The sequence below is a fragment of the Haliotis rufescens genome, unplaced genomic scaffold (genome assembly GCF_023055435.1).
Source record: "Haliotis rufescens isolate VD_foot unplaced genomic scaffold, xgHalRufe1.0.p SCAF_1, whole genome shotgun sequence".
In the NCBI taxonomy this organism is placed as follows: domain Eukaryota; kingdom Metazoa; phylum Mollusca; class Gastropoda; order Lepetellida; family Haliotidae; genus Haliotis; species Haliotis rufescens.
This window is the reverse complement of record NW_025963779.1, coordinates 72,280,301-72,424,479: the sequence shown is the minus strand read 5'-3', so window position 1 is coordinate 72,424,479 and position 144,179 is coordinate 72,280,301. Positions and strand designations below refer to the sequence as shown.

Sequence of the window (144,179 nt, the reverse complement as noted above, 5' to 3'; positions counted from 1 at the left end):
AAGCATAAAGCCCGTTCCTCCTGTTATTCGTATTCAGGGGAGTACGCTTCCCTGTCGAGTGAAATGTCAGGTCATGTGGCCAGTGTAAATCTCACGACACGCACACCGTCAACAACTGTCGGCTACTTGTCACTTGTCAGGGGTCTAAACAACAACCCGAGCTTTGATGAGTGTTGTTCTGAATCGTGTTGGACAGTCTTGGCTCCAGTCGACGGGTATGTTGACATCCAGGTCAACGTATACTTTGGAAATGATATAATTGTGAGACCCCCATAATTGTCATAATCAATAACATTTGTCTAGGTAAAGCAAACTTTACATATCTATGTCTACACAAGGCGCATCATACAAGTCAATCTTCACACAAAGCACATCACACATTCATTGTCCACACAAGGCAAATGACACATTCATTGTCCACACAAGGCACATCACACAAATCATTGTCAACACAAGGCACATCACACAAATCATTGTCAACACAAGGCACATCACACAAATCATTGTCCACACAAGGCACATCACACATATCATTGTCCACACAAGGCACATCACACATATCATTGTCAGCACAAGGCACATCACACACATAAATGTTCACACAAAGCACATCACACATATCATTGTCTTCACAAAGCACATCACACATATCATTGTCTACACAAAGCACATCACACATATCAATGTCCACACAAGGCACATCACACATATCATTGTCTTCACAAAGCACATCACACATATCATTGTCTACACAAAGCACATCACACATATCAATGTCCACACAAGGCACATCACACACACAACTTACGGCACATGATACAATGTGACGTGTAACTCACGGCACATCATACATAGTGACGTGTAGCTCAGAGCACATCATACGTAGTGACGTGTAGCTCACGGCACATCATACATAGATATGATACAATGTGACGTGTAGCTCACGGCACATCATACATAGTGACGTGTAACTCACGGCACATCATACATAGTGACGTGTAGCTCACGGCACATCGTACATAGTGACGTGTAGCTCACGGCACATGATACAATGTGACGTGTAGCTCACGGCGCATCATACATAGTGACGTGTAGCTCAGAGCACATCATACGTAGCAACGTGTAACGACAAGTGAGCATGTTAATGGCCGCTTTGAACATTATCGAACAGTTATATCGTGTGACACATTATACATACAGTGTAGCATATGAAACATCGTCCATATAATACTAAACGAGCTCCCATGTGATATAAAATTTTATGAAATGAGTAAATAGTTCTGGTATCTGACGAGCGAAGTGAAACTGGTATTACACGGGAGGGTCGAGTTTAGTATTTTATTTATTACTTGCCGTTGATAATTTGTTTAGAATGTCACTGTCGTGTGTGAATAGGCCGACATCTACGCGATCCACAGCAAAATCCAATTGAGTTTAACTTTAGATGATCTGTGGGTAATTAACAAGAACAAGACTCGAACATAAAAATAAAGATTTGGGAAGCTGGAAAAAAGACATCTCACATTAATAGGTAAATTCACAGAATCTCGCTCTATCAATATTAGGTCATACATTGTCAGCACTTCTAAATCCACACGATGATTTTATTGGAAAATTGAATAAACTATTTTATACATTCATTTGGAATAACAAGCCAAACAAAATATAATGATTTCCTTTCATAAGGAAATAAGAAGAAGGTGGTCTGAGAATGACTGATACCCGCAAATTTATCGATTCACTGAAATTATATTTTTTAAGGCGAAGTTTACAAAACCGACTTTGTCAACATTAAAGAACTTTCATTTTAAAACACTGGTTTTATAAGGGTATTCATAGTTTAAAAGATTTATGTAGCAACAACAGATTTTAACATTTGAAGAATTGCAAGACGAATTTCAAATTAAAGGTACTTTACTTGATTACAAACAGAGTTATGCTAAATATCCCTAAATCATTGAAAAAAGTAATAAATGGCAGATTTTGTATCACAGATAATTTATACTTATATTACATTTTGAGAGACTTGTTGATAATATTTTATGATAAATTCATAGCTTCAACTGACTTTCCTCTGATGTGTGAGAAACGGGAAAATTAACTATATCAAAGCATATTATGGAATAATGTTTTTCTAACTGCAAAACGTGTACCAACGATGTTAAACTACTAGATTCCCAGTACAGATCCAATAGATCTGAGCTGAATAGAGCTCTATATACCAAAAAGGAATTATTGGAAATGAAGTTAATTGATGATGATATATGCTCTTTTTGTATCACTGAATCTGAAAATGTATACCATGTATATGTAGAATGTGTTTTTGTAAAGGAACTTTTGTTAGAAGTTGAAATGTACCTTAACTCGAAACTTGCATATGTTATTCATATTACCAGATACATCACTAGATAAATTATTTTGCTGGAAATAAAATACTTTTACGAGTGAAGCATTAAGAAAACTCCATTATACTTGCCTTTTTTAATAAATATATCGAAAGATGTACATGTAAGTAAAATAGACAAAAAAATATTGAAATGAAAAATAGTAGTCGTAATAAATATGACAGAAAATGGAAAGAATTATCAACCCACTTACATGTTATGAATTGCACTTATATACCTCATGTACCTATGTTACAGATATATATCTACTGAAATGAAATATCAATATTTACGGAAAACTCTGCTCAGCAAATTGCGCCGCCTCAGACGACTGGGCCCCCTTGCCACAATAATGCCTACAAACGTGCAGCACATGCTATATTATACAAAAACACGTGATGTGTTATAGTCTTCGTTATTATTTTTCTTCCCATGCGTTTTCCTTTCATATCTCAACTATACCTGTATTTTACAGCTTGTGTTAAAGTTTCATTCAATGTATTGATCCAGCGTGACACAAATTGCGCAGCAGGCTAGTGCAGTGCCCTCAACAAAGCGTCTATCAAACAAATTAGATGTGTTTTCCTGGGTAAGTTCACAGCTAGCGCCCGTGTGGCGTTCACGATTGCATCGGTCCGTCCTTGAGCCTGCCAAACACACAATAACCCGCGTCTCCTCAGCGAATCTACTTCTACAAGTGTGTTGATGACGACAGTTGACGTGCGTCATAAACACTATTCAAAGACAGATGTCAATCTATCACGCAAACTATAAGTAACTTCTGTCAGGCATATATATATCTGGTTGTTTTCGTTTCAACCCTATGCAGACGAAGCTTTCAATGAGGTTACCAGCTCTCGGGGCTGTTTGATCAGGTAAGGGTAAGTTTCGTATATTGTATTTCAGGAGAATATAAGTCCCTGTCTATATTTGCATAGCCTGTCTATGTCATGGTACAAATTGATGTATACAGTCTGGCCTACATCGTTGCTATATCAGTAACAAAGCGAATCTATAATATACTGAACCGCAAATGAATCGTCACCCCAAGTAACATTGCATGAAAAGTTGTCATTTAAACTTCTGGGTAATTTTTGTCAAAGTTTCTAAAATTTAACATTATCTTGTCCAGAAAAATGAAATTTGATGACAAAAAACAAAGCAGATGACAATAAAACCGATCGCCCAAACGCATCACAGCAACGGCCATGGTAATCCGATGCACGTGAGTTCCGTGCAAATTGAAATGCACATGCGTTCCACCATTTCTTGCCCTACAAAAATCCCCCCAGATCGGATAACATTCATTTGTTATTGAATTGCTACCATATGCCAAGATTAACAAGAAATCAGCCACACCAAACCCTTGGACGATTGCAAGCTGGACAAACCGCCCGGCAAGTAGCCAATACACGTAAGGACCATATACAGGCTCCAGCAACGATACCAGACCACCAACACTACAGATGACCGACCACGTAGTGGAAGACCAAGGGTCACCACCCGACGTCAGGATCGTCAGATTGTGTGACAGCATCTTCAAGATCGCTTTGTTACTGCTGCGGAAAGTGCTCGCCAGACCATGGGGACACACCAGCGACACACTAGTGCCGACACCGTGCGTCGACGATTGACGAGCAGACACCTCCACTGTCACAGGCCACCCCGAGGACCCATTCTGACACAACGTCATCGCCGGGAACGTCTTCAGTGGGCAACACAGCACCAGCATTAGAGAGAGAGAGAGAGAGAGAGAGAGAGAGAGAGAAGAGAGAGTCTGGCGACGCCGTGGGGAGCGTTATTCGGATGTGTTGTGTTGTTGAGAGAGACTCGTGGGGTGGTCCGAGCATCATGGTGTGGGGTGGAATTGGTCTTGCACAGAAGGTCGGCCCTGTGGTCTTCCAGAACATCGGTCCAGGGAGAGGTTATGGTGTCACAGCAGCTCGGTACATTGATGAGGTCTTGAGACAACACGCCATACCTCATTTGGCACGTCGCCGTAATCACGAGTTTCAGCATGATAACGCCCATGCCCACACTGCGAGAGCAACAAGAGACTTCCTCCAGCAGAATGGCATTAGAACCATGCAGTGGCCTGCCCTCAGTCCCGATTTAAATGAGTTACCTGTGGGACGAGATTCAAGACGGCTGAATGACGTCCGACCGAGGCCGACAACTGCAGCTGAGCTGCGTCAGGCGTTCTTCAGAGTGTGGGCTCAAGTGCCTATGGCCTTCATCAACCACCTCATCCATTCCATGCATCGACGTTGCACAGCAGTCATCAATGCACATGGCGGACACACGAGATACTGACTTGTGGTGCCACTTTCTCAGAGACTAGTGTTGTGTTTCACTTTAAGAACATTTGACACTTTAATTTCAACCGTGGTGATCAGTTTTGCCAAGTTTCATCTTTTTAATATGTCTCAAAGTATGTTTACAGTGTTTGGACAAATAAGGTGTCTCATATATCTATCAATGGTGACGTTTCTTTTGCGGTTCAGTATAATTAAATGAAGTGACAAACATTTATCAGAAATGAAGCACACTTATAATGTTCATACATCTATCAGCATATGCCTTCATCAGCATAAAGTGCTGGGGTACACACAGTCACGTGAGGCATACTTTTAGGCAACACATAAAATTGAAAGTATTTGCAAATTTCATACTGACTATTTACTGTCACTTCATTCAATCAAACTGTGTTTATATATTTTTGTATTCGTTCGTAAAGTTGTCTTTTATTGCAAACTAACAACGAATCGTCCCCATAAAACTACGAGCAAAGGAAACAATACCTAAGAGTTGATTTTGTGATATATACAGCGATATTATATCCAAAAGAATACTATACTGTCGCTTAGTGTAGAACTCAAAGAATACTTATACATGGTTTGGTTTTGTTAATTAATTTTTATTCAAAACTTTTAAAAATTAAAAAACAATCTGATAATACACAACTTCTTATGGTTATCTTTAACATCTCATCTTTGAAAGTAAGTATATTTGGGGGTTTCTTTCGGCACAAATTTACAACATTTCGAACACGGTAGAGGTCATGAAATTGCAAATTCATTTCTTACCCCTGGCTTCATTGAACCAATACATTGTTCTACAACATTAACCAGCCACAGATTACTTTGTCACGTATTACTTCCTGTTGCGGGAATGAATTATGGTTAAATAGTCATAATCCAATTTAACCACAGTTCTTTCAATGTTCAATTACATAAACAAAGTCGGTATACTCTCTTTTGTCCCTAAGTTTAGGTCCTTTCCGTCATTGGTACGTGCTTTCGGCAGACATTTCTTATGAATATAGACACGGTTTTATCGCTTTTATTTGTCAAGTGCTTTGTATGTGAAAATACTCACTGACAACTCGATGTCAATATTGACCTAATGCGTCTGAAATGTCTGGCTGTAGCTTATGAGGTATCAGATTACTGGTGTTTAGAGCTTTTGCTCGTTCCACATTCGTTAGAGAAAAAAGGTAATATCCCCTCACAATAAAGTACGACGTCCATAACACCCGCCACTTTCATCTTCCAGAAGACGACGACGGTACATGCGACAAAACCATGTCGGCGAAGACGTCCATGTATGGTGCCAAACCAGCTGATGACAAAGACGTATTCGAGTCACATTGTGGAGTCGGATCATGTCGTCCTCAAGCTATGCAATGTTTTAAAAATGTGTTATCATTTTCCATGTTCTACGGCTTGGCATCCATGATAACACAGTCGTTGAGTGTTTACATTGTCTCTCAAGTAACAGCTTTGGAAAAGCAGTTCAATCTGAACAGTACGACAACTGGCATTATCCTTGGCTGCAATGACATTGGTTTTCTCTGCACCGTTCTTTTCGTTAGTCATTTTGGGAGCTACCGTCATATTCCCCGAATCCTCTCTCTCTCCTGCCTGCTGTTTGGCGTATCTGGTATTTTCGCAAGTATGTGTCACTTCTTTAATCCCTACCAGTTACCCAAGCTTTCAACGGAGAATGTTCTGAATTCATCGGTGGAACAGAGGCTCGTGACCCCTCTGTGTGACCCAGCCAACGTGACGTCGGGTGGGTGTGGCGAGGAGGGTGTGGCCAGTGGGTCTGGCGGGCCACAATGGATAGTGTGGTTGTTAGGGGGCAGTATGGTTCTTCAAGGAATTGCAAAATCGCCCCGAAGTTCTCTGTCAACCACTTACATCGATGACAACAATCTCATAAAGACCAAATCCGGAATTTATATTGGTAAGTACATTACTAATCCTAATAAAAACCACAAAGAAACCTTGTCATTCACATAAAACAATATCTGCTAAAAGCAGAGCCCATTGTACGATTCCGAGTGTATCATGAGCATATGTTATTGAATCACTATCAAATAGTGATGATACCGGGTGTTCGCGAAAAGATGCGGGTATCTTAGCTCCACCGATGGCACCCGTCACAAACACATGCAAAGGCAGGTCAACTGTTCACCTGAAAAAACGCAAGAACGTATCACGGTACAAATGGCATCATTTGTCACTGATGAGTCAAATTTGGAAATATCCCTCCTACGTCTACCATAAAACCTTTTGATTTTTTTTTCTCTTTTTCTCTGATACCTTGAATATTGCATTACATTGATGTTTGTGCGGTCCTTACATTGATGCTGGTGTTATCCTCACACTGGTGCTGGTGTTGTGCAGGTATTAGCATGACGATGCAGTTTCTAGGTCCTGCAATGGCGGTGGCACTAGGAGGAGTTTTCAGGACCATCCCTGTTGATCTGCAAGGTACGTTTGCGACTGCAGCATCTATTTTTCATACCAGTGCACATGACAGAAATAAATATACTTACAGTTAATAACTGCAGTAAAATTAACCCTTCATGGGAATAAATTATTTAAATTAGAAAGTATGTCTCAGTTATGCGAAATATAACCAGTAGTGTTTAACAAGGAACTGTTATTTTTATTGTTACAAACTATCTCGGAAACCAAAGACTCATGCCTTGCCCGGGGGCCTCAGTCCTGCAGCTTGCCACACCAGGATCCACTGAATGTGATTCTTTACTTAAGACTGAACTGTTGCTTAAACTCAGCCAAGCACAACTCACCACTATTCTAAAATCAAACGTCATCATTTCTATGCAAGTAAAAAGAAAGCTAGTTATCAACTAGAATTGGATCATATCGACGTTATTCAACAACATACTACCAGAAGTTTTGCATCATGACGTTTCACGCAATTCGTTTATGGTAAATATTTGCATTTTGACTAAGACATGATTTTTAAAGTTCTCAAAATCCTATGGAGTCCTTCATAAGCCAAATAAAAACATTGACATTATTTTATCTTCAAAGACAAAGAGTAGGCACTTGTTTCTATTCAGTATATGGAGAACGAAAGGTCCGGGGTTCGATCCCCGGCCGCGTTATACCAAAAGACGTTAAAGGCGCTCGGTATTAAGGTGATAAAACAAGGACTGGTCGGCTGGGAGTCAGCATACTGTGTCTGAGTGGGATATTCATGTTAAACTGCGGCAGGTTTCTCAGTGAGCTGGCACTAAATCGGCATCAGTCCGGACTAGTACAAGCACACACACACACACACACACACACACACACACACACACACACACACACACACACACACACGTGCATGCAAGTCACTATATAAGTGCAATAATCTTGGCATTAAACCCAATTTCATCCCCTCACCTATTTATTAATGATGAAGACGACACGTGACCAGATTTACCTTTTTCTGTGAGGTTTTTGTTTGAATTTAATAGCACCTTTCATTCTGTCACTCTAGACACAGAGTTGACACCAAGACACCCCAAATGGATTGGAGCATGGTGGCTTGGCTTTCTCTTGTTCGGCTGCTTGGGTGTCGTCATTGCAATACCTTTACTGTTCTTCCCGAAGCACATTGTTCCTCCCAAAGAAAAGCAATCGCCAAAAGAGGACGTTCCCATGAAAGAGAAAATAAAAGGTGCCAGATCGTTATAAAATTTAAATAGATTTTAGATAATATTCTGAAACATACGAATTAGTTCAGTGGCACTTTCACAGAAAAGAAAAATATACAATGTACTGAATCAATTATTTACAGCCACGTTCTACTTACACGCTTTTAGAAGGCATGGGTGGCCCAGTCGTCTAAGGCGCCGCGATTCGCTGTGCAGAGTTGCGTCCCTTGGGAACGCCAGAAACCTATGATTGTGGGTTCGAATTCCGGTTCGCCCAAATTATGTTTCTAGGTTTGTCAGCACCATACCCGTGCTCGTGGGTTTCACCGAAGTGGTAAACGTCTGAGATTTGCATCACTTCGGGCTTTCCTCCCACATTAAGCTGACACGCCATGATATAACTGGAATACTGTTAAAAGCGGCGTTAAATCCAACTCACTCACTCACTACACACTTTAATATTCTAATCACTTATATGATCATAAGACCACCGATGCGGGTTATTTCATAATTAATCCTTTTCTGTTTCAAAGAGCCCCGTGGGGATTCTAGGTTTGAATAGGTCCCCAGGCAGCAACGTATGCAAGCAAAAGGATCGGTTGACAGCGTGTCACTGTAATCAGATTGATCGTTGCTCAGACTATCGATCACTGCATTATGTGGTCGAGACTCGATGATGTGCAGGCCGCCCTCATATAGCTCGAATATTGCTTAGTGCGGCATTAGACTGCAAACAAGCATGGCAATGAAGCAGCGTGCTAATATAATACATATCTAGAACTGTCCAGCTGATCTATCCCATGAGTTATGAAGTTATCAGCTAGGATGCGTCATCAGCTTATTGTAAGTTCTCTTTGACATAATGTTGGCTTCAGAACTACCCCGGTCTATGTCCCGTGTGTTGAGGAGTCCTGTCTACAGCCTCACGCTGGTTGGCGTGCTCTTCCTGCTGTTTCTCGTGGGCGGAGGCCAGTCCTTCTCATCCAAGTATGTGGAGAAGCAATTCATGGTGCCCGCGTCCAAAACAAACATCATCCTAGGTAGATAACATCATCAGTTCACATAATCCTATATGTATTTGAGAATCCTTTTCTAATCTGTAGTTTGTTTTCTGACAGTTGTTCATGAAACTGATACGGCAGTACACATTTTGCTGCAGGTATTGTTAATGATCCAGCCATGCAATTATAAAACGTCAACGACAGAGAACAATGAATTATCCCCGAAACAGATTCCATTGGGCGTAAAAGGCAAACTAGCGGTGAAAACTATTACGAATAGATCACTGAAAATCAGTAATGACACCAGGTGTTGCTCTGTTTGCATACCAGGTTCTGCTGTGCAAAGTGCGTAGCTTTGTGGTATCAATACCCGATGCCCGTGAGCTGGATAGCTGGATTCGCCCTAATTCTGATACTTGATGCTCCAAGGAGGTTCGAGGACCTGCATCACTGTAGGCGTTCATCACTCTGTGATATAATTGTAATTTTGGAAAAAGCGGCTACAAACCTAGCTGACTCTCTCACTAAAAAGTTAAACGTACAAGTTATGTATATTATTATTCCTAAAGAAATGAACATGTTACTAAGCATCTCCTCTCAAGAGTGTAAGCTGTCGTATTAATGTCCAAGGACGCTGCTAATGTGTACGACTGTGTTGCAGGGGTACAGACTCTCATCAGCGCCACAGTCGGGACCTTCATTGGGGGACTTCTGACGAGTCGTCTGAAACTGACGCGAGCTGGTTGCCTCAAGTTTACCCTCTTCACGCTGCTTGTGGCGATATGTTGCAGTGTTGTTATGTGTTTCCTCGGCTGTGATACGCCAAAAATTCACGGTTTCCATGACAGCAAGGGGTAAGTATGTGAAAGTGTTTTAAGACTTTTAACAATACAATCAATATTCCACCCATAGTTAATACTGTAAATAGAGGTATACCTAATCAGAGTGAAGATCCCTCAGGCGTGCCAGAAGTCCACGGTCTTAGGTTCGTATTCCAGATTCGCGTGTTTCTTACTTATACGGCAACATACCCGTTGTAAACGTCTCAGACCCGAATCACTTCTTTCCTCCCACATCAAGCCAGCACGCCGTGATATAACTGGAATACTGTTCAAAGACTTCGGGATATCCTCCCAAACCATGCTGTGAAAAAAATAAAGTACTGTTCAAATCCAGCTTTAGCCAAACTCATGCTTTGTTATGTGGTATTGTTTCAGTATCATCACTTTCGACGACGGCATCAGCGTGTGTTCGTGCGACAGCACCAATTACTTTCCAGTCTGCGGGGACGACGGGATGACATACTTCTCCCCTTGTTTCGCCGGCTGCACAAACCAAACTCTGTCGGTACGGGATCCCCAATTGTGCTAAGTATTGAAGTCGCTTAATAAATTGCTTATTACTAACGCGAAGTTAGGTAAAAAGTGTTTAACGTTGCTTTCGCGATTATTTCACTTGTGTAGCGATGTGCAAGCACGTGTGTCACTGCTAGTCCGGATTTTTGCCGGGTTTATAGTGCTAGCCCACTGATATATCATGTCGTTGTGGGAACCATAATCAGAACCAATTTATACTGACTCCTTTCCGACCAGTACTAATGTTTATCCCATTAATGTCGAGCGCCAGGCAGGTTACCAACAAGTCCCATAATTTAAGGTCTTCTCGTATCTGTTCCCAAATATGCTGGAAGGGTTCTGAAATATCATGTGCTGTGTGTCCAAAACTGTTTGGCTAATCCTTTCAGAGAATAATATGTATGTCTTGAAGCGTTGTCTCATGCAAAAAACAATGCAATAGGTGGGCGATGAGAGGTATTTTATAGAGAATAGTATACGGGGTATGTGTGCCATACTTGTTTTACGAAACGAGTGTCAGAATTCTTACATTTTCGGAACGAGAGCGAGGGTAATACATGAACTCTTACACGATTTTCATAAAATCAGTACGAAACACGTGTAAGTGTAATAATATCTTTATTAGCCAATAATTAAATTTTCGTTGTGTTCATTGAAATTCCTGTATTCTGATTAGCTGAATTGGTCACGTGTTATTGCATTCATTTCCCAATGAATGTAAAAAATTAAGCCACGCCCACCGAGGCGCACTACTTTTTATGTCGGGGAATCCCAATATTACAGCCGAGGGAATTCCCTTTCTGCTCACGTGTATCGTCATGCACAGGACATTTAGCGACTTTCATGCATATTCATTGTCCAAACAAACCTTTGAAACCGAAGGCCGAGAATGAATGAAACAGCAAACGTGCAGGCTCGCTCACCTGTTTTTTTCCCGCTCGCCTCGGTTCCACAACTTTCATGTCTTCGGGTTTCCTTTCTAACTAACATTTTTCCAACTGTGTTTTACCGTAATCTGGGAAGTAATGTTTGAATCTGGCGGTAACTGACCATGTAATTTGAAACAGCCGCCTTCTCCCGGACATATTTCTTCCAGTTCGTTACAGTCTGACTGTTGCAGTTCTTTTCGCCTCTTGTCTTAACTGACAGGTCCAATGAACATTGTTTTGATCTGCTCTCCGTTGATTGGCTACTCACAGTGAAGGCGTGTCAATTTATGTGCATGAATTAAACAATCACCTGATTCATGTCACGCCACAGTATGTGTTCCTACACCTGGAATGTTTATCAACGTCGTAATTTGTGTCTGTTTTTATATATACAACTGTTTTTGGTTAAACTATTGTAGATAAAACATGTTTTATGATGTCGAATTTAATTATAAGCATTGACTGTGTATTTTTTTCGGTTCATTGAGGTATGAATCGAAAAACCAATGTGCAAACTTTTGTAAGAATCCGCTACGCGGATTCATACAGTTTGCACATTGGTTTTTCGATTCATACCTCAATGAACCGAAAAAAATACACAGTCAATCCTTAATTATTTCTTAATCCTTTTCAACTCCCCACCGCCATCTCAGAAAACCACAATTTGTCGAATGACGTCAACAATGTTCAGCTATAACGTCGTTTCTAGCATGAAGTCATATCGTCTCTACGTCACAATGAGATTTGAATGACGTCAACAATGCCGTCCGGATGACGGACACAAATACACTGATGCACGAGAAGTGATATTTGCACGTGTGCACAAACGATTTTCATAAACTCGATTATATAACCCTGTGAATAATAAAGTTATATTCCCCCAAAAGTCACACGGCCACCTCAATGCATATTTGAAGGTTTACAGCATCTAGAGCATCATAAAATGGGATGTAGCTGTTACGGAAGGTTACTTATTGAAGCTAGCCTAGCTGGTATTTAATATCCGCAGGATAGAATGTCAACTCAACCTAAGTTCATCAATTCCACTGTTTTGTTTACATGTATCTGGTTCCCAGAAATATGGAGGCTGTAGCAAGGTGGAGAGCGGTCAGACAACGGCAGGAATGTGTGTCAGCGACTGCCCCTACCTCTACTACTACATAGCCGTCGACATGGTCCAGAAGCTGATAGGGACCATGGCCGTCATGCCGATGTACATGACCCTCATCAGGTACGTCATACATACATATCATGTCATGGCCCTCATCAGGTACGTCATACATACAAAACATGTCATGGCCCTCATCAGGTACGTCATACATAGAAAACATGACATGGCCCTCATCAGGTACGTCATACATACAAAACATGACATGGCCCTCATCAGGTACGTCATACATACAAAACATGACGTGGCTCTCATCAAAGTACGTCATTCATACAAAACTTGACATGGCCCTCATCAGGTACGTCATACATACAAAACACGTCATGACCCTCATCAGGTACGTCATACATACAAAACATGTCATGGCCCTCATCAGGTACGTTATACATATAAAACATGGCATGACTCATCAGGTACGTCATACAAATAAAACATGACATGGCTCTCATCAAAGTACGTCATTCATACAAAACATGACATGGCCCTCATCAGGTACGTTATACATATAAAACATGGCATGACTCATCAGGTACGTCATACAAATAAAACATGTCATGACCCTCATCAGGTACGTCATACATATAAAACATGACATGGCCCTCATCAGGTACGTCATACATACAAAACATGTCATGACCCTCATCAGGTACGTCATACACGTAAAACATGTCATGACCCTTATCAGGTACGTCATACATTTAAAACATGTCTTACATACAAAGCATGACATGACTCGCATCAGGTAAATACGAATTTATAATAATCGACAATGTACATACATCATGGCGCTCATAATGTTAATATTTCATCCAAATACTCCATGACGAACATATTGTTAATGTTACATCTACATACACCATGGCGTTAATCTGCTTCATGTTACCTGTACAAACACCATGACGGTCATATTGTTAATATTACATCTACGTACACCATGACGCTTATATTATTAATATTCACTATCTGCATACATCATGGCGCTCATATTGTTGATATTAACTATCTATATACACCATGGAGCTCGTATTGTTGATATTAACTATCTACATACACCATGGCGCCCATAGTTGATATTCACAATCTATATACACCATGGCGCTCATATTGTTGATATTAACTATCTACAGTGTATATACACCATGGCGCCTATATTGTTGATATGCACAATCTATATACACCATGGCGCCCATATTGTTGATATTAACTATCTATATACACCATGGCGCTCGTATTGTTGATATTCACAATCTATATACACCATGGCGCTCGTATTGTTGATGTTAACTATCTATATACACCATGGCGCCCATATTGTTGATATTAACTATCTATATACACCACGGCGCTCATATTGTTGATATTCACTATCTATATACACCACGGCGCTCGTATTGTTCATATTCACTATCTATATACACCACGGCGCTCGTATTGTTGATATTCACTATGTACATACACCATGGCGCTCATATTGTTGATATTCACTATCTACATACACCATGGCGCTCATATAGTTGATATTAACTATCTATATACACCACAGCGCTCATATTGTTGATATTCACTATCTACATACACCACGGCGCACATATTGTTGATATTCACTATCTACATACACCATGACGCTTGTATTGTTGATATTAGCTATTTACAAACACCATGGCGCTCATATTGTTGATATTAACTATCTACATACACCATGACGCTCATATTGTTGATATTCACTATCTACATACACCACGGCGCTCATATTGTTGATATTCACAATCTACATACACCACGGCGCACATATTGTTGATATTCACTATCTACATACACCACGGCGCTCATATTGTTGATATTCACTATCTACATACACCACGGCGCTCATATTGTTGATATTCACAATCTACATACACCATGGCGCTCATATTGTTGATATTAACTATCTACATACACCACGGCGCTCATGTTATTGATATTCACTATCTACATACACCACAGCGCACATATTGTTGATATTCACTATCTACATACACCATGACGCTTGTATTGTTGATATTAGCTATTTACAAACACCATGGCGCTCATATTGTTGATATTAACTATCTACATACACCACGGCGCTCATGTTATTGATATTCACTATCTACATACACCACAGCGCACATATTGTTGATATTCACTATCTACATACACCATGACGCTTGTATTGTTGATATTAGCTATTTACAAACACCATGGCGCTTGTATTGTTGATGTTAACTATCTATATACACCATGGCGCTCGTATTGTTGATATTAACTATCTATATACACCATGGCGCTCGTATTGTTGATGTTAACTATCTACATACACCATGACGCTTGTATTGTTGATATTAGCTATTTACAAACACCATGGCGCCCATATTGTTGATATTAACTATCTATATACACCATGGCGCTCGTATTGTTGATATTCACAATCTATATACACCATGGCGCTCGTATTGTTGATGTTAACTATCTATATACACCATGGCGCCCATATTGTTGATATTAACTATCTATATACACCACGGCGCTCATATTGTTGATATTCACTATCTATATACACCACGGCGCTCGTATTGTTGATATTCACTATCTATATACACCACGGCGCTCGTATTGTTGATATTCACTATGTACATACACCATGGCGCTCATATTGTTGATATTCACTATCTACATACACCATGGCGCTCATATTGTTGATATTAACTATCTATATACACCACAGCGCTCATATTGTTGATATTCACTATCTACATACACCACAGCGCACATATTGTTGATATTCACTATCTACATACACCATGACGCTTGTATTGTTGATATTAGCTATTTACAAACACCATGGCGCTCATATTGTTGATATTAACTATCTACATACACCATGACGCTCATATTGTTGATATTCACTATCTACATACACCACGGCGCTCATATTGTTGATATTCACAATCTACATACACCACGGCGCACATATTGTTGATATTCACTATCTACATACACCACGGCGCTCATATTGTTGATATTCACTATCTACATACACCACGGCGCTCATATTGTTGATATTCACAATCTACATACACCATGGCGCTCATATTGTTGATATTCACTATCTACATACACCACGGCGCTCATGTTATTGATATTCACTATCTACATACACCACAGCGCACATATTGTTGATATTCACAATCTACATACACCATGACGCTTGTATTGTTGATATTAGCTATTTACAAACACCATGGCGCTCATATTGTTGATATTAACTATCTACATACACCACGGCGCTCATGTTATTGATATTCACTATCTACATACACCACAGCGCACATATTGTTGATATTCACTATCTACATACACCATGACGCTTGTATTGTTGATATTAGCTATTTACAAACACCATGGCGCTTGTATTGTTGATGTTCACTATCTATATACACCATGGCGCTCGTATTGTTGATATTAACTATCTATATACACCATGGCGCTCGTATTGTTGATGTTAACTATCTACATACACCATGACGCTTGTATTGTTGATATTAGCTATTTACAAACACCATGGCGCCCATATTGTTGATATTAACTATCTATATACACCATGGCGCTCGTATTGTTGATATTCACAATCTATATACACCATGGCGCTCGTATTGTTGATGTTAACTATCTATATACACCATGGCGCCCATATTGTTGATATTAACTATCTATATACACCACGGCGCTCATATTGTTGATATTCACTATCTATATACACCACGGCGCTCGTATTGTTGATATTCACTATCTATATACACCACGGCGCTCGTATTGTTGATATTCACTATGTACATACACCATGGCGCTCATATTGTTGATATTCACTATCTACATACACCATGGCGCTCATATTGTTGATATTAACTATCTATATACACCACAGCGCTCATATTGTTGATATTCACTATCTACATACACCACAGCGCACATATTGTTGATATTCACTATCTACATACACCATGACGCTTGTATTGTTGATATTAGCTATTTACAAACACCATGGCGCTCATATTGTTGATATTAACTATCTACATACACCATGACGCTCATATTGTTGATATTCACTATCTACATACACCACGGCGCTCATATTGTTGATATTCACAATCTACATACACCACGGCGCACATATTGTTGATATTCACTATCTACATACACCACGGCGCTCATATTGTTGATATTCACTATCTACATACACCACGGCGCTCATATTGTTGATATTCACAATCTACATACACCATGGCGCTCATATTGTTGATATTCACTATCTACATACACCATGGCGCTCATGTTATTGATATTCACTATCTACATACACCACAGCGCACATATTGTTGATATTCACAATCTACATACACCATGACGCTTGTATTGTTGATATTAGCTATTTACAAACACCATGGCGCTCATATTGTTGATATTAACTATCTACATACACCACGGCGCTCATGTTATTGATATTCACTATCTACATACACCACAGCGCACATATTGTTGATATTCACTATCTACATACACCATGACGCTTGTATTGTTGATATTAGCTATTTACAAACACCATGGCGCTCATATTGTTGATATTAACTATCTATATACACCATGGCGCTCGTATTGTTGATATTCACAATCTATATACACCATGGCGCTCGTATTGTTGATGTTAACTATCTACATACACCATGACGCTTGTATTGTTGATATTAGCTATTTACAAACACCATGGCGCCCATATTGTTGATATTAACTATCTATATACACCATGGCGCTCGTATTGTTGATATTCACAATCTATATACACCATGGCGCTCGTATTGTTGATGTTAACTATCTATATACACCATGGCGCCCATATTGTTGATATTAACTATCTATATACACCACGGCGCTCATATTGTTGATATTCACTATCTATATACACCACGGCGCTCGTATTGTTGATATTCACTATCTATATACACCACGGCGCTCGTATTGTTGATATTCACTATGTACATACACCATGGCGCTCATATTGTTGATATTCACTATCTACATACACCACGGCGCTCATATTGTTGATATTCACTATCTACATACACCACGGCGCTCATATTGTTGATATTCACTATGTACATACACCACGGCGCTCATATTGTTGATATTCACTATCTATATACACCACGGCGCTCGTATTGTTGATATTCACTATGTACATACACCATGGCGCTCATATTGTTGATATTCACTATGTACATACACCACGGCGCTCACATTGTTGATATTCACTATCTACATACACCACGGCGCTCATATTGTTGATATTCACAATCTACATACACCATGGCGCTCATATTGTTGATATTCACTATCTACATACACCATGGCGCTCATATTGTTGATATTAACTATCTATATACACCACAGCACTCATATTGTTGATATTCACTATCTACATACACCACAGCGCACATATTGTTGATATTAACTATCTACATACACCATGACGCTTGTATTGTTGATATTAGCTATTTACAAACACCATGGCGCTCATATTGTTGATATTAACTATCTACATACACCATGACGCTCATATTGTTGATATTCACTATCTACATACACCACGGCGCTCATATTGTTGATATTCACAATCTACATACACCACGGCGCACATATTGTTGATATTCACTATCTACATACACCACGGCGCTCATATTGTTGATATTCACTATCTACATACACCACGGCGCTCATATTGTTGATATTCACAATCTACATACACCATGGCGCTCATATTGTTGATATTCACTATCTACATACACCACGGCGCTCATGTTATTGATATTCACTATCTACATACACCACAGCGCACATATTGTTGATATTCACTATCTACATACACCATGACGCTTGTATTGTTGATATTAGCTATTTACAAACACCATGGCGCTCATATTGTTGATATTAACTATCTACATACACCACGGCGCTCATGTTATTGATATTCACTATCTACATACACCACAGCGCACATATTGTTGATATTCACTATCTACATACACCATGACGCTTGTATTGTTGATATTAGCTATTTACAAACACCATGGCGCTCATATTGTTGATATTAACTATCTATATACACCATGGTGCTCATATTGTTGATATTAACTATGTACATACACCATGACGCTTGTATTGTTGATATTAGATATTTACAAACACCATGGCGCTCATATTGTTGATATTCACTATCTACATACACCATGACGCTCATATTGTTGATATTCACTATCTACATACACCACGGCGCTCACATTGTTGATATTCACTATCTACATACACCACGGCGCTCATATTGTTGATATTCACAATCTACATACACCATGGCGCTCATATTGTTGATATTAACTATCTACATACACCACAGCGCACATATTGTTGATATTCACTATCTACATACACCATGACGCTTGTATTGTTGGTGTTAGCTATTTACAAACACCATGGCGCTCATATTGTTGATATTAACCATCTACATACACCATGACGCTTGTATTGTTGATATTAACTATCTACAAACACCATGACGCTTGTATTGTTGATATTAACTATCTACATACACCGTGGCGCTCATATTGTTGATATTAACTATCTACAAACACCATGACGCTTATATTGTTGATATTAACTATCTATATACACCAAGGTGCTCATATTGTTAATATTCTCTATGTACATACACTAAAACCTTCTCGTCGCATATATCGTGGCTCATGTCTAGAACTTATGCAAAGGGGTAATTTCGAATCGATGTTGTAATCATCAGTGGTGTACAGTGCAAGGATATACAACTCAGAAGTGGTTCTGTTGCGGTTACACCATTCAAGGCCTCAGTAAGGCTTTGAAAATGTGTTATGGCAGACATGTGGAGGACATTTCCAAATTTGACGCATCAGTCACAAAAACTATGTCTGCAATTTCCTGTTTTTGCTTGTACCATATGTTCCTGTGTCTTTGTTAAACTGCGGCATGGTATCTCAGTGAGGTATCACTATTAATCGGCATAAGTCCAAACTAGTACAAGCGGCAACACACACACACACACACACACACACACACACACACACACACACACACACACACACACACACACACACACACACACACACACACACACACACACACACACACACACACATAAACACACACACGTGCAATAATCTTGGACGGGACATTAAACTTCATTTCACCTCACCTCACCTCACCTACACACTCAGACCTTCATGGAAGAATGTTGGCATAGTCTTAGAAGAAACAACATCATCTCAGGTAGTCAATGCCAGGACATACTAGTCTACAGGCTTACATTCCTTCAAATGGTCAGCATTCACGCTACACTATCTTAAATGGGGGGATTTTGTGGGGCGGATTTTCGGACCCCTTCATGGATAGCGTTTGTTCATGATGTATTGAAAGGTAGCTGCAAAGGAAGCTGTATCTAGGTTCACTCAGTATTTGTACAGTGAACCTATTTGACTATTTGGAAACTCACATTTCAGTGAGTTGTGCCATATGAAAGTTACACCTTTCGTCGCAATGTAAGTTCTCAACAGCTTGATGATTCGTGAGAGCTATTATTTACAACGAGGAACATATTTGGCCTGCTGATGAATAGCTTTCAACATCGATCTTTTCAACGCAACTCATTACACCCAGGTTTATTTACGAATACTGCTTTTGTCACAAATAATAACACCAACGTTAATGCTACTTGCGACACAACTAATAATACAACTTTGCTTTTTATGTTTTACAGGAGCGTTGAGGGCAAGGACAAGGCGACGGCGTTTGGACTGTTTTCGTTTCTGGCATCCCTGCTTGGTAGGTGGACGTATGACTGCCACATATATCCACGTATTGTACTTGTTGTCAACACAAAATGTAAAGAAATCGGGTCACGTGAAATATCGACGATAGCACATTCCAATTCCGAAACTGACGTAACACTATCTATATACTATGCGAAAAAAGTAGGGGATAGTGGGAATCATCAAGACCTATCCTCTGACGAATATGGTATTGGCAATTGGGAATGGTATGATCATATCTGCTTGGGAGTCGATGAGATCAAATAGGTTCTAATGGTTTGTGTGATGAGATGGTGGCGCACTAGTCTTTAAAGGTGTCGGGGTTAAAAAAAATGCATTTTGAAGCCAACGCCACTAACAACGGGTAAAAACCACAACTGTTGACCAGACATGCACGAGTTGTTCGAGGCATGCTTCTGATGAGTCGACCAATGTCAACTTGACTCATGTCGTTCCACTCATCAGTGAGTGCATCACCGAGTTCATTGAGAGTGGTGGATGGACTTTGACGTTGACGTACACGTCTGCCAATGACGTCCTATACTTGTTCAATAGGGGAAAGGTCAGGAATAAGTGCTGGCAAAAGCATGTCATGGATATTTTGCTGTTGGAGGAAATGGGTCACAAGCCTGGCACAATGAGCACGTCCATTTTCATCTTGAAAGATGAAGCGTTGCCAAACACGTTGTGCAAATGGCAGCACGAGTGGTGCAATGATGTCGTCCCGATCGTATTGACCTGTGACTCCCCACTGGACAATATGGAAAGCAGTTCAGACAGCTGCAGTCATTGTGATATCACCCCATACCATTCTGAACCTACCCCCAAAATGATTATTCTGTACGACGTTAACGTCCAAAAAACGTTCATTAGGATGTCTCCAAACTCGATAACTTTGGTCATGGAAGTCGAGAGTGAACCTCGATTCGTCAGAAAACATGTCATTAACCAAAGTCGTTTGTCCCAGTGCTGACGTTCCCTGCTCCACTGACGCCTCTGATTCAAATGACGTGCAGTACGTTGTGGACGTCGTGCACGCAAATGTCATCTGTGCAGACGATTTGGCACCGTCTGGGCATGTACTCTTACACCAGTTGCAACCGGTCCCTTAACTGAGTGAAAGTTTGCAACCGATGATTTTTAATGCCATCGTTCTGACTAATCTGCCCTGGGTTTGAGTTGTTGGCCTTGGGCGTCCAAAGCGGCGCCGATCATCGACGATATGTGTTTGTGGGTATCGGGCCCACAATCTGCTGATGACAGATTGAGAAACATGCAGCATTCGGGCGTGTGTGACGTGTGTCCACCTGCAGGTTACCTGTTGCACGTAACCGTTCAGCACGTTGCAAACGTCGAATGATGAATGCTTTTGCTTACTCAATGATAAAATGTGTTAAAAAAGTGTCTTTGAGCGTTCGGTATTATCCTGTAGTTTTACCTCAAAATATAATATACCCAACATATTTTGCATAGTTTATAATTGATTTCGTATGTAACGAACATAATTTTGTATGTCGGAGTAAATTGCAACTGACTGTATTGTCATTTATTTTCAATGTTTAAGACACAGTGAAGTATCCCCTCACAAATATATATAATTTATGTCTAGCCTTGACAAGATTCAAGATTCTTTATTCAGTATTTTGGGCCATGTGGCCTAGAGTACAATTACAATTACAATAATTGCTGCGTCACGTGATGTCAGGAAAATAAATACAAGTAGTCTTATTTCACATTAAATACATGATTTAAGTATAAGGCCAAAGCCTTTACAATGTTGATATTTTTGGAGTTGAGTAGATTACATAAAATGTGATTATCATGATGGACATTGGATAACCAAAGCAAATAGTGCTTTCTGACAGAAGAATATTTTGAACATATAAACAAAACATGAAATTCATCCTCTAATTGCCTCCCTGTACAGTGGGTACAAAGATATAAACTCAAGTCTTCATTTGTATGTTTTGACTTTCGTAGCATGTTAATCTTAAAACCGTGTAGCGATATTCTGTATTTACAATATGCTCTCCTGAGTGATTTATTCGTGAGATTACTGATGTAAAATTCTGGCTGTAAAAGTGATTTCAAATTTGCATAATGTGACAGATATTTTGATGAAGAAATAGAGTCATGCCACTCTTGAGAATACATATCACTCAGCCTTTGTTTTATTTTTAACAAAAAGAGATTTTCATCGCCAATATGTTGAGAGATCCATACAAATGAAAAGCCTGAAGAAAACAAAATATATCTTACATCAGACACCCAGGTGTGTTTATCATTATCATCTAACTGTTTAAGTAGATTGTAACATTGTTTTGAATATCGACATTGATTCATACGTAGCAATCTCAACCAGTATTTAAGTACCCTTATTTTGCTAAACACGAACATATTTAATCGTCCAGTTTCACCAAGAATAGCTTTATTAGAGGCATATTTTCTGATACAAAGATAATTTTTAAAATAGGACGTATGTACTTTTCTATACATTCATAATATTTTGCCCCCCAGATTTCAGCCCCATAAAGTAATATAGGAGCAATCTTACAATCAAACATTGTACAAACTGTTTCGAATGTTATATAGCTATTTCTTTTGAAAACATGATAAATGGCTCTAGTGGCTTTAGAAGCCTGTGATGCTAGGCTTTTACAGTCCATTGACCAGATTAGCCTTGAGGAGAAAAATACTCCAAGATACTTGTAGTAAGTGACAAGTTTTACATTTATAGAACCATAGAACCATTTTTCATTTTTTCGTATAATGCCACCGTTTCGGAAAACAATTGTTTTTGTTTTATCAAGATTCACACTTAGGCCCCAGGTAATGCAAAATTTTCTTAAGATATCTAATTGTCTTTGTAGACCAATAACTGTATATGAGAACATAGTCACATCGTCGGCAAAAAGTAGTAGCATAATATCTTCAATACTTTCTGAAACAAACACACCATGACAGCACGTTTTATAAATGTCAGTTACAAGCTCATTAATAAAGAAGATAAACAGAAGCGGGCTTAAGATACAGCCTTGTCTTACACCGGAGCTAGTTGTAAACAAATCTGTTCTGCCTTTGTCTGTTTTTACACAAGCCTTAACAGCAGAATACATACTAGCTAAGACATTATACAACTTGCCATGGCAACCTTTTTGTAAGAGCATATATAATATTTATTTCCTTTCCACAAAGTCAAAGGCTTTCTTGAAATCAATGAAATCACGAAAGCACACTAAAATCGCCCCCCTCGCTTTGATTAATATTTAGTACAAAGAGCCTGGAGTGTGAAAATGTTGTCTGTTACTGAATAGTTGGATCTGAATCCAGCTTGTGCTTCATGTATTAAATCGTTTATATCCATCCATGATGGTAGTCTTTTTTCAAGTATTGACGTGAATAATTTCCCAGTTGCATTTAGCAGGGATATTCCTCTATAATTGCTGGGGGTCAGAGGTAACACCAGATTTATGTATAGGTATTATAAGTCCAATGTTCCATGCTTCAGGGAATATACCGGTATCTTATATTTTATTAAATAAAGGTCTCAAGTATTTAATAAGAATTGTTTCTGAAAGTTTAAAAAATTCTGGAGAGATTCCATCTTCACCAGGAGATTTCCCGAGTTTTAATCTTTTTAACGCTTCAGCTACTTCTTCATCAGTAATAATATCTGATAACAACTCATCTGTAATGGGTAAGCTATCACAATTATCACAAGAGTGACTGTCAATGAATTCATTTACAAGTACATTAAAATCTTCATTCACTTCTGTTTTGTTAGAGTTTAACAAATCTTTAAAATATAACTGAAGAGCATCAGGAGATATTGCACATTTAGAGTGTTTGCTACATAAAACCCGTTTAAGGGTGTTCCAAAATGTTTTACAATTACCATGTTTTGCAGCATCTTTCAAATCTTCAACTATTTTACCATCAAATTGTTTCTTTTTCTGACCACAGCATATTTTGAATTTTCTAGCCTTGACACCAGCTAGCATTCAGACGTTGGGTCAGCGTTGGCTGTCAACGTCTGTTTTATATTCCTCAATATCTCCCACCCACGCACCATTTAGCAACCAATACCTGTTACAGGCTGAATAAACTCCTTAAAAAAGCAGCTTCATCAAATGCTTCCTTCCTTGGAACGATACTTCTGGATAATTTGATGTAGGATCAAGAAAAAAATAAAAATATTTTTAATCACAATTAGGATTAATATTATTCATTTTTCAAAACAATTTCAAGAAAAATTGTTCACAAATGTTTAAATTAAATTTAAAAAAATCCCAGAAAATTGCACATTTAAAATTGTCAGACAATAGGCCCTGCACAAAGTCCTACATTGTGATATGCTCTCCTCTCCAGTGTACGAAAGGCAGGGATTGGCTATCTGTTTGGTATCGACCTTCCTGTGTCACCGTTCCTTGTAGGTATAGTATGTCCAAACGTACCGCTGGGATTCCGATGATGACATGGTGTTTTGGGGACAGAATATGTCACCCCCCACCCCATGCTTGTCGTGAGAGCAATTTGGATCATGGGTGTTACATTCGTACATTGTGTAGCCAGACCGCGTCATACGTTAAAAGGTGCACGGTACCTGTTGTTACCCTGTCTTGCACTCGGTATTAAGGGACTAAAGCAAGGACTGGTCGGCTCGGAGCCAGTATACTGTGTCTAAGTGGGGTATTCATGTTAAACTGCGGCATGGTATCTCAGTGGGATAACACTATAAAAATCGGCATTTAGTTCTTGCCGGTAAATGTAATAGTCTTGGACGTAACATTAAACGCCATTTCACCTCACCTCAACAGACTTGATTAGGTACAGGCCGCCATGATGAAGTTGTAATATTATTACCTAAAAGATATAACATGCATTCTCATAGTCCGTCTCTGTACAAGTGCACGTATGTGTTATATTACGATAAAGGCCGCTTTAATCATGTATTGATTTCTTTGATATTTCGAAATTGAGTTTAAAACATAATAAACGGGTGATTTTGGAACAAACCCACTAGGAAGTCTTGCTGACTTGTTAAGAACTATCTCTTTAACTACAATGTTTTACATTCTGTTGCAGGATTCCTTCCGGCTCCCATCGTGTTCGGCTACGTCATTGACGGTACATGCCTTATTTGGGAGAGGTCATGTGGCATCAGAGGTGCGTGCTCACAGTACGACCTGGAATCTCTGCGACTCCGACTGAAGACAACGGAAAGTGCTGGGAGAGCTGTCAGCATGCTGTTCTTCGGTATCGCCTTCGCTGTGCTTAAGTTTCAAGGTGGCGACAAACCCACTGACGAAACCCGCGAACTGCCGGACAAAATGGCCACGAAAACAGAGTCGTCGGCCCTGTGAATATACATGTCTACACGTTAGTGTTGTGGCAGTTTACTCAGAAAAACTGTGAATCTGTCAATCTTGATTCAAGCATTTATTTAAATTAAGGCCATTCGATTCATGACTATACCCTGTTACAGTTTCCAGTGGGCATTCAAGGCCCTCAGCTTTACATGCACATCTACTTCAGGTTAAGGTTATTTTGAAGTATAGACAATCATCCGTTTAACCGAGGTGGAGTTGTGGATGATTAAAAGGATTAAAATAGTGTAGTTGTTTATGCTTTAAAGTATTAAATACACAATTATCGACTATTATGCGAAGTAAAAAACTACATCGTATCCCTTTAGCGAATTCGATGAAAACAGATTATAACAAACTTAGTCAATAAAAAAAATGAAGTTTGAGATCACTAGGCATCATGATTCGGTTTATTCTCAGGAACGCGGCGCCTCCAAGGGTGTACAAACAAAACGCTAAAACGGTTCACCTCTTGGCCAGGTAACCAATTAACTTGAGCAATGGCCATGATGTGTTTATTTAAGGATTAGGGAGAGTTGAAAAATAGGAATGAGGAAAGAACGAACTATACACCAGTTACAGTTATTTGATTTTAATTTAAGAATACCCTGAAATACATCAATTTTAAGACCGCCACCGTGTTCTTGTGGTAGAGCGTCCGCCCGATCCCCGACCGCGTCATGCCAAAAGACGATGAAATATGATATTTGTTGTTACCCTGTCTGGCACTCGGCATTAGGGGCTAAAACAAGGACTTGTCGGCTCGGAGTCAGTATACTGTGTCTGAGTGGGGTATTCATGTTAAACTGCGGCATGGTATCTCGGTGAATTAGCACTATAAATCGGCATCAGTCCGGACTAGTACAAGCAGTCACACACACACACACACACAAACACACACACACACACACACACACACACACACAAACACACACACACACACACACACACACACACACACACACACACACACACACACACACACACACACACACACACACAAACACACACACACACACACACGTGCCTACATGTCGCTATATAAGTGCAATATTCTTGGACGCGACGTTAAACCTAATTTCACCTCACCTCGCCTCAATTTAATAATTGAAGTGCACATTTAAACACAGTTTATACATCGTCCATACACAGTTACAATAACTTAAGTACAAATGTTGCATTGTCTGCGTAGTCGATGGGAGTGATGTCATCTCGTGACAGCCTGTCTTTCAGTGCAGTCAGGCGCCGGTTGATGTCTTGATACTTTTTTTAATTTTGCTGGTTGTCCGGCAGTGTACTGGAACCGCTGTCCGGCAGTGTGCTAGACCCGCTGTCCGGCAGTATACTGGACCCGTTGTCCGGAAGTGTGACAAAATATGACATTCTTGGTACATGTATCCATCCTTCTGAAAATTGAGGTTCGTTTCAAAGCGCCAATCTGATCATGGTTGCTGTAAATAACAGTGAGTCGGTGCACGATTTCCCCGAAGTTAAAGTAAACAATAGTGAATGAAATTTTGAATAAAATTAATAAAATATCTAACAGCCATAACTCCAGATATACCTTATAACCAAATAGTGAAATGATAGGATTAAATTGCGTAATTCAGTTAAGAATTTGTGACTTCCGGTGTTACGTTCTCACGATAATCTGCTGGTATAGTCTTTCTTTGGGGAAAAAACATCGTGTCAGTGTAAAACTTGAGTTTGTTAAAAACGTACGTAAATGTACGTCATGTAATTGCTTAGGTTGAAACATTTATGTGATATATTTTGTTAAGCAAACAAGCAATACATCGCGACAATGCCGCTTATAGCCTACGGTTTTGCTTGACAGTACCATGAGAGGCCTTGGCAAACTGACACAAGTTAAGCTGCTGCCTGGTTTGTATATATTCCATTTTGCATATCTCGCTTTGATACGTAACAGACGATTTCAAGTTAAAACACTCTTTTAAAAAGCAATCATAAATATTCGATTCTGGTGAACACGAATAACGAATTCAATTCATGAAGGGATACGGTTCGATTCACTGAATATACGAGTGATGAATCTTAAGGCAACCAGCCCCCTTGCATTTCCTGTGTTTTACCCAAATTTAAAAAAATCAAAAAAGGCTCTCCCTATTTAGTTTTTTAATTGTAATTCTGTAAATATATGGTCAGAATACCGTACATATGCTACAACTTTCGGAATGAAATAATATTGAAATTCGAAGTTGATCAAGAGTCATTTTCAAAATGGGATTTTGCTGTTCTGTTTCTCACACAACTTTTTTGTAAATAAAACCTTTTAACCATTCTATTGTTTGTGATTACCTACACCCCATTCCTCATCACATCCTCTACCTCCAGAAGCCTAGACTCCAGCGCTGAGCTAAATCACACTGACACATGTTGATACCGCAGCCACAAGCCTTCGTCACAATCCCCAATCCAACGTTAACCAAATCATCATTAAAATATGAATTAGTTATGCAGTGATGACCCCTTTATCTGGATGGTCCCGTCGTAAGGTCCAAGTAAAGGTATTTCGGATTTATTTCGGAAGTTATGTTCTGTGTATATGTGGGCCATGTTTCCAGTGTCCAGACTAACGAGGTGTCAATATATTCACAAATTTGACACAACCAGCGAGTGGAACAATAACAACGGCCATAACACAGAGGCCGAGAAAGGCCACCACCAACCGGTGGAACAATGACAATGGCCTTAATACAGAGGCCGAGAAAGGCCACCACCAACCGGTGGAACAATGACAATGGCCTTAATACAGAGGCCGAGAAAGGCCACCACCAACCGGTGGAACAATGACAATGGCCTTAATACAGAGGCCGAGAAAGGCCACCACCAACCGGTGGAACAATGACAATGGCCTTAATACAGAGGCCGAGAAAGGCCACCACCAACCGGTGGAACAATGACAATGGCCTTAATACAGAGGCCGAGGAAGGCCACCACCAACCGGTGGAACAATGACAATGGCCTTAATACAGAGGCCGAGGAAGGCCACCACCAACCAGTAGAACCATGACAATGGCCTTAACACAGAGGTCGAGGAAGGCCACCACCAACCAGTGGAACAATGGCAATGGCCGTATTAAAGAGGTCGGTGAAGGCCACCACCAAACAGTGGAACAATGGCAAAGGCCGTAATACAGAGGTCGAGGAAGGCCACCACCAAACAGTGGAACAATGGCAATGGCCGTATTACAGAGGTCGGTGAAGACCACCACCAAACAGTGGAACAATGGCAATGGCCGTAATACAGAGGTCGAGGAAGGCCACCACCAACCAGTGGAACAATGGCAATGGCCGTATTACAGAGGTCGGTGAAGACCACCACCAAACAGTGGAACAATGGCAAAGGCCGTAATACTCGGGTCGAGGAAGGCCACCACCAACCAGTGGAACAATGGCAATGGCCGTATTACAGAGGTCGGTGAAGGCCACCACCAAACAGTGGAACAATGGCAAAGGCCGTAATACAGAGGTCGAGGAAGGCCACCACCAAACAGTGGAACAATGGCAATGGCCGTATTACAGAGGTCGGTGAAGACCACCACCAAACAGTGGAACAATGGCAAAGGCCGTAATACTCGGGTCGAGGAAGGCCACCACCAACCAGTGGAACAATGGCAATGGCCGTATTACAGAGGTCGGTGAAGACCACCACCAAACAGTGGAACAATGGCAAAGGCCGTAATACTCGGGTCGAGGAAGGCCACCACCAACCAGTGGAACAATGGCAATGGCCGTATTACAGAGGTCGGTGAAGGCCACCACCAAACAGTGGAACAATGGCAAAGGCCGTAATACAGAGGTCGAGGAAGGCCACCACCAAACAGTGGAACAATGGCAAAGGCCGTAATACAGAGGTCGAGGAAGGCCACCACCAACCAGTGCAACAATGGCAACGGCCTTGATACAGAGGTCGAGGAAGGCCACCACCCACCAGTGGAACAATGGCAACGGCCTTGATACAGAGGTCGAGGAAGGCCACCACCCACCAGTGCAACAATGACAACGGCCTTGATACAGAGGTCGAGGAAGGCCACCACCCACCAGTGGAACAATGGCAAAGGCCGTAATACAGGGGTCGAGGAAGGCCACCGCCAACCAGTGGAACAATGGCAATGGCCTAAATACAGAGGTCGAGGAAGGCCACCACCAACCAGTGCAACAATGACAACGGCCGTATTACAGAGGTCAAGGAAGGCCACCACCAACCAGTGGAACAATGGCAATGGCCGTATTACAGAGGTCGAGGAAGGCCACCGCCAACCAGTGGAACAATGACAACGGCCTTGATACAGAGGTCGAGGAAGGCCACCACCCACCAGTGGAACAATGGCAAAGGCCGTAATACAGGGGTCGAGGAAGGCCACCGCCAACCAGTGGAACAATGGCAATGGCCGTAATACAGAGGTCGAGGAAGGGCGCCAAAGAGCCACTCTTTCAAGAAAACCAGTGTCATCGCGGCGCTCAAGAGATACAACTTTACTGTCTCACAAAAAACTAAGGTCATCGCTGCGATCAAAGGTAACACCCATCGCTGTTCTCAAGTAAACATGGCCCAGTCGTCTAAGGCACCGCGATTCTCTGTGCAGAGTTGCGTCCCTTGGGCACGCTAGAAACCTATGATTGTGGGTTCGAATCCCGGTTCGCCCCAATTATGTTTCTAGGTTTGTCAGCACCATACCCGTGCTCGTGGGTTTCACCCAAGTGTTAAACGTCTGAGACCTGCATCACTTCGGGCTTTCCTCGCTAATTAAGCTGACACGCCGCGATATAACTGTAAAACTGTTAAAAGCGGCGTTAAACCCCAACTCACTCACTCACTCACTCACTCACTCCCTTAAGTAAACCAAGGTCATCGTTGCTCTCAAGAGAAAGAACACCACTTGTTTCAAGAAAACTCAGGTCATCGCTGCGCTCAAGCAAAACAACACCACTTTGCTAAAGCAAACCAAGAGAAACAACACCACTTTTCTCAAATAAACCAAGGTCATCGCTGTGTTCAATATCGCTGAGCTCAAGGAAAACAACGGCATCACTGAGGTCAAGAAAGATAATAGCATCAGTCAGTTCAATAGCTACAATGGCATCACTCTGCTCAAGAACAGTGCCATGGCTATTCTCAAATTACAAGGTCATTACAAGTGTTGAGAAACAAGGACATAACTGGGGTTTTTTTAAATTTGAAAAAATAGTACACTGACATCCCTGCACTGAGGAGATACAAGGTCACGTGCCACTCAGCTACCAAACAAATACCCAACAGTATGATTATATGTGTCGTGTCATGTGTAACTAATAGGCACAATCAATATAGCTGGCCAAGGTTAACGAACTTCCTATTTAATTCGTATCAGATATGTTTGATGTTTGTCACAGCGAACTAATGCAACTGTGCTACCCTTTACCAGTTCAGAAAAAACGATGTAAGCACGCAATAACTTTGTCATTTATAGAATCAATCTTGTATACAGTTCAATCAGTTATCATCATTGTTGAGCCATTACTTGCAAATCAATTAGCAAAAAAACATTATACATTAAATATTAGCAATTATTTCAAAACTGTTATTGATTTCTTGGTGCTCATAAAATTGTTTATGTCTCTGTCACTATGGTACCCAGCAAGCCCCTTGTCTGAACAACAATCCACATCACGCTTCAGATACTTTGATGACCATTTCATTTAAGAATTGAATTTCACTTTGTGTAAGTTCGTTGGAGTATGAACCTTTATAGGGTAAGGTCCAAACTGTATGAACGTCGGAGCTTGCGAAGTGAAAATTTTGTATCACTATTTTCTACCTCAAAGGATCTAGATCTATACGCAATATTTAGTACGTGTGACTTCATGTTAACACTGACAGCCATACAACAACCAGCTGTATCGCGGAATGAAATTGGTCCTCAAAACGATAGGTGACATGAACGTATGTATGTTCAACATGCTCTAATTTTTGTAGTTTCTTTACAACAAATGTATACCAAATAATATCCTCATAAAGAGGAGAACTGATAAGAATAAGACTAAGAACTGATAAGAACTACCTCAGTAAGTCAGTCACAATGACAACGCGTCGTAATACATTTACATCAAGTACAAGACGTCAAAATGGCCGACATGATAAACGTGTCTGGAGAGATTTCTGAAGTTGTTAATGAACCTGTGGCGGTTACATGTTTTAGTCATCATTGATCAAGTGGTCGATCATTGAAAAGTTAAATTCATAGATTGCTGTAGACTGTCACTGTCGGCCCGGACACGGATAGAGTCGATACTTCGATAGTGTAGATGTGCATTCTTCGTTTTGTTTCACTAAGGTTCGGTCGTAGCGAGGATATTCGTAAACGATCATGCAGTCAAACTCTCTGACGTTGCTCAATGTATACTGAAACGCTGAGTCAGAGATTCAAGGGTGTAAATGATCAGACGCTTCTGTACGTCTTGTTGCAAGGGAATTCCCAGGGTGTTTCCCCGGGAATGTGGAAGTAGTCCGTTAGTGTTTACGTCATTTCAAGAACATGGTCTCGTGATATTCGTGACCAACTCGTGTTATTCTGGGACAAACAGGTGACGAATGGGTCTCGAGATAAACGTATGAACGTCAAATTGTGTCGTTCATACACTTATGAACGTGAATTTAGCGGTCATGTGACCGATCTCTTATTATTTAAAATTGCCAAGACAAATGAGTATATTCACATCATCTACCCAAAAGAGAAACCTAATTCGGTGTAGTACACAGAAAGTCTAAATGAGGACAGTCTCTGTAGCTACCTGTGTGACAAGAGGGATGATTTCGATAATCCTATCGAGACTCTCCCATTCATGTCGAACCATATACCCTATACTAACTGAACTTTTCAGTCGAAGTCTGATTTAGTCATTGCATATTTATTATTGTCGACAGTCAGAGGAATTTACTAAATGTGACAACATGTTTATCAGCATGATGCGCGATGCTATCCCATACTATGACCTTTCGATGGGGTGTTCACACCTGCTTTCTCACTGGCACTTACTTTTGTACTGAAAATTTAGGAGTGGCAAGTGATCCCAATAGAGCTGTATATGCTTCCCCTATTCGCAACCACCTGGTGTCATCAATAATTTTCACTGTTTCATTCATTTTATTTTTTCAACACGAATTTACCTTCACGCGTTATAGGATATGTTTCGGCAGATGTTCGAGACTTCTTATTCTCTGACATGAACGTTTTGATTGATTTCACTGATCAACCCACAATGAAATAACTATATCCAAACTCACTGGGCATGGCGAAGGATTGCGTTGGGTATTGACTGTGCCATTTAATTATTCAAACACAATTGTGTACATAATGATATTAATGGTGCGTTTCTCGTTTGACGTATATGTATATACACGCCTTAGCATCTCTCCCGTAGTTTAAACGGTTGACACTCTTCATTCAAAACACACACAAATACAAGTGACCACGTCATCATGTCCGTCGCAGCAGTTCTCGCCATCTTCCTATACATTTGGGCAGGGGTTCGAGGCCTGTGTCAAGAGGGATCATTGGCAGCCTCAGCCGTGCACAGGGGCAAGGAATTGGTTGCTGACCCCTTTCGAATTTTTGCGCATATCTAGTGTGAACACTTTGATCAACTGTGCTCGGCTGTGCTTGGCGCGATCGGAGTGCAGGTCGTTCACTTACAATGACGGTGACAGGACATGTAAAGCGTTCACGATCACATCAGATGACTCGTACCCCCTGCAGACATCCAGGAACGCTTCTGTGACCTATGTTGAGGCAGACCAGCTCCCGAAGGTCAGTCCGACGTTTAGTTGTTGTTTTTTTCTGGAATTAATGTTGCGTCGTTTCCATCCCCGAGTGTCCACTCAGTGTGGACAGTTAGTATATCTGTAACATCCTGATGGGTTTCAGAGTTGATTTAGTTGAGACGAGATATCAGTTACCTGATAAAGAAGGTTGTGAATTCCAATGCTACATAGCCAAATATTCTATGGCCAGATGATCCGTGTGGATAGTTAGTATATCTGTAATTATAACATCCAGGGCCCACTTGCACAAAGCGATCTTAGCGCTAAGATGATCGTAACTCCAATACTTTAACATAGGCTTACAATAGTTGTAGCGCTAAGATCGCTTTGTGCAAGTGGGCCCTGGTGGGTTTCAGAGTTGATTTAGTGGAGACGAGATAACGAAGTTATCTGATAGAGGGTTGTGAATTCCAATGCTACATAGCCAAATATTCTGTGGCCACATGATGCATGTGTTCGTTCGTCCAATTAACGTAAATAATAATAGTGAGATCGTCCATATTGTCAGGAGCTGTTGCCTGCCCTCATCGAACTGTTAATTCTGATTCTTACGTAAAGGGATGGGGTTTCAGGATCGGGTACTGTGTAGCAGTGTGAAGGTTTCAGGGTTGGGTACTATGTAGCAGTGTGAGGGTTTCAGGGTCGGGTACTGTGTAGCAGTGTGAGGGTTTCAGGATCGGGTACTGTGTAGCAGTGTGAAGGTTTCAGGATCGGGTACTGTGTAGCAGTGTGAGGGTTTCAGGGTCGGGTACTGTGTAGCAGTGTGAGGGTTTCAGGATCGGGTACTGTGTAGCAGTGTGAGGGTTTCAGGATCGGGTACTGTGTAGCAGTGTGAGGGTTTCAGGGTCGGGTACTGTGTAGCAGTGTGAGGGTTTCAGGATCGGGTACTGTGTAGCAGTGTGAGGGTTTCAGGATCGGGTACTGTGTAGCAGTGTGAGGGTTTCAGGGTCGGGTACTGTGTAGCAGTGTGAGTGTTTCAGGATCGGGCACTGTGTAGCAGTGTGAGGGTTTCAGGATCGGGTACTGTGTAGCAGTGTGAGGGTTTCAGGATCGGGTACTATGTAGCAGTGTGAGGGTTTCAGAATCGGGTACTATGTAGCAGTGTGAGGGTTTCAGAATCGGGTACTATGTATCAGTGTAAGGGTTTCAGAGTTGGGTACTGTGTAGCAGTGTGAGGGTTTCAGGATCGGGTACAATGAATCAGTGTGAGGGTTTCAGGGATGGGTACTAAGTAGCAGTGTGAGGGTTTCAGAATCGGGTACTGTGTAGCAGTGTGAGGGTTTCAGGGATGGATACTGTGTATCAGTGTAAGGGTTTTAGGGTTGGGAACTATGTAGCAGTGTGAGGGTTTCAGGGTTGGGTACTATGTAGCAGTGTGAGGGTTTCAGGGATGGATACTGTGTGTCAGTGTAAGGGTTTCAGGGTTGGGTACTATGTAGCAGTGTAAGGGTTTCAGGGTTGGGTACTATGTAGCAGTGTGAGGGGTTAAGGGTTGGGTACTATGTAGCAGTGTGAGGTGTTAAGTGTTGTGTACTATGTAGCAGTGTGAGGGTTTCAGGGTTGGGTACTATGTAGCAGTGTGAGGGGTTAAGGGTTGTGTACTATGTAGCAGTGTGAGGGGTTAAGTGTTGGGTACTATGTATCAGTGTGAATGTTTAAGGGTTGGGTACTATGTATCAGTGTGAGGTTTTTAGGGTTGGGTACTTTGTAGCAGTGTGAGGGTTTCAGGGTTGGGTATAATGTAGCAGTGTGAGGGATTAAGGGTTGGGTACTATGTAGCAGTGTGAGGGGTTAAGGGTTGGTTACTATGTAGCAGTGTGAGGGGTTAAGGGTTGGGTACTTTGTAGCAGTGTGAGGGTTTCAGGGTTGGGTACTATGTAGCAGTGTGAGGGATTAAGGGTTGGGTACTATGTAGCAGTGGTAGGGGTTAAGGGTTGGGTACTATGTATCCGTGTGAGGGGTTAAGGGTTGGGTACTATGTATCCGTGTGAGGGGTTAAGGGTTGGGTACTATGTAGCAGTGTGAGGGGTTAAGGGTTGGGTACTATGTATCAGTTTGAGGGGTTAAGGGTTGGGTACTATGTATCTGTGTGAGGGGTTAAGGGTTGGGTACTATATTGCAGTGTGAGGGGTTAAGGGTTGGGTACTATGTAGCAGTGTGAGGTGTTAAGGGTTGGGTACTATGTATTATGTATCAGTGTGGGGGTTTCAGGGTTGGATACTATGTATCAGTGTGAGGTGTTAAGGGTTGGTTACTATGTAGCAGTGTGAGGGGTTAAGGGTTGGGTACTTTGTAGCAGTGTGAGGGTTTCAGGGTTGGGTACTATGTAGCAGTGTGAGGGGTTAAGGGTTGGGTACTATGTATCAGTTTGAGGGGTTAAGGGTTGGGTACTATGTATCCGTGTGAGGGGTTAAGGGTTGGGTACTATGTAGCAGTGTGAGGGGTTAAGGGTTGTGTACTATGTAGCAGTGTGAGGGGTTAAGTGTTGTGTACTATGTATCAGTGTGAGGGTTTTAGGGTTGGTTACTATGTAGCAGTGTGAGGGTTTTAGGGTTGGGTACTTTCTAGAAGTGTGAGGATTTCAGGGTTGGTTTCAATGTAGCAGTGTGAGGGGTTAAGGGTTGGGTACTATGTAGCAGTGTGAGGTGTTAAGGGTTGGGTAGTATGTATTATGTATCAGTGTGAGGGTTTCAGGGTTGGGTACTATGTAGCAGTGTGAGGTGTTAAGGGTTGGTTACTATGTAGCAGTGTGAGGGGTTAAGGGTTGGGTACTATGTAGCAGTGTGAGGGTTTCAGGGTTGGGTACTATGTAGCAGTGTGAGGGGTTAAGTGTTGGGTACTATGTATCAGTGTGAGGGTTTTAGGGTTGGGCACTATGTATCAGTGTGAGGGTTTTAGGGTTGGGTACTTTCTAGAAGTGTGAGGATTTCAGGGTTGGTTACAATGTAGCAGTGTGAGGGGTTAAGGGTTGGGTACTATGTAGCAGTGTGAGGTGTTAAGTGTTGTGTACTATGTAGCAGTGTGAGGGGTTAAGTGTTGGGTACTATGTATCAGTGTGAGGGTTTTAGGGTTGGGCACTATGTATCAGTGTGAGGGTTTTAGGGTTGGGTACTTTCTAGAAGTGTGAGGATTTCAGGGTTGGTTACAAAGTAGCAGTGTGAGGGGTTAAGGGGTGGGTACTATCTAGCAGTGTGAGGGGTTAAGGGTTGGGTAATACGTATCAGTGTGATGGTTTCAGGGTTGGGTTCAATGTAGAAGTGGAAAGGTTTCAGGGCACGGGATAGGGTAATGTTTCTTTTGTGAGAGATGATAATAGCTGCTGTGTTTAAACCTGTTTGGTGGATAGTGATGCGGGAAAGAAGTCTCGAATGGCTGTGCTGCCTTTGGTAGGTGCCACTCGCATCCAGTAGTCTGATAGCCTATCGCTGGGCTGCCTTTGGTAGGTGCCACTCGCATCCAGTAGTCTGATAGCCTATCGCTGCGCTGCCGTTGGTAGGTGCCACTCGCATCCAGTTGTCTGAAAGCCTATCGCTGCGCTGCCGTTGGTAGGTGCCACTCGCATCCAGTACTCTGATAACAAATCGCTGCGCTGCCGTTGGTAGGTGCCACGCGCATCCAGTAGTCTTACAATCTATCGCTGTGCTGCCGTCTACCTATACGCTAATTGAGTGGATATAAGATGCTATGCTCAATACGATAGATGTATTCCTGTGACCTAATTACACCGCTGCATCTACAAGAATGTTCTCTTTTCTGTCTCAGATTCTTGGTGGACCGTGTGGAAACAGACCCTGTCAGCCATTCGAGGCCTGCGTTGAGGAAAGCCTTACAACCTATCGCTGCGCTGCTATTGGTAGGTGCCCCTCGCATCCAGTAGTCCGATAACATATCCCTGCGCTGCTGTTGGTAGGTGTCACTCGCATCAAGTAGTCTTACAATATATCGCTGTGCTACTGTTGGTAGGTGCCAATCGCATCAAGCAGTCTTACAATCTATCGCAGCGCTACTGTTGGTGGGGCCAATCGCATCCAGTACTCTGATAACCTATTGCTGCGCTGCTGTTGGTAGGTGCCACTCGCATCAAGTTGTCTTACAATCTATCGCAGCGCTACTGTTGGTAGGTGCCACCCGCATCCAGTACTCTGATAACCTATCGCTGCGCTGCCGTTGGTTGGTGCCACTCGTATCAAGTAGTCTTACAATCTATCGCTGCGCTGCCGTTGGTAAGGTGCCCCTTACGTCCATTACCCTGATAACCTATCGCTGCGCTGCCGTTGGTAAGGTGCCCCTAACGTCCATTACTCTGATAACATATCGCCACGCTGCTGTTGGTAGGTGCCACTCGCATCAAGTAGTCTTACAATCTATCGCTGCGCTGCCGTTGGTAGGTGCCACTCACATCCTGTACTCTGATAACATATCGCTGCGCTGCCGTTGGTAGGTGCCACTCGCATTCAGTAGTCTGATAACCTATCGCTGCGCTGCTGTTGGTACGTGCCACTCGCATCAAGTAGTTTTACAATCTATCGATGCGCTGCTATTGGTAGGTGCCACTCACATCCAGTAATCTGATAACATATCCCTGCGCTGCTATTGGTAGGTGCCACTCGCATCACGTAGTCTTACAATCTATCGCTGCGCTACTGTTGGTAGTTGCCACCCGCATCCAGTAGTCTGATAGCCTTTCGCTGGGCTGCCGTTGGTAGGTGCCACTCGCATCCAGTAGTCTGATAACCTATCGCTGGGCTGCCGTTGGTTGGTGCCACTCGCATCCAGTAGTCTGATAACCTATCGCTGGGCTGCTGTTGGTAGGTGCCACTCGCATCCACTAGTCTGATAACCTTTCGCTGCGTTGCTGTTGGTAGGTGCCACTCGCATCTAGTCTTACAACGTATCGCTGCGCTGCTGTTGGTAGGTGCCAGTCGCATCCAGTAGTCTGATAACCTATCGCAGGGCTGCTGTTGGTAGGTGTCAGTCGTATTAAGCAGTCTGACAACAGTTGGGTTTTCATGCCTCTTTAACTGCATTATATTTGCTTGGAAAAAGATTGAATAGTTAACAGCAGTGAAACGGGTTGAGTATTAGAAGGTTGGGGTTTTGGAATCAAGAAGTATTCATTGTTCTACAGATTGTTTCTTGAGATCACATTTATCTCCGCTGATGACGTATATGAATCTGTACTTTTGAATGTTGTGTTATGTCTTGTCACGAAACCTTTACACTTAACAAAGACAGGCACAACAGGGTTGAGCTCACAATGTCTGACTGGTGTATGTTGGACAACGTGACCATGTTGTGCCGCCAGCTCATATGTCTTGTACTTCACTGGTTTCTTATTCCGTCGAATTTTCTCAATGACTTTTTGTTTCAGATGGTCTGAAGCCGACAATGTCATATATTCCTGTATGGTCGCCTTCAGGTTATTCATGGTTGGGGCGACATTATCTGATTCCCGAGCGTTATATTAACTTGCGTTATCCATGGCAATGACACTGACGTTGTTTAAAATGGGCAATAGCTGATGTTCCAACAGTCTTTGACCACATCACCTCCTATATTTTCCTTATGAAAATCCCCAGTTTTCTTTTTCGCCTCGAAAACTAGCACACATCAATCAATACGCCCAATATGATCGGTTGGGGCGTGCACAACAATAACATAAATATAGAATACTAAACGAGCTCCCGTGTAATACCAATTTTATGAAACGAGTGAATAGTTCTGGTATCTGACGAGCGAAAGCTCGTCAGATACCACAACTATTCACGAGTTTCATAAAATTGGTTTTACACGAGAGCGAGTTTAGTATTTTATTTATTACTTGTCATTTATAATGTTTTTAGAATTATACTGTTGAGTGTAAATAGGCTGACACCTACACGATCCATGGCATAATCCAATTGAGTTTAACAGAATAATACTTCAAACAATCAAAAGTTGAAACGTATGAATTTAATATCATACAATGGTCCACCTTTAGAATTCAGGCGTTCGTCCCACAAAATGATCGTAGTGCTAAGGCTATCACAACTCACGTAATTTAACTTAGACTAACGACTGTCGTTGCGCTACAGTACGATCGCCTTGTGGATGGGGCCTTGCACCTCAAAGTTTACAATCACGTCACAATACCCGATGACGTAATTTGTGGAATTTTGTTGCAAGATCCATCGGCGAAACAATGCCATGTGACGTCAGCCTAGCAACAAGGTTGCTGGGGTCATCGAGTGTGCATAAGCTCCTCTCAGTGATCTATCATCTCCACACACAATGTCGTTGAATACGCCAAGGGATGTTGAGAGCTTTCAATATTTGTTCGTGAAACGTGTTCCGAGAGTACATAAGCACGCGTTTTGGTATTACACAATGTGTAATAAAGCTGTATGTTTATTAAACGGGTGATCTCTTCACGGGCAAGTAATAAGTACCTTTACCTGGTGGTATCATTGGTGCTTTTTGTCTATCTGCCGATAGCCACACGTGATCAGAGGAATGACTCATCAAAGTAAATTATCTGGACAGCCTGACTGTGATAGTTATGAATCGTCCGGAGATCATGTGACCTCAGAGAAAGGATGAAATATTTTCCCCTGAAAAGTGCTTCGTCATCGCCACGCGCAGTGTATCGAAATCCAATCTCGTGGAGAGCAATAGTGCAGTCCGGGAACCATTAATTGTATCTTTAATTTCCTCCCAAATTCTACGACAAGACAGCGTTACCTTCTGCTCATAAAGCTTGTACACTATGCGCCTAATCGCCCTGTATCAAAGTTGTCTAATATCCTTTTACGTCCCGGTGTTGTTTTTGAGACCACCCCTATTCCTGTTTTGTTTTACTTAGCATACCGAAGACTTGTTGGTATGAAATGAAAACCCTGTATCTTGGACAGTTCGGTAATTCAGCCCACCTAAATTAATAAATGGTTTCCTTCTATAACTCTTAAGTGTAAAGTATTTCCTAGTACAGACTCCATGTCGTGTGCTATGGCTGTGGATATGCAAGTGTTAAGTAACATGCATCGTGGGAGCGGTGTTGACAAAACAAACGCAGTGATTTCGTCATTTTAGAAGATGCACATCAAAATATTTGGGGGGGGGGGGGGGGGGGGGGGCAGATGTTTTTTGTAGACTACATTATTATCATTATAACGAAGTCACGTGCGCATATTTCTATTGTCCGTTTTAGACTCATCATTGCACAGAATAAATGTGAACTTCCTGTTTTCATTCGAATTTTTCTCCTGTAAACTTGTCAATAGAACTCGTTGTGACTGAAATACTTCAAACCAAAGGTAGGTCGATCGGTAGTTGTTCGATATATAACAGTCTGTGAAAAATTATATCTTTTATTATATTTTTAACAGGCAAAAAAACATTTTTCTAGCATTTCCGACAGTACTTTAATTCTCGCCATACAGGTCGCTGTACCTCTGCCCCTCAATTCCCAAACACCGACGTTACAGACCTCTCAGACATCAGTGCTGAGTACGTGTGTAACGGTGACTACGTCAACACCAACAAAATCAACGCCTCAGTAGGTGTCGGCTCCAACTTCCCCAGCTGGTGTATCGGAAACAACATCTGGACTGCCCCCAACATCAGCTGTACTCTCAGTACGTAGCGATGCACCGTGAAGTTCTCTGACGGCAGTAGGTGTCGTTGTCGAGTTTATAGAAGTAGTTATCGTAGTCTAGTTCATAGCAGTAGGTGTCGTTGTCAAGTTCACAGCAGTAGGTGTCGTAGTCTAGTTCATAGCAGTAGGTGTCGTAGTCCAGTTCATAGAAGAAGTCGTCGTTGTCAAGTTCACAGAAGTAGTTGTCGTAGTCTAGTTCATAGCAGTAGGTGTCGTAGTCCAGTTCATACAAGTAGTTGTTGTAGTCAAGTTCATAGGTAGTAGGTGTCGTAGGTGTCGTAGGTGTCAGTAGATGTCGTTGTCTAGTTCATAGAAGGTGTCGTAGTCGAGTTAACATCAGTAGGTGTCGTTGTCAAGTTCACAGAAGCAGTTGTCGTAGTCGAGTTCACATCAGTAGGTGTCGTTGTCGAGTTCACAGAAGTAGTTGTCGTAGTCTAGTTCACCACAGCAGGTGTCGTAGTCTATTTCACAGCAGTAGGTGTTGTAGTCTATTTCACAGCAGTGGGTATCGTAGTCTAGTTCATAGCATTAAGTGTTGTAGTCTAGTTCATAGCAGTAGGTGTTGTAGTCTAGTTCATAGCAGTAGGTGTTGTAGTCTAGTTCACAGCAGTAGGTGTCGTAGTCTTGTTCATAGCAGTAGGTGTCGTAGTCTATTTCATAGCAGTAGGTGTCGTAGTCTAGTTCACAGCAGTAGGTATCGTAGTCTAGTTCACAGCAGTAGGTGTTGTAGTCTAGTTCACAGCAGTAGGTGTTGTAGTCTAGTTCACAGCAGTAGGTGTCGTAGCCTAGTTCATAGCAGTAAGTGTTGTAGTCTAGTTCACAGCAGTAGGTGTTGTAGTCTAGTTCACAGCAGTAAATGTCGTAGCCTAGTTCACAGCAGTAAGTGTTGTAGTCTAGTTCACAGCAGTAGGTGTTGTAGTCTAGTTCACAGCACTAGGTGTCGTAGCCTAGTTCATAGCAGTAAGTGTTGTAGTCTAGTTCACAGCAGTAGGTGTTGTAGTCTAGTTCATAGCAGTAGGTGTCGTAGTCTAGTTCATAGCAGTAGGTGTCGTAGTCTAGTTCATAGCAGTAGGTGTCGTAGTCTAGTTCACAGCAGTAGGTGTTGTAGTCTAGTTCACAGCAGTAGGTGTCGTAGTCTTGTTCATATCAGCAGGTGTCGTAGTCTAGTTCATAGCAGTAGGTGTCGTAGTCTAGTTCATAGCAGTAGGTATCGTAGTCTAGTTCATAGCAGTAGGTGTCGTAGTCTAGTTCATAGCAGAAGGTTTTGTAGTCTAGTTCATAGCAGCAGGCGTTGTAGTCTAGTTCATAGCAGTAGGCGTTGTAGTCTATTTCATATCAGCAGATGTCGTAGTCTAGTTCACAGCAGTAGGTGTCGTAGCCTAGTTCATAGCAGTAAGTGTTGTAGTCTAGTTCACAGCAGTAGGTGTCGTAGTCTATTTCATAGCAGTAGGTGTCTTAGTCTATTTCATATCAGCAGATGTCGTAGTCTAGTTCACAGCAGTAGGTGTCGTAGCCTAGTTCATAGCAGTAAGTGTTGTAGTCTTGTTCATAGCAGTAGGTATCGTAGTCTAGTTCATAGCAGTAGGTGTCGTAGTCTATTTCATAGCAGTAGGTGTCGTAGTCTATTTCATAGCAGTATGTGTCGTAGTCTATTTCATAGCAGTAGGTCTCGTAGCCTAGTTCGTAGCAGTACGTGTCGTAGTCTCGTTCATATCAGCAGGTGTCGTAGTCTAGGTCACAGTAGTGGGTGTCGTAGTCTAGTTCACAGCAGTAGGTGTCGTTGTCGAGTTCACAGCAGTAGGTGTCGTTGTCGAGTTCACAGCAGTAGGTGTCGTAGTCTAGTTCACAGCAGTAGGTGTCGTTGTCGAGTTCACAAGAGTAGTCGTCAAAGTCGAGTTCACAGCATTGGGTGTCGTAGTCTAGTTCACAGGAGTAGTTGTCGTTGTCCAACTCACAGATTCCGTTTTAACTCATGGAAACGTATAGTTTTGTGTGAATAATAATGTGTCATTAATCGTTTTTTGACAGATCCCTGCTTGACACCTCCAACACTTATCAACGCTGACCTCGTCAGCTTTGTGCCTGGTACAGCTACATACATTTGCTCCAGTGGCTATATCAATGTACAGGCGGAAACCAACACCATCTTCAGCAGTTCATGCACAAGCGACTACACTTGGACCACCCCCGACTACAAGTGTAGTGACAGTAGGTTACATTTCCCAGCGCATTACATCGAGAATTATTGTAACAGTTTTGTTCAGAGTTAGCAAATTACAGTTTTGTTCGGAGTTAGCAAATTACAGTTTTGTTCGGAGTTAGCAAATTACAGTTTTGTTCGGAGTTAGCAAATTACAGTTTTGTTCGGAGTTAGCAAATTACAGTTTTGTTCGGAGTTAGCAAATTACAGTTTTGTTCGGAGTTAGCAAATTACAGTTTTGTTCAGAGTTAGCAAATTACAGTTTTGTTCGGAGTTAGCAAATTACAGTTTTGTTCGGAGTTAGCAAATTACAGTTTTGTTCAGAGTTAGCAAATTACAGTTTTGTTCAGAGTTAGCAAATTACAGTTTTGTTCGGAGTTAGCAAATTACAGTTTTGTTCGGAGTTAGCAAATTACAGTTTTGTTCAGAGTTAGCAAATTACAGTTTTGTTCAGAGTTATAAAGTTATCAGATGTGTTCACATGAATACGCAAAAAGTGAAAAGTAAGTCATAAACTTGTAACACCAACACCAATTGTACTAGGAGAAGCTATTGGGGGTTACACAAATGAGAGGTTGGAGGAAGTATTTTCCTCAAATGTGAATATGATGAGCAGTGTCCTTGACCCAAGCTAATTTTCCCATGATATGGAGGTTACTGTGACTGTACACTATAATGTGAAACGTTCATCGTTATGGTCTCAATCGACCTTTTCCACTCACCCAAGCCATGCTTATGTTCTTGACCAAAGTACAAAATACGCAGGTCATCAAAGAAATCAAAGGCTAGTTAGGACCAGCGTGAACGTATAACCCTATAACAATTTGCAAAGCCCTTGGAACCGGTGGTGTACCGGTTACCCCCCAAAACCCCTACATCCCATTTCCCCTACAACCCAATTCCCCTACAGTTAGATAAAACAACACACGGCATTTACCTGTCTGGCATTATAAACTCACCTAAAGTAGAGATTAAGGTCTGTAGGGGATTAGAGGACTTAAAGGAAAGTTTTTAAAAAAAAGAATTTATGTATGTGTAATGTAAGATGCCTGTATGATGAGAAGATTTTGAAAAATGAACATTTTGTTATAATGTATTATGAATTTTGAAAAATGAATATTTTATAATAATGTAGTATGAATTTTGAATAATATAGTAATCGTGATTAAATATTTATCTCAATCTAGACTCTATTCGTGTTTCTTGGGTTGTTCCATTGTATGAAATAGGTAACAGACTAGGGATTAGCAGTGCCATGGACCGTGAACTTTGTTATCTTAAGCTGTAGGGGAAATGGGATTGGTTAAAGTGTTCGTCACGCCGAAGATCCGGGTTCGATTCCCCACATGTATACAATATGTCAAGCCAATTTCTTGCCCCCCACCCCGACACCCACACCCACACCCCACCCCACCTCTTGATATCTGGAACCTTTGAATATGGGCATTTCCAGTGGTCAAGAGGTCATCCTTATCATACCTAATCAACAAATTGAAGGACTTTGTTCACGTTGCATTTTCTAACAAAAAAAAGAGTGAGTGAGTGAGTATGATTTTACCCAGGGTCTTCGGTGTGACGAGTGACGCTTCAGCCGCGAGGCTATCCCACCACCCTGTATGTGATATGGATTACACTTGTGGAACTTGCCCTTGCCTCTCACGTCTCTTTCTGTTCTTCTTCAGCCACAGATTGCTACTACTACAATAGTACCAAGGGCAGAGCCATCTACAGCGGCGCCTTGGCAACCGCTTCAACTGGAGAGGTGTGTCGCGCTTGGTCAACCACAATCAAAAGTACCGATGCCACATTGGCCAGTGTTAATTCCGAGACTGTCGATGAAATATTCAACTACTGCCGTGATGCCGACGTTGGCTTCTGGGGTAGCCCTTGGTGTTACAATAACGATGGGTCACCAATGCGCTGTGACATACCACGGTGCTAATTTGAAACCATGCTGAAACTATGTATGTCTGTATCCAAATGTACGGTCAGACAATCCGATGCTTGTAGTAGCTTAAGCAGGTATTACATGTATACGTTCTGATGCTGGTAGTAGCTTAAACATATAATAACATGTAGACAATTCTATGCTAGTATAGTAGCTTACGCAGGTATAACATGTAGATACTAGTAATTCTATACTAGTGGTAGCTTAAGCAGGTATAACATGTAGACAATCCGATGCTGGTAGTAGCTTAAGCAGGTATAACATGTAGACAATCCGATGCTGGTAGTAGCTTAAGCAGGTATAACATGTAGACAATCCGATGCTGGTAGTAGCTTAAGCAGGTATAACATGTAGACAATTCTATGTAAGTAGTAGCTTAAGCAGGTATAACATGTAGACAATCCGATGCTGGTAGTAGCTTAAGCAGGTATAACATGTAGACAATTCTATGTAAGTAGTAGCTTAAGCAGGTATAACATGTAGACAATCCGATGCTGGTAGTAGCTTAAGCAGGTATAACATGTAGACAATTCTATGTAAGTAGTAGCTTAAGCAGGTATAACATGTAGACAATCCGATGCTGGTACTAGCATAAGCAGGTATAAAATGTAGACAATCCGATGCTGGTTGTAGCTTAAGCAGGTATAACATGTAGACAATCCGATGCTGGTTGTAGCTTAAGCAGGTATCACATGTAGACAATCCGATGCTGGTTGTAGCTTAAGCAGGTATAACATGTAGACAATCCGATGCTGGTACTAGCATAAGCAGGTATAACATGTGGACAATTCTATGTTAGTAGTAGCTTAAGCAGGTATAACATGTGGACAATTCTATGTTAGTAGTAGCTTAAGCAGGTATAACATGTAGACAATCCGATGCTGGTAGTAGCTTAAGCAGGTATAACATGTGGACAATTCTATGTAAGTAGTAGCTTAAGCAGGTATAACATGTAGACAATCCGATGCTGGTAGTAGCTTAAGCAGGTATAACATGTGGACAATTCTATGTTAGTAGTAGCTTAAGCAAGTATAACATGTGGACAATCCGATGCTGGTACTAGCATAAGCAGGTATAACATGTGGACAATCCGATGCTGGTAGTAGCTTAAGCAGGTATAACATGTGGACAATCCGATGCTGGTACTAGCATAAGCAGGTATAACATGTGGACAATCCGACGCTGGTAGTAGCTTAAGCAGGTATAACATGTGGACAATTCTATGTAAGTAGTAGCTTAAGCAGGTATAACATGTAGACAATCCGATGCTGGTAGTAGCTTAAGCAGGTATAACATGTAGACAATTCTATGTAAGTAGTAGCTTAAGCAGGTATAACATGTAGACAATCCGATGCTGGTACTAGCATAAGCAGGTATAAAATGTAGACAATCCGATGCTGGTTGTAGCTTAAGCAGGTATAACATGTAGACAATCCGATGCTGGTTGTAGCTTAAGCAGGTATCACATGTAGACAATCCGATGCTGGTTGTAGTTTAAGCAGGTATAACATGTAGACAATCCGATGCTGGTACTAGCATAAGCAGGTATAACATGTGGACAATTCTATGTTAGTAGTAGCTTAAGCAGGTATAACATGTGGACAATTCTATGTTAGTAGTAGCTTAAGCAGGTATAACATGTAGACAATCCGATGCTGGTAGTAGCTTAAGCAGGTATAACATGTGGACAATTCTATGTTAGTAGTAGCTTAAGCAAGTATAACATGTGGACAATCCGATGCTGGTACTAGCATAAGCAGGTATAACATGTGGACAATCCGATGCTGGTAGTAGCTTAAGCAGGTATAACATGTGGACAATCCGATGCTGGTACTAGCATAAGCAGGTATAACATGTGGACAATCCGACGCTGGTAGTAGCTTAAGCAGGTATAACATGTGGACAATTCTATGTTAGTAGTAGCTTAAGCAAGTATAACATGTGGACAATCCGATGCTGGTTGTAGCTTAAGCAGGTATAACATGTACATAATCCGATGCTGGTAGTAGCTTAAGCAGGTATAACATGTGGACAATTCTATGTTAGTAGTAGCTTAAGCAAGTATAACATGTAGACAATCCGATGCTGGTAGTAGCTTAAGCAGGTATAACATGTGGACAATTCTATGTTAGTAGTAGCTAAAGCAGGTATACAGTGGACTGCAAGCTGTTCTATGACAGAATCAATATGGGGTGGAAAGCAAAATGAACAGGGAAATAGGGACTGTTCGTAATGTACTGCTATTATTAGGTTGGTAGTACATGTTCCACGTAGGGTAGATAGAGACAATCCACAAGTGTCTATTAGGTGGCAGTACATGTTGCACGTAGGGTAAATATAGACTATCCACAAGTGTATATTAGGTGGCAGTACATGTTGTACGCATGGTAAATATAGGCTATCCATAAGTGTGTAGTAGGTGCGTTTCATGTTGCACGTAGGGTAGATATAGACTATCCACAAGTGTATATTAGGTGGCAGTACATGTTGTACGCATGGTAAATATAGGCTATCCATAAGTGTGTAGTAGGTGCGTTTCATGTTGCACGTAGGGTAGATATAGACTATCCACAAGTGTATATTAGGTGGCAGTACATGTTGTACGCATGGTAAATATAGGCTATCCATAAGTGTGTAGTAGGTGCGTTTCATGTTGCACGTAGGGTAGATATAGACTATCCACAAGTGTATATTAGGTGGCAGTACATGTTGTACGCATGGTAAATATAGGCTATCCATAAGTGTGTAGTAGGTGCGTTTCATGTTGCACGTAGGGTAGATATAGGCTATCCACAAGTGTATATTAGGTGGCAGTACATGTTGTACGCATGGTAAATATAGGCTATCCATAAGTGTGTAGTAGGTGCGTTTCGTGTTGCACGTAGGGTAGATATAGGCTATCCACAAGTAGGTAGTAGGTGACAGTTCATGTTGCACGTAGGGTAAATACAGACAATCCACAAGTGTCTATTAAGTGGCAGCTTATGTTGCACGCATGGTAAATATAGACAATCCACAAGTGTTTATTAGGTGAATATCATGTTGTGTGCATGGTAAATACAGACAATCCACACGTGTCTATTAAGTGGCAGGTCATGCTGCACGCATGGTAAAAATAGACAATACACAATTGTATATTAGGTGGCAGTTCATGTTGCACGTAGGGTAAATGTAGACATTCCACAAGTGTTTATTAGGTGGCAGTTCATGCTGCACGGAGGATAAATATAGACAATCCACAAGTGTATATTAGGTGGCAGTTCATGCTGCACGCATGGTAAAGATAGACAATACACAATTGTATATGAGGTGGCAGTTCATGTTGCACGTAGGGTAAATATAGACATTCCACAAATGTGTGGCAGTATTGTTCATATGTGTATTTTCTGTATTTATTTACATGTTTTGTAATGAAATGATTTTTTTATCTTTTACTGTGTTGCATTAAATTACATAAACATGTATAGCTGCTGTATTCTACAGCGCTGCTTTCAGCAGAATAATGACAGAATCTCTGGTCCCTTGACCATGTTGACAACCACAGTCATTGGCTTTGTGTCCTATTTCATCTCTTTAGATCGTCTTAACAGGTTAGTAATGTTTATACGTATTGTTATAATGTACTTGTATTCATTTGTGTAAACAGTTGTAGTGTTGCAAAGTCTTAATACTTATTTCGATAAGTCATTGCATACAGTCATATAATTGCAGCCATTTAAATGAGAGAAATCCAGCACTGTATATCTTCACCTTTGCACAATGTTTCATCTGGGAATGAGTGAGCGAATGCGTATGTATTTATTATGTATGTGTTTGTTTATAACTATGTTATTTATAGATCATTTACAGCGCGTAAAGGTATGTTATGTGTAACACATAGTTCATGTTTGCTAAGATTACCAGTTTTTACTAAATGAGTATATTTTTCTGTATATACTGAACAACAAAAGTTCCTGTGACATTGAAAAAGATTTAATGCAAAGTTATATTTTTTACTAAATCTGAAACAATTTCGGTTTGTAACAGATAAAAGACTCCTGTAAGTGTTCAAATGGTGTAAAAAAAACATGAACATGCCAAAATGTCAATTTACAAATCAATAGCGTGTGTGTCCACCTGTGGTTGCGATGCAAGCAACACATCTTCGTCTCGTGCAACGGACCAGGCGTCGCACAAAGTCCTGTGGGATATCTGTCCATATCTGCTGGAGCATGTTTCGAAGTTCCTGGAGTGTCTGTGGAACACGTGGTTGACGTCGAAGGCGCCGATCCATCTCATCCCTAATGTGCTCGATTGGTGAGAGATCAGGGGAGCGAACCGGCCAGGGGATAACATTCACGTTGTTTTGTTGAAGGGATACCTGAACAAGTCGAGCAATATGAGGCCGGGCGTTGTCATGTTAATGGTAATGCCTGGGCCATGACGACGCAAAAATGGTAGAACAACAGGGCCGATGATCTCGTCGCGGTTGCCCTGTCCATTGAGATTTCCCTCTACCGCTATCAAACGGGTCCTCTGGCTTGCTGTAATCCCACCCCATACCATAACGCTGTCACCCTCGAACCGTTCTTCTTCCATGACACAATGATTGACGTAACGTTCACCTCTACGTCGGTACACTCGAATCCGTCCATCGCTGTGGCTGAGGTGAAAACGAGACTAGTCAGTGAATAGAACTTGTCTCCACTGCATGGCCGTCCAGCGTAGACGCTGTCTGCACCATTGTAGACGTGCTTGACGGTGGTTTCCTGTCAAAATAGGACGTCTGGCGGGTCTTCTTTCAACAATCCCTGCACATCTGAGGCGGCGACGTACGGTTTTTGAAGATATTCTTCGACGGCCAGGGGTGCTTTTTACAGTCACTGTTGCTGGCTGGAATCGATTTCGTAGGTGTGTTGTTCGAATCCAGTTGTCTTGTCAATTATTGGTTACGCGTGGCCTGCCACTCCGAGGATGGCCTCTGACTGCATTCGTATGTTGCCAACGTTGCCATAAACACCAAATGGTGTTTCTGTGGACCTTAAATTGTCTTGCAACATCACGTTGACTCGCTCCTGCTTCAAGCATAGGAATGGCTCACAGACGCTCATTTTCGGACAGGCGTGGCGTTTCGTAATGTTGAATAATTGCGTAATTTTGTTGTTTTTTCTGAGTGGTTGTTGTCAGCACGATGCTAAACAATGCATATCGAATCCAGTTAACGCACGTTTTTATACCCATTCTTGGGTAGTGAAATGCATGGGGCTTGCATAAAAGTTAACTTTTGCATGGAATGGATGCTTTTCTGTAGCAGTTGCGTTTTTGTGCCTTGATTCCATACATGTACTACAATATTAAAAAAAACAACTTTACTTGTATGAAAAATACACTAAAATATTGGTGTCACAGGAACTTTTGTTGTTGAGTATATTTGTATTTAGATGCAGGTATTTTAATCTGGTCAGTTCATATTTCCTGACCTCAGTTCGCGCCCCAGTTTCACCTACAGGGTTTGCGTGTATTTTCTTGGACATTAATGTTATCAATAATATTATTTACCATCATACATGTATGGGGATACAAATATATACATAGTTACTGTATCTTACACACATCATTCAATGCATTGGTAAAAAACAATAGTCCAGTCTATTTCTATGATGTCGTCCGTGTGACGATGTGAATGAATATAACTATATCTGAATGTGAATGTGGCGTACCCTTACATATACACTCTTCTAAAAAAGAAAGGCACAGGTAGATTTTTAGTAAATTTATTGCACCAAATAAAGTCGATATATTTAATTAAATATCATAGATACAAATATGAAATTTTGGAGCTCGATAGTCACATGATGTCGTTGTACAAAGGCATTGAAATATGTTGTCATGTCATATAAGGCCACAAGGTTGCGCTCGTCACGATATGACTGAAATATTGCCGATGTGACGTAAAGCATTAACTCACTCACTCACTCACTCACTCACAAGGTTGCGCTGAACTCAGTATCTCGTGTGACCGCCCCGGGCAGCAATCACGGCTCTGCCTCTACTCGGCACTGACTGGATAAGTGTACGAATTCTTTTCTGCGGAATACTGCGCCATTCTGCTTGTAATGCGTTGGCCAGTTGTGGGATTGTCTGCGGCGTGTTCTGATGTTGACGTACACGTCTCGACGGCCAGGGCAATACGTTGATGTTGGTGTTATGAAGGTAGTCTACCGTGACACGAGCTGTGTGCGATGGAGCGTTGTCCTGTTGAAACAGCTCCCGCTGGTCAATAATTGGAAGAAGGTGAGCTCGAACAATTTGATTCATGTAGCGATTTGCTGTCGAATTCACGTACACAATGTGGGGCATAACGCACATTTCGACGACGATAAACATGTTGTCTTCCATCTCGCGGACTCGTCTCCAGTTTCTCAAATTTCAAGGCTGAAAGGTATGGCACAAACGCAAGCGTCGCTGTCGATCGATCAGTTGCAAAACAGGGACGATAAATGGTCTTCTGGGTCGGATTCCAGCCTCGCGAAGATGGTTCCTGAGAGTCTGGTCCGATATCCTCCTCAAACCAGGGATAACTCTCGGTCGGCCGCTTCTCGAACGGTCTGCAGTGGAATTGAACTGTGTGTCGGTGCTGAGGTGGACGTTGAAGTTGCTTGCAACAGAAGACTCATCTCGTTGGAGACGTCCTATGGCGATGTTCCGATCGGCAGCGCTGAGTCTCGGCATTTTCGAACTTGATAAATGTTGACAAAAGAATGACAAATTATTGGCTTAGCTTGCCTTTTTATAGTCACTACCACGAATTACGAATGCTATAACTTACACGTGCTTTTTTTTTCCTTTACTGTTTTCCTCCATGACATTTTTGAGCAAGTGTGAAAACAATGCCGTTTAAGACATTGCAAATCGACAATGGCTGCGTTTTGACGCACCGTTTGTCGAATATCAGACAACCAACATTTTCCAATAACATATATCCAATATATATACGGGATTTTTTGTTGTGGTCAGGTTCGATGAACTGCATACCTGTGCGTTTCTTTTTTTTAAGAGTGTATATGTCTATGTGTGTGTGTGTGTTTGTGTGTGTGTTTATGTATTTATATATGTATTATTTATATTTATTAACATATATATATAAACGTGTGTATTTACGTAAGTATAATTATGTTTCAAGGCGTTTGTTCTGACCGTCGTCATTAAATCCTCCTTACATAGAACGACCAGTGTTATTTTTTAACATCCCCGGTTATAGTGAATGAGTGAGTGAGTGAGTCTGGTTTTACGCCGCTTTTAGCAATATTCCAGCAATATCACGGCAGGGGACACCAGAAATGGACTTCACACATTGTACCCATGTCGGAATCCCTATACTATAAACGTTGTTATAAAAGTACATTAATTGAAGAAGATGTTATCCATAAATCCTCTACTGTGTCCCCCGTCAACTTCCAAGAAATGCTAACAAAACAGTTAAAAAATGGTTATTTGTTGGTGCGGTACAGGTATTGGGTTTGCAGTGTTTCGGCGACTGTTTTCAGTCTTGTAACGTTTTGGTAACATTTGTAATGTTTTGGTCAAATCCAATTTCATGTGTAAACTTTCCCACCAATTCAGCGAGCCTGACCACCCGATCCCGTCAGTCGTCTCTTATGACATTCATAGTCGCCTTTTAAAGAATGGGTAGCTGAAGATGACAGATAAACAACATACATTTTGTGAAATTCAAACTGGAGATAAAGGTAGGAAATCAGAGTACATTATAAGAAGCGGCGGTCTTTAACCAGCAGTAAAGCTCTTTTAAAACAGAACCTTGCTTATCGACATGAAAAATCAATTTAAGAGAACCAACAACATGCGCGAGTTCGAATAGAATACGTTCCTTTTTTATAATCAACACACAGCTAGCGTTGTTTTGCATCCTAACCAAGGCTGTCAGGAGTTTCCGAGGAACCAATCAAATAACAGTATTGCCTGTCTACTCGCACCTGCGATCGACGGAAACTGAACGTAAAGATGTCGGTACAGTCTTTAGTAAGCAAGAAGAAACGAAGTTTCATCGGGTTGCCGGCTCCACTTGGCTACGTGCCAGGTCTTGGAAGAGGGTAATGAACTGTTGTACCTCTGGTTTTAATTCTGTGGTTATGTCAAGTGTATAAAACATTCATTCTTTGTGAGAATAGTTATTGTCCGATAATCGATCACATTATTAAATGAAAGCTGAGTAAGTAAGTTGCACAGCATTAGGGGAACATCAATGTAAACGTGCTGTTTTGTTAATGAACCCAGACATTTACTCGTTTAAAGGTCATTTCGTCGAATTCGATCACATGTGTGAGTCAGAAGACGGTAATAGCAGTAGTGGTATTTGGGTATTTGACACATGTATCATTGTATGGGCTTTGTATGAACTTTCACTTATTTTCTTCTTACAACTAAAACTGAAGTTAAGATTATGTTTATTTCCTTTAAAAACCTTGGAAACCATTGTGAAAATATAGATTCATCATTGTTGTTGTTTTATTAAAGAATCTTTAATATTTGAAACTGTTATAACTTTAAAAAATGCCTCATTGTCATTCAAATATCTTCATCTTCCAGAGCAACAGGATTCACAACTCGATCTGATATTGGTCCAGCCAGAGATGCCGATGATATTCCGTATGTATTATATCAGAACTTGTACACATGGTATATCAATGCAGGGGTAGATTTAACTGGCCAGTTCAAATTACAAAGGGATTGCTGAAACGTAAAGTAGAAGGCCCTTCTTGCTGGTCAACATTTCTCCCCTTTTCCATGGACACTACTCATGAATCATGTAATTTTGATAAGAAAATATTTAGGGGGAATGAGGTCTTGTGAATGGTTAACCGACAGAAAGATATATGTCATTCATCTCAGTAGAATGACAACCAGTTGTCATTTTGTTATGTTGTGTGCAACGACATCTTTATTTGCTCATAAATCAACATGAAATGAGCCAAGGTATAATCTTATGACGGCAGGAAAAGGCATTTCAGGGGTGAGGCATTCTAAAATTTTCAGAGCCCCTCTAGCATGTCTAGGTGGCGATGTGACCATAGGTTCGGCCACTTCGTGACCCCCACCATTTAGTCGTAGGCCAGTTTGGAGTAGGGCCAGTAACTTTCAAAAGGAGCAAGCCCTGCTGGCTACATACATATTTGTAGTATAATCTACCTTTGCAATGACGACTGTAAGAGGTTTGTGGAAGTTGAATGCCAATCCATTCCACTCCCGATCCTTCGTATATCATTTCTACCGTGTCATTTTTGGAATTCTGCCTTCTGATGGGTCTGCCAGAGGTATTGAGTCTGCGTTAGCATGGTCAGAACATGATTGCTGATGACCGCATTACCACGAAAACAAATATTTATTCAGAAGCACAGGTTTTGCAAACCTGCATTTTGACAATTTCAAATACTGATCTTACTTCTATGATATTGTTAAATAACATGTTGCCTACATTATTTACCACATGTGTTGCAATATATTTCACAGCTTCACTTTTGCCTCTTCTCTTATCACCTGCTGTGACATCATTTCTTCCGTGTCACATTGCTCAGACTTCACATCTGTAGAACTTTATGATAACTTCTTTTTTTCTAGGGATGCCAATTTGAATAATCATTATTGCAAACAGGATATCTACCTAATGAGTTTATTGTGTCTCACTGAAGAGATTTACGTATTATGGTGATATTATTATTGTGGTACATATACAGTCAAGTCTCGTTAATCCGACACTCGGCTTTATCCGACACAAATGATGGGAACCGATTGATTCAGCGCTATTTAGTCCCGTTAATCCGACATTCTCGCACTCCGACTCCGACACACCTAATTTGCAACGAATTACCAAAATCACTCATTAATCAGTCTCGTTAATCCGACACAGTGGTCAGCGTACTCCGTGGTCATCTGCCCGCGAGTACACAACCCCGTGTTTTGACACGCACTGGCTGCAGAGATTAACTTTAACAATTAACACTAGATGCCGGGATCATAAAGAATTTCAAGCTTTATTATAAGAAACAAATGAAATTACACCTCGACAATGTTGATGCTAAAGAGCCACCAGCCCTAGACGTCAAGCGAACAGGGGACTTTGAGAAATGTGCCTTCAAAATGTGAGAAACAGAAAACACTGACAGACTATTTTAAGTAGATGAAGCAAGTTGTTAAGACAGTAGCACTTGCATTTACACGAGGAAACACACGGTTATTATCTATCGTGAAGATGTCCGATTTTCGATCACAAATCACTTAATTTCGTTCATCCGACATACTCGTTAATCCGACACAATCATGTGCAACCAACGATGTCGGATTAACGAGACTTGACTGTATGTAAATTAAAACCGACCTTCTCTGATCACCGAATTTGCCCTTTCAACCTACTGAAAATATTCTGCTCAATCAAAGAAACATCACTAATTCATTTCTTCTATAACCAAAGAGTTGTGTCATGGTAGAATGGATATAAGCCTGGTGTGTTTTCAATGTAGAAGTTTCAAAATTTGATTTGATTCCTGTAAATTTTTCAGCTTCAAAACTTCAATAATCAAATCTACGTTCGAAATTGGAAACACTCTTGGTTTATCTCCTTACTGACTATTTGTTATGACATTGTCCACAAGTCATACTACAGGGTTTGATAAACTGGACAAATGCCAGTAAATATAAAACAGAATCTGTAATTGTTGATCATGTTGATGAGAGTGGTCAAACTGGCTCGTAGAACATATGACATGCCGCAGTCCCCTTATTTTATTTCAAAAAATTTAGGTTTAACATGTTCAGCAGAATGAATTATCAGAATTGTATTTGTGGTATGAAAATGGGAAAACATATTTTAATTTTGCTAATTTTCATGCAAGTTTCCTAAAGAGCGGTGATATTTCTCTTGCAATGGGCCTTTTGGGCTACCTGAAAAAGTTTGTCAAACAGTTTACACACACTGTACAATTTCATTCTCTGATGATCCTTTCTAAAGGCCTCTTCATGTATTATCCTGTTTCTAGTGAGGACCGTCATGCTCCTCCAATAAAGAAGTCTAAGAAAGATCAGGAAGAAGATGAGGAGGAAGACTTGAATGACGCCAACTATGATGAGGTCAGTTACAGTCACAAACATTACCATGATCATGAGGATTAAGAAAGTATTCTTTGAAGAATATAATGGGCTTGATCAGTGTTTGTGATTGATGTTTTATCTGCCTGGGACAGGGTTTTTTGTATCTGTCAGTCATAGGACATGTATTGATAGCAAGACAAATGCCAGACATCACTATTTTTTACGGTCAGTTTCATTTTCATAAAGTTAAGAATAAGATACAAATATGTATACCAGATAGATTCAAATTCACTCTAGTAATACTGTGACTCAAGTGGCAGTAATACTGTTAGCTTGACTGTGACTCTAGTGACAGTAATACTGTTAGCTTCACTATGACTCTAGTGACAGTAATACTGTTAACTTCACCATGACTCTAGTGTCAGTAATACTGTTAGCTTCACTTTGACTCTAGTGGCAGTAATACTGTTAACTTCACCATGACTCTAGTGTCAGTAATACTGTTAACTTCACCATGACTCTAGTGTCAGTAATACTGTTAGCTTCACTATGACTCTAGTGTCAGTAATACTGTTAGCTTCACTATGACTCTAGTGTCAGTAATACTGTAAGCTTCACTATGACTCTAGTGTCAGTAATACTGTTAACTTCACCATGACTCTAGTGACAGTAATACTGTTAGCTTCACCATGACTCTAGTGACAGTAATACTGTTAGCTTCACTGTGACTCTAGTGTCAGTAATACTGTTAGCTTCACTGTGACTCTAGTGACAGTAATACTGTTAGCTTCACCATGACTCTAGTGTCAGTAATACTGTTCACTTCACCATGACTCTAGTGTCAGTAATACTGTTAGCTTCACTATGACTCTAGTGTCAGTAATACTGTAAGCTTCACTATAACTCTACTGGCAATAATACTGTTTGCTTCACTGTGACTCTAGTGGCAGTAATACTGTTTGCTTCACTATGACTCTAGTGGCAGTAATACTGTTAGCTTCACTATGACTCTAGTGTCAGTAATACTGTAAGCTTCACTATAACTCTACTGGCAATAATACTGTTAACTTCTGGTTGATGTAATCCTCCAAAAGCACAATTAACTACCAATTCACCTGATCAGAACAACAATTGCATTCCAGTTTGCTGGCTATGGGGGTAGTCTCTGCAGTAAGGACCCTTACGACAAGGATGACGAGGAGGCAGATGCCATATATGATGCTGTTGACAAACGGATGGATGAAAAGAGAAGGGAGAGGAGAGAGGAAAAGCTTAGGGAAGAGCTGGAGAAATTCCGTCAAGAAAGACCCAAAATTCAACAACAGTTCTCTGATCTAAAGGTGATAGAATTTTGTCTGTCATAGTTAGCATGTCATTGGGGTCATTGTTTTGTCGCTTGACGTCACTCAGTAACATTTGTTGTTTTGTTTTTCTGACTCACCAAGAATAGCTGAAATATTGCTGACACAGCATATAGCACTGAGAGAATAACCAACAAGCTACAAGGAATTACCGATTATCTGTCTGGTGTTAATTTACAACATTCATTCAAGTATTTTATATATTACCATTTTATGAGAGAAATAAAGAAAAATATGTGACATGTGAACCCTAAGGAGAAACTTCACTGAAAATAGCCTACCGTATTCGACGTAATAAGCGCCCTGCTCTAATACATGTAATAAGCGCCCACGGAGGTATTTGCTAATATATTGGCAAGTGAACAATCCCAAATAGCACCCCTTCCAATTGATCAATGTTCACAAGACTTATTTATTCGCGTACAATACGCACTCGTGCGTTAAATGCACCCTTAATTATGGGCAATTAAATTCTAGAAAAATATATCTGTCGTACATAAACATTTCAGGCTGTCAGCATAAACCACGAAATTTATCTTTCAACTCTGTTTTTTTTCACCAAAATAATATTCTAATAAGAGCCCCCTATTTCTAATTTTGAGAGCGCACTGAGCGCTTATTACGTCGAATACGGTATTGTACATATGATGTTATTTAATCAATTCTCTCTATCCAACGACTGCCTCTGTTTCACGAGCAGGAATCCAGGCCAAAGCTGGCCAAGTGACTACAATGGTAAATGTAGACATGGTAGAAGATGACAGTTTATGGCTGGTTGCTTTTTGTATTATTTGTATTTATTAAGTCGTGTTCTGAATTTGTGATAATTTTGGTTATGAAGCCAATATTATTGTTTAGAAAATCTATTGCAATCCTCTGTTAGGATGAGATTATTGTCAGGAATATGTGCAGCAATTCTGTGATTGTATCTTACAGAGAGATCTTGCTGATGTGACAGTCACTGACTGGAACAACCTGCCAGAAGTTGGGGATGCTCGGACCAAGAGGCAGAGGAACCCACGGACAGAGAAGTAAGCCCTTCACACAGTCTTACTGGTCAATACCAAACGGTGCATAGTGTCACTGTCAGTGAGTTTCACTGTCACCGAGCTGGGGATTACAGGAATGGACTACACACACTGTAACCTTGTACACAGGGTCACACTGAGTATGGTAATAATTTGACAGGGGGACATATATACACAACTGATATTCAGATGTTAGGAACACTGAACACCCTCCTTGATTATTATCCCCCGCCATCTAAGGGATACATGTCAAGACTGTTTCGAAAGTTGGGACTGCCTCCGTGGTAGAGTGGAAGGTCCAGGGTTCGATCCCCGGCCGCGTCATACCAAGACGTTAAAAGATGGTACTTGTTGTTACCCGGTCTGGCGCTCGGCATTAAGGGGCTAAAACAAGGACTGGTCGGCTCGGAGTCAGTATACTGTGTCTGAGTGGGGTATTCATGTTAAACTGCGGCATGGTATCTCAGTGAGCTAGCACTATAAATCGGCATCGGTCTGGACTAGTACAAGCAACCACACAAACACACACACACGTACATGCACATCGCTATATAAGTGCAATAATCTTGGACGCGACGTTAAACCCGATTTCACCTCACCTCACCTTTGAAAGTTGGTCCTGTAAATTAATTTTTTTCTGAGTTACTTCCCTTGCTTTTAGATTTTGAGCATACACAGTTTTGGCCCTTGATCCATGTTATTTTACAAAGTGCGTGGTGTTCAGCGTTTAACTTATCTAAGTGATACTAAGTGGTACTCATCAAGACTGAGTTCAAGAATTGCTGCCATAAATTATTATTTTCCATTTTGAAAGGATGTTATCATGGTTATAGCTCCCTGTTACAGTCCACTGTGTGGGCCATAGTCCGTTCTATAAAAACCTGATTTGAAGGATTACAGGTACTGATAACTGCCAAGAATAATTCCAAACATTGTATGCAGTGAGTGAAGCCAGTGATGCCTTCACAGTGTTATTGATGGAATGTTGTTAAAATGTAAGATGGCATGGCTGTAGTTAACTGATGACATGCCTCTGTTGCAGGTACACACCCGTCCCGGACAGCATCCTGGCTAGAGCAGCAGCATCTACAGGGATGAACAGTGCGCTGTCAGAGAAAGAACAGGTATCTTCTTATTATGAATGATAAGCATCCATGGAGCAAATGAATGCTTCAGTTGGAAGACAACTGTCTCAATTCAAATGAAGGATGCAGTCAATAATAAAGATTTACGTGGAGGTCTTTAGATTAAGATACTACAGCAGAAATCTAAACATGCTCAAGGACCCTCTTTCCAACACTGGCTTTATTTTATGAGATAGTTTCCTGAAAGTACACCTTGTCTAACTCAGCGACTGAACGAAAAACTTTTGTTTAATAATATTATGTTGTTGGTATGTGCATGACATTTGTGTATTGATGTCACAAACTAGAGGACGACTTAGAGAGCTCAGATGTTGAGTGTCAGGTTTTGAAGATCAGAGTGTATGTTCCAGCAATATGGAGGTCTGTCAACACCGGCCGGCTTCTCCACCCCCAGCGGGGACATCGACATGAAGAAGATTGGTCAGGCCAGGAACACACTGATGGGCATCAAACTGACACAGGTATGTAGTAGGGTGTCCTGTATGATAGGCATCAGGCTGACACAGGTATGTAGTAGGGTGTCCTGTATGATAGGCATCAGGCTGACACAGGTATGTAGTAGGGTGTCCTGTATGATAGGCATCAGGCTGACACAGGTATGTAGTAGGGTGTCCTGTATGATAGGCATCAGGCTGACACAGGTATGTAGTAGGGTGTCCTGTATGATGGGCATCAGGCTGACACAGGTATGTAGTAGGGTGTCCTGTATGATAGGCATCAAACTCACACAGGTATGTATTAGGGTGTCCTGTATGATAGGCATCAGGCTGACACAGGTATGTAGTAGGGTGTCCTGTATGATAGGCATCAAACTCACACAGGTATGTATTAGGGTGTCCTGTATGATAGGCATCAAACTCACACAGGTATGTAGTAGGGTGTCCTGTATGATAGGCATCAAGCTGACACAGGTTTGTATTAGGGTGTCCTGTATGATAGGCATTAAGCTGACACAGGTATGTAGTAGGGTGTCCTGTATGATAGGCATCAAGCTGACACAGGTATGTAGTAGGGTGTCCTGTATGATAGGCATCAAACTCACACAGGTATGTAGTAGGGTGTCCTGTATGATAGGCATCAAGCTGACACAGGTTTGTATTAGGGTGTCCTGTATGATAGGCATTAAGCTGACACAGGTATGTAGTAGGGTGTCCTGTATGATAGGCATCAAGCTGACACAGGTATGTAGTAGGGTGTTCTGTATGATGGGCATCAGGCTGACACAGGTATGTAGTAGGGTGTCCTGTATGATAGGCATCAGGCTGACACAGGTATGTAGTAGGGTGTCCTGTATGATAGGCATCAAACTCACACAGGTATGTAGTAGGGTGTCCTGTATGATAGGCATCAAGCTGACACAGGTTTGTATTAGGGTGTCCTGTATGATAGGCATCAAGCTGACACAGGTATGTAGTAGGGTGTCCTGTATGATAGGCATCAAACTCACACAGGTATGTAGTAGGGTGTCCTGTGTGATAGGCATCAGGCTGATGCAGGTATGTAGTAGGGTGTCCTGTATGATAGGCATCAGGCTGATGCAGGTATGTAGTAGGGTGTCCTGTATGATAGGCATCAAGCTGACACAGGTATGTAGTAGGGTGTCCTGTGTGATAGGCATCAAACTCACACAGGTATGTAGTAGGGTGTCCTGTGTGATAGGCATCAAACTCACACAGGTATGTAGTAGGGTGTCCTGTGTGATAGGCATCAAACTCACACAGGTATGTAGTAGGGTGTCCTGTGTGATAGGCATCAGGCTGACACAGGTATGTAGTAGGGTGTCCTGTGTGATAGGCATCAAACTCACACAGGTATGTAGTAGGGTGTCCTGTGTGATGGGCATCAGGCTGACACAGGTATGTAGTAGGGTGTCCTGTGTGATGGGCATCAGGCTGACACAGGTATGTAGTAGGGTGTCCTGTGTGATGGGCATCAGGCTGACACAGGTATGTAGTAGGGTGTCCTGTGTGATGGGCATCAGGCTGACACAGGTATGTAGTAGGGTGTCCTGTGTGATGGGCATCGGGCTGACACAGGTATGTAGTAGGGTGTTCTGTATGATGGACAACAAGCTGACACAGGTATGTAGTAGGGTGTTCTGTATGATGGACATCAAGCTGACACAGGTATGTAGTAGGGTGTCCTGTATGATAGGCATCAAGCTGACACAGGTATGTAGTAGGGTGTCCTGTATGATAGGCATCAAGCTGACACAGGTATGTAGTAGGGTGTCCTGTATGATAGGCATCAGGCTGACACAGGTATGTAGTAGGGTGTCCTGTAGGATAGGCATCAGGCTGACACAGGTGTGTAGTAGGGTGTCCTGTATGATAGGCATCAGGCTGACAGAGGTATGTAGTAGGGTGTCCTGTATGATAGGCATCAGGCTGACACAGGTATGTAGTAGGGTGTCCTGTATGATAGGCATCAGGCTGACACAGGTATGTAGTAGGGTGTCCTGTAGGATAGGCATCAGGCTGACACAGGTATGTAGTAGGGTGTCCTGTAGGATAGGCATCAAGCTGACACAGGTATGTAGTAGGGTGTCCTGTAGGATAGGCATCAGGCTGACACAGGTATGTAGTAGGGTGTCCTGTATGATAGGCAGGAAGCTGACACAGGTTTGTAGTAGGGTGTCCTGTAGGATAGGCATCAGGCTGACACAGGTATGTAGTAGGGTGTCCTGTATGATGGACAACAAGCTGACACAGGTTTGTAGTAGGGTGTCCTGTATGATAGGCATCAGGCTGACACAGGTATGTAGTAGGGTGTCCTGTAGGATAGGCATCAGGCTGACACAGGTATGTAGTAGGGTGTCCTGTAGGATAGGCATCAAGCTGACACAGGTATGTAGTAGGGTGTCCTGTAGGATAGGCATCAGGCTGACACAGGTATGTAGTAGGGTGTCCTGTATGATAGGCAGGAAGCTGACACAGGTTTGTAGTAGGGTGTCCTGTAGGATAGGCATCAGGCTGACACAGGTATGTAGTAGGGTGTCCTGTAGGATAGGCATCAGGTTGACACAGGTATGTAGTAGGGTGTCCTGTATGATAGGCATCAGGTTGACACAGGTATGTAGTAGGGTGTCCTGTATGATAGGCATCAAGCTGACACAGGTTTGTAGTAGGGTGTCCTGTAGGATAGGCATCAGGCTGACACAGGTATGTAGTAGGGTGTCCTGTATGATAGGCATCAGGTTGACACAGGTATGTAGTAGGGTGTCCTGTATGATAGGCATCAAGCTGACACAGGTTTGTAGTAGGGTGTCCTGTAGGATAGGCATCAGGCTGACACAGGTATGTAGTAGGGTGTTCTGTATGATAGGCATCAGGCTGACGCAGGTATGTAGTAGGGTGTCCTGTAGGATAGGCATCAGGCTGACGCAGGTATGTAGTAGGGTGTCCTGTATGATGGACATGAAGCTGACACAGGTATGTAGTAGGGTGTCCTGTATGATAGGCATGAAGCTGACACAGGTATGTAGTAGGGTGTCCTGTATGATAGGCAGGAAGCTGACACAGGTATGTAGTAGGGTGTCCTGTATGATAGGCAGGAAGCTGACACAGGTATGTAGTAGGGTGTCCTGTATGATAGGCAGGAAGCTGACACAGGTATGTAGTAGGGTGTCCTGTATGATAGACATCAAGCCCACACAGGTATGTAGTAGGGTGTCCTGTGTGATGGGCATCAAGCTGACACAGGTATGTAGTAGGGTGTCCTGTATGATAGGCATCAAGCTGACACAGGTATGTAGTAGGGTGTCCTGTATGATAGGCAGGAAGCTGACACAGGTATGTAGTAGGGTGTCCTGTATGATAGGCAGGAAGCTGACACAGGTATGTAGTAGGGTGTCCTGTATGATAGGCATCAAGCTGACACAGGTATGTAGTAGGGTGTCCTGTATGATAGGCATCAAGCTGACACAGGTATGTAGTAGGGTGTCCTGTATGATAGGCATCAAGCTGACACAGGTATGTAGTAGGGTGTCCTGTATGATAGGCAGGAAGCTGACACAGGTATGTAGTAGGGTGTCCTGTATGATAGGCAGGAAGCTGACACAGGTATGTAGTAGGGTGTCCTGTATGATAGGCATCAAGCTGACACAGGTATGTAGTAGGGTGTCCTGTATGATAGGCATCAAGCTGACACAGGTATGTAGTAGGGTGTCCTGTATGATAGGCATGAAGCTGACACAGGTATGTAGTAGGGTGTCCTGTATGATAGGCATCAAGCTGACACAGGTATGTAGTAGGGTGTCCTGTATGATGGACATCAGGCTGACACAGGTATGTAGTAGGGTGTCCTGTATGATAGGCATCAAGCTGACACAGGTATGTAGTAGGGTGTCCTGTATGATAGGCATCAGGCTGACACAGGTATGTAGTAGGGTGTTCTGTATGATAGGCATCAAGCTGACACAGGTATGTAGTAGGGTGTCCTGTATGATAGGCATCAGGCTGACACAGGTATGTAGTAGGGTGTCCTGTATGATAGGCATCAAGCTGACACAGGTATGTAGTAGGGTGTCCTGTATGATAGGCATCAAGCTGACACAGGTATGTAGTAGGGTGTCCTGTATGATAGGCATCAAGCTGACACAGGTATGTAGTAGGGTGTCCTGTATGATGGACATGAAGCTGACACAGGTATGTAGTAGGGTGTCCTGTATGATAGGCATCAAGCTGACACAGGTATGTAGTAGGGTGTCCTGTATGATAGGCAGGAAGCTGACACAGGTATGTAGTAGGGTGTCCTGTATGATAGGCATCAAGCTGACACAGGTATGTAGTAGGGTGTCCTGTATGATAGGCATCAAGCTGACACAGGTATGTAGTAGGGTGTCCTGTATGATAGGCAGGAAGCTGACACAGGTATGTAGTAGGGTGTCCTGTATGATAGGTACGTAGTAGGGTGTCCTGTGTGATGGGCATCAATCTGAGACAGGTATGTAGTAGGGTGTTCTGTAGGATTGGCGTCAAGGCCACACAGGTCCTTGTAGTGTTTCGCTACTGTCCAGTCATGCTAGTGGTGATACACTAATGTCCAGTATTGATGCATGTCTGTTTTTCCCGCCAGGTCTCGGACTCTGTAGCAGGCCAGACTGTTGTTGACCCAAAAGGCTACCTGACTGACCTTCAATCCATGTTGCCCTCTCATGGAGGAGACATCAAGTACGTCCCTTACGCTTGACCCATACACATTCTACCTGACATGCAACATTTAGTGAGTTGTTTCCCAGACTAGGGAAGTAAACTTGGATAAAACATTGACAAGCCACACCAGAATCTATCCATGTCAACATCATGTGTGAAACTAAGCCATGTTTTGTATGCTTCAGTGATGTGAAGAAAGCCAGACTGCTGCTGAAGTCAGTGAGAGAAACCAACCCCAAACACCCCCCAGGTGAGGAGGACTGTGCAACCAGCACACCTGGCCATGTGCTGCACCTTCTTTCAACACCTCATAATAATTCAACATTTTATATAAAATAAAACCTATATTCTAAATCGTGTGAGGGCGCCAGTGGAGACTAAGTCCCAAGAGCTGGCTGACATTGGGTTGGAGTGATTGCCCTGTGTCACCATCTTCCCAAGGCAAGCGTGTCCACTAGCCTATATCAAAGCCTAGTTTCTACGCTAGCCACATGAAGGCCACTTTTCTTGGCTCGACCATGTCAACACCTCGCGTAGATCACGGGTTGTGCCCCTTGTAATGAAAACGTGATATCCAATCCTATGGCTGTTCTGATCTTGTATAGCTTCACAAAGATGGCAACTACCATAGGTGACGACCTAGTCGCTCAGATAATGAAAACATTCATGATTTCATGCCTGACAAAAAATCATAGGCAGTCGTTGGGGGGTTTAAAAGATAAAAAAGACGCATTCATGTCAACAAAGACAGGCAGCAGTAAGTCTCTTTCATACGAAGATGTACCAGCCGTGGATGTTGATTTTGTGAAACATTCTCTGATTGGACTATTGATATGTGTGATAGTCGAATCATATTTAGCACAGGCAAGTGGGCTTGATGTGGCAAGGGTGGAAGGACTTCGATAAAAAGGTTTGTGGATGCTCTTGCCTCAGGAATATGGTGCCTGTCACCGTCCCAGGTTTGCCATGATCTCATCATGTGCATGTTGATCTGGAATAGCTGTGATGTTGCATCAAATAGCCTTCAAGTGAGTCGCTGTTTATGTTCTGAATCATGCACGTAGTTACACATGGTTGTCATGTACATGATGTAAAGCAGTGATTAGGTGGGGCACGGGTGGCCCAGTCGTCTAAGGCGTTGCGATTCGCTGTGAAGAATTGCGTCCCTCACAAACCTATGATTGTGGGTTCGAATTCTGGTTCACCCTGTTTACGTTTCTAGGTTTGTCAGCACCATACCCGTGCTCGTGGGTTTCATCGAAGTGGTAAACATCTGAGACCTGCATCACCTCAGGCTTTCCTCCCACATTAAGCTGAAACGCTGTGATATAACTGGCATACTGTTAAAAGCCGCGTTAAACCCAACTCACTCACTCATTGATTAGGATCAGCCCCATATATGTGCTTTTGGGTTTCACCACTGTGTTATAGTTGAAATCACGTCAAGTGAGTATTGGTGTGACTGTTTCAGCATGGATTGCGTCGGCTCGTCTGGAGGAGGTGACTGGCAAAGTGCAGGCAGCTAGGAACCTCATCATGAAGGGATGTGAGGAGTGTCCCAAGAGTGAAGACGCCTGGCTGGAGGCTGCCAGACTCATGGTGAGATTGCTTCCTGTGTCTTATAACAGTTGTAACTTTTATTCAAATGCTTTGTTTGACAGAATTATTTGCTTCTTGCATATTTGCATATTGATAAAGATCCGCGAAAGACTCGGCTATGTCCTGTTCTGCCTGTACTAACCTCTGTCTCTCCTTGTCAGCCCGGGGACCAGGCCAAGGCTGTGGTGGCACAGGCCGTCCGACATCTCCCCAGCTCAGTCAGGGTGTGGATCAAGGCTGCTGACTTGGAGCTAGAGCTGAAGGCAAGGAAGAGAGTGTTCAGAAAGGGTAAGAACAATATCCAGATCGTAGTCACAGATGAATAACAAGCATGCCAAGGAAATCATATCTATTCATATGAATATTCATATTGTTGTTTCCAATCACTTGAATCTGGTTACCTGTGTCATGTGTATGTATACCTGTGCATCTGTTTGTGGGGAAAAGCAGGATATTTCAGTTTTCAAAGCTGCAACACATCTTTAGCATGTGTCATGATTGGGGAAAATGTCTCATTGTGGTGGACCCAGTTATCTCAACACTCAACCACCCCCATCAGCAGAATAGGTCCTTGTTGCATCATATTCATAAGATCCTGGGATGCCTTATAGTGTATAGGGTTGAGTGTCTGCTTGGAGAGTGGAAGGTTGGTGGTTAGAAGATGGTACTTGTTGTTACCCTGTCTGGCGCTCGGCATTAAGGGGCTAAAATAAGGACTGGCCGGCTCGGAGTTAGTATACGGAGTCTGTGAATGGGGTTCCCATGTTAAACTGTGGCATGGTATCTCAGGGCTAGCTTTATAAAACTGACATGAGACCAGGCTAGTATAAGCAGCCATACACATACACATGCTTGCAGATCCCCAACTAAGTGCAATAATCTTGGACGCGACGTTAAACCCCAGTTTACCTCACTTCACCATTAGAGCCTGGTAAATACCCATGCCAAGTATTAAGAGGTTACAATGTGTGACCTGGCTGAGAGTGTTGATGTATCCTATTCATGTAGATAGTTGCTTATACCATCAAACATGTTTGCCTGGCTCTGACTACGTACCTGCAGCAGACCAGGCTTAGTGGAATCCATAGAAATTCTCAAAAATGGTCGGTTTTCATTTGCTCATAACTTTCTTATTTATGGATTTATAAAAAAAATATATATACTACAATAATGATTGTCCTTTTTCCTCTCCATGTGGTGTGTGTTATTTGTTCATTGAGAAAGAAATGTATATCTGATATTAATTGGCTTTGCACTTATTAAGCTCATTAATTAGTGCCATGGGACACTAGCCTCAAGACATTTACACCAATTCACTCTCGCGCAGTTTACACAGGCAACACAAAAATAAACTAAAAATAAACTAAAAATAGTAACGTAATGTAGAGTTTGTACTTTATTTTAGTACCAAATTCCTTTTGTAACAGTAAATTGTATTTAAAATAATTACTTGACTTTAAATCATAACAGCATAAAAAGTATTTAATAAAACATTGTAAGGTCTGATATCAATAAATTTTTCTTTTAATTACCTTTCCAACAAGTATACAAAACTAAAGCTAGCTTATCTGCCGATCAAAACAAACTAAGTAGACACGACCGTGTTTTGAAACGAAATCCACGACCCACCATTTCATGCACACCAACATGTCCAGCGAGAACCACTAACACACTTGCTTGAGTAGTATGACAGGCATGTAGGATCTAAGTATTCCCCATGAGGATTCTGTGTAAGAATTGGTCGCAGGAACATGAGGGGTAATTGGTTGGTCAGACTCAGTGATTTGGTTGTTTGCATGTCATAGTACCCCTGTCGATCGTTGCACATGATATCAATCACTGAATTGTCTGATGTAGACTTGATTATTTACAGGCTCATATAGTTGGAATATTTGCCTATTGTGGATTTAGACAACAAGCACACACACTCTATCACAATGTGTATTATTGGGTCGGTCGGGGAGCCTAGTGGTTAAAGTGTCCGCTCGTCACGCAGTAGAACCGGGTTCGATTCCCAACAAGGGTACAATGTGTGATGCCCATTTCTGGTGCCCCCTTCGTTATATTGCTGGAATATTGCTAAAAGCATCGTAAAACCAGACTCTCTCTCTCTCTCTCTCTCTCTCACTCACTCACTCACAATGTTACATGTGTTGCAGCGCTGGAGCACATCCCCAACTCGGTGCGTCTGTGGAAGCTGGCCGTGGAGCAGGAAGGGGAGGAGGATGCTAGGATCATGCTGAGTCGAGCTGTGGAGTGCTGCCCCACCAGTGTGGAGGTAAAGTACTCTCTGTTGGCTACATCAGGCTTTTATTTCTTGATTATTGCTTGACAAACTATGTCAGGATCTGAGAAGATTAAACAATGACAGTATGTCATTTCATTTCTAAAAGGGTAGCCTAGTTGTTAACCAATTCACTCGTCACGTCTATGGTCATGTTCAATAAGATACATTGTGTGAAGCCCATTTCTGGTGTCCTCCATGGTGATAAAAACTGATATTCCTGGAATACTCCAAACTGTATAGTCATACTCTTACACTGTAGTATACGATGGATGAAGACTGAAAAACAGCAATGTTAGTAATTGAGTGAAAATATATGAGAATGTCTTGCATGTTGTATATTTTGAACTGTGTTTTTAGATCAGTGTGTAGGAAAGTGGTATAAGATTCTTCCTGATTTTGACCCTTGGTCATATCTGTCAATATCAGGCTATGCCAATGGGATTTTCCAGTTTTGTTTTCCTTCATCGTGAATATAATCCACTTTTGTATAACCTTGCATAATTCACTGACATAAAACTTCCTGACATGACTCACGAGACCTTGACCTTGTCACAGCTATGGCTGGCGTTGGCGAGACTGGAGACGTATGAGAACGCCAGGAAGGTGTTGAACAAGGCTCGCGAGAACATCCCGACTGACCGTCAGATCTGGGTCACTGCTGCCAAGCTTGAGGAAGCCCATGGCAACAACCACATGGTGGAGAAGATTGTGGAGAGAGGTGAGTCAGCTGCAGTCTCAGCACCATCGTCCCGCGGCAAGAGAGTTAACTGACTTTAAAAGTCCAGTTTCCACCCTTGCCAAACTAGGCTGGAATTCCTGGGCTTGATCGTAGCACCACCAATGGCTGTTATGAGTTATGTCCCTTCTATGCCTCTCTTATGGACCAATCAGATTCCAACTCTCGTATCACTTGCATTTGTTTCAAACAGAATGGCGGCGCTCTTATCGACAATCAATATCTATATTGTGATAAAACGGGTCTTACATAGCAAGGTTCATCAAGTCATGAAAGCATCTTGATTGAAAACATGAAAAAATTTGGAAAATATCAGTTGACAAATAGTTAGCGGTACACATGCTTTGCAAATCCTGCAATCGACCAAACTCTGCATGACTATGCATAGACTCGTTAGTCCAGCCAAGATGTTACTCCATAATACCAACCTAGTTCGGCAAGGGTGAAAACTGGACTTTTATAGTCAGTTAACCCTCTTGCCTCGGGAAGATGTCTCATTACATTCACATGATGGAGAGAGTTGAGTCACTGTTGGTAATGAGTGTTTCATGTCCTAAATGGTTAATTAGAGTGACCAGTTTAGATTTAAGACTATATGACTATACATCCTATATACAGCAATAAATCAGTGTTTCTTAGACATTCATTACGCTGAGCATCCGTTCCTATTATCCCCTTAACTTGAGATGCACCTGACGCCCATTCTGAAATATGTCTGTCTCATCTGAACAAGCTGTTTGTTTCCTCGTCAGCTCTCAACTCCCTGCGCTCCAACATGGTGGAGATCAACCGAGAGCACTGGCTGAAGGATGCGGAGGACTGCGAGAAGAGCGGCAGCATCAACACCTGCCAGGCCATCGTGTGAGTCACCATCACTCAAGACAATCCTCGTCAATACTTCATGTGTTGTATCCTCATCACTACCTCCTATGTTGTATCCTCGTCAATACTTCATGTGTTGTATCCTCATCACTACCTCCTATGTTGTATCCTCGTCACTACTTCATGTGTTGTATCCTCATCACTACCTCCTATGTTGTATCCTCGTCAATACTTCATGTGTTGTATCCTCGTCAATACTTCATGTGTTGTATCCTCATCACTACCTCCTATGTTGTATCCTCGTCACTACTTCATGTGTTGTATCCTCGTCAATACTTCATGTGTTGTATCCTCGTCAATACTTCATGTGTTGTATCCTCGTCAATACTTCATGTGTTGTATCCTCGTCAATACTTCATGTGTTGTATCCTCGTCAATACTTCATGTGTTGTATCCTCGTCAATACTTCATGTGTTGTATCCTCGTCAATACTTCATGTGTTGTATCCTCGTCAATACTTCATGTGTTGTATCCTCTACAATACTTCATGTGTTGTATCCTCGTCAATACTTCATGTGTTGTATCCTCGTCAATACTTCATGTGTTGTATCCTCGTCAATACTTCATGTGTTGTATCCTCGTCAATACTTCATGTGTTGTATCCTCGTCAATACTTCATGTGTTGTATCCTCGTCACTACTTCATGTGTTGTATCCTCGTCAATACTTCATGTGATGTATCCTCGTCACTACTTCATGTGTTGTATCCTCGTCACTACTTCATGTGTTGTATCCTCATCAATACTTCATGTGTTGTATCCTCATCAATACTTCATGTGTTGTATCCTCGTCAATACTTCATGTGTTGTATCCTCGTCAATACTTCATGTGTTGTATCCTCGTCAATACTTCATGTGTTGTATCCTCGTCACTACTTCATGTGTTGTATCCTCGTCAATACTTCATGTGTTGTATCCTCGTCAATACTTCATGTGTTGTATCCTCATCAATACTTCATGTGTTCATCCTCGTCACTACTTCATGTGTTGTATCCTCGTCACTACTTCATGTGTTGTATCCTCGTCAATACTTCATGTGTTGTATCCTCGTCACTACTTCATGTGTTGTATCCTCGTCACTACTTCATGTGTTGTATCCTCGTCAATACTTCATGTGTTGTATCCTCGTCAATACTTCATGTGTTGTATCCTCGTCAATACTTCATGTGTTGTATCCTCGTCAATAATTCATGTGTTGTATCCTCGTCAATACTTTATGTGTTGTATCCTCGTCAATACTTCATGTGTTGTATCCTCGTCACTACTTCATGTGTTGTATCCTCGTCAATACTTCATGTGTTGTATCCTCGTCAATACTTCATGTGTTGTATCCTCGTCATTACTTCATGTGTTGTATCCTCGTCAATACTTCATGTGTTGTATCCTCGTCAATACTTCATGTGTTGTATCCTCGTCAATACTTCATGTGTTGTATCCTCGTCAATACTTTATGTGTTGTATCCTCGTCAATACTTCATGTGTTGTATCCTCGTCAATACTTCATGTGTTGTATCCTCGTCAATACTTCATGTGTTTTATCCTCGTCAATACTTCATGTGTTGTATCCTCGTCAATACTTCATGTGTTGTATCCTCGTCAATACTTTATGTGTTGTATCCTCGTCAATACTTCATGTGTTGTATCCTCGTCACTACTTCATGTGTTGTATCCTCGTCATTACTTCATGTGTTGTATCCTCGTCAATACTTCATGTGTTGTATCCTCGTCAATACTTCATGTGTTGTATCCTCGTCAATACTTCATGTGTTGTATCCTCGTCAATACTTTATGTGTTGTATCCTCGTCAATACTTCATGTGTTGTATCCTCGTCACTACTTCATGTGTTGTATCCTCGTCAATACTTCATGTGTTGTATCCTCGTCAATACTTCATGTGTTGTATCCTCGTCATTACTTCATGTTTTGTATCCTCGTCAATACTTCATGTGTTGTATCCTCGTCAATACTTCATGTGTTGTATCCTCGTCAATACTTCATGTGTTGTATCCTCGTCATTACTTCATGTGTTCTATCCTCGTCACTACTTCATGTGTTGTATCCTCGTCATTACTTCATGTGTTGTATCCTCGTCAATACTTCATGTGTTGTATCCTCGTCAATACTTCATGTGTTGTATCCTCATCAATACTTCATGTGTTGTATCCTCGTTAATACTTCATGTGTTGTATCCTCGTCAATACTTCATGTGTTATATAAACAACATTCCTCCTTCGACCATGAATACATATGGCAGAGAGGCAGTGTAATAGTGACATGTGCCTGTTTTAAGCCAAGCAATATCATGAGACATGTATAACACATGGAAGTCAAATAAGCCCTACTTGTTGCATGAGTTCAGTGCAAACCCAACTGTTACCTGATACTGAAGCAATGTAGAGAGTGGATGCAGGGTTAGAAACTAACAGTTTTTGTCCACTAGTCCTTATAATGATAACATAGAGCAAAACACCTAAAATGGGCCAATTTCTACTAGTCCTTAGGATACCTTTACTATTGGGCAGTTTGGTAAGGACTACAGGACTAGTGCCAATTTCTAACGCTGGTGGATGGCTGCAAGGCTATTGCACATGTTGCAAGAAATATTGCTGTTTGTGTAATATCATCTCAGAGCTCCTTGGTCGTGTACTTCCTGGTTTTCCGCTCACTGGAACCATGCCGTGGCATGACTTGTTATAACTACCGACTACACTGCAAAGTGGTCCTTTACACTCAGACGTGATGGAGGAATGTATATATTAACCCTTGAAGTATTGACAGGGCAGAAGAATCACCCCTTTGGTACCCTAGGCCAGAATAGGTCCCCAGTGCCCCATGTTTGTTGTAGGAGCTGACTCGAGTTTGCGTAACATGGCAGCAATGTTTAGCCTGGTCGATGCTGTTAGTGGTTCTATTAATTAATGTTTTTTAGGAGTTTAACCTACACTGTATCACTGTGGAGATTTTGAACCTAGCTCGTATACCTGTGAGTTCAATTGGAACTTAATGCATTAGCATGAGGTTTCAACTTGTAGTGTGTACCCCCATTTAGTTGTTATTTGTTGGGGTCATCTAAATGTATTGCCACACTTGCTCTGAATAATCTAGCATCAACCATGCAATATTTCACAGTGTTTTATTTTAGTACAGGCGGGGGTGGTGATGCAGCCATCAATAAAATTCTGTAGCTAAGATTCACTACTGCAGGCAGACCAGTGAGAATGTAGGATTCTAAACTACGTAAACTGTTATGGAGAATGTCAGTTCAATTGTAAACTTACTTGTCTTGGCTAAGCAACTTACCAGGATATTATTTGGTTGTGTATGTCTTTAAAATGTCCAGACTAACAATTCAAAACAATTTAAAGCTGATATTGCTATAATAGTCATGAAGGAAATTACTGTAGCTGATTTATTTATGAAAAAGCTTCATGACTTACCAATTCCCAATATTGTGTGTATGTTATCATATTGTCTGTGTAGTTATTGGTTACTATGGTAACTGTACATTGCAGGCGGTCTGTGATCAGTGTTGATGGTTATATTATCCTAATGTCTGCATAGTTTTTTATGTAACCATGGTAACTGTATTGCAGGCAGTCTGTGATCAGTGTTGGTAGTTATATTATCCTAATGTCCGCATAGTTTTTTATGTAACCATGGTAACTGTTTTGCAGGCGGTCTGTGATCAGTGTTGGGATTGAAGAGGAAGACCGGAAACACACGTGGATGGAGGATGCAGATGCTGTAAGTCCACTAAAGCAGCCCTGTATTGTTCTAGGAGACTTCTATCATAGATCTACAATAATTTTAGAGGTTAAGTTGTGGCAACTGAGTCCTGTCTGAATCATTGATGAAGATAGTAATGACGTTGTGCTGAGATGACCTTGGTGCATCTGTTGCAGTGTGCTGCTCATGCAGCCTATGAGTGTGCGCGGGCAATCTACGCCTACGCCCTGACCGTGTTCCCCAGCAAGAAGAGCATCTGGCTGCGTGCTGCCTACTTTGAGAAGAACCATGGAAGCAGGTAGGCTGTTGCTATATTAGCTCCCTGTTGGTACTAGTATACATGTTGTGACCTGTGTTTCCAGGAAGTTCCCAGAACTGTTGCTATATTAGCTCCCTGTTGGTACTGGTGCTGGTGTACATGTTGTTACCTGTGTTTCCAGGGAGTCGCTGGAGGCACTGCTGCAGAGAGCTGTGGCCCACTGTCCTAAAGCTGAGGTTCTGTGGCTCATGGGAGCCAAGTCCAAGTGGATGGCGGTATGTTTATATCACCCCTTGTTTATATCACCCCTTGTTTATATCTCCCCTTGTTTATATCACACCTTGTTTATATCACCCCTTGTTTATATATCCCCTTGTTTATATCACCCCTTGTTTATATCTCCCCTTGTTTATATCTCCCCTTGTTTATATCACCCCTTGTTTATATCTCCCCTTGTTTATATCACTCCTTGTTTATATCACCCCTTGTTTATATCTCCCCTTGTTTATCATGTTTATATCACCCCTTGTTTATATCACTCCTTGTTTATATCACTCCTTGTTTATATCACCCCTTGTTTATATCTCCCCTTGTTTATATCTCCCCTTGTTTATATATCTCCCCTTGTGCATGGAGGAGGGGCACAACAACCACCTACATATACTTACAACTACTTACAATCATCTACAACTACTTACAATCATATACAACCACTGACAACAACTATCAACCACCTAAAAACCACTGACAATCATCTGCAGCCACTCACAACCACTCAACCATCTACAACCACTGACAATGACCATCAAACACAACCATGTTGTCAAACATGGAAAACAAATGACTCAATATTTGAACGTCATAGAGAACATCTTTGTTCACAAGATAATAGACCCATAAAGGTCCGGGATAGAATAGGTCTTCAGCAACCCTTGCATGTCATAAAAGGCGACTATGCTTGTCGTAAGAGGTGACTAACGAGATTGGGTGGTCAGGCTGGCTAGGCTGGCTGACTTGGTTGATGCATGTCATCATATCCCAATTGCGTGGATCTATGCTCCTGATTTCAATCACTGGATTGTTTGGTCCAGACTCGATTATTTACAGACCGCCGTCATATAGCTGCAGTTTTGCTGAGTGTAGCGTTTAACAACAAACAAACAAACAAACAAGATAACAAATGTACTGTACAATGTGTGCAAGCTAACCTGACTATCTGTGTGGTAGCATGATGTCCCAGCAGCCCGGAGCATCCTGGCCCTGGCTTTCCAGGCCAACCCCAACAGCGAGGAGATCTGGCTCGCCGCCGTCAAGCTGGAGAGTGAGAACAACGAGTACGAGAGAGCCCGCCGACTGCTGCAGAAAGCCAGAGCCAGCGCCCCAACAGCCAGGGTATGTCTGTTGTAGGCCCACATTGATGTACAGGAAACTTAGAGACATTTATTTAGAGGACTTCATCCCCTACATATTGTCAGATGCATCTACAGTCCAAGAAACTGAAAATAGTTTATGTTGACTATTTGGAAACTTATTATTTTCTATTTTAAATTCTGAAAGGAAGACTTCTAGATTACTTTGTGAAAGATGCACTAATATATATGGGCATGGTCGGAAAAACAGATCTTAAATTCATACCTTTATTAGAGAACATGACATTTATGATACGGAAACACTCTTAGCTAATAGGTTTAATCTACAATGTAATTCTCCAACCTGCAGGTGTTCATGAAGTCAGTGAAGCTGGAGTGGTGTCTGGGGGAGATCGAGAACGCCAAACGCCTGCTTGACGATGCCGTGAAACACTACGCCGACTTTGCTAAGGTAAACTCATCCTTCAAATCTGCTAGCAATTTCCCTGCTTCATCATGTTTTTAAGCCAATCTTTGCAGAGTTGCATCCCTTGGGCATGCCAGAATTCTATGATCATGGATTCCAATCCCAGATTCATCCTGATTATGTTTCTAGGTTTGACAGCACCATGCCCTTTGTCATGGGTTTCACCAAAGTGGCAAACGTCTAAGACCTGCGTCAGTGGCTTTCATCCCACATAAAGCTGACACGTCATGACATAACTGAAATATTGTTCAAAATGGCATTAAAGCGAACTTAATCTGGTCACAAATTCCAACTCACTCAGTTTTCAACCAATCAGTTTGAGAACACTAACGTTGATTTTACAGTTTGGAATATTGTTGACATGTTGTTTTACCTGTTGTTTTACGTGTTGTTTTATCTGATGTTGTTTCTATTGTCAGTTGTGTATGATGAAGGGGCAGATTGAGGAGCACCGGGGAAACATGGAGAGTGCTCGGGACGCCTACAACCTCGGGGTGAGTAGCAGGAGTGTAGTGGCAGGCTGGTTGTAGACATGTTAACTCATTGCGCTTGTTTCAATGTGAGAAGAATTGATAAGAGTTAATGGAGTAAAAACTTATGAAGTATGATGTTATTCTGAATGGACAGGTGGCGGTGGGGTAGCCTTGTGTATAAAACGTTTACTTGTCACGCCGAAGGCCAGGGTTCAATTCCCCACAAGGGTACAATGTGTGAAGTCCATAATGCCTTTGAATACCTTACCTCTATTACATCATAGCTGTTTTCCTTTTTTTTTTTTGTCATCACACCATAAAATCTTTTAGATTTTTAACAGACTTCCTCTTCACTGCCAACTTATCTAATTACTTGTGAGGTAAACACTATCCTCAGGCTTAATGCAACTGTGCATGTATAAGACAGGAAAACGTTGCTTCTTACCTTTTTGGAAGCACCATACAAACTTTTGGCAGATGCTACTTTATTTGTAGCTTAAAAAGACAGCTTTCTCCTAACTGTGGCTACATGCTGTTGCTAGTTCCTCAATTATGCAAGACTGGAGGAACAACATCCTTCAGATCCCTACCTGAATGTACTGCCAAAGATCAGTCTCATGCATAGTCAATATACAATCCCAGCTTTGAGCAAAACTGGATTATCCAGAGAGGCTGCGACCCGTGAAGATTCCGGGGTAGAATAGGTCTTCAGCAACCCATGCTTGCCGTAAAAGGTGACTATGCTTGTCGTAAAAGGCGACTAACGGGATCGGGTGGTCAGACTCGCTGACTTGGTTCATGCATGTCATCGATCCCAATTGTGTGGATCGATGGTCATGATATTAATCACTGGATTGTCTGGTCCAGACTCGATTATTTACAGACCACCGTCATATAGCTGGAATATTGCTGAGTGCGGCGTTAAACAACAAACCCAACCAACCAACCAGAGAGGCTGCTGTGTCCCATCAGAGCTCTGGTGTATTACATGACAGCAACTAAAAACCACAGAAAGCACAGAAACAGCTCTTCTTCTCTTGTAAGCCATCATCAAAAAAGGACATAAATGTGGCTGCTGTCGCAGGATAGATCAAAACCTCTATGTCAGACATCTGTCCTCGAGCACAACTATCTTCACCAACATGAGGGAAGTTGCAAAGCACATAAAAATAGGGCCTTAGCAACAGGCTTGGAAAGCAGTATTCATGGTACAAGGGGGTTTTAGCTGTCAGTGGAAATCCAACAATACTTATGTTCAACCACGCAAGTGATAGGTAACTAGTGAACCGGCCATCCTTTTTCTGAAGTGAAATGGGGTTTGTGAATATTCCAGATCATACAGAAATTATAAGATAAGTTCACCTTTGGCACCTTGTTAACTAAGCTCGGCAGGTCTCAGCTTAACATCTGAAATCAGAGATCAAAAGGGGATATGGGCCTTAACATATTAAGCGTAATGTTGTTCAAGCTACCAAAAGCAACATCACAGGAGACCCCTATCCGGAAGTGACATCAGAAGATCTCAAATATCTCCAAAATGAAACTTGATGACATCAGGAGGAAGTGATGACATCACATCAGTAGGAAGTGACGACATCACTGGGGAGTGATGACATCAGTGGGAAGGGGATGACATCAGTGGGAAGTGATGACATCACATCAGTAGGAAGTGACGACATCAGTGGGAAGTGATGACATCACATCAGTAGGAAGTGACGACATCACTAGGAAGTGATGACATTAGTGGGAAGTGATGACATCAGTGGGAAGGTATGACATCAGTGGGAAGGGATGACATCACATCAGTAGGAAGTGACGACATCAGTGGGAAGGGGATGACATCAGTAGGAAGTGATGACATCACATCAGTAGGAAGTGACGACATCACATCAGTGGGAAGTGATGACATCAGTAGGAATTGATGACACCAGTGGGAAGTGATGACATCAGTGGGAAGTGATTACATCACATCAGTAGGAAGTGATGACATCAGTGGGAAGTGATGACATCAGTAGGAATTTATGACATCAGTGGGAAGTGATTACATCACATCAGTAGGAAGTGATGACATCAGTAGGAAGTGATGACATCAGTGGGAAGGGGATGACATCAGTGGGAAGTGATGACATCAGTGGGAATTGATGACATCAGTGGGAATTGATGACATCAGTAGGAATTGATGATATCAGTAGGATGTGATGACAGTAGGAAGTGATGACATCGGTGGGAAGTGATGACACCATTGGGAATTTGTGACATCAGTGGGAAGTGATTACATCACATCAGTAGGACGCAATGACATCAGTGGGAAGTGATGACATCAGTAGGAATTGATGACATCAGTGGGAAGTGATGACATCAGTGGGAAGTGATGACATCAGTGGGAATTGGTGACATCAGTGGGAAGTGATGACATCAGTGGGAAGTGATGACATCACATCCGTAGGAAGTGATGACATCAGTAGAAAGTGATGACATCAGTAGGAATTGATGACATCAGTGGGAAGTGATGACATCAGTAGGAATTGATGACATCGGTGGGAAGTGATGACATCAGTTTGAAGTGATGACATCAGTAGGAATTGATGACATCAGTGGGAAGTGATGACATCACATTAGTAGGAAGTGATGACAACAGTAGGAAGTGATGACATCAGTAGGAAGTGATGACATTGGCGGGAAGTGATGACATCAGTAGGAAGTGATGACATCAGTGGGAAGTGATGACATCAGTGGGAAGTGATGACATCAGTGGGAAGTGATGACAGGAATTGATGACATCAGTGGGAAGTGATGACATCAGTGGGAAGTGATGACATCAGTGGGAATTGATTACACCAGTGGGAAGTGATGACATCAGTGGGAAGTGATGACATCAGTAGGAATTGATGACATCAGTGGGAATTGATGACATCAGTAGGAAGTGATGACATCAGTAGGAAGTGATGACAGTAGGAGTTGATGACATCAGTGGGAAGGGATTACATCAGTAGGAATTGATGACATCAGTGGGAAGGGATGACATCCATAGGAAGTGACATCAGCTTTAAATGACCCAAAGTGATGTATGGTTCTATGCTGTTGGAAAGCAACATGTACAATTTACCGGAAGTTATGTTACAAATCACCTCAGAACCGGAAGCAATATGAAGGGTATGTTAAATATCCCACAAAAGGTAACACAATTGACATCACAGAACAGGATGTGACATTTAAAAATGCCCAAAATAGGTTTAGATATAGGAAATCTGAGAAATCAGGCGTCATACTTGTGTTTTTTCCAATATTCCTACTTCACTGCTGCCAACTATGTGTGATAACTAGATGCCGGGCCCAACCTGCCCGTCTGGTGAATACTGGCTATGATGTAATTTAGGTGAGGTATGCAAAGGAATTATCAATCAATTATTTATAGTTATCACTGTGTATAATTTGGGGAAGTGTGCATCTATTATGTTGGGTATTAGGCCCTCACACCTGTCCTATTTATCTTGCACTTACTGACTTAGCATGTTTTGTCAATGAAGGTTGTTGGAAAGAAGTGACGTTTTTCGACCTCGCGCTTGTGCAGTTATATTAAGACTGAGGACAGTTTCCCTCACAACTAATTAAATGATTTGGCATTGGAGAGGAATTCTAATGAAAATCTAAAAGACTTTAGAGTGTGATGATAGCCCCAAAAAGGAATTTATGGCTATGGTGTAATTGAAATATTCTCAGAACTATACACAATGGTAAGTTTGTTATAATTCTGATGTACCCCGCCATGATCTTGTAGGAATATTGCTAAAAGCAGTGTAAAACCATACTCACTCACTCGCTGAAAGGACGTGTAATTGGATAGAAAGAAAAGATTAGTCAAAGGTAAAAAGGTAGAAAAGGTAGTCAATGAAATATACTGTCGAGATATTTTAATTTCAAAAGCCCAGCTTTTGACATATACAGCTATGTGTTTCACATTGTCACAAACCCTGCTGGCCTTCGTCATGAAGCAATTATCAACATAAGACATGAGGATAATAGTTGTCTGACCTTGTGTTTCAGTTGAAGAAATGTCCACACTCCATCCCACTATGGCTGTTGCTGTCTCGGCTGGAGGAGAAGACGGGGCAGCTGACAAGAGCCCGGTCCATCCTGGAGAAAGCCCGCCTGAAGAACCCCAAGTGTCCGGACCTCTGGTACGTGGTGTAACACTGACTCATAGACATGCACAACAGTGGGACCAACACACTACTTTCAGATAGGTTTGATGTGGAGGGAGTGATGTATATATTCTCATATGAAAGGACTGGGAATGTTCCACAAAGTGGTGTGTAACTCGAATACTTTGGTATTGACTTATAACCGTCCTGACCCTGCTATCAAATTTCTTTGTCAATATTTACTGTATAGTCTTTACTCACAGTGTGTAATCTGGGAGATGATGTCTGTCACCTGGTGTATCACCTGGGAGATGGTGTGTGTCACCTGGGAGATGGTGTGTGTCACCTGGGAGATGGTGTGTGTCACCTGGTGTGTCACCTGGGAGATGGTGTGTATCACCTGGGAGATGGTGTGTATCACCTGGGAGATGGTGTGTGTCACCTGGTGTGTCACCTGGGAGATGGTGTGTGTCACCTGGGAGATGGTGTGTATCACCTTGGAGATGGTGTGTATCACCTGGGAGATGGTGTGTGTCACCTGGGAGATGATGTGTGTCACCTGGGAGATGATGTATGTCACCTGGTGTGTCACCTGGGAGATGGTTTCACCTGGGAGATGGTGTGTGTCACCTGGGAGATGGTGTGTGTCACCTGGTGTGTCACCTGGGAGATGGTGTGTATCACCTGGGAGATGGTGTGTGTCACCTGGGAGATGATGTATGTCACCTGGTGTGTCACCTGGGAGATATTGTGTGTGTCACCTGGGAGATGGTGTATGTCACCTGGGAGATGGTGTGTGTCACCTGGGAGATGGTGTGTGTCACCTGGGAGATATTGTGTGTGTCACCTGGGAGATATTGTGTGTATCACCTGGGAGATATTGTGTGTGTCACCTGGGAGATGGCGTGTGTCACCTGGGAGATGGGGTGTGTCACCTGGGAGATATTGTGTGTGTCACCTGGGAGATGGGGTGTGTCACCTGGGAGATATTGTGTGTGTCACCTGGGAGATGGGGTGTGTCACCTGGGAGATATTGTGTGTATCACCTGGGAGATGGGGTGTGTCACCTGGGAGATGGGGTGTGTCACCTGGGAGATATTGTGTGTCACCTGGGAGATATTGTGTGTGTCACCTGGGAGATGGTGTGTGTCACCTGGGAGATGGTGTGTGTCACCTGGGAGATATTGTGTGTCACCTTGGAGATGGTGTATGTCACCTGGTGTGTCACCTGGGAGATGGTGTGTGTCACCTGGGAGATGGTGTGTGTCACCTGGTGTGTCACCTGGGAGATGGTGTGTGTCACCTGGGAGATGGTGTGTGTCACCTTGGAGATGGTGTGTGTCACCTGGGAGATGGTGTGTGTTACCTGGGAGATGGTGTGTGTCACCTGGGAGATATTGTGTGTCACCTTGGAGATGGTGTATGTCACCTGGTGTGTCACCTGGTGTGTCACCTGGGAGATGGTGTGTGTCACCTGGTTTTTTTAAGTGTTTCATCATACACCAGCATTGTGAATTGTGGTCAAGCTATCAACCAATGGGTTGTCTGGACCATACTTGATTGTTTACAGACCACATTGATAGTACTTACATATTTCTAAATTTAGCATTAAAGTAAGCATTCCCTGACTGTAACACCCTAAAGGCTATGACCTCATGTGACCCCCTGGTCACCCCCAGTGACCCTGTCTGTCTGTCTATCTGTCTGCCAGGTTGGAGGCTGTGCGCGTGGAGATAAGAGGTGGACTGAAGAACATCGGACAAACCTTGATGGCAAAAGGTAAGCATGTACTTCTTGTCTACAGATTGCTTCCTCTTTTCGAAGGGGCGGTGGGGTAGCCTAGTGGTAAAAGCGTTCACTCATCACTCCGAAGACCCGGGTTCATTTCCCAACATTGGTACAATGTGTTAAGCCCATTTCTGGTGTCCCCTGCCGTGACATTGCTGAAATAATGCTAAAACCATACTCACTCACTCCTCTTCTCGAAACAACTACAGGAACATTATTTTCTATTACCTGCTGGTGAACACTAAGATGGCATCTACTGTTCAGGCCATCACAAGTAAAAGTGTGCTCATCCTGTTTCTCTGTCATTTAGCATTGTTTAGGAAGACCGTTTCACGACATGTCTGCCATTCCTGAGGTGTGGAAACTTGTGAAATAAGCTGATAATGACTGTATACATGCTCTACTGCAGCCCTCCAGGAGTGTCCCAACTCATTATAAGCTGATAATGACTGTATACCTGCTCTGCTTCAGCCCTCCAGGAGTGTCCCAACTGTTTATAAGCTGATAATGACTGTATACCTGCTCTGCTTCAGCCCTCCAGGAGTGTCCCAACTCATTATAAGCTGATAATGACTGTACACCTGCTCTGCTTCAGCCCTCCAGGAGTGTCCCAACTCATTATAAGCTGATAATGACTGTATACCTGCTCTGCTTCAGCCCTCCAGGAGTGTCCCAACTCATTATAAGCTGATAATGACTGTATACCTGCTCTGCTTCAGCCCTCCAGGAGTGTCCCAACTCGGGTATCCTGTGGTCGGATGCTATCTTCATGGAGCCACGGCCCCAGAGGAAGACAAAGTCTGTGGATGCGCTCCGCAAGTGTGAGCACGACCCCCATGTTCTTCTAGCTGCATCAAAGTAAGTGGTGGCCCTCACAAACACAGCTCAGGGGATTCCAGGTTAGAGTAGGTCACCTGTAACATATGCTTGTAACAGGCAACTAAGTGGATTCAGTGATAAGGCTCATTGACTCATATTGTGCCCAGACCTTTTGAGACCAATTTAGATCATTCACATAAGCTCAGCTGAAGTGAAATTAATTGTTTTCTCATGTTTTTACATTTTTCCCATACATGTGGATTTTCCTCTGTCAGTGAAAGTCTTAGCTTCATCTTTCAGTCTTTTATGACTCTTCACTTACAAAATAATAATACTCTTGGTTCTCAGGCACCACCGGCATCATCATGAAGTCTACCACACGTTTCGTTTATATTTCCATGTTAAATTTTCTTTTTAAAATCGGTGGTCGGGTAGCCTAGTGGTTAAAGCGTTCGTTTGTCACGCTGAAGACCCGGGTTCGATTCCCGACATGGGTACAATGTGTGAAGCGCATTCCTGGTGCCCCCCGCCGTGATATTGCTGGAATATTGCTAAAAGCGGCGTAAAACCATACTCTCTCACTCATTCTTTTTAAAATCATACTACTTAAAAAGAAAATGCAAAATAATATAGCACACAGTAACTTCCTATTACATGCGCACTACTTTACTGTGCATTTCGTGCTATAGTCATGGCGGCAATAGGAGTTTGTATGCTTGTTTATGTAGGTAGGCCCGTTCCCAGGTTGATGGTACACAACTGTTTATTTGGTTACATACTAGTTTGATCAAGCAAAAAAAAAATACCATTGCCTGCCCGCACTATATTTACAAAAGTCATTGCCTGAGATCCAGTTCCTTTATTGTTTTAAGCCTAAACTAGTATCTGCTCTATATAGCTCTGACTGCAGTATTTCCTCTACTCTTCATGGACTTCAGATAGTCCATGCACTCTGAGCACTTCATGCAGCAGACAGGGTCCTGTCGTCTAAGGCAGTACGAGTTGCATCCCTTGGCTATGCCTGAAATTTATGATTGTGGGTTCAAATCTTTGTTTGACCCGATTATGTTTCTAAGTTTGTCAGCAATGTAACCCTGCTCATGGGTTTCACTAATGTGGTAAACGTCTGAGACCTGCATCACTTCGGGCTTTCCTCCCACATCAAGTTGACACACCCTCATATATAACTGGAATACTGTTCAAAGTGGCATTAAACCCAACTCACTCACTCACTCATGCAGCAGACCATTGCCTCCGGAGACTATCGTGATACAATTAGAAAACTAATGTCAGTACCTGCATGATTAACTTCACAAATTATTTCTTCACGTATATTCATATGTCTTCGGCTAATTATCTTTTAACAACTTTTGAAATATTTCAGGCTGTTCTGGACAGAGCGTAAAATCGGCAAGTCTCGTGACTGGTTTAATCGTACGGTGAAGATTGACCCTGACCTCGGTGATGCCTGGGCATACTTCTTCAAGTTTGAACTCATGCATGGAGATGAGGTGTGAATATTATAGATATTATACATACATATTGCACATATTGCACATATTAACCTAACAGTACTCGCCCTTTACCATCATCCCTATTTCAGAGATCTGTATACTCTTATGTTCCTCCATCACCCGGGAATACACTGGGTTGATATGTCATGTTGTCATGATGCATGTCTACTTTACCATGTTTACAGGGGCGGTCGGGTAGCCTAGTGGTTAAAGCGTTAGCTCGTCACGCCATAGACCCGGGTTCGATTCCCGACATGGGTACAATGTGTGAAGCCCATTTCTGGTGTCCCCCGCCGTGATATTGCTGGAATATTGCTAAAAGCGGCGTAAAACCGTACTCACTCACTCACTCACTCACTACCATGTTTACCCGTGAAGATCCGGGTTAGAATAGGTCTTCAGCAACCCATGCTTACTGTAAAAGGCGACTATGCCTTTCATAAGAGGCGACTAATGGTATCAGTAGGTCAGGCTTGCTGACTTGGTTGATGTATATCATCGTATTCCAGTTTAGTGCGGCATAAAACAACAAACCAAACCTTACCTCACCTCACCTCACCTCACCTCACCTCGACTCACCTTACCTCACCATTATGGAGTGAAGGATGCCAGCAGCTGCACCAGTCTATTTATGTCTCAGCATGGTGATGTTAAACGTTCTTTCTCCTTTCAGCAAAGTCAGGAGGAGGTGGCGAGACGCTGCATCCAGTCCGAGCCCCACCATGGGGAGAAGTGGTGTCAGGTGTCCAAGGACATCAGCAACTGGAGGCTCAAGACAGAAGAGTTACTGCCCCTTGTTGCTAATGCCATACCTCTGCCAACATGAAGCAACAGATATAAGAGTTACCTCCCTTGCTGTATAGGAATGCCTACATCAACGTTTTTACTTACCCACGAACTATTATATTTTGTCCTTTCCTCCAGCAAAAGAGGATATGGAAGAATCAGCAATATGATTAAGTTGTTTTGTGAGATAATTGTGCATTGTTATGAAGAAGAAACAAAATGGCCACTGTTGGCTTGTAATTTTCAATTGTGACACTCAAGATTGCCTTTGCCAAGATTTGTTCCTCGTCTCAGCTGTACAGTATTCAGTACACAGTACTGTCTAATCTCCAGGCTGAAACTAAGCCTTGTATCCTGGTGGCCATGTGTGAGTGTCAGCTGCTATGGTCCTGGGCATCATCACACTGGTGTTATAAAACAGAGCAACATCCATCAAAGGACATGCCATTCGCTTCATCTGTAAATATGCTTAACATTCATCTGTAAATACATGTTTTGATCAACTGAAAATTTAACTTGCCTTGTCAAATATCTATTTTTATTTTTTCACTGTAACTGTTCTAGTTCAGGATGCAAGGTAGGGATGTCTTGTAACATTTGTATTGGTCCTTTTGTGCCCATACACTGTGATCACCAAACGTAACATTTACGATGATCACATCCTTGAGAAAATGTCCTGCCATCTTGCATCTGTCAAGTATGTGTCAACTTGGATGATTTGGACATTCGCAGTATGTTTAACATATACCATCATATTCTGTTAACTGTTGTTTCATTGGTGACTGCAATCCATGTAAATATTCATGTATACAAATGAATAAATTTGTAACAAAATTCAACTGGACTGTTCACTGTCAGCGTCAACTGTGTATTTGTCCAGTTGATGTTTTCAGAATGGGTACATAACCTCCCCATACTTAGCACAGCAGCAAACTATACTACTTAAAGTTTGCTAAGGATCACATTTTGATGATAGCAAAAAATCATCCAACAAATATAGATTGAAATATATCTGTATGCAGTGATTGGGTAGCTCCTGTAGAACCTTAATTTCATGATGAAGGGACAAAGACATACGTGTCATTGGCACCATCTGCTTTTCTGCCCATTTCTTGTGTCCCCCCTGCGTGATATTGCTGGAATATTGCTAAAAGCGGCGTAAAACCATACTCACTCACCATCAACCACTCACTTGATTGCCTTTCTGTGTCTCCTGATACAGCTGGAATATTGCTAAAAATCACTCATGGTGTTAGCTAGATATAGATCTTTGGTCTTACGTTGCTGTTGCTTCATTTTTCAAATACTTTATACTTGCTGGAATTCCTTATGCAGAGTTGAGTGCCTTTGGCGTGCCAGAAACCTGTGATTGTAGGTTCAAACTGATTCGTCCTGATTTTGTCTGCACCATACCCCGCTGGTTGTGGTAAATTTGGGCTTTTCTCCCACATTCAGCTGACACGCTTTGATATAACGGAAATAATGTTCGAAACGGCGTTAAAACCAAACTCACTCACACACTTTTACCTGCTCACCTAGATGTTCACCGAGTTGATATGGGACACGATGTTTGTGGTCCAATACTTCAAGATTAATCGTAGCTTCTTTTATATTTATCTTTGGACACCCACCTCAGTGATTTTGATTGATCGCTGTAACATGTCATCAGATTCCAGAGGGCAGTTGGGTAGCCGAGTGGTTAAAGCGTTCGTCCGTCCCGCCGAAGACCCGGGTTCGATCACTGACATGGGTACAATGGGCGAAGCCCATTTCTGGTGTTCCCCGCCGTGATATTGCTGGAATATTGCTAAAAGCGGCGTAAAACTATACTCACTTACTCAATAAATTCTAGTGTAAAGCGGCGCTAAGACAATAAGAACGCCGATGTTTTGATATGTTCACGTCCGGGGTTTGTGTGATTCTGCTAGATACTTCCAGAGCAAGTTGCTCCAGATGTTTACCCTAGAGCAAATTCACGATTGTTGGGTTTACCGCTATTTTAGATGCAACCAGAAGACCCTAACGACATTGTGGAATCAAGGTCAATCACGCGGCGCCAAGACTATTAAATACGCTGGCCCAGACACGTCGTCCTCTAGGGATGTCTGGTTCAGCTTGATCTCTGGGTACTTCTCTCGGACCGGACAGTTGGACGTTTCATGATAGTGGTCTTTGATTAGATGGGTGCTAGTGGAGACAGGTTATTATTAAGGTTCCGTACCTTATGAAAAGTTGCGCGGAATACGAAAACATTTGTACATAGCGGAGACGCCTTTAAGGAATTATTTTAAATGTTTTCAAGTTGAAGACATGTAACTCTTGGGTTGTAAGCTAAGTAGAAATGTCCATTCTTTCTAACCTGCAAGAAGGCCCTGGCTATCGATGGCACAGTAACCTGTATACAGTTAACATCAACAACTGCTCGCACAATAACGTCAGCTGGGCATTACCAGACGATGATACTTCATGTTACCCTGACAAGCGCTCGGCATTCATGTCATAAACTCCACAGACCGCCTCCGTGGCCTAGTGGTAGAGCGTCCGCCCGGAGAGCGGAAGGTCCGGGGTTCGATCCCCGGCCGCGTCATACCAAAGGACGTTAAAAGATTATATTTGTTGTTACCCTGTCTGGCGCTCGGCATTAAGGTGCTAAAACAAGGACTGGTCGGCTCGGAGTCAGTGGTATCCATGTTATAACTGCGGCATGGTATCTCGGTGAGCGAGTTCTATAAAACCGGTCTTAGTGCAAGCAGCAGCCCCCCCCCCCCCCCCCCCCCCACACACACACACACACACGCGTGCATACATGTCGCTTTGTAAGTGCAATAATCTTGAACGCGACGTTTGCCCTGTCTTTCATATTCACAATGAAGACGTAAGCTCTAAGTTCTTGTTTAACAATTACGTCTATCGTTGGCTATAGCGTACTTAAGTGATCTTGACATATTGACCGAGGCGTTATCATCGAAATAAAATATCTCCGTATTAAGCATGTAGCTCCCAATTTGTTTCAAGCAGATCCACGTCTACTATATTCTCCTGTCTCTCCAAGCATCAATACACTTCGCCATCAAGACAGGCCCGAGTTGACCCTCCACTCCTGATAACATCTGCATCGACTATACATCCTGATACTAACGCAATTAACTGACGCACAACCTAAAACTCCGGTTCTTATCCTTCGTCAGGCACACCCTCCGCCCAATCAAATACACATACATTTTCGTGTATTTAACACTATGGGCGTTGGTTCATTTTACTGTAGTAAGAAACTGCCTCATATCAAATGCTCGTAACTTATACAGCCCACTAAGCTATGACTGCAGTCAGAGCAAAGCCAAAGCCACTTACAACTGAAGACCGGCAAGACCATCCTGTCGTGCAACTTCGTACATGTACTGAAATACATCCACACATAGTCCGTCTAAACTATGTGCTGGCAAACCGATTCCGAATGTAAAAAATTCACATGCCCCAATATCTGATTACAAAATCCAAATTTGTTCTTCACATGAACCGTTCGTTTTATCCGACTTTTTGTGACTCCGTAATCGAATGGCTGTGTCTTAGACTCACACTTAGTCTGAATGAAAATATTTTACAGAAAAAAACATTCTTAAATTATTCTAATAGAATATTATGAAAGGAGCCCAGTGAATTTCTTCATTTTCAAGAAATAAAACTGCAGTAATCTACACTTGCCAAATGTTATACGGGACGAATTGGATATCTTTGTTTCATGGTTGTATGGCAGACAGGATGAGGCTATGAGCGCCCTCAGCTTTCAGTCACCAATAGTCATACTAAGCTAGAAGTGTGAATATTCTGTTATATTATCCCCATCTGTTATATTATCCCCATCTGTTATATTATCCCCATCGGGGTAAAAGGCATAATTTGGTTCTGTGACTGACCCTTAAATGTACCTCATTGGAATTTCTAAGTTAATTGACATGTTGCTCCTATAACACCAGTTATGTAGGACATTTCAAAGTAAACGATCTGCCTCGAGCGCCAGATCATCTGCACATGCCATGGCGGTAATACAACCACACATCGCCCTGACAAAACACCACACGCAGAACCACGCAACAAACACCAGGGAAGCACGGACATCCTTCACGGGCCCCACGGAGAACTGGTAACTCGGGTTAAAGATGCACGAGACCAGCAGGGAGGCAGAGCCGCCATCATGTCGCCCAACGAGGACAGTCAGCACATCATGTGTTATTTATAGACATCTGAAAAAATGAAGCGCCCAAAGTGATGTATCCCTACAAAATGTACTCCCTACAATTTTCTTACAAATTGTATGTTTTATTGATTAGGCGTTTTATACGAAGTGAAATACTCATATTGAGATACAGAAACCCAAATCGTGAATTGATTGTCTAATGACATGTTTGGTTACCCTAAAGACTAACGCATTCATAGAGCTGGAATATTGCTGAATGCGGCGCTAAACAGCAAACAAACTTTAGACTAGCATTTAGTCTATGAATTCTTATAAAACACAATACTCGTCTTGCCTCTAACGGGATCGGTTGGTCAGGCTCGCTGACTTGGTTGATACATGTCATCGATCCCAATTGCGTGGATCGATGCTCATGATATCAATCACTGGATTGTCTGGTCCAGACTTGATTATTAACAGACCGCCGTCATATAGCTGGAATATTGCTGTTGCGTTAACCAACAAACCAACCAACCAAAAATCCTGCCTCTAAGATTAAACAAATACTTTTCCTGATTCTGATTTCATAGAGCTGGCTAGACTTGTTTTTGTATATGTATCTGGATTGTGTTTTTTTGTCATATGTATTCCGCAGTCATGGTGCAGGACCAGTGACTCTTCCATGGCAATATTTATATTCTCGCTTCTTTGCATCCTATGATGCAGTGACCATGCGGCGGTACATACAGTGTTCTTGAGCAGACTCTTCAGCAGGCAGCAGTGCCATATTTATTCTACACATTTATGAAAATGGCCCAGTGTCACTTTGAGATCATTCCGAAAGATACGCGGATGTTCGGGATATATGGAAATACAGGAAGGCGCTAAATATGGTGAATATTTTGATGATTTCATCGACTCTAGTTATGTATATGTTTGACTATATTTCTTATAAATACCCGTGAAGATCTGGGTTAAAAAAGGTCTTCAGCAACCCATGCTCGTGCAAAAAGGCGACGATGCTTGTCGTGAGAGGCGACGAACGGGATCGGGTGGTCAGGCTTGCTGACTTGGTTGATGCATGTCATCGTATCCCAATTCTGTAGATCGATGCTTATGACGTCAATCACTTGATTGTCTGGTCCAGTCTCGTTTATTAACAGACCACAGTCACATAGCTGAAATACTGCTGAGAGTGGCGTGAAACAATAAACAAACTATCTTTCTGATCACCATATGAAACAAAGCACTGCTTGAAACAGATAGTGGTGATGGAATTTAAACCATTCCAAACGATATGCATACTTTCAAGCTTGACCAAAATCCTAGTCCGCAGAAACGACGCTCTTGAACCTAAAGCCACCACACCATATACCCCAGCCCTAAAACCCTTGTTTACATTTCATTTTATTGCTTTCTACAAACACATTTGTCCACATCCCATTATCAGAGCCAACAAAGAGGTTTTCTCTATTACAAATGTAAACAAGACTGGCCGATGCGGGAATACAGCTTCAACAGCATATACAGACACGGCCAGTTGCGAAGAGGGTTCAACATCAACCGCAGATGACCGCGGGATACCGGGGATACTCTATGAGCAGTACGGTTACTGCCAATCACAGCAGGGCACCAGGGGGATACTCTATGAGCAGTACGGATACTGCCAACCACAGCAGGGCACCAGGGGAATACTCTATGAGCAGTACGGATACTGACAATTACAGCAGGGCACCAGGGGGATACTCTATGAGCAGTACAGACACAACCAATCACAGCAGGGCACCAGGGGGATACTCTATGAGCAGTACGGATACTGCCAACCACAGCAGGGCACCAGGGGGATACTCTATGAGCAGTACAGATACAACCAATCACAGCAGGGCACCAGGGGGATACTCTATGAGCAGTACAGATACAACCAATCACAGCAGGGCACCAGGGGGATACTCTATGAGCAGTACAGATACAACCAACCACAGCAGGGCACCAGGGGGATACTCTATGAGCAGTACAGATACAACCAATCACAGCAGGGCACCAGGGGGATACTCTATGAGCAGTACAGTACAACCAATCACAGCAGGGCACCAGGGGGATACTCTATGAGCAGTACGGATACTGCCAACCACAGCAGGGCACCAGGGGGATACTCTATGAGCAGTACAGATACAACCAATCACAACAGGGCACCAGGGGGATACTCTATGAGCAGTACAGATACAACCAATCACAGCAGGGCACCAGGGGGATACTCTATGAGCAGTACGGATACTGACAATCACAGCAGGGCACCAGGGGGATACTCTATGACCAGTACAGTTACTGCCAACCACAGCAGGGCACCAGGGGGATACTCTATGAGCAGTACAGATACAACCAATCACAGCAGGGCACCAGGGGGATACTCTATGAGCAGTACGGATACTGACAATCACAGCAGGGCACCAGGGGGATACTCTGTGACCAGTACAGTTACTGCCAACCACAGCAGGGCACCAGGGGGATACTCTATGAGCAGTACGGATACTGACAATCACAGCAGGGCACCAGGGGGATACTCTATGAGCAGAACAGATACAACCAATCACAGAAGGGCACCAGGGGGATACTCTATGAGCAGTACAGATACAACCAATCACAGCAGGGCACCAGGGGGATACTCTATGAGCAGTACGGATACTGACAATCACAGCAGGGCACCAGGGGGATACTCTATGAGCAGTACAGATACAACCAATAACAGCAGGGTACCTGGGGGATACTCTACGAGCAGTACAGATACAACCAATAACAGAAGGGCACCAGGGGGATACTCTATGAGCAGTACAGATACAACCAATCACAGCAGGGCACCAGGGGGATACTCTATGAGCAGTACAGTTACTGCCAACCACAGCAGGGCACCAGGGGGATACTCTATGAGCAGTACAGATACAACCAATCACAGCAGGGCACCAGGGGGATACTCTATGAGCAGTACGGATACAACCAATCACAGCAGGGCACCAGGGGGATACTCTATGAGCAGTACAGATACAACCAATCACAGCAGGGCACCAGGGGGATACTCTATGAGCAGTACGGATACAACCAATCACAGCAGGGCACCAGGGGGATACTCTATGAGCAGTACGGATACAACTAATCACAGCAGGGCACCAGGGGGATACTCTATGAGCAGTACAGATACAACCAATCACAGCAAGGTACCTGGGGGATACTTTATGAGCAGTACGGATACTGACAATCACAGCAAGGTACCTTGGGGATACTCTATGAGCAGTACGGATACTGCCAACCACAGCAGGGCACCAGGGGGATACTCTATGAGCAGTACGGATACTGACAATCACAGCAGGGCACCAGGGGGATACTCTATGAGCAGTACGGACACTGACAATCACAGCAGGGCACCAGGGGGATACTCTATGAGCAGTACAGATACAACCAATCACAGCAAGGTACCTGGGGGATACTCTATTAGCAGTACAGATACAACCAATCACAACAGGGCACCAGGAGGATAATCTATGAGCAGTACAGATACAACCAATCACAGCAAGGTACCTGGGGGATACTCTATTAGCAGTACAGATACAACCTATCACAGCAGGGCACCAGGGGAATACAGCATGACCATTACAGATGTAACCAATCACAGCAGGGCACCAGTGGAATATAACATGACCATTACAGATATTACCAATCACAGCAGGGCACCAGTGGAATACAACATGACCATTACAGATATAACCAATCACAGCAGGGCACCGATAACCTATCACAGCAGGGCACCAGGGGTGTCCCAAGAGCCGTACAGATACAACCAATCACAGCAGGGCACCAGGGGTGTCCCAAGAGCGTACAGATACAACCAATCACAGCAGGGCACCAGGGGTGTCCCAAGAGCGTACAGATACAACCAATCACAGCAGGGCACCAGGGGTGTCCCAAGAGCCGTACAGATACAACCAATCACAGCCGGGCACCAGGGATGAAACACGAGCAGTACAAATGCAACCAGAAGCAAAGTTAACCAATTATCTCAACCATGACCGAATCTATGATGCATCACTGCACAGCATCTGGCATCGCCTTAAACAACACTGGCAGTTTCACTCTCTCAGGTCAAATCACCGTTACTGAACACTTCACATTGACAACGACATAATTTTAACATAATCATATCAACGATAGGCTTAATAAAAATATTTTCAAACTGTGTATTATAATTTACCGGTCATTTAAAACTAGTAATTTATCCATGGCAGTGAAAGAAATATGGAAATTTTCTATAAGGGGTAGAGGAAATATTTTTAAGGCTTTTCAAAGGCAACAGAATATATATGTCCTTTGTACACGTTTGTACTGTACTGGGCATAGTTCAGCATACTGGGTTATCGTTAAGTAATATTTGTGTTTGAACATTACATCTGTTCTGTTAATGGCACCCCTGTAGAGATGGCGTTGCTGTATTATTCTAATAGATGTAATCAGGCCCGCCACTCAATACGCTTCAATCAATTTACGACCTTCGGAGTAATCCAGGAGTAATTTCAGCTCTGTTATACATCACCAACAAATTTGACTGTTTATACAGATAGCGTGAACTCTGTAAATCGCGTCGAGCCCCGAAAGAGTATATCCGCCTCATGCTTCCAGCTGACCTATCATGTTCATATAGTTATGGCTAATTAGATGTTGATTTACAAAAGCGTGGTTAATTAACGTGTTAATTGTGAAATGCCACAATGTCATGTGGAACTTTGGACCAGCCTTGAAGTCCACTCTCTCCGCAACAATCTGTCGGTGAGTACTTTATTTGATCCTTTTTGTTCGATAATCTACAATTGTAATGAATTCGGTTTTTTATACGTAAAGTCAAGAAAGCCAAGGTTAAATGTTTTCCTTGAACCACATCTATATTACATTCTGCTATGTATCACAAGTTGGCAGGGCTATTTTTCTTTAACAAAAGCATTTACTTCACAAAATGAACGTGTTAAAAATGCTGCTTAACTCCCATCCTCATTTTTTCCTAGTTTTTGACAACAATTGAAACTTTTCATGATACACCATCAGATTGTGGTTACAGACGTTTGCTCTATTGGCGGTGTGCCTCACATTCATATACCATCGAGAATCTTGCATGCGTGAACAACATGTTACTCCAAGTTATTTTTCTTGGATTTCCTCCATAAAAAGAACGTGGTAACTTTTTGTCTTGTTCGTGCCTTAAGAATTTGTTTTTAAACACGAGAAAAAAATTAGCACTACCAACCAGTTAACAGTATGTTATCCAGATCTAATTGATGAGGACATATTTTGGCCGTCTCAATTTTTCAGCGACCAATTTGTGACGATGTTGGAGTGGCAGGCACACTTACATCCTATCCCTGGCACGGTAGATCGTCTCATGGCTCGTTTGTGCTGCTCAGTTTATAGCTTTAAAACAAAATCAACGGTTAAACAATTTTGAAATAAACATTCAGACTCAGATACATCTTGATATAATCCAAAGAGTCCATGACAATAGAGTACTGACCACAACATGTATTTCAGTGGAACACAAGAGGTGATACATTATTGTAATTGCTCTGTCAGCGGTCGACATTCCCGTAGACAAAGAGCACTTAGTGAGATATCTTGTCACTATATATGTAATGATAACGTCAAACATCGGGGATAAATGCGATTGGTGTGGAAAATTACGAGCACTGCTGTTCACCCCGCATAAACAGGAAATACTCATTTGTCAAATAAAGACGGTTCATTCAAACACCATTATCTACTAGAACGTTGCCACAATGGTCTTCTTATGATAGAAATTATGTTATTGTCGTAACGTTTCGCATAAATATATAGTTAAAATATTGTTTGTACCAATAACTATATTAGCTATACAGTATCAAATCTAACAACCATTTTTTATCAACCTTGAATGCATATGAACAAATGATCAAAGAAATACATGCATGCACAAATTGTGTCCAAATATTCCGCCGTTCCTTTAGATATTCAGATAGCGATATAGCCACCTTCCTCCGGGCAGCTGTATAAACGATCCCTATGTGCAGTATGTTGTTTTATAAGATATACAATCTTTTCAAAACAATCGGATCTTTCATGTACACCCCACATCCCCTGTCTGTAGATTAGCACGATAAGAGGGCAGTGGAGAGTGACGCGTGGATGCTGGTCAAGGTAACACATGTACCCCGGGGTTCTATGTCCACCCACACGTGTGCGACTTGAAGGGGGTGAGTTGGTCGGGGTAGGGGCGGGGTTATATTCAACAAACACAATCCATTCCAGTTAGGTCATAAATAAAACAACCAGTTTTGATAAGAAATGCTTAGAAAAGAAAATGACAAATTGCATCGATACACTGACACCTGTTTTCAATGTTTCATTTGTCTGTTTGACAGCTGATACGCTCCATATTACTGTCGTTCTAGAACTGGTCTGGTCTTCATCTGACCACACTGCTCGCTGAGGAAACGGTATTTCTTATCCCTACTAAAGAGAGTTAATCTGTTCGTCCCAAGAGAACGGATCTGTAATGTATTTTTAACAGGAGAGGTCACTGTTCGGAGCTTGACATCCTTGTTATAAACTGATAGAGATTGGAACAGACCCGCAGTGTGCAGACGTGCGAACTCCTCACAGCGTTAGAGGATTTAAAGATAATACAGGAAGCGGCTGACACTTGGGGAAAACTCTTTTGTGACTTAAAGGTGTTTACAGATACTATATGTAATAAGTGCTTATTTTCTTTTCAGCATGGTAACTGCTCCATCGGAACACGCCACATACAGTTTTACATACGGACGTCGCTTCTTCCACTTTAATGAAGATTAATTGACAGCGGATGCACATGTGATTCCGGCAAAGGCAAAGTGAAAGTGTATGTGTTTTCAGTCAAGGAAAAGTTTAATAAGTGATCTAGTTGAGTGGACCATTATCTGGGACAGTTCAACTTTCCATCACTGCTGTAATTAATAATAGTTGAACTCAAAAAAGGATCTGTCTCGCGAAAGAAACACTGTGTCGCAAACTTGAAGATTATTTGTTTCTATTTGAAGTTAATGTTCGAAACATGGAAGGAATGAACAAAAGAATTTCTGATGGACTCAAAAAAGCCACGGAGGAATGTCTAAAGAGCATCAAGCACCTGTACCCCAAGAGTTTCTGCAATGCGTCATTCGATGGCTACATCTGTTGGCCACCTACTTTACCGGGGATGACCATTAGTCGACCTTGCCCTTCCGTGGACGGTTTCACGTCAACTGGTCAAGCCTACAAGAGGTGTAACAGGAACGGCACATGGTATAGTCCACCGGGAAACGAACTCTCGGTCTGGACTAATTACACCACCTGCGTCATGCCCGACGAGCAAGAGGAGACAACTCCTTACATCCCTACCGCGGCTGTACAGGAAGTCAGTATAGATGTCACCGTGCTTACTAACGACCTCCTCTTCTACTTCCTCAACTGCATCGCCGCCCTCGCCCTCATCATCGCCATCATCATATTCGGATGTTGTATCAAGAAATGGTCTCTACGCTATCAGATTCTCATCCCGCTCTTCCTATCAGCTCTGCTGATCTCCCTTGTGTCCTTGACCTTCAACGTGATGCAGTATGTTGACGACCCGACACAAAGCGACCGTAGCTTATCAGAAAACCCAACCTCTTGCATTACAATAACCTATCTTAGAAGATTCTCGGAACTTGCCACCTACTCTTGGTTGATGGTTCTCGGAATAAATTACATGATCTGGCTAAGAAAATGCAACCTCAATAGGGGCCGTCTCCTTCTTTCCTTCTTTTTAGGATTCGGACTTCCGGTAATGCTAGCATCCGCCTGGGTCGTGGCCGTCACCTTCTTCCTTCGTAGCAACCTGGCGTGCGTGCTGTACTATCAGCTAGACACAACCCACTGGATCACAGATGCACCGAAGTTCCTCATCATCGCCATTGCTCTGCTCATGTTCTTCTTGTGTATGTGGTGGGCAACTTGTCGTCCTCTTGTGGCCTATGAGTGTACTGAGATCCGTCTAGTGTTGCAGAGTGTGTGGAAGGTGGTGTTGCTGCTGCTGCTTCTTGCGGCGGCGGAAGTCTACCTTACCCTGTGCGCATATGGTATCGTGGAGTCGGTCTCTATCGCAGAGACCATTGTGAAGGGAATTCGGCCTCTTCTCATCGCTGTAATGCTGTGTTTCCTGGATACGGAGACGTGGTGCTGCTGTTATTACTAGAAGGACTGTCACCGGGGAACATTCACATTGGAGTGCTAATGTGGATTTCCGAAACTGGTTTGACGTTCTTATGTGCATTCAAAAAACAGATCGTATAGAAAACTGTGACTATAAGCCTTCTAGTTTTCAATATGATAAAACCACTTCAACATTCTATCGTAGCCGGATCATATGTAAGTTTTGTTATTAATTATGGTGTGAGAATACATGCTTATTGTGCCCTACATCTATTATGTCCACATACCATTCCCGTGCTCGTGGGTTTTACCAAAGTTGTAAACGCCGAAGACCTGCATCATTTTGGTCGTTCCTCCAACAACTACCTGACACGCCAGGATATAACTGAGATATTATTCAAAGCGGTGTAAAACTCAGTCCTGAATACGTGCTGTCAGGAAATGAACACGTTAGGAAAGCAGATGTTATGGCTGATAATCCATTAATTGAATGTCGGGTTGATTTTTTTTTAAGAACGGCTTCACCCATCGTGTTAATCTGAAGCGTAGGAGATCTCAGGTTAAAAGGAAACTATGATGGTCGGTGTCATGAAAAGTGTACGTTGCAACAACATCGTGGGGAACCGGTCTGTCAGCAATTGTACCTCATAATAACATACCCGGTGCATCATCTATCGTTCATTAGACTACCCGGTGGCTGTACATGTAATTGTAATTGTGGATGGGGGCACTGGAGGTGTGGGAACCTAAATTCACCGCTCCTGTTTCAATATTTGATAGTGATTAACATGGACATGCTTATGATATGGTCGGAATCGTACAGTCGACTCTGGTTTTTAGTAGATATGTCTTGTGATTAGGGAAATGTTTTTTGTTGTTTTTGTTTTCATTATGCAGATTAACTGAGTGTAGGGCCCCACCTCTCACCCATTATCTCCGACACAAGCGCTCACTCTCACAGACACGGTGTAGCCTGTCTCCTCCTGCCAGTTTCAGCTATATTATCGTGACGGGTGGTGTACGTTGGACGGGTCCGATGACAACTTCTTTTATAGAGATGTAATCACGCTGGCTTTTATTAACTACAATGACATCCCCTGTTGGTGCTGCACTGACTGGCTTCACCTGGGCCCACATTGTGTCTTGTATCTGATCACCCATCCAACATGGCACTTACCTCGTCAGTTTTAATAACAACCACTCAAACGGTTGTATCTTTGAAGCAAATGTATTAAAAGTGGAAAGACCTCTGCTTCATTGGTATGTCTGAGCTTATTAAGCCCTTATCAGCTTCTTCTTTTTTCCTTTTAGACTGCAAAATTATAGATTATGATGAAATGCTATAGCTGATAGGGTGAGTGAGTTGGGTTAAAGCCGCTTTGAACAGTACTCCAGTTATATCACGGCGTGTCAGCTTCATGTAGGAGGAAAGCCCGTAGAGATTCAGGTCTCAGACGTTTACCACTTCGGTAAAACCCACGAGCACGGGTTTGGTGCTGACAAACCTAGAAACATGATCTGGGTGAACCGAGATTCGAACCCACAGTCATAGCTCTGCATTGCAAATTGCGGCGCCTTAGACGACTGGGTCACCCATGCCCCCTATATCTCATGAAAAGGTGCTTATTTTTTTTGGTGCTTATTTTGAAAAGAGTTTTTTAGGACATCAACCCTTACAGCATTTATTAATCTTGACAAATTTGCCTCTGCATCATGGACATAATCTGCGGGACATGAAACAAACCTAAACATGTTTAGATAACGTGTTTAGATTCTGAAGGAGAGACCTGTATCTCCCTTTGTCGCATTCATGTCTACATCGTTTGGATTATGTTAAGGTGGTGTTTAGGTTGTGAGACACTAGCTCATTTCATGTGCTTAGACCTAAATATGTCTAGATAGAACACACCAAATGTGTATTCCGTTTAGGATTTAAACATATGTCTGAATATGTTTAGATCTAAACAAAGTTTTTACAGTGTGCATGATTTAAGCACCAGGGCCCCGTTCCACAAAATGATCTTAGTGCTAACATGATCGTAACTCCCATACTTTAACATAGGCTTACAACAATCATAGCACTAAGATAGCTTTGTGGAACAGGCCCCTGAACGGACAGCTCACCCTGCGTAAAGATATTATTCATCCTCTTCCTGCCTCAACCGTATGATAGGATTATAGTGTTATGTACATGTATGTGTTGATGTACATGTATATTGCATTATATCAACTAGGGCAAGCGTAGTACTACACGTGAAAATTGCAATTACACGATGTCCATGATTCTGATTAACTTACCCCTGTGGGGATGCTGGACAGAACAGGTTCCAGGCTTGTCGTAAGAACAATGAGGATAAAGTCATCAGAATGTGGGACCTGGCTGATTGTGTGTGTCATCGTACCCCGACGGTATGGATTGCTGATCTTGTTATCAGCCACTGGTTTTAGGGCCAGTTTTTTTTTCTAAGGCTGTGATATTGCTTGAATTCCCGAGGCAAGGGAGTCAATTGTAAAAGTCTAGTTATATTGCCGAACTAGGCAGGAATTTCGTGGCTCGATCGTAGCACCACCAGTGGTTTTACGAGTTATGTCCCTTCTACGTCCATCCTATTGACCAATCAGATTCCACCTATCATATTACTTGGTAGTTTCAAACAAAATGGCGGCGCCCAGTCAAGACGATCTGACCGATAATCAAGATCTAGATTGTAATACAACGGGTCTTATCTCGCGAAAGTGCATCAAATTGCTTGAGCACCTTGATTAAAAACATGAGCAGATGTGGAAAATATCTGTCCACGCCGTTGACGGAACACATGCTTTTCAAATCCTGCAATCGACCGAAATCTGGATGGCGATTTACGAACCGGATGTCGATTTCCTTACGCGATTTTGATTGGACTTTGCACAGACTCGTTAGTCCAGCCAAAACACAACTCCGAAATTCCAGCCTAGTTCGGCCAGTGTGGAAACTGGACTGTTATAGTCAATTAACTCCCTTGCCTCGTGAAGATGGCGTCAAACAGCCTTCACTCTCTAAAACTCCGCGACAGGAGTACCCACATTTTCTTGTATTGATGTATATATTTACTTACGAAAGAGGCCATTCATCACATTATTGTTTACCACCGTGTGGGGAGTTTATCATGTTTTAACGGCGTTGGTTCAGCGCCATGTAACAGCGTCCACTGCCAGTATATATGTATACGTATTTTTGTTTTGTAAATTTGTTCCTCCTATTATGTAAACATTATGTCATGATTAGTTAACATCACTGAAGAAATATTACACGAATGTTATGGTTAATTGCACATAATTAGTGTAGAAAGTAATTATGAGGGCCTCGCCCATGTTCATGTCAAGACTGCAAAATACCATGGCCCTTTGAACAGTGTGTCCAGAGCTACAATGGAGATCTATGTTCAATTTGCAGACTCGTTAATTGTCTTAATCATGCATCTGTTGTACATAGCCTTCCGTCTGTCATAGCGTGTGATTCTCCAACATATATCCTCTGCCGTGGTGATGGTATAGTACCGCTAAAAACTTGTATAACCTTTCCAGCTCAACCAGTCGTTATAAAATATATACGGCTGGATATATTTCATTAGGGAGCGTCCATTCGATTTGAATGTTGTATGAGGAAGGTCGAGGTGGAACTCGGTAGGGGGAGGGGGGTGTGGGAGGGGGGTGGGGGTGCAATATATTTCCCAACTGGTTCCAACCTACCAGTTATTTACTGAGCATCATCAAACAAACAATTCATTTTCACTATTAACCCCACAACGTTTACTTTTTGGTAATTTTCCACAATACAAACTGTTCATTATGTGACACCAAAGTGTTCAATTTGTGCATATTAATTCTGTACCAACTATTCATTTAAAAAAAATTCTTTCAACCCCAATAAATATCAAATGGATGCTCCCTTAGCCTTTCATGCTGACCTAGACTGGTACAAGTCTTTAAGGCAATGATTATTACTTTAAACGTAATTTCTAGATTATGTTGATAATAAGAACAAGTTGTCCCTATAAGAGACTGGGGTGTCCACATATCTAGAATTACTACACAATAATAGAAAAAAATATTAGAAAACTGCTTATAAAGTCTTCAATAATTTGGCAAGTCTAGATTTCTTCAGTTTTAGAAATTCTCTGGGTTTCAATTAGGACTGCGGTATGTACATCTGCTAAGCTGTCTCTGAGGCCCGAGCAAGCGTCTAAAGTAATGAAGCTTGTTCTATAAGAACAATAACGTCTAGGATGTGCGCATGTTTCCCCATGCAAGGGTTACGTCGATTAGAAGTGATATATTGTTTTGGCACCGTGTAAAGTCACAAGTTCTCATTCATTCCAGGAATAAATAGTTTTTAACCTGCATATCGTGTTTCCTTTTTGTTTCGCTGTTTCGAACATGGAACTGCTGTCAGGTCGATGCGTTTTTCAATTGCATGAATAAATAATACATATCTAGACAAGCAGACATACAACCACACCACATCATTGTATGCAGGGCGTATCATTACAGCCGTCATGGAAAGTTGAAATGTTATAGGACATGTTGATGTGACTAACAAGCCCTTTTTGTTAAATTGCTTGCTTTTTGACATCATAACTTAATGTTTTCGTTACATAAAGTCCTTCATCCCATGAATTGCTCACCATATGTTAGCACTGCTCGGCCGAGCAGACAACCAGCTTGCATTACAGAAACATGACCAGTTCTCAGTCACGTGGATAGTTTCAAAACAATTTCTAAGGTATTCCACGTCCCTTCACTGTGGCGGTTATATCCAGCCGTAGTTTAACATTGATACCTCACTCAGACACAGTACACTAACTCCGAGCCGACCAGTCCTTATTTTACCCCCTTAATTCCGGGTGCCAGACAGGGTGTCGGCAAGTACCGTTAAGGCAAATCTAGGATTCGAACCCACGATCACAGGTTCCTGGCACGCCTAAGGGAAGTAACTCTGCGCAGCGAATTGCCGCGCCTTAAGCTGGGCCGCCCATACCACTTTTCCCTATTGGGCAAATATCACATACAATGAATTGTCATCAGCTCCACCGCCAGGAGCAGCAACGTCACTACTTGGAATGAAAACTGTTAATGATAGACTTGTTAATGATGATTATCCTCATCATTATACATTACCATGTTTCAAACACACGGTGCCCTATATACCGCCATCATGTCGTGCACATATTACACTTGACATTTACTTAAGTTGTAATTGCCCGTTGTAATCGACGCTTTTCCACCCCAATTAGCCCAAGACGTGGTCTGTGGTACGGCCGTCAACAATAGATTTGATGTTGGCCACATAAGCTGATCTGCCTACTAATTACTCATATGGTTTATGTGTAGTAATTATTACATGTGATAAGGTTTATAAGGTTGGTGCATAATACGTTAAGTACATAGATTTGGTTAATAATGTTATTTGAAGATGACAATCAGAACAATGGTTTAGAGTTCCAAGATTATAAAAAAACCTCGCACTGATAAAACTGAAGTAAGCTCTGATTTAATTTTCTTAGCACAGCTACACACGTAAAGAGTGAGTGAGTTAAAATTTAACGTCGGATCGGCATTATTCCAGACATAAAGTGACTCACACACGTAAAGAGTGGCGGGAGGAGTTAGTCCAGTGATGAAAGCTTTCGCTCGTAATATTTGAAACCCATGTTCGATTCCCCGCAAAGGTTTCCATCGTCATGAATTTGTTGGAATTGTGCTTAAAGCGGCATAAAATCTACGCCCACAACAGTTGAATGCGCATAATACTTGGTAATGAAGATAAGCCGTTTGCAACCCGCGAATGATTTTGCTTAAGCCAAATGCGAAAACTTAGACATTTTCCCATAAGATTGACGAAGAATGCAATGTAATTGTGCGTGCGTGCGTGCGTGCGTTTGTGTGTGTGTGTGTGTGTGTGTGTGTGTGTGTGTGTGTGTGTGTGTGTGTGTGCGTGTGCGCGTGTGTTTGTGTGTGCCTGTGTGCCTGTGTGTTCTGTGTTACACAGCGATATGAGGAGAAGTATCGTGTTCATGCTACATACAGCTGCATTAGAGATGGGACCCAGCGTTACCGATTGGTCCCCCATTGCGTGTCAAAAGAGGCGGATAAATTTTACAGGTTCGGTGACATGCGTGGGATATGCTCATAAGACCGTCTAAACTAACGTATTGTCAATGAAATCTTTTGTTATACAAAATATTTTTCTCCTTCAAATATAAATTTCCATGATGTTTATTTCAGGTGAAATAGACCCAGCTAGATTTGCTTTTTTATAACCTGAATTGGTTTTGGTTTCATCAAATACATTTATTTCACAGTTCAGGACTTATGGCGGCCATGATAATATAGATCGAAAATTACTTGGGTGCACGGGTGGTCCAAGGCGCCGCAAATCGCTGTGCAGAGTCTTCGAGTCGCTGTTGGCCACGATTACACATGTAACGCCGTGATATAACTGGAATGCTCTTAAAGGCAGCGTTCAACCCAACTCACTCAACTCATTCGAATATTGCTGACTGCATCGTAACAATCAAACAGAGAAATAGGCCTCAATATAGAGGCCATTATTGTCTTACTTTATAAACAGCTTACACATATGGAACACAGTGTGATTGACAGTTCTTTGGTACACAATAACCAGATCAACCAATCCCACCATCATGAAGAGACTTTCTGAACTGGTTGGTTTGGTTGGTTTGTTGTTTAACGCCGCACTCTGCAATATTCCAGCTATATGACGGCGGTCTGTAAATAATCGAGTCTGGACCAGGTAATCCAGTGATTAATGTCATGAGCATCGATCCACGCAATTGGGATCGATGACATGCATCAACCAAGTCAGCGAGCCTGACCACCCGATCCCGTTAGTCACCTTTTACGACAAGCATAGTCACCTTTTACGGCAAGCATGGGTTGTTGAAGACCTATTCTACCCCGGAATCTTCACGGGTCCCTTTTGAATTGTGTTGATTGAAGAAGACACCCCGAGTCCAGACGAACTGTGGCGTCAGAAGTGAAAGGTTCCCTCTGACCCATACCTGGAACAAGTCACCGAACATACTTCCAATACTTATAAAAGCTGCACGCTGCTATGTGGATATGGCGGTATCTCTAGTTTAATGCATCGGTCTCTAGAATCTACATCTAAATTCACAGATCTGCTTCAGGGTTTATTTTATAGCCAATTAATTGACGGACATCACTTTCAGACAGCGTCCCATTTAAAACACAGAACCCCAGTTAACGAATTTCGTGGGTCAAGGAATGATGTCACCCCAGCGTCCCCGATCCGTGTTATCAAGTCCGGTTGATGAGGAGGGCTGCAGAGAAATAGTCCTTATCTGTCTTATCTGCGGGATTGGGGATGAACCTAGCCTTGATGTGACGCTGGAGTGACGGGGCTATCGGCAGCCACAACAACATGTTGTCATGACATCACGACGTGGTGTCTCTGGCATGCACGCGTGTTTATCATACATCTGAGAGCGCCATGATGATGAGAAGGGGGGTTGTTCTGCTAAACGTCGCTTCTACCTCTAACAACATTCAACTCTGATTGTTTTAATGATCAACTGATGACACGGATGGCCCGCAGCAATTCGATGTAAAGAGTTGCGTTCCTATAATGCCATGATCTGTCAAACGATTAGGATGGGTTTACCAGCTAAATCTATTCTTAGGAAAACACAATTTGAGTATTTCAGCTTTGCTTTCACCAATATTCAAAGAGACAATCAAATCTAAATTCAACTCCCTCTTCAAGGAATCTCTTCAAGATGTAAATACAACAAGAGGCACAGGAAACAAACTTAGGACATATAGGATAGTTAAAAATGAAATAAAATTAGAACCCTATCTCAGTCACTGTAAAGTAAAAAAATATCGAGTTCACTTTTCTAAACTAAGATTAAGTAACCATAAATTAAATATTGAACTTGGAAGACACACAAAGCCACCAACCCCACTACATCAGAGGCTATGCTCTACATGTTCAATCGTTGATAACGAAAAACATTACTTACTTCACTGTATTAAACACACTCGAGAAAGAAATATACTATTTGAAAAACTATCCCGACAAAATGTAAATGTAAATGTCCACAGTCATGATGACAAATCATTTCAATACATCCTGTCAAATAATGAAGCAGTCAATATCAACTGCATTTGTTTCCACATCTATAATTTCAAACAATAAATACCCCCTCATAATCAACCGTTGACATCTTATGTATAAAAATATGTAATATTGATTATTTTGTTTTTGTATGTGTCTACAGGAATGTAAATTATGTTTGTCTGTATATATGTATATATAAATCGTAATGTCTTGTCTTTTAAAATTGCATCTGTCCCGTAATGGAACGTTTCTGTAATAAATATTATCTTATCTTATCTTATCGTAGGTTCGAATCCCCGATTGGTCCCGAAAATGATCATGCGTTTGTCAGCACCATACACCTGTTCTCGTGGGATTCAACAAAGTAGTGCAACGTCCTGAACCATATTATTTCCCCTTCCGCCAAACCCTTACTGTAACGCTACAGTCATTTATAAACTCCACACTCTGCAATATTCCAGCTGTATGGCGGCAGTCTGTAAATAATCGAGTCTGGACCAGGCAATCCAGGGATTGACATAATAAGAATCGATCCATGCAATTAGGATACGATGAATTGCATCAACCAAGTCAGCCAGCCTGACCACCCGATCCCGTTAGTCGCCTCTTACGACAAGCATAGTCGCCTTTTACTACAAGCATAGTCGCCTTTTACGGCAAGCAAAGTCGCCTTTTACGGCAAGCAAGTGTTGCTGAAGACCCTTTCTGACCCGGTTCTTCGCGGCTCCATTGGTGCAGTGGTTTCTGAGAAGATGTTCACGACGGACGACAGACAGACAACGACACTTGACGAAAGGTTGGGTAATTGTTGCACATAAACTTTACACTATATACATACATACCATGGTTGATACAGGTATAGAGCTTTCTTCTTTGTGTTTTCTGCATTACATAAAATTATACCCGGGTACTGACATTAGTATAATCTATGATTATACAACTCGTTTCTGTAAGGTGTGTGTGTGAAGCCCATATCTGGTGTCCCCCGCCGTGATATTGCTGGAATATTGCTAAAAGCGGCGTAAAACCATACTCACTCACTCACTCACTCACTCACTCACTGTAAGGTGTGAGTTTTGTTATCGCCATTTGTTGTTTTTCTCTCCCTATTATACCACTTGTACATATTGCTAAAGAAGTCAAATCAAAGTGTTATAAGAAATTCGGCGAAATGACTCCGTATACAAATTGTCAGGTTGGGTGTAATCGTGAAGCTAAATAACTGCTTCCCTCCAGACATCCCCGCACACAAGACCCGCCTCGTCCTGCATTCCCACACCGTCTCAGCCGCCCGAGGGTTGTTCTCAGGGTTCATATCCCAGACCCCTCCCTAGCTAACTTCCGACTTCACACTCAGCTGGGATAAACAATGATGGTGGAACCAGTCAATCAGAACCTCCCTGTGTGACCATGTTTACATCTGCAGAAGCTACGAGTATCACCAGAGGGCGTGAGCATCGTGAAAATAGCCGAGATTTTCCGAAGGACAGAAAATAACCCAGCCCAATGTCTCTGGTGAATTTTTTTTAATTAAAGCACATTTTTCGAAAAGAGACATATCATAGATTATACACAGTGGGACAAAATTTACGAAAAAAGATTTTGATAAATTCTTAAATATCTACATTTAATAACAATACAAAATATGAAATGGCGATGAAAGAAATTGTCGATGTCAGCGCGTAATTATGTCACAACAAATTCTTGCCTCAATATCTTATGTTCAACTTTGAGTGAGACCTGAGATTGATGCTCGGTTAGATTCCATGGAACATCCCAACAACAACAACAAACACCCGGAGCTGGGTTGGGAAGTTATACCAGTGGGTGGGATTACTCCGGCGTGGAATACAGGTGGGAATTATTAGTGCCCACGTGACTAGTGTATTATATGTACTACAGTGTTACATCTCCGGCGAGTGTAAATACTTAGTGTTAGAAGCTGACCTTGCGGACTATATTACAGGGCGGAGTGGCAAGGCCCCATCACGCTTACACAATACAGCTGCACTCGGTGGCCGCGGCGTTAAAGGCACACCTCCCTTCACGTCAACTGTTTTACACTTTGCTTTGAATCAACTTGTATTTGTTTTCATCATTATTCTTAAAGGTTTTGTATTGCTTATATAACCGAAATATGAGACGGAAGCAAATATCTAGGCGCTCATCTCATCTAATACACAATAAATACGGCCACATTTGCATACGGCGTCCCTCGACTCCAACACACTTTCAACTTGAAAGGACTTGCAAATATTTTAGCTTCCATTCATCAAATTTCACAACTGCTTTGTGGTGCATCATTAACGCCTCAAATTACGCCACTGGCAGTTATTGACAGTGTATTGTTCGCGTAACAGAATACGGCAATATCTCCAGTGTATTGTTCATACGGCAATATCGCCTGTGTATTGTTTATACGGCAATATCTCTTGTGTATTGTTCACGTAACAGAATACGGCAATATTTCCTGTGTAGTGTTCACACGGCAAAATCACTTGTGGTGTATTGTTCACGTAACAGAATACGGCAATATCTCATATGTATTGTTCACGTAACAGAATACGACAATATCTCCTGTGTAGTATTCATACGGCAAAATCTCTTGTGGTGTATTGTTCGCGTAACAGAATACGGCAATATCTCCTGTGTATTGTTCATACGCGATATCTCCTGTGTATTGTTCACGTAACAGAAACGGCAATATCTCCTGTGTATTGTTCACGTAACAGAATACGGAAATATCTCCTGTGTATTGTCCACGTAACAGAATACGGCAATATCTCATGTGTATTGTTCACGTAACAGAATACGGCAATGCCTCCTGTGTATTGTCCATGTAACAGAATACTTCAATATATCATGTGTATTGTTCACGTAACAGAATACGGCAATATCTACTGTGTATTGTTCACGTAACAGAATACGGCAATATCTCCAGTGTATTGTCCACGTAACAGAATACGGCAATATCTCCTGTGTAGTGTTCACACGGCAAAATCACTTGTGGTGTATTGTTCACGTAACAGAATACGGCAATATCTCATATGTATTGTTCACGTAACAGAATACGACAATATCTCCTGTGTAGTATTCATACGGCAAAATCTCTTGTGGTGTATTGTTCGCGTAACAGAATACGGCAATATCTCCTGTGTATTGTTCATACGCGATATCTCCTGTGTATTGTTCACGTAACAGAAACGGCAATATCTCCTGTGTATTGTTCACGTAACAGAATACGGAAATATCTCCTGTGTATTGTCCACGTAACAGAATACGGCAATATCTCATGTGTATTGTTCACGTAACAGAATACGGCAATGCCTCCTGTGTATTGTCCATGTAACAGAATACTTCAATATATCATGTGTATTGTTCACGTAACAGAATACGGCAATATCTACTGTGTATTGTTCACGTAACAGAATACGGCAATATATCCAGTGTATTGTCCACGTAACAGAATACGGCAATATCTCCTGTGTATTGTCCACGTAACAGAATACGGCAATATCTCCTGTGTATTGGTCACGTAACAGAATACGGCAATATCTCCTGTGTATTGTTCACGTAACAGAATACGGCAATATCTCCTGTGTATTGTTTACGTAACAGAATACGGCAATATCTCCAGTGTATTGTCCACGTAACAGAATACGGCAATATTTCATGTGTATTGTCCACGTAACAGAATACGGCAACATCCCATGTGTATTGTTCACGTAACAGAATACGGCAATATCTCCTGTGTATTCTTCTCGTTACAGAATACGGCAACATCCCATGTGTATTGTTCACGTAACAGAATACGGCAACATCTCCTGTGTATTGTCCACGTAACAGAATACGGCAATATTTCATGTGTATTGTCCACGTAACAGAATACGGCAACATCCCATGTGTATTGTTCACGTAACAGAATACGGCAATATCTCCTGTGTATTGTCCACGTAACAGAATACGGCAATATCTCATGTGTATTGTTCACGTAACAGAATACGGCAATATCTCCTGTGTATTGTCCACGTAACAGAATACGGCAATATCTCCTGTGTATTGTCCACGTGACAGAATACGGCAATATATCATGTGTATTGTCCACGTAACAGAATACGGCAATATCTCATGTGTATTGTTCACGTAACAGAAACGGCAATATCTCATGTGTATTGTTTACGTAATAGAAACCGGCAATATCCCCTGTGTATTGTTCATACGGCAATACCTCTTGTGTGTTGTTCACGTAACAGAATACGGCAAAATATCCAGTGTATTGTCCACGTAACAGAATACGGCAATATATCATGTGTATTGTTCACGTAACAGAATACGGCAATATCTCCTGTGTATTGTTTACGTAACAGAATACGGCAATATCTCCTGTGTATTGTTCACGTAACAGAATACGGCAATATATCATGTGTATTGTCCACGTAACAGAATACGGCAACATCTCCTGTGTATTGTTCACGTAACAGAATACGGCAATATATCATGTGTATTGTCCACGTAACAGAATACGGCAACATCTCCTGTGTATTGTTCACGTAACAGAATACGGCAATATCTCATGTGTATTGTTCACGTAACAGAAACGGCAATATCTCATGTGTATTGTTTACGTAATAGAAACCGGCAATATCCCCTGTGTATTGTTCATACGGCAATACCTCTTGTGTGTTGTTCACGTAACAGAATACGGCAATATATCCAGTGTATTGTCCACGTAACAGAATACGGCAATATCTCCTGTGTATTGTTCACGTAACAGAATACGGCAATATCTCCTGTGTATTGTTTACGTAACAGAATACGGCAATATCTCCTGTGTATTGTTCACGTAACAGAATACGGCAATATATCATGTGTATTGTCCACGTAACAGAATACGGCAACATCTCATGTGTATTGTTCACGTAACAGAATACGGCAATATATCATGTGTATTGTCCACGTAACAGAATACGGCAACATCTCCTGTGTATTGTTCACGTAACAGAATACGGCAATATCTCATGTGTATTGTTCACGTATCAGAATACGGCAATATCTCATGTGTATTGTTCTCGTTACAGAATACGGCAATATCTCATGTGTATTGTTCATACGGCAATATCTCCTGTGTATTGTTCACGTAACAGAATACGGCAATATCTCCTGTGTATTGTTCACGTAACAGAATACGGCAATATCTCCTGTGTATTGTTCACGTAACAGAAACGGCAATATCTCATGTGTATTGTTCACGTATCAGAATACGGCAATATCTCCTGTGTATTGTTCTCGTTACAGAATACGGCAATATCTCATGTGTATTGTTCATACGGCAATATCTCCTGTGTATTGTTCACGTAACAGAATACGGCAATATCTCCTGTGTATTGTTCACGTAACAGAATACGGCAATATCTCATGTGTATTGTTCACGTAACAGAAACGGCAATATCTCCTGTGTATTGTTCACGTATCAGAATACGGCAATATCTCCTGTGTATTGTTCTCGTTACAGAATACGGCAATATCTCATGTGTATTGTTCATACGGCAATATCTCCTGTGTATTGTTCACGTAACAGAATACGGCAATATCTCCTGTGTATTGTTCACGTATCAGAATACGGCAATATCTCCTGTGTATTGTTCACGTAACAGAAACGGCAATATCTCATGTGTATTGTTCACGTATCAGAATACGGCAATATCTCCTGTGTATTGTGTTGTGTATTGTGCGTAGATTTATGTTCGTTAGAGTGTTCCAAGTATCATAATACAACCCATGTCATATCCATATATAGGATGCATAATCTGGGTCACTGTCATCAGTGCCATCGTGCAACTGTTTACATACAATGTTCATGTCAGTTGCCACAGTCACAATGACAGTACTTACATCTGTAGATATATAACGGATTACCTGTCACTACACGCCCACGGCGCGGTTCGTGGCTCATTTTTTCAATAACATCTGTTTACCTGGCCGTTAGTCGAGTATTAACAAATAGCCGTGAATATTGCTGGAATATTGCTGGAATATTGCTGAGTGCGGCGTATAACAACAACCGGCTCTACCGCTACAACGCCTGGTGCAGCCATCGCTATTACATATTACTATAGTGGCGACAGCACTGCGGTCGTGTGTCCACAATCATCCATCTCTCTGACCTCACAACACGAACAGTTTAATCATGCCCACTATATAACCTTCTGACTACGTGTATAAATATTCATTAGACGCCATTTCTATCAATGACTGGTCCCTGTATTCATGTAAGTTACGAGAGTTGACAGAGAGTAAGGAGCAGTCATTATTTTGTCACCAAAAATGAAACAATTATTATGTTCAGAATAACAACACTAATAGTGTTTCTTTACTTTTTGATAACGAATGCAGAGTGCGACAGAAGTACATCTCAGTGCATGACACCTTTTCCACGACATCGGACGAGAAAGTGGTATTGCTGTACAGGAAATCATTGGGCAAAGATCAGCAGTTACAGGAACCAGTCAAATTATATAACCCGTCTGGGCTCCGTCTCCTCATGAAGATAAACAGCTTTGGTCCATTGATATTCTCTTCCCAGTGAGTGGGGTTGGGTATTTACGTGAGCAATATTTCACGAAAATGTCAGCAGGGGACACCAGACATGGGCTTTATGCATGTCAATTGTACCTTTCGTTGAATTGAACCCGAGCCTTAGGCGTGACGAAGGAACGTTGCAACCACTCAGCTACCCTACTACCCCTTTAAACGATTCGCATGAATGAGCATACGTACGCTGAGCCGTGAGGGAGTGAGTGAGTGAGTAGGGTTTTACTCCAATTTCAAACAAAACCACGGCTGGCTTCACATTATATCAATGTGGGCAATCGAAGTTTGCGGCGTTCCTATTGAACTCTTTAAGCTAATCTCATCGCTCCACCCTTGATGAGGTGGAAAGCCTACAGCACACAATGGTGCAAAAATTATTCCCGGTGTTTTCAGGAATGGTCTGTGTAGGCCAGGCCCGACTCTTGGAACAAAGCGTGTTGACTCAACCAACATCCTCCTCATGACACATAGAACCATCTTTAGTGAATCTTGATTTACAACATGTAACGATAATCAGATTTTGCATTGAGCATTTAATTGAAGAAAAACACATTCTGTATATTAACCTTCCCCATGTTTTACATCAGAAATCCAATATACATATGCAGGAAGTAGAAACAGTTAAGGTAATACGTGCCGCTAGTTCTACAAGGTGTCCGTATAATGCACATTTGGTCCCGTGCCCTCGCCTCGGGTTCACAGAAGAACCGATTCTCTAATCTCAACACTAATGCCTGACATACTAGCTACGCAAGAACGTATTCCGTAAAAATCAAATATTCGATCAAGGTAGAATTTATAAAAAAGAAATATACGAAATGAAAAATATCAAAAGAAAAATTATATGAATATTGTTCCGGAGGAGTCGTTTTCACGAAACCAAACATATCAAAAAAAGATTTGACACATTTATTGTTCCAGAAGTGGTGTTTTTACCACAAAGTTGACTGATCCAGGCTTCACGTCGTCCCGTGTGTCTGTGTGTGTGTGTGTGTGGTCGTGGCTTATCAAGGGCCTTGTAAGTCACAGTTCAATTATACCGTGGTCACCTCATCACTCTGTCGCTATCAACATGGACGCGCCACAACACGCATCCTATCAGATACAAACGCTTCCCCTCATCAATTCTTCTCACGCCTCACGGATTGTAAAATATAAGTTTCTATCTTTGGAACTGAATGAGCGAGATGGTTGGGTTTGAGGATGCGTTAAGCGTAGCTCCAGACATTTTACGGCGGAGAACTCTCACACTTTGTAACCATGTGGGGATTCGAACTCGGGTTTTCAGCGCTGCCAGCGAATGTTCTATCTTAAAGGCTACCCCACCATGAAGGATGCGAACTCTCCAGAAGCACTGGTGTCGAGTTAGGCAGTTTACATCCAGGTCCGGATCCGCTTCTGGGGGGTGTTCCTGTTTGAACATGGCGTTCAAGTTCTACATCTTGATGAATGACGTTGCAAAGAATGAAAATGTTGTGGTATTGTTGCAGAGTTGGTCGTGAGCCATGCTTTCCTGTATTTTACGCGCCCAGGTACAGTGTCTGTACTCAACGATTATGTTCGCGACCTCGCTCAACCACCACAACGTTCACTTTGCGAGGCTCATTTTCGCACACACGAACTTCGTTATCAACAAAACAGAGCAATATCGCCATTATCACTCCAGGAATACTGTCCACAACAAGAGTGAAGTAATCAATCCACGAGTCGGCAGACGACACACGAATCGTCTGACCGCCATTGTTGTACACGATCACCAACAGGTAGAGATCCGCCGATGTACACAGTGTCAAAAACAGGAGACATTTGATGGTTCCCTGCTTAACAAGTCTAAATTCGAGCACGTCGTCATCAATCAGCCCCCGAAATGCTGCATACACGCAAACGATGAAAATACAGAAGGCTATCAAAACGCATGCCAGTTTAGGCGCATCCGTTATCCAGTGGGTTGCATGTGGAATTTGACCGCCTTCGCAGACGTCAGTTGAAAGGACGAACGTCACGGTTAGAGCCCACGCCGTCGCGAAGACGACAGGAATTCCGAGGCCAACTAGGTACAACACCATGACCCTTCTGCCTTTGATTATATCGCCCAGCACTGCAAACAGATAATAGACACCAAGCACTGCGATCCAAGAATAAACGGATAGCTCCGAGAATCGTGTTACCGAGTTCGCACATTTACAGACAACGGGGTGTCTCCAAACTGTCGTCTGCTGGAAGTCAGTTTCAAATCGCCAGACGATAATGTCAACCAGACTGACAACATATTTCATCATTGAGGACAAGAACATTGGAATGAATATCTTGTACCTCTGCGTTTTGGCTCGTACACAGCACCCATATAAACACACCGCCACAAACAATGTTAAGATTGACAACGATTTAAGAGTATATCCAAGAATCTCCATCGCTGTGACTCCAGCCATCTCTGAAACACCTGTGTATCTAGGCGGCAAGCCAGCCATCTCCATTGTATAGTTTATACAACCTGTGTAATCCGTCAGTCCGTCTCCGTCGCTTTCAACTCGCTTCAGGATCTTACTTTCCGTCTCAATAGTTGAACTTTTGGTAAAGCCGACCCACGTGGAAGTCGGGCCACACGTCCGGTAAGCGTACCGCCTTGAAATAAAGCCCCACAATTTAGGACAGCGTTGCCTCACAGTCATCCCAGGGAGGGTGGGGGGCCAGCACAGCACTCCATCGAAACTGGTTGGGCAAAACCTCTCCACCTCTGCCCGCGAGCCCTTCAGCGTTTTTAAACAAGCGACCAGGCGCTGATACGCCCTGGCATCACTGGTTGCCATGGTAACTTGTCAGCGCGGCACTACAAGTTGTGTATAGAGATATGGTCGCAGATATCAACACTTGTATCTCCGGGTTCACAGATTGAACTGCGGATGTTGATGAGAGAAGTATCCCGTATCAGCAAACCTGTCTCGGTTTATCTCAGCCTCCTTTAGAGTGCAGCATCTCATTCCACGGTCCAGATTGGACGCGGTAGACGCCTGTTTTTCATCTCTCAGTTCTCTGAAACAAACAGCTTTTTATGTCAACGATTTGATAATTTACAGTGCCCTCGGGTCATAAACATAGTCGCGGCCAGAAGCATTCAAAACAATCGGGGGGTTAGTTTAAACAGTTTGAAAATGAATTTCTTTATCGCCATGTGTTTCGTTTAAGACACGCAATCCTCCCCAAGTCGATGTACATTACCCAGATGTTTTGACACATGTTAATCTAACTGTGGGAGTCGGTGTCCTGAGGCCTATCGTCAACCACCTGCTGAGAAAGTACACCACGATGAACTGAAAGTACCCAATAATTTGGTTATATGAACATCGCCTTGTTGAATTCAAGTAGACGTTAATAAGACGTTACCAGGTTGTACAATTATTGGTTGACTTCATGGTAAGATATCATTTATGATTTTATACGTTATAATAATGAATATATTGCACTAAATACTTGCATTGTACATATACGCCTTCTTAGGACTGGATGCAAACAGTAAGACTATATACATAAAATAAAACAATTTATGATTTTATACGTTATAATAATGAATATATTGCACTAAATACTTGCATTGTACATATACGCCTTCTTAGGACTGGATGCAAACAGTAAGACTATATACATAAAATAAAACCATTTATGACTTTATACGTTATAATAATGAATATATTGCACTAAATAATTTCCCCGTGATGGGAACCTAGTAGAGTCGACATTTCGCATGTCGAACATGTTGTGCACTAAACATGGTGTTATATATATTTGCTATTTCAACCTGTCGTGGCCGGGACGGTGGGGTAGCCTAAAGATTAAAGCGTTTGCTCGTCACGCCGAAGACCTGGGTTCGATTTCCCACATTTCAGGTGTCCCCCGCCGTGATATTGATGGAATATTGCTAAAAGCGCACGTCGTAATTAATACATGCACAGTTTATGAAATTCAACTCTCATTCTTAGTATATAAATAAAAGAAACCATGAAATAGATTTAATCCCCTGATAGGAGAGAGCTTCAGCTCAAACGAACCTCTTCAAGCCACACATAAGGGATCATATATATTATTGATAAATGACATTAGTTTCGCCAGAGACCATATAAAAGGATATATGGACTCTGGTTTCGCAAAGATCTCAATTTGTTCAGAATCATTTCTCCTTAATTCACTGAGCTCCTCCCGTGTTGATAGACAAAGGACCTCGATAACATTATTTGGATACACTGTAACCTTTAGCTGTCGGTGGTGTATCACGACAGGCTCCCGCGCCAGCCTCCAGACTACTGTCAGTATCTGTACCCCTGTATAGAGAAGCTAGGTTCTATACACTTCTGACCGACTGGAACTCTACACAGGGAACATATTAGCCGGTTGGTTTGTTGGTTGGTTTGATCTTTTACATATTACAATATTCCAGTTATTTGACGGCGGTCTGTAAATAATCGAGTCGGGGCCAGACCATCAAGTGATTGATATCATGAGCATTAATCCACGCTATTGGGATCGATGACATGCTTCAACCAAGTCAGCGAGCCTGAACACGCGATCCCGTTAGTAGCCTTTTACGGCAAGCATAGTCGCCTTTTACGGCAAGCATGGGTTGCTGAAGACCTATTCTACCCCGGATCTTCACGTCGTTAGTGTATTGTGTACGAGTCTTTGGAAATATACTTGACTGTCACTTATTCCATCAGACACAATGATAAACGGCATAAACTGATCAGAAACTACAAGAGTATTGTTTGGCAACAAACGTTAATACCCTACCATCATAGGGGTGGGGGATTTCGGTTAGAGACAGAATATTTTGATCCGCTGTTTTAAGACATTCTGAAGAAGGAATGGAAGCTATTTCCTCCATGTACAGTGAACAAGTATTAGTTTGTCTTATTCATAAAACCTGAGGAAAAATTAGTTTTATTGAGTATGTTCAAGCATTTTTAAACAAATACTACCCCTATCACTCACACTGGGGATCAAACAATTGTTCCCTTACGAGAACACATGTCAGAAACCTGGGAATTCTGTGTTTCAAGGGCCGAGCCAGGGGTCACAACAGCGTCGTACAACAACTTTCTTTCAGAAGCAAAGCAAAGTAATAGTTTTATGTAAACCACAAAATAATCTAAAGGAATATTTATTTTAACTGATGATTTATTACACTACTTGTTATCGTAAACGAGAACCGTCAGATTCAGGGAAGGTTCAACAAGATGCTTTCATTGCGTAAGATGAAAGCAGTGTATAGCGCGGTTGTGCGCCCAGCTGTCCTCGATACGCTACCCCTACCTGCTGGAGGCGTGTGGAGATGCCCTGCTCCGCCGTATGGCAACTGAAATGAACACCAGTGCATCTCCGTAAAACAGGCATGGACAGCCGCCTGCCACTGATAGCGGTAGAATGCTGGGCAAAGATAGCCACATATCTAGTCTTTATTGAATAATTACCGGAATGATGGTCAATTAATGAGCATTAGACTCATTAGACCAGGCTTTTGGAATTGTAGCTGAACCATTGCCTGCCCTTATCGGTCCTGGGAAACAGGCGCAGGGTTTTCAACGCGTCGACCTGTGGACGTCCTCACTTAGTCTAACATTAAGTCCCAGAAATGTACTTGTGTGATTTGAAAATACATATCTACAAAATATAATCAAATATAAATGGCGCCCAGAACAATACTTAATTTCAAATGTAGTCTTGCCAAATCATTCTAGACCTGAGTCGGAATCCTTTCTTAATGTATTCTCTAGGGTCTGGAAGACAGACCAGTCCTCGTTGAACGATATTTGCTCGCTTTTTCCAATTTACGAATGTAAATGTTTTTTCATGTTTTCTGTACTTCACGCGATATTAAACAGAGACTGATTCAGGCGCTGTGATTGACGAGTTGAGTTTTATGAGCATGCAGTCACTTTCCTGATGTAATGATGAGTAACTAGGTGTTTGTGGGATGATGAAACAGGCAACGAGTTTGGAAAATACTAAATTCATTCATTATCTCAATATCTGAAGTACAGGTACATATTTCTCTCGTGTGTTTATTTGTTGCAATGGTTGTTATATTAAGTACACCTTGATATCACTTTATCGTTACTCGTAAAGAATCGAGCTGCCTGATCAGTCGCCGTCTTGTACATCACATACATACATCATACATGATGTAAATACACCCATCCATCCACCCATCCATCAACCCATCCATCCATCCACCCACCCATCCATCCATCCATCCATCCATCCATCCATACACCCATCCATCCATTCATACATACATTCATACATACATACATACATACATACATACATACATACATACATACATACATACATACATACATACATACATACATACATACGTCACATGCTGAGAGTCAGCTAGCAGTCACAAAATATACTGAGGGGCAAAAGAGACTATACCTCTCAGTTGATTTTGTCACATGTTTGATTTTGAATTGAAAATATCTTAAGATAGCGATATTATGTTAAAACATATACTGTACTGGCGCATAGTCAGCAAAATTTAAATGTTTTTAGTGTGTGTTTTTTAAGATATAACTTTATTTGTTTTTATTTAAATTGTATAATGCACAACTGCTGGTGGGTATCTTAGAAATGTTATCTTTGAAAAACAAAAAATGCACACATTTACAACATTGCAAACATGGTAGGGTTCATGTGGTTGCAAATATATTTACACGATCCAGTGAATTGGAAGGCCGTGATAGTTTAGGAATATTGTTAAAAGCAGCGTCAAACCCAACTCAATCACTACAGTTCATAGCACTGGAACTGTGCGTGATGCTTTAACGCAAAGACCCAGTTGCACCACAAGCCGTAGCGCTCGCCATCTTGAACACGTTAACGTCCGCGTGTTGGGCGACCTAGCGATCACACACTGTTGGCAGATATCTTCATGCATAACAGGCAGCGCGGGTTTCTGGTCCATTACTGGAGGGAAATAAAAACGCACGTTTTTCTGTGTGTTTGTACACATCTGGGACTGTACGCGTGGCTTTCAAATAACAACACTTTAGCTGTTAACTTTTATAACTTTCATGCTCGACGTCGTTGTGAAATGATCACATGTTGATACTTATGTTGTAGGCAATTGGACATGTTGGATATTTCATATATGTCACTGTTCTGTCACCTTGGTGAATGTACAGCTGTATCAGACAACAGAGGAGGATTTTACGGCGCATCATGGAGCACCTTTAGAATGCAGTACCCCAACTTCTCGTGACGGAAATGAACTGAACTTTATTTCATTCAATGCGTGAGTGAATGAGTGAGTTGGGTTTAATGCCGCTTTTAACAGTATTCCAGTTATATCGCGGCGTGTCAGCTTAATGTGTGAGGAAAGCTCGAAGTGATGCAGGTCTCAGACGTTTACCACTTCGATGAAACCAACGAGCACGGGTATGGTGCTGACAAACCTAGAAACATAATCGGGGCGAACCGGGATTCGAACTCACAATCATAGGTGTCTGGCGTACCCAAGGGACACAACTCTGCACAGCGACTCGCGGTGCCTTAGACGACTGGGCCACCCGTGCCCCCTTATTTCACCCAAGGCTACAAGACACCGTATATTGAGAGTTAACAGAGATCAGTATATACACATACATACATGTGCATACATGCACAACAATCACTTAAAAACATTTATAATACATTTATAAAAACTGGATAATTTCTTTATGGAAAGTTTATCATTGTATTCACATAACTTCACCAGTTTAAACATGGACGGATTCCTTGAATAATAATTCGCTTCACGAATTAAGATTTGATGATACTCATATCAGCACTGCATGCACAGAACAGACATGTCCTTTCAACTAATTTTTGTCCTTCGACCTTTTTCAAATGGTAGCATGTGACAAGACAATCTAAAACGTAATATTGGCATGTGGTATTTTGGGGGTAAAATACCTGGTAGATTTGTTTTAATTTCATCTTTGATCAGTTTTTAGAATCTAGAGTTTGAGAATGCTTCGATATCAGATTAAAACTGTTCAGATTGAAGATATGATCAGATAGAATATCAAGGACAGCGGCATGTAAAATATATTTAAACCTGATTTGGGTGCTATAATTGTACTTTGGGTGATTATCTAGTTCTCTAAGGTACCACAAGTGTTGCTTATAAAAACACTTCTGTTTAACCGCAAAGCCACAGCTTCCTGAAAATCAACCCCTAAGCGCTGTGGGTATGCTGCAAACAGGAACGACGAACTGAAACGAAGTTGCCGGACATTTTAAAGTTCATCGAAACACAAGGTCATCTCTTTGGAGACGTTATCTACAGCAGGGCAACATTCGTGACTTGTTACGGGCCTGTCGTCCACAAGACAACCATATTCTTTGGTGCATCTACGTAATCGATACCAAACTGCCTCATTAAGAACTCGGACAATTCCTGGGTTGAGACCAATAAGGAGCAGAACTGTATGCAACCGGTTCAGGGAGCACAACATCTTTCCCCGACATCTGGACAGATCTGATGGCCTTGCAAAAGTCTTCTGGCTTCCAGGATAAAGTATCAGTTTGTCAGTTTGGGTGTGGCAGTTTGATTGTTCGAGTGATTTCTTATGTTAATTTGGGAATTCTCTATCGTTTTCTAGTAGATGTAGCTGTGGTTGTGGTTGGAGTAGTATTTATCATAGAGGATGGGAGTATAGTAGTAGTCGTCTTCCCGAGGCAAGGACGTTTACTGATTATAAAAGTCCACTTTCCACCCTTGCCTAGACTAAAATCTAGTCTCTGAAATGAACATATCGTACATAAAAAAAACAGTTGTTCAGTTATCTTAATAAAAATATAATAAAAAGGAGCCCAGTGACTCTCTTCATTTCCTGATACTGCAGTGATCTAGACTTGCCAAACATTATAGACTTGCATGGGCTGTATTTGATATATATTTATATCAGGGTCTGTAAGACAGACTAACCCTTGCCGAACAAGGCTGAAATTCCGGAGTTACATCTTGGCTGGACTAACGAGTCTATGCATAGTCCAATCAAAATCGCGTAACGAACTAGACATCCGGTTCGTAAACAACATGGATTTCAACGAAAAGATTTCGGTCGATTGCAGGATTTGCAAAGCATGTGTACCGTCAACTGGGCGTCGATAGATATTTTGCAAATATTTTCATTTTTTTAATCAAGGTGCTCAAGTGATTTGATGCACTTCGCGGGGTAAGACCTATTTATTACAATATAGATCTTGATTGCCGATCCGATCGTCTTGACTGGGCGCCGCCATTTTGTTTGAAGCAAATGCAAGTGATATGAGAGGTGGATTCTGAATGGTCAATAGGAGGGACATAACTCGCTATAGTCACTTGTGGCGCTACCAACGAGCCTGGATATTACAGCCTAGTTCCAAGGGTGGAAACTGGGCTTTTATAGTCCGTTAACTCACTTGCCTCGGGAGTAGTAGTAGTAGTAGTAGTAGTAGTAGTAGTAGTAGTAGTAGTAGTAGTTCCAGGATATGGTGTCTTGGTATGATATGTAATCACATTTGTTTGGTAGGTGTATTTTCAACCAAAGCGGTCTTGGCTTCACGGACTGAGGTGTGGTACAAACTTTACTCCACTATATCATCGGTTTAAGGCATCTGTTTATCATCGGTTTCTATTAGACCTGCTGAAACCTCAACGAAACAGGCTGTCCTCACAACCAAATAGGAAACTATACATAACAGATACCTCCCGCTCATTTAAATTTATTGTAAACGTTACTTAAGTAGTCGGCATACACAGCAGACTGAACATTGTATTATGTATCATGTAGGCAGGACAATACGAGATTGAATAAGGAAATCATATCTAATGGTTATTTTCAAGTTCTCCATCTCTGACCAACTGTTAACTTAAAATTCTACATAAATTGGCAGGCAAACGCAAACAAGGTCGTTTGTTGACTGCTATACGGATAAAAGTCACTTTCACCTCCATTGTTTAAACATCGCGGGGTCCAACAGTCCTTGCGGTCACACGAAAAGACAACGAGGAATTTTATTTGAAGAAGTCAAAATTAGTCAAGAGGTCTTTGAATCAAACAGTGACCTATATTCAAATGTAAGATCAGTTAGTGAACAATCTCGGGCTTGTCGCAAGTCAAAATAGTAATATATATGTATATACAATACATACGTAACGAGGGATGGTCGTGTTTTAGAGATGAGTATTATTTGCTTAGGTGGTCTGTTTACAAAGGACAGTTTACAAACAAGCAGTGTTTTAGTATCAATAGTAACAGGTGCTTCATATATTTCACGTGCTGATGCTGAATACTCTTGCAGCATTTGACGTGATGTAAATACACGCACCCACATCAACCTATAAAAGCAGTACGTTCTGAGATCGGGGCTGTATGCTGAAACCACTCAACTTGACGGTAAATATATCCGCTTTATCTGAACAGATGCTTGCAAAATATTTTATGTTAACTATTAACGTGATCAACGACATAGGCGTTCCTTGATGTCAAACTTTCATTAAACAATATTATGATGTAATAATGTCAATGTAACATACTTTATGGTGTTATTTCATTTGAATTGATTTGTTGTGTGAATATAATTTATAAAACCTACTTTGTGATGTAATTTATATAGAAACAATTATTTATTGATAAAATATTTAACGATGTCAAAATTTCATTAAGAAATACCTTATAATGTAAGAACTTCATCAATAAATAATATTAAGATAAGATGTATGTGTCAAGTGTTCTGTCATATGTGCACCATGACAATGGAATATACTTATTTTAATAAAACAAAACCTATCTAGATTATATATACAATAGCAAGTCTAGCCAACTCTAGCCAGAACTATTCTATAAATCAGCATCAGGAAAATTATGTGTTTTAAGATTAGAGGAGAGAAACGTATTGTGTAATAAAAGATTTCATGGACTATATGTTAGTCTAATGTGTGTCATGATGTGACTTTTATCAAGAGATTTTGTTGTGGGATAATTTCATTGTAACATTCCTTAAGATGTTGATAATATATTTCAGACTACTTTGTTATTATGTTTTAAAGAAAACGTTATGGTGTCATGGTTTCATCAACAAGAAAATATTTAAAGAAATAAAATAAAAACTGAAAAGAACTTTTGTAATTTACTCCATGAAAACATGGAATTTAGCTCAAGGTTGGTGCGAAGTATGGACATGAGGGCGTCGGTCGTGTATTTCCTATGGCTCGCTTCAGCCTGCGTGCTGTGTGTGAGAGAGAAGCCCTACTACAAGTGAGTCCCCGAACACCTGGCCAATAGAGAGAGACAGACAGACAGACACACAACCTACATCCAGCAATAGTACCGTGGTGTCTTGGTGTCTTATCTTTTCACCAATAACATTTCATTTCAGGATACCTGTTGAGTTGAATATATCCATCTGTTATCCAGCGTTGGGATTCTAGCCAGTTTAAATTAAATGCGTATCATCATAATTAGTTTAATTGACAGATTTCTTGGCAATTCATCCCAGTTCTTGCTGGCGAGAGAAAGTCCCGTGTGACCAGTACAGGTGGTAGCCAGCTTGGCCGCTTGCACACACATTGTGTAATACACAGGCACTTTATACGGGACAGTCAAGTCATGACTATTAAAATTCCCAAACAAGAACAATATTATTTTAAACGATAAACCCGAAAATAACTGAGACACCGCTTACTATATATTTTCATATTTCTTTTTATTTTCAAAGAAACACATCTGTTTTTGTCCGCCAAGTGATATACTATATATACACATGAAATACAACGCCACAAATCGATTATCTGATAATGCTTGCAATTGTTTCGTGTCAATGATAATCAGACTACCATTTCAATTTCTTTTTTGCGTCATATGATGTGTGCATGATTTCATATGTCCATCAACATTAACATAGTGTTCCTTTACACAAGGTTATCCAGATATTGGTAGTACCTAAGAGGGGGTACGTGTGGCCCAGTCGTCTAAGGCGTCGCTGTGCAGACTTGCTTCCCTCTGACACGCCAGAAACCTATGATTGTTGGTTCGAACCCCGGTTCGCCCCGATTATGTTTCTGGGTTTGTCAGCACCATACCCGTGCTCGTAGTTTTCACCAGAGTGGTAAACATCTGAGACCTGCATCACTTCGGGGTTTCCTCCCACATTAAGCTGACACGCCGTGATATAACTGGAATACTGTTAAAAGCGGTGTTAAACCCAACTCACTCACTAATACACTAGAAATGTATGGAATGAGATCAATGTCAAATATCAGTTCAAAACCTACATGATAGTTCGGGACACATACAAATGTATAATTTGCAAATGATTCCGTGGGATTTGATTGGCAAACCAACAAAAAACGTTTTTGCCTTTATGTTTACATAAATCGTATACCAGATAAGGCGATGCTAACTAACACATTAATGATTCCAGGTTGCTGGTTATAAAATGGGCGGGTCCAGATTTCGTACTCTTGTCTACAGTTTGTTGAGTGTTAATGATTTAACACGTAGTCAGTCAAGTTATTATTACCACGCGGATCTAGATAGTTTGCACATTGACGTTCATAACTCCATAAAAACACTGAAGTGAATTCTTCAGTAAAGAAGGCGTGGTACATAGCTTTTTCAAGGTTCTATGTTACAGTCAGTCATTTCGCGACACGTGTCTGGCTGTAACTTGTGGATGTAAACATGTGAATGAGACTTTCTAGGGTTTCTTTTCTTTCTTAATTAATCCTATGGAAACTGCTATCTCGTTTCGTGAATGGCCTGGTAATGTATTTCAGTATTTTCATGAAACGACAGAGCCTATTAGTCATTTCGAGAATTTACTGATATATGGTCTCTGGTCTCTGGTCTCTGGACTCTGGTTTTAGCTACAGTCCAACTGCAAGATATAAGTTGTTGAACTGCTTTCTTAACACTATTAAGCAGAATATTAGAAATGTGTTACAATGCATTACGTTGTTTATTATAATATATATATGTCAACAAACTTGAAAGATTTCTGTTATGCCTTTTCTGTCCATATTTGTGCGAGGAATAAGAACTGATTTCATCCCCAGTTTCAAACTTGTGAGAATTGCTGCCGGATCGTCGGAGCGTTTGGATAGGATTTTACACCAGCTTCCACAGGTAGGTGTCCCTTGCTGGGCTTTGACTGAACTGGATCGACGACAGCCTGGAGGTATGACCGTGGTTCAGGGAAATATACGTTTACAGTGTGCGATAATCTATGCGTAGGCATCTGTCTAAATACAAGATACGCGTAGGGCGTAAGGATGACAATGAGTCAGGCACGGAACGTGCAGGACGTCAAAGAATATTTCAAGACACTATACTTATAAAGCATAAGACAGTGTATCAAGATAAGATAGGTGTAGAGCGTAGGGCTGATAGTGTGTCAGTATGTGATACATGTAGAGCGTAAAACAGTGTATCAAGATAAGATAGGTGTAGAGCGTAGGGCTGAAAGTGTGTCAGGGCGTGATATGCGTAGAGCGTAAGACAATGTATCAAGATAAGATAGGTGTAGGGCGTAGGACTGAACGTGTGTCAGTATGTGATACGTGTAGAGCGTAAAACAGTGTATCAAGATAAGGTAGGTGTAGAGCGTAGGGCTGAAAGTGTGTCAGGGCGTGATATGTGTAGAGCGTAAGGCAGTGTTTTCACAACGTAGGACTGAAAATGAGCCAGGGCGTGATACGTGTAGAGCGTAAGACAATGTATCAAGATAAGATACGTGTAGAGCGTAGGACTGAAAGTTTGTCAGGGCGTGTTACGTGTAGAGCGTAAGACAGTGTATCAAGATAAAATAAGCGTAGAGCGTAGGACTGAATGTGAGTCATGGCTCGATACGTGTAGACCGTAAGATAATGTGCCTTGAAATGCCATACACGTGTTAGGTGTAACACTGACAATGTTCAAGAACGCGGAACGTGTTTACTTCAACACAGTGTTTTGGGACAGCATACGCGAAGTGCGTTTCAGGAAAGAATATGTGTACAGCGCACCACAGTCTTTTAAACAAAACAGAAAGATAACAGTTCGTTACTTCAGGACAATAACTGACTTGAACTGGCAGTGAAATGGTGGAAAATATATATGACAAGTTGTTTGTTTTTTCTCTTCAGATTGACGACCTACATAGGAATCCCCATGACAATACCTTGCTAGCCATAGTATCACCAGATGATCTGGCAGAAGTTGTTCAAACTGTTACAGAAGAAAATGGAGACGTAGAGATATTACAAGACAATTTACAAGAGTGAGTGATGAACATGTTTCAAAAAATTAATTTCAGTTTTTCCCCCCTAACTGAAACCGTGACTGTTGTTTTCACACACAATGAGTTTATAGCAGTGTTGATTGTACTGTTCACCAGTTCCGTAGATGAGGAATTTCGTCACTTGGACATGAGGAGACGCAAACGAGCAACGCTGGAATTGGAGGATGCCATCAAAGAATATCTGACGCTTGATGAGGTATGAAGGTGTAGAATCGGTCCAATGACAACGTCATCAGTTTTCCTAAATGAAAAGAAGTTATCATTAATAGACTTACTCATCATCATCACCATTTATTGTATTCTGTCCATAGGCCCATATACATACAATAACATTATATATATACAATTTTGTACATGTACAAGTATAAACATGCAGATATTACGACAGCATTGCCCATGTCTGTTAGATGTGAAATGGGTTCTTTTGAGTTCCGAGGTAACCGTTAAAACCATTTAAGAGTGGTTGGTTGTTTAACGCCGCACTCAGCAATATTCCAGCTATATGACGGCGGTCTGTAAATAATCGAGTCTGGATCAGACAATCAAGTGATTAATATCATGAGCATCGATCCACGCAATTGGGATCGATGACATGCATCAACCAAGTCAGCGAGCCTGACCTCCCGATCCCGTTAGTCGCCTCTTACGGCAAGCATGGGTTGCAAGCATGGGTTCTACCCCGGATCTTCACGGGTGCATTTAGGTGTGGGACATGGCGATGTGCTTGTCATCGTAGTGTTCACCAGCATCTTACACTCCAGGGCTTCTCTGTCTGTATTGATGATCGGGTATGGCTTGCAGATATACGAGTTTCAAGATCGGGTCAAGTCCTCTTGCAGCAACTTTGTAGACGTGAAGAAGAAAACTATCGGCTACTCCGCAGAGAACAGGCCCATCAATGTCATGACGGTGAGACTCCTGTCTGTAGAATATAGAGTCCAATAGTATATACCGAGTCGTGACGGTGAGAGTCCAGTCTTTAGAATATAGAGTCCAATAGTATATACCGAGTCATGACGGTGAGACTTCAGTCTATAGAATATAGAGTCAAATAGTATATACCGAGTCATGATTGTGAGAGTCCAGTCTTTAGAATATAGAGTCCAATAGTATATACCGAGTCATGATTGTGAGAGTCCAGTCTATAGAATATAGAGTCCAATAGTATATACCGAGTCATGATTGTGAGAGTCCAGTCTTTAGAATATAGAGTCCAATAGTATATACCGAGTCATGATTGTGAGAGTCCAGTCTATAGAATATAGAGTCCAATAGTATATACCGAGTCATGATTGTGGGAGTCCAGTGGTGTATATGGAGTCATGGCGAGAATCCAGACTTTAGTAATTCATGGAAGTGCATGAGCGAGAGAGTTGGATTTAACGCTGCTTTTAACAGTAAACCCACTGTTATATCAAGCCCACAAGTGATGCAGGTCACAGACGTTTACCCCCTTTGGTGAAATGTTTGAGCACGGGTATGGTGCTGACAAGCCGAGAAACACTACCGGGGCGAACCGGGATTCAATTTTCAAACCCACAATCACAGTTTCTGGTGTGCCCAAGGCAAGCCTCAGACAATTGGGCCACCCTTGCCCCCTCGTGGGCGTGAGAGTTCTGTCTACAGACTATACAGTAGTATGTATAGTGTCATTGTGATAGCGCAGTCATTAGTAAGTCATGCAAGTAAGAATCCAGTCAAGAGTAAGTCATGCAAGCAAGTCAATACAATGCCATGGATGTGAGAATTCGACCTACACAATGTCTGCCGGGGTTGTGCTCTCATAGTCACAAAGAGTAATTTCAAAAAACAACTTGTGTAAACGACTTGTTTGCATGTTCTTTGTGATGGCTTATGAAAAGTTCAAGAAATATGTAAATCTTCTTTGGCATGGACTTTCAGAAATGCAGTAACTGATCATCGATAGCCACATACATGAAATACAACGGTAACACAGTTCCAAAATCAGCTTCTTAATGTAGAAAACTGGGAGCCCGTCTAATCATACGTGATTGGGGCTGGCGTCATCACGGACTGGTTCAGCGTCTGGAACGTCGGCAATGAGTTACGGATCAGACACAAATGAAACACTGATATCTTTAGATCCAAGCTGAAACTATGTCATAACCGTTACAGATATCACCAAAGAACCCAGGAAGAAACAGGAAAACAATTTTCATCGAGAGTGGAGTGCATGCTCGGGAGTGGCTGTCCCCCGCCACCGCCAACTACATCGTCTACCAGGTAAACGACTGCTGGCGCTTGCTTCGTCCTTCAATACCGACTAAAATAAAGTTTTTTTTCAAATTCGATGTAAATTGAGTTTCTTTATAGAAGTACAAAAGATTGCGATCATGTTTGCTTTCCGTCACTTTGCGCTGACACGCCGTGATGGAACTGGAATACTGTTGAAAGCGGCGCTAAACCAAACTCATTCAGTCGTACATTTCCTCGTACTCTCTTGAACATCCGCTGGACGCTGGAGTATCAGTGACAGTACTGACTGCTGCTGTAGCATACAGGGGCACATTAGGGCTATACAATTTGGTTTGTCTTTGAAATTCAAATACTGTGTTGCAATGTCAAGGTCATATGATGAAATGAAAAGGAACTATCTTGAAAATTCAAATTAATATGATGAGCATTAAAGATGCTAATTTGGATTTCAAATGCAATGACAATGTAAAGATCCGGGTTTGTATAGGTCTTTAGCAACCAATGCGTGTGGTAAGCGGCGACTAACGGAATCGGGTGGTCAGGCTCGCTGACTTGGTTGATGCATGGTCCCAATTGCATGGATCGATCCTCTTGATGTCAATCACTGGATTGTCTTTCGTAGTATCGCGCTTCTGTGACCTCTTGTTTATTTTCAGCTCGCGTGTAACAAGAGCAACGCGGACATGATTCAGTTATTTGACTGGGAAGTTGTCTCCCCTGTCAACCCTGACGGATATGAATTCACCCATTCGGTAGGTGACCTTACATAGTTATCATTGAATAACACAGACAAGATAGACCTAAGATTGAGATATACAATGGAAATGTCGTTATTAGCTTATCTGAGGTGTATAACTAATTATTTCATAATTAATATACGATGTGAATCCTAACGATCACTACACGTGTGGCACGAACCGAGACGTTGTCAAAAGGAGGCCGCTCTCTCTGCAAGATATTACTTAAGCTGGCTGGCCTGGCGTTATTTCGTACGAACATTTTATAATCAAGATAAATGTTTTCGTTCATTCTCACATTAAGAAAAATGGAAGTTTATATTTGCACATGTGATATGAACGTCTTCATTGATGACCAAACGTTTTCTGCAACTGAATTATTTAAAATATATTTTAACGTGCTTCCCCTTGCGTCAAGGGTTATCGGTACTGGAGGAAGAACCGCCAAAGGAACCTTCGGTCTCGCTGTGTGGGGACAGACCTCAACAGAAACTTCGGAACAGGGTTCGGAAAAAGTACGAAGTGTAGGACTAATGACAGCCATAGCTCTAAGTGCGCTTTGTGAAGTGGGTATTGACATCACATTTTGTCAGTCAATGGTGGAACACATCGTTGTGTATCAATTCTTTTTTTTCGTGGTTTTTTTACTTTCTGCAAACAACTGGTGTTTTATCAAACAGCTTGGAACGACCACCGTTTTTCTGACGTGAAGCAATATTATCATGTCATCCTTTTAGGTTAAAATGATTACCACATACTCTGAACGATAGTTGCTTTGTACTAATCAGTAAAACCTTGACCTTCCTATAGCGCTGAGTGCCCGAAAGTACAGTGTCTAATACCGTGTGTTGCACACTGCAGGGGGTGCTAGCGGGAATGCCTGTTCGGACACCTACAGGGGCCGATACGCGTACTCGGCACCCGAGGCGAATGCACTGAAGCAGCACATCCTGGGCAACAAGCAGGGTATCATCAGCTACCTGTCCATACACACGTACGGCCAGTACATCCTCCTCCCCTGGGCCTACCAGAATAAGAGGGTCGCTGACAACGCCAATCTGGTGAGCAGAAAATGTACAAGTTGAAATGTGAAACTGCCAAGTTTGTCTCTGATAAACATTTATAAATAAGAAGAACTAGAAGACGTGAAACCTTTTCTTTACATAACAACTTCTTTCTTCTTTATTGTTTGTGAATCACCTGTTGAAGGTGCAAGTAACCCTTAAAGGTCGTTACGAACTAAAAAGAAGTCACTGTGTGTTCATGTTTTACTGTTAATAATAATTGCCTTTCAAAGTCTTCTACGAACTGGTTAGTTAAATGACGGGAGAATAGTAATGCAGCGATGTAACTTTCAGAATTGCTTTGGAAGAAACCAATAAACAATCCATAAAACAAAAATATTAAATGTTTATTTGTAATGCGCTATAGTGCTTCCGTTGACGCATGCTCAAAGCGCCAACACCATTAGTAAGCCGTTCAAAGGATGCACTAGATTTCCTTTCTCAGGTTTCTAGATAGTATACAACCCAATCTGCCTGTGAGGCGCTAGAAGGTTAACAGACACATAACCATCTCAACCTACCGGATACCCATTCACTGCTGGGTGAACAGAGGCATATTTCGAACGAAGTCGAGACACAACTTGTGCTACATGTGATTCAGTGTATGGCAGGACCACAGCTCTAGAAACTCTCTTGAGTCAAGCTGCCGAACACCATCGGCCAAACACCATCACCCATTCAAGAACTCTTCGCGACCGACGTTGCTTAACTGCGCCTGTTTTGATAGCACAGGACCACGTGCAAACACGACAACCGTCATGACATGGGTTGTGTTGCAAACAATAACGTTTTAAATGAGAAACCTGTAACTTCCATGCTGGCTTTTCTTCTCTCTTGTGATGTTCTTTCAAGAAGGTATATGTGTATCTAGTGAGCGGGTGTTTTCTACTTTCAGACTTTGCTTGCAAAAACTGCCGAGAAAGCGATGGGAGTTCCGTTCAGGATAGGCCCCACATACTCCATGCTATGTAAGTTTTGTCTGAAATGAATGTCTGCATCATCGTGTTGATAGAGCATCTGCCCGGAGAGCGGAAGGTGGGTGGTTCCATCCGCGGATGCGTCATAACCAAAATACGTTAAAAGATGGTACTTGTTGTTACCCTGCCTGGCGTTCGGTATTAAGGGGCATTATTGTAGGGTGGTACAAGCGCGCACGCACACGCGCGCACGCACACACACACACACACACACACACACACACACACACACACACACACGTGCACGTCGCTATGTAAGTGCAATTACCTTGACCGCGACGTTCAACCCCATTTTACCTGACCTCTGTCTGTCAGTGTTTCCATTATACATTCTAGATGTAATCTATACTACCAACAGTGCCAGGACACCTAATATCTGTAGTCGTAGGATTATCACTCATATGACGCTACTTGTTTCAGACCCTGCAGCAGGTATAACAGCCGATTTTGCTCGCGACAAGGCCAAGGTCGCCCGTTCCTACACATGGGAATTGATGCCAAGAACAGGCAAGCGACTGTCTGGTTTCTCGCCAAGTGAGAACCTTGTCCCCTTCTACACCCCGACTATCTGGCGAGGAATACGGGCATACGCCGTGGCGGTAGCAGATGAGGTCGGAATCACCGCAGAAGACGTTTTCTTGGCTGGGGACGTGGAGCCATCAGTACCAAATCCTTACCGTGACAGTATTCTGGAAGCCTTTAAAAACTCTAGCATGTATCCTGCACTGTTGCAGGTTCTACAGAATGGAAAATAAATTCGTTAAATGCGTTCGTCTCCTTGTAGAGTTCTTTAACGTTCGGCATACATCAGCTCTTATGTCCTCTGTGTGGATTCCGAGTCAGAAGTGATTCCCACGTGCCCCGTGAATGTACAGCTACCAAGTTTCGACTTCAGCAGGAAAGTTGTCAAGGTGGTCAAGCTCTGATTGTATGTCATGGTGCAGCGACACAGGTGTGCACAGGTCCCGTCATTTTGCTGGAATATCAATGACCGCGGGGTTGAACAATATTCACTCACTGTGTCACATGACATGCTCCATATTTCTGGATGCTCATCGCTACGTTCGGGCGTAACACTTGTATGCATTGGCCAACCGGACTTTTTGTCATGACTCCTTTTCTTTTCTACTTCTGTTAGCCATCTCATCTTTCCTCTCACCAGTTTCATAAAAAAAACATTTGACAATGGATACACTTGGGTAAACCAGTGACCTTTCTTGGCTTCTTTTAGTCGTGGATGTAGTTCCTACGCAAATGTCATAGCGCAACCATGCCGTCCATATAGAAATGTCCATTTCTCCAAAATATGAGCAACCAAACAGTTATAATTACAAACTTCTTTCTCATTTAATATTGGCGTTTGGGTAGGCTCAGTAGTAAGAGTGTTGGCTCGTAACAATTACAATCGGGTTTCGATTTTCCACATTTGTAAATTGTGTAATCTTATTTTTTGGGTACTCGGTCGGTACTGACGTTAGTGTGGGACTGTGTATGGGTACTGACGTTAGTGTGGGACTGTGTATGGGTACTGACGTTGGTGTGGGACTGTGTATGGGCACTGACGTTGGTGTTGGGTGTGTATGGGTACTGACGTTAGTGTGGGACTATGTATGGGTACTGACGTTGGTGTGGGAGTGTGTATGGGTACTGACGTTGGTGTGGGACTGTGTATGGGTACTGACGTTAGTGTAGGACTGTGTATGAGTACTGACGTTAGTGTAGGACTGTGTATGAGTACTGACGTTGGTGTTGGGTCTGTATGGGCACTGACGTTGGTGTGCGAGTGTGTATTGGCACTGACGTTGGTGTGGGACTGTGTATGGGTACGGACGTTAGTGTGGGACTCTGTATGGGTACTGACGTTGGTGTGGGAGTGTGTATTGGTACTGACGTTAGTGTGGGGTGTGTATCGGTACCGACGTTGGTGTGGGAGTGTGTATTGGTACTGACGTTGGTGTTGGGTGTGTATGGGTACTGAAGTTGGTGTGGGGTGTGTATGGGTACTGACGTTGGTGTGGGAGTGTGTATGGGTACTGACGTTGGTGTTGGGTGTGTATTGGCACTGACGTTGGTGTGGGAGTGTGTATGGGTACTGACGTTGGTGTGAGAGTGTGTATGGGTACTGACGTTGGTGTGAGAGTGTGTATGGGCACTGACGTTGGTGTGGGACTGTGTATGGGTACTGACGTTAGTGTGGGACTGTGTATGAGTACTGACGTTAGTGTGGGACTGTGTATGGGTACTGACGTTAGTGTGGGACTGTGTATGGGCACTGACGTTAGTGTGGGACTGTGTATGGGTACTGACGTTGGTGTTGGGTGTGTATGGGCACTGACGTTTGTGTGGGACTGTGTATGGGCACTGACGTTGGTGTGGGACTGTGTATGGGTACTGACGTTAGTGTGGGACTGTGTATGGGTACTGACGTTAGTGTGGGACTGTGTATGGGTACTGACGTTGGTGTTGGGTGTGTATGGGCACTGACGTTTGTGTGGGACTGTGTATGGGCACTGACGTTGGTGTGGGACTGTGTATGGGTACTGACGTTAGTGTGGGACTGTGTATGGGTACTGACTTTCGTGTGGGAGTGTGTATGGGCACTGACGTTGGTGTGGGAGTGTGTATGGGTACTGACGTTGGTGTGGGACTGTGTATGGGCACTGACGTTAGTGTGGGACTGTGTATGAGTACTGACGTTGGTGTGGGACTGTGTATGGGTACTGACGTTAGTGTAGGACTGTGTATGAGTACTGACGTTAGTGTAGGACTGTGTATGAGTACTGACGTTGGTGTTGGGTCTGTATGGGCACTGACGTTGGTGTGCGAGTGTGTATTGGCACTGACGTTGGTGTGGGACTGTGTATGGGTACGGACGTTAGTGTGGGACTCTGTATGGGTACTGACGTTGGTGTGGGAGTGTGTATTGGTACTGACGTTAGTGTGGGGTGTGTATCGGTACCGACGTTGGTGTGGGAGTGTGTATTGGTACTGACGTTGGTGTTGGGTGTGTATGGGTACTGAAGTTGGTGTGGGGTGTGTATGGGTACTGACGTTGGTGTGGGAGTGTGTATGGGTACTGACGTTGGTGTTGGGTGTGTATTGGCACTGACGTTGGTGTGGGAGTGTGTATGGGTACTGACGTTGGTGTGAGAGTGTGTATGGGTACTGACGTTGGTGTGAGAGTGTGTATGGGCACTGACGTTGGTGTGGGACTGTGTATGGGTACTGACGTTAGTGTGGGACTGTGTATGAGTACTGACGTTAGTGTGGGACTGTGTATGGGTACTGACGTTAGTGTGGGACTGTGTATGGGCACTGACGTTAGTGTGGGACTGTGTATGGGTACTGACGTTGGTGTTGGGTGTGTATGGGCACTGACGTTTGTGTGGGACTGTGTATGGGCACTGACGTTGGTGTGGGACTGTGTATGGGTACTGACGTTAGTGTGGGACTGTGTATGGGTACTGACGTTAGTGTGGGACTGTGTATGGGTACTGACGTTGGTGTTGGGTGTGTATGGGCACTGACGTTTGTGTGGGACTGTGTATGGGCACTGACGTTGGTGTGGGACTGTGTATGGGTACTGACGTTAGTGTGGGACTGTGTATGGGTACTGACTTTCGTGTGGGAGTGTGTATGGGCACTGACGTTGGTGTGGGAGTGTGTATGGGTACTGACGTTGGTGTGGGACTGTGTATGGGCACTGACGTTAGTGTGGGACTGTGTATGAGTACTGACGTTGGTGTGGGACTGTGTATGGGCACTGACGTTAGTGTGGGACTGTGTATGGGTACTGACGTTAGTGTGGGACTGTGTATGGGCACTGACGTTAGTGTGGGACTGTGTATGGGTACTGACGTTAGTGTGGGACTGTGTATGGGCACTGACGTTTGTGTGGGACTGTGTATGGGCACTGACGTTGGTGTGGGACTGTGTATGGGTACTGACGTTAGTGTGGGACTGTGTATGGGTACTGACTTTCGTGTGGGAGTGTGTATTGGTACTGACGTTAGTGTTGGGTGTGTATGGGCACTGACGTTAGTGTGCGAGTGTGTATGGGTACTGAAGTTGGTTTGGGGTGTGTATGGGTACTGGCGTTGGTGTGCGAGTGTGTATGGGCACTGACGTTGGTGTGGGAGTGTGTATGGGTACTGACGTTGGTGTTGGGTGTGTATGGGTACTGACGTTAGTGTGGGACTGTGTATTGGTACTGACGTTAGTGTGGGAGTGTGTATTGGTACGGACGTTAGTGTGGGGTGTGTTTGAGTACTGACGTTGGTGTGAGAGTGTGTATGGGTACTGACGTTGGTGTTGGGTGTGTATGGGCACTGACGTTGGTGTTGGGTGTGTATGGTGTGTGCAGTTATTAAGAGACATACGCCCAGTAAGAACTGAATCGATCTTATTAATACGTTAGCAAAACAGCAAACAAATTGATACATTGACGAGTATGTAGCCACACAGAACACTTCACACATACATCGGTCTCGCGGGGGGTTCTACAATAGTAACGCTGTGTTGATATCTTGTCAACAAAAGATTTGCAAATATTTCTCCTTGCCGAGTCTCCGCTGTATTGACAACATTCTAAAGCTGAAACCAGCTGATCGTATCTCTTCGATCAGCTCACAACTCAATCAATGACTGCCTGTAACACTCACTGGGAAAAGGGATTGTGTTTCCTCCTGTGTGGCGTGGTTTTACAAGGGGTTTGTTCGTGACCTGGTGTTTCATGTTTCTGTTCGCGACCTGGTGTTTCGTGTTTCATGCTGACTAACACCTACTGAGGCGCGATACTGCTGTCGTGAGTCTACACAACCTGGATGAATATAAAACCTGGAGACGAAACCATTATGTCAGGCTGTGAGCATGTAAGTTTAGAACATAGTTTGTGATAAAGATATTAGCTTTATTTCCGAACTTTTAATGGTTATGTCTGTCTGAAAACACGTAGACATTAACATGGTTCGTCTGACACAATTAAAAATATTAGCTGTATTTCTGAACTGCTAATGGTTATGTCTGTCTGACAAGACGTAGACATGAACATGGTTCGTCTGTGATACTTAAAAATATTAACTGTATTTCTGAACTGTTAATGTATGTGTCAGATGACTAATATCAGTGTTGGTTTTTTTCACGGTCAGCCAACGTCGGACACTGTGTATATAAGTACATATGACGATTGTTTGTGTGTCATCTTGCACCGAGTATATAGCTGTATGACTATTGCTGTGTATAGAAGTGTAAGACTATTGTTGTGTATAGAAGTGTAAGACTATTGTTGTGTATATAGACTATTGTTGTGTATATAGACTATTGTTGTGTATATAAGTGTATGACTAGTGTTGTGTATATAAGTGTATGACTAGTGTTGTGTATATAAGTGTAAGACTATTGTTGTGTATAGAAGTGTAAGACTATTGTTGTGTATATAGACTAGTGTTGTATATATAAGTGTATGACTAGTGTTGTGTATAGAAGTGTATGACCAAGATTGTGTGTGTTAGTGTATAATCTTATACCGAGTATATAGAGAAATATTACCAGATTTTACTTGGTACTAATTACTCATCATCGGACGTAGTAAACGTGTAGTACAAGTTCTGATAAGACACAAATGGATCGCATCGACCGCAATATGGACCTCAATAAATTACTGTAAATTAGCTATTTATTAATGCATGATTTAATTTCCCTGCTATTCTCTGTGAGAGATGCCAGGTCAGCCACATCACAATAATGAGCCGGTCTCCTAGCAGTATGTTCCGCTGTCGGAGACTGACACACGGGGCATGTCGAGCGCCTTGTTCGATAATTATTTCAATTAGGCTGATGATTATCGGGAATTCCATGGTGGCAATGACCAATCTGACTCATATTAATGACACTCGTTCCCAGTCAGCTATGTACCGTAATCTATCCATACTGTAACAGTGATAAGAGCAAGGATAAGGTTACATATGGTAACCATCCTCATCCACATTGGGAGTGACAACGAGTGAGTGAGTGAGGATCGTTTTACGCCGAATTTACAATTTTCCAGTCATATCACGGCGGGGGACACCAAGAATGGGCTTCACAGATTATACCCCTGTCGGGAATCGAACCGGAATGATCAGACTGACCACAAAGCTGGGGGATTATGATAATGATGACAATGTTTGTTTGTTGTTTAACACCGCTCTCAGCAATATTCCAGCTTTATGACGGCGGTCTGTAAATAATCGAGTCTGGACCAAACAATCCAGTGATTGACATCATGAGCATCGATACACGCAATTGGGATGCGATGACATGCATCAACAAAGTTGGCGAGCCTGACCACCCAATCCCGTAAGTCGCCTCTTACGACAAGCATAGTCGCCTTTTACGGCAAGCATGGGTTGCTGAAGACCTGTTCTACCCCGGATCTTCACGGGTAAAGAATGACACTGACGAAGATGATGAGGATAAGGATGATTATGGTGATAATAGACTCAAGTGTTAGATCTGTATATTTGAGTTCAAACGCGCGTAATCATTTTCTCCTGCTGTAAATATACTTTAATCAAAATATATACTTGTAAGTGATCAGTTAACTAAAGCAGGGAAGAGAGACACTTTGAAACACAACTGAAAACACACCTCTCGGAAACAAACAATAGGCTGGCACACGCAACACCACGTAGGACGGATCAGGGGATCTAACAGATACGTCAAGTGTGCCCCACGTCGCGGCTGCCTGAGTAGGCTTAGTGATCAGACGGTGTGAGATTTATGACATGGTTATTGATACAACTGTCAAGTTGAACCTACTTTACGCTGTTGTGAGGGAAGTATTATCTGGCGGGCTGTTAAACCCCGACCTGTAACACACAACGCATGCCTTGGTTGGACGCTGGATCGCACTACCAGCTCTCATGAACACACGACTACACACACGCAAAAGCAGTTTTATGTATCCTTATAGTCTATTCTGGCCATTAGAATATAGTGCAAACGTTACTTCAAAGTCACACAAACTTCAAGATGACTGCCAAAATCACGTAATAATATTATACTGCCATAGGATATCTTTAGAGGTACCGGTGCTCTATGTCAAAGAATTACACTATCCCTTGTTACCTTATATGATCCGTGAAAGTTTTTTATTTTGTTTGTTTGTTTTTTATCGCCGCACTCGGCAATATTACAGCTATAATTATGACGGTGGTCTTAAATAATCGAGTCTGGACCAAACAATTCAGTGATTGACATCATAAGCACCGATCCACGCAATTGGGATACGATGACATGCATCAACCAGGTCAGCGAGCCTGATCTCCCGATCCCGTTAGTCGCCTCTTACGACAAGCATAGTCGCCTTTTACAGCAAGTATTGGTTGCTGAGAACCTGTTCTATCCCGGGTCTTCACGGGTCCCACGGATCATGTAAAGCAACATGGGGTAGTGTTATTCTTTGACATACGTAATAATGGTGATTGTTCTTATATTTTCCTGACATACTATCGCTTCCTTTTTTGTTAGGCTAAACCGAATGCATGTTTATTTTGAATTAAATTTTGACATATTGTTTTCAGTTTAGCGAGACGCCAATAAAGGTGTTGGTGAAGTCTTGAAACGAGAATCTACAGTAAATCCAACATGGCTGACCGGAGGGAGGAGGCAGCTCCACCTGAAAGCGCAGCCTCCAAGATGGTTGACCAAAGGGAGAGTGGAACTCCTGATGATCGCGCACCCTCCAAGATTGCTGACCAGAGGGATGAGGGAGCACCGCCTGAGCGCGCCGCCTCCATGATGGTTGACCCGAGGGAGAGTGGACCTCCCGATGACCGCGCACCCTCCAATATGTCCAGCTACTCCAGACAGTCCCGAGACACAGAGGACGAGAGAGACACAAGTTCAGAACTGCCGTCACCCTCCTCCTCCCGTCTCTCCAACTACAGTGAAATATCTACTGTGTCTTCCAGAACATTCTACCCTCCACCCGGCTACCCCAATCCAGCTATCCACATGTCACCGGGATACCCACCAAACGGTTACCCTGATACCGGTTACCCCATTCGTCACCTGTACCCGTCTCCATCCTTCCCCGCGACTGGAAGATACCCACCCGGCGACTTCCCCAGAAGTCCCTACCCCAACAACCCTCCCCCATCCAGTCCCTACCCCAAGCAGGATTACCCAGAGACCCACTTAAAGCCCCTGAGCGACTATTCGGGGTCGGAGGCCACGTCTTTAGTGTTTACTGAAGACTTAGATGTCTCCCGCGCTTCCACGGAGATGTTGTATCCCATGTCGGCCTTCCCACCCAGCGGATCCTATCCTAACTTGCGAGATACCAATTCTCACGGCGAGTACCCTAGTAGTGCGGACACTTAACAGACAATACCCTCAGTATCGAGATTTAGACCTTCGCAATGTGGTCACGTAGAAGAGATTACCCGCCTCTATGTGGACACAAAGTATCGGAATAAAGACCTTCGTAATACGGACACTTAGAAGTCAAAACCCCCATTAATGGGTACTTAGTACCAGGGATAAGACCTCCGCAATGTGGTCCATAGAAGAGATTACCCTCAGCTATGTGGACACAAAGTATCGGAAAAAAGACCTTCGTAATACGGACACTTAGAAGTCAATACCCTCAGTAATGGACACTTAGTAACAGGGTTAAGACCTCCGCAATGTGACCACGTAGAAGAGATTACCCTCATCTATGCGGACACTAAGTACAGAGCGAATACATTATGCAATGTGAACACTTAGAAGTCTATACACTGAGTGAGTGAGTTGGGTTTAACGCCGCTTTTAACATTATTCCAGTTATATCACGGCGTGTCAGCTTAATGTGGGAGGAAAGCCCGAAGTGATGCAGGTCTCAGACGTTTACCACTTCGGTGAAACCCACGAGCACGGGTATGGTCTATACACTGAGTAATGTGGACACTGTGTAACAAGGTTAGTATCCTCCGCAATATGGACACGTTGAGAAACTGCCCTTAGTAATATAGTAGCTACGTTTTAGTGCGAGTACCTTATGCAATGGTGGCATATGGTAACTACTCTCAGTGATGTCGATACTGTAAAGTACAGTCTGTAATGTTGGCACTTAGGTAATACTCTTAGTAATGTCGACACTTGCAGCTACTGTCTGTAAAGTGGGCACTTCGACGTGAAAACTCTCAAAACACGATACATCACAAGACAGTGTTATCCGACGAAGCATTCGTGACCAACTCGTGTTATTCAGGGACAAGCCAAATAGCTTCTTGCAGGTTACGGAAAGGGGCGAGTAGTGACGAATGCCGACGAAGATAAGTTGGAACAGGGGAGATAACAAGCGAGAGAAAGCTAGAGCATGCCGTGTGTACTTTATCTGGCTCAAGTGAATTCGGTAGCTGATATACCAGTTTGGATCGACTCCGGTTGTGAAGTACAGACATTGATGAAAACGTGTATATGTCAACACTGAAACTTGGGAATAAAATATTGCTGTTGTTGTTTATGATATTTTTACAGGACTTAATCGACTTAATGTGTCTGCATAGACCATTTTTATGAATATAAAATCGTCACACACAACCACTTTTACTGGTTAGATGTACTGAATCCCGCCTTTCCTCGTGTGATGTTATGGAGAGTTTCAGTTGCTGACACACACCGTGAAACGTTGTCATCTCGAACATCTCGAAAATCTGTTTTCAGACATGATGGGAAACGTTTAAATGCACTTGATACGAGATTCTACTGTAAATCCAATATGAGGAGAACAGAGCTCCACCTGACCGTGCTCTCAGTAATGTGAACACTAAACAAGTGGACCAACACCCTCAGTAACGTGAACACGAAACAAGAGAACCAACACTCAGTAATGTGAACACTAAACAAGAGGACCAACACCCTCAGTAATGTGAACACGAAACAAGAGAACCAACACTCAGTAATGTGAACACTAAACAAGAGGACCAACACCCTCAGTAATGTGAACACGAAACAAGAGAACCAACACTCTCAGTAATCTGAACACTGCGCTTGACAAGATGGCCAACACTCTCAGTAATCTGAACACTAAACAAGAGGACCAACACCCTCAGTAATGTGAACACGAAACAAGAGGACCAACACTCTCAGTAATCTGAACACTGCGCTTGACAAGATGGCCAACACTCTCAGCAATCTGAACACTAAATACGAGGACCAACACTCTCAGTAATGTGAACACTAAACAAGAGGACCAACACCCTCAGTAATGTGAACACTAAACAAGAGGACCAACACTCTCAGTAATCTGAACACGAAACAAGAGGACAACACTCTCAGTAATCTGAACACGAAACAAGAGGACCAACACTCTCAGTAATCTGAACACGAAACGAGAGGACAACACTCTCAGTAATCTAAACACTGCGCTTGACAAGAGGGCCAACACTCTCAGTAATGTGAACACTAAACAAGACGACCAACACTCTCAGTAATCTGAACATTAAATACGAGGACCAACACTCTCAGTAATGTGAAAACTAAACAAGAGGACCAACACTCTCAGTAATCTGAACACTAAATACGAGGGCCAACACTCTCAGTAATGTGAACACTAAACAAGAGGACCAACACTCTCAGTAATGTGAACATTAAATACGAGGACCAACACTCTCAGTTATCTGAACACTAAACAAGAGGACCAACACTCTCAGTAATCTGAACACTAAACAAGAGGGTCATTCAAAGGATATAACAACTTCAATTTATCGCTTGCAGTATATCTGAGAGATCTTGAGCAGTTATTACTAGAATTGCCCACCATTGCCACAATCATACCGTAAATCCTTGAATAGACGTATGTCAGGCACGACAGACTCTCGAAATCAATAAACGCCTGTCTTGAACAGAAGTCGGATAAAATTCTAAACACAGGTATTCCTTATGGTACACACTAAAAGAATATTGAAACCAAAACCGTTATCACACTAAATGCAAACCAGAAACGTTTCGTTACAATTACACGTACTATCTTCATGAAAATTGATAGTGTTTACCGTAATTTAAAATTAGACGCCTACCTTGAATAAACACCTGGTGTAAGACGTCTCTGAAATAAATCGACGCCCGGGCGTCTATTCAATGACTTACGGTAATCGATGACGTTTACAGCATGCATGGGGCATCATGTGTGAAGCAGACTGTTTATATTATATCTCCTAGCGACGTAATAAAAATTATCTATTGTTTGATTTTGTATGGATTTATTTTATAAAATTGTTTACCATCCTTAGCTGAAGGTTTTAATATTTCATATATATATATATATATATATATATATATATATATATATATATATATATATATATATATACACACACACACGTGTGTGTGTGTATGTGTGTGCGTGCGTGCGTGCGTGCGTGCGTGCGTGCGTGCGTGTGTGTGTGTGTGTGTGTGTGTATATATAAGGCTCTCGTCTTTAAATAACTCGCTCACTCCAAA

General features: G+C 42.1%; 7 protein-coding genes across 9 annotated transcripts; 6 read left to right on the top strand and 1 right to left on the bottom strand.

The window, feature by feature from the left end:
• Window positions 1-3,215: 3,215 nt before the first annotated feature.
• On the top strand, window positions 3,216-26,823 carry LOC124139730 (solute carrier organic anion transporter family member 3A1-like). The gene is made up of 10 exons (XM_048400676.1): window positions 3,216-3,259; window positions 5,940-6,632; window positions 7,076-7,162; window positions 8,187-8,366; window positions 9,219-9,383; window positions 10,006-10,198; window positions 10,562-10,691; window positions 12,705-12,859; window positions 20,649-20,713; window positions 25,786-26,823. The coding sequence occupies exons 2-10, from the start codon at window positions 5,969-5,971 to the stop codon at window positions 26,061-26,063; spliced, it is 1,917 nt and encodes a 638-aa protein (XP_048256633.1). The 5' UTR covers window positions 3,216-3,259; window positions 5,940-5,968; the 3' UTR covers window positions 26,064-26,823.
• A 26,804-nt stretch (window positions 26,824-53,627) lies between these two features.
• On the top strand, window positions 53,628-87,125 carry LOC124139728 (pre-mRNA-processing factor 6-like). Its single transcript, XM_048400670.1, has 25 exons — window positions 53,628-53,762; window positions 54,259-54,318; window positions 56,703-56,793; window positions 57,897-58,094; window positions 59,052-59,146; window positions 60,186-60,267; window positions 60,639-60,749; window positions 65,365-65,459; window positions 65,627-65,691; window positions 66,913-67,040; window positions 67,202-67,328; window positions 69,200-69,318; window positions 69,883-70,045; window positions 70,816-70,924; window positions 74,618-74,687; window positions 74,846-74,967; window positions 75,110-75,203; window positions 76,156-76,320; window positions 76,648-76,749; window positions 77,184-77,258; window positions 81,282-81,415; window positions 83,091-83,158; window positions 83,887-84,025; window positions 85,371-85,497; window positions 86,174-87,125. The coding sequence occupies exons 1-25, from the start codon at window positions 53,674-53,676 to the stop codon at window positions 86,324-86,326; spliced, it is 2,781 nt and encodes a 926-aa protein (XP_048256627.1). The 5' UTR covers window positions 53,628-53,673; the 3' UTR covers window positions 86,327-87,125.
• A 3,318-nt stretch (window positions 87,126-90,443) lies between these two features.
• Window positions 90,444-93,990, top strand: LOC125372094 (dentin sialophosphoprotein-like). Its single transcript, XM_048381076.1, has 2 exons — window positions 90,444-90,497; window positions 92,188-93,990. The coding sequence occupies exons 1-2, from the start codon at window positions 90,444-90,446 to the stop codon at window positions 93,988-93,990; spliced, it is 1,857 nt and encodes a 618-aa protein (XP_048237033.1).
• A 1,148-nt stretch (window positions 93,991-95,138) lies between these two features.
• Window positions 95,139-100,156, top strand: LOC124139727 (PDF receptor-like). Its single transcript, XM_046507023.2, has 2 exons — window positions 95,139-95,272; window positions 97,246-100,156. Exon 2 carries the CDS (start codon window positions 97,563-97,565, stop codon window positions 98,721-98,723), a length of 1,161 nt encoding a protein of 386 aa, XP_046362979.1. The 5' UTR covers window positions 95,139-95,272; window positions 97,246-97,562; the 3' UTR covers window positions 98,724-100,156.
• Window positions 100,157-113,930: 13,774 nt separating this feature from the next.
• On the bottom strand, window positions 113,931-118,821 carry LOC124139726 (PDF receptor-like). Its single transcript, XM_046507022.2, has 2 exons — window positions 118,716-118,821; window positions 113,931-116,444 (listed from the first exon to the last, which is right to left on the bottom strand). The coding sequence occupies exon 2, from the start codon at window positions 116,219-116,221 to the stop codon at window positions 114,962-114,964; it is 1,260 nt and encodes a 419-aa protein (XP_046362978.2). The 5' UTR covers window positions 116,222-116,444; window positions 118,716-118,821; the 3' UTR covers window positions 113,931-114,961.
• Window positions 118,822-123,759: 4,938 nt separating this feature from the next.
• LOC124139797 (zinc carboxypeptidase-like) lies at window positions 123,760-133,477 on the top strand. 2 transcript variants are annotated; one of them, XM_048382401.1, is made up of 12 exons: window positions 123,760-123,832; window positions 124,592-124,693; window positions 126,493-126,562; window positions 127,561-127,694; window positions 127,812-127,911; window positions 128,517-128,624; window positions 129,852-129,959; window positions 130,589-130,684; window positions 131,088-131,184; window positions 131,531-131,730; window positions 132,629-132,701; window positions 133,131-133,477. In XM_048382401.1, the coding sequence occupies exons 2-12, from the start codon at window positions 124,611-124,613 to the stop codon at window positions 133,463-133,465; spliced, it is 1,404 nt and encodes a 467-aa protein (XP_048238358.1). In that variant the 5' UTR covers window positions 123,760-123,832; window positions 124,592-124,610; the 3' UTR covers window positions 133,466-133,477. The 2 variants fall into 2 exon arrangements, with proteins under 2 accessions (XP_048238358.1, XP_046363083.2); XM_046507127.2 differs by lacking the exon at window positions 123,760-123,832 and having other exon boundaries at window positions 124,530-124,693.
• Window positions 133,478-137,218: 3,741 nt separating this feature from the next.
• On the top strand, window positions 137,219-141,463 carry LOC124139725 (adhesive plaque matrix protein-like). Of its 2 annotated transcripts, XM_048400636.1 has the most exons (3): window positions 137,219-137,581; window positions 140,273-141,092; window positions 141,145-141,463. In XM_048400636.1, exon 2 carries the CDS (start codon window positions 140,337-140,339, stop codon window positions 141,072-141,074), a length of 738 nt encoding a protein of 245 aa, XP_048256593.1. In that variant the 5' UTR covers window positions 137,219-137,581; window positions 140,273-140,336; the 3' UTR covers window positions 141,075-141,092; window positions 141,145-141,463. The 2 variants fall into 2 exon arrangements, with proteins under 2 accessions (XP_048256593.1, XP_046362976.2); XM_046507020.2 differs by having other exon boundaries at window positions 140,273-141,463.
• Window positions 141,464-144,179: the final 2,716 nt, after the last annotated feature.

Excerpts from the sequence above, each read along its gene's own strand:
- LOC124139730 (XM_048400676.1), top strand. The coding sequence starts at position 5,969 with ATGTCGGCGAAGACGTCCATGTATGGTGCCAAACCAGCTGATGACAAA. Across the intron at positions 9,384-10,005 it reads CAAAACAAACATCATCCTAG|GGGTACAGACTCTCATCAGC; the intron begins GTAGATAACATC and ends ACTGTGTTGCAG. Across the intron at positions 12,860-20,648 it reads ATGTACATGACCCTCATCAG|GAGCGTTGAGGGCAAGGACA; the intron begins GTACGTCATACA and ends TATGTTTTACAG.
- LOC124139728 (XM_048400670.1), top strand. The coding sequence starts at position 53,674 with ATGTCGGTACAGTCTTTAGTAAGCAAGAAGAAACGAAGTTTCATCGGG. Across the intron at positions 53,763-54,258 it reads GTGCCAGGTCTTGGAAGAGG|AGCAACAGGATTCACAACTC; the intron begins GTAATGAACTGT and ends TTCATCTTCCAG. Across the intron at positions 85,498-86,173 it reads AACTCATGCATGGAGATGAG|CAAAGTCAGGAGGAGGTGGC; the intron begins GTGTGAATATTA and ends TTCTCCTTTCAG.
- LOC125372094 (XM_048381076.1), top strand. The coding sequence starts at position 90,444 with ATGCACGAGACCAGCAGGGAGGCAGAGCCGCCATCATGTCGCCCAACG. Across the intron at positions 90,498-92,187 it reads CATGTCGCCCAACGAGGACA|CAGGGCACCAGGGGGATACT; the intron begins GTCAGCACATCA and ends TGACAATTACAG.
- LOC124139727 (XM_046507023.2), top strand. The coding sequence starts at position 97,563 with ATGGAAGGAATGAACAAAAGAATTTCTGATGGACTCAAAAAAGCCACG.
- LOC124139726 (XM_046507022.2), bottom strand. The coding sequence starts at position 116,221 with ATGGCAACCAGTGATGCCAGGGCGTATCAGCGCCTGGTCGCTTGTTTA.
- LOC124139797 (XM_046507127.2), top strand. The coding sequence starts at position 124,581 with ATGGAATTTAGCTCAAGGTTGGTGCGAAGTATGGACATGAGGGCGTCG. Across the intron at positions 126,563-127,560 it reads TTTTACACCAGCTTCCACAG|ATTGACGACCTACATAGGAA; the intron begins GTAGGTGTCCCT and ends TTTTCTCTTCAG. Across the intron at positions 127,912-128,516 it reads AATATCTGACGCTTGATGAG|ATATACGAGTTTCAAGATCG; the intron begins GTATGAAGGTGT and ends TATGGCTTGCAG.
- LOC124139725 (XM_048400636.1), top strand. The coding sequence starts at position 140,337 with ATGGCTGACCGGAGGGAGGAGGCAGCTCCACCTGAAAGCGCAGCCTCC.